At 37.5% G+C, this 115,197-nt stretch overlaps 1 protein-coding gene and 1 long non-coding RNA gene across 7 annotated transcripts; both read right to left on the reverse strand.

The window, feature by feature from the left end:
• Positions 1 to 7,037: 7,037 nt before the first annotated feature.
• Positions 7,038 to 111,827, reverse strand: LOC5580164 (large neutral amino acids transporter small subunit 1). Of its 6 annotated transcripts, none has more exons than XR_002498579.1 (10): positions 111,608 to 111,826; positions 52,072 to 52,389; positions 41,823 to 42,069; positions 27,609 to 27,734; positions 26,920 to 27,013; positions 26,637 to 26,851; positions 19,589 to 19,818; positions 18,961 to 19,213; positions 18,070 to 18,179; positions 7,038 to 8,882 (listed from the first exon to the last, which is right to left on the reverse strand). XR_002498579.1 is itself a non-coding variant. In XM_021837241.1 (9 exons), the coding sequence occupies exons 2-9, from the start codon at positions 52,321 to 52,323 to the stop codon at positions 8,815 to 8,817; spliced, it is 1,485 nt and encodes a 494-aa protein (XP_021692933.1). In that variant the 5' UTR covers positions 52,324 to 52,389; positions 111,608 to 111,827; the 3' UTR covers positions 7,038 to 8,814. The 6 variants fall into 6 exon arrangements, 3 of the variants coding, with proteins under 3 accessions (XP_021692933.1, XP_021692932.1, XP_021692931.1); XR_002498578.1 differs by lacking the exon at positions 111,608 to 111,826 and adding an exon at positions 81,380 to 81,792; XR_002498577.1 differs by lacking the exon at positions 111,608 to 111,826 and adding an exon at positions 53,163 to 53,421.
• On the reverse strand, positions 15,349 to 18,063 carry LOC110674022. The gene is made up of 2 exons (XR_002498580.1): positions 15,581 to 18,063; positions 15,349 to 15,521 (listed from the first exon to the last, which is right to left on the reverse strand). It is a non-coding gene; the product is annotated as an uncharacterized LOC110674022 (long non-coding RNA).
• Positions 111,828 to 115,197: the final 3,370 nt, after the last annotated feature.

A 115,197-nucleotide genomic window follows, 5' to 3' on the forward strand; every position in this document is an offset into this window, starting at 1 on the left:
ACCTTTATATCTTCTTTCCCTTTCACTACCACTCCAGATTCCGTAACACAACCCCTCACAATCCTCACACGCAATACACCGCAATACGACCCATTGAGAACTTATTGCTTTTTTCCCATTTTATCCCACTTCTGGCCGCCCGAGTGACCGTCTCTCACCTCACCCACTCTCACTGGAAGGGAAAAAATCTATCGCTATCTATCCCCGTATCACCGTCGTGAAAAGGCAATCGGAATTTTGCATATAACTTTAACTGCACTATTTTCTTTTGTTAAATTCCACTTCCATCCAGATATCTGCTATGCACTTTCACCATTTCACCGATTTTTTCTGTTTATCTGCTTTTAAACATATGGCTATTATAATTTAATCGCGCCGCGACTTGAAAGAGCAGCCGGTTGCTTCCAGTGCTGCCAGAACCTCCAGGCTCTATAAGAATCAATAGTGCATCGAAATCAGAAAATTCCTAAAAGCTCATTACCAAATTTGTATTTATATGTTCTATCTTCTATGATTGAGCTTATCAGACTCCAGAAGAATCTATCGGGCATCAAAATCATAAAATATTCAACAACTCTATATCAGATTTCATTCATATGTTCTTTCAATCAACAAACTCTGATTTTCTTATGCATTCTTGGATAGAGCTTACCAGGCTCTATGAGAATCAATAGTGCATCGAAATCAGAAAATTTTCAGAAACTCATTACCAAATTTGTATTTATATGTTCTATCTTCTACGATTGAGCTTATCAGACTCCAGAAGAATCTATCAGGCATCAAAATCATAAAATACTCAACAACTCAATATCAGATTTCATTCATATGTTCTATCAATCAACAAACACTGATTTTCTTATACATTCTTGGATAGAGCTTACCAGGCTCTATAAGAATCAATAGTGCATCGAAATCAGAAAATTCCTAAAAGCTCATTACCAAATTTGTATTTATATGTTCTATCTTCTATGATTGAGCTTATCAGACTCCAGAAGAATCTATCGGGCATCAAAATCATAAAATATTCAACAACTCTATATCAGATTTCATTCATATGTTCTTTCAATCAACAAACTCTGATTTTCTTATGCATTCTTGGATAGAGCTTACCAGGCTCTATGAGAATCAATAGTGCATCGAAATCAGAACATTTCTAGAAACTCATTACCAAATTTGTATTTATATGTTCTATCTTCTACGATTGAGCTTATCAGACTCCAGAAGAATCTATCAGGCATCAAAATCATAAAATACTCAACAACTCAATATCAGATTTCATTCATATGTTCTATCAATCAACAAACACTGATTTTCTTATACATTCTTGGATAGAGCTTACCAGGCTCTATAAGAATCAATAGTGCATCGAAATCAGAAAATTCCTTAAAGCTCATAACCAAATTTGTATTTATATGTTCTATTTTCTACGATTGAGCTTATCAGACTCCAGAAGAATCTATCAGGCATCAAAATCATAAAATACTCAACAACTCTATATCAGATTTCATTCATATGTTCTATCAATCAACAAACACTGATTTTCTTATGCATTCTTGGATAGAGCTTACCAGGCTCTATAAGAATCAATCGTGCATTGGAATCAAAAAAAAAAATCTAAAAACTCATTTGCAGATTTGTATTTAAATGTTCTACCAATCAATGAACATAAAAAGCTGATTTTCTTATGCATTCTTGGATAGAGCTTACCAGGCTCTATGAGAATCAATAGTGCATCGAAATCAGAAAATTCCTTAAAGCTCATTACCAAATTTGTATTTATATGTTCTATCTTCTACGATTGAGCTTATCAGACTCCAGAAGAATCTATCAGGCATCAAAATCATAAAATACTTAACAACTCAATATCAGATTTCATTCATATGTTCTATCAATCAACAAACACTGATTTTCTTATGCATTCTTGGATAGAGCTTACCAGGCTCTATAAGAATCAATCGTGCATTGAAATCAGAAAATTTCTAAAAACTCATTTGCAGATTTGTATTTATATGTTCTACCAATCAATGAACATAAAAAGCTGATTTTCTTATGCATTCTTGGATAGAGCTTACCAGGCTCTATAAGAATCAATCGTGCATTGAAATCAGAAAATTTCTAAAAACTCATTTGCAGATTTGTATTTATATGTTCTACCAATCAATGAACATAAAAAGCTGATTTTCTTATGCATTCTTGGATAGAGCTTACCAGGCTCTATAAGAATCAATCGTGCATTGAAATCAGAAAATTTCTAAAAACTCATTTGCAGATTTGTATTTATATGTTCTACCAATCAATGAACATAAAAAGCTGATTTTCTTATGCATTCTTGGATAGAGCTTACCAGGCTCTATAAGAAGCAATAGTGCATCGAAATCAGAAAATTCCTAAAAGCTCATTACAGATTTGTATTTATATGTTCTACCAATCAATGAACATAAAAAGCTGATTTTCTTATGCATTCTTGGATAGAATATGCTTATAGAGCATCGAAATCAGAAAATTCCTAACAGCTCATTACCAAAATTGTATTTATATGTTCTATCTTCTATGATTAAGCTTATCAGACTCCAGAAGAATCTATCGGGCATCAAAATCATAAAATACTCAACAACTCTATATAAGACTTCATCCATATGGTCTATCAATCAACAAACCTAATTTTCTCATGCATTCTTGGATAGAGCTTACCAGGCTCTATACGAATCAGTCGTGCATTGGAATCAGAAAATTATTAAAAACTCGTAAGCAGATTTGTGTTTGTATGTTCCACCTTCTTCGATTGAGCCTGGAGTCTGATAACTCCAGAAGAATCTATCAGGCATCAAAATTATGAAATACTCAACAACTCAAAAGTAGATTTGTATTTATTTTTTCTGTCAAACATCAGGAGCTGATTTTTTTTTTATTCATATTTGCCCAATCAAATCACTTGATTATATTATTATACTCAGCTCACATTTAATAAATATCGCATTATATCACATATTATTCCTACATCCTACATACGTATATCAATATATAAACGAGGCATTTTTAAATCGCAATGAATCACACAGACATCATGAAATTATCCGGCATTTATTTTTTTATCAAAAAAAAAAATGAAATCATCATATTACAGTATAAATTTAACTAAATTGAAAATCTCTTTTTATCCTCCATAGACTAGTGCCAATTTTTTTTTCTGTTAAAACTGTCACAACACTCCTTTTGTTTGCTGTTAGAAAGTAAACATAAACATAATTAAGTTAATAGTTAAGAAAACACGATAATTGAAATAGACTTTTATTGCAAAAAGTGACTCGCTACCAGCCCTGATACCACTTCTTCAATTCCGCACCAGAAGTGACTCGCTACCAACCCTGATATAACAACTCCAATTCTGAACCATTCACACTCGTTCAAAACGAAAAAAAAACTTAACAATCCAAATTCATTACCCATCAATCGTCCTAAGTCATGCAATATTAGACTAAAACACCATCGAAATGCACTATTTACATTCAATATTCATTAATCACTACTTTTGTCTACTCACTTGATAGGAAAGAAAACAAGCATCAGTCTGAAATCATTCTTCAACATTCACTTATTTTACCAGATTTTGTCAAACTATCAAATACTTACATTACCGACATGCGCCATTGTAGGAAATCGCGCAGGTTTCCTTCATAATTAATAAAACAGATCACACTAACTTCTTTTTCAATTCAAGTTTTTTTTTTTATTCACCAGCATCAAGCACCTCAAGCACTACTTTATGTCACAACATCATCACTAAAACTGAAGCCAATCGTCATTCTCTGACTACAGAGTATCGTTTTTTCTCCTGTTTCATTCACAACTATGTTTTGTTTCTCTTGCTCTCCTTTCTCTTGCCGCCCGCGTTCCATAAAGCCCAACCGATGTCGAGGCGTCGCTCTTTTGCAGACTCCTACTCTCAATTCAACCTAAATATACACTATAATAAATTTACTCGTAAATTTTTCAAAATTGATTTATTTATATTTATATTTGACTACTCTTCCTACACGAGGGTTCAGCCTTGACAAGTAAATCTGTCAGGCAGCTCCAACTAAATAGGGAGCGGTTGCTATTCTTGGCACTTTCAATTCACTTCGGCAGTCGGGTTTTTTCAAAGCTACTGAGCTCATATATGGCCACAATATGCATCGCTTCGAAGTGCTTGTTATTGCAAAGACGACTCGGCTGAGGAAACCCCCCCCCATGCCAAAGTGAATCATGGAAGCTCTATAAAAAAAAAAGAAATTAAAAACGAAATCTACATTTTGAGAAGCTTTGAAAAACCGCATAGATGCATCCTAATATATTCCAATGTGACACAAAGACAAAAAATTCGGTTGTAATTTCTGTGCCATCCCTGAGATTTTGTTCAAATTCCAATAGATCTCTGTGATTCCGATCGGAGTGCTGGGATTCATGTGAACTTCAGAAGGGATTTGAGTGGGATTCCTAAAATTTCCGCGGGATTCCATTTGGAATTTCTAAGATTTATGTAGTCTTCAGATAAAGTTCCTGAGTTTCTCGATAGGATCATAGCTTTTAAGTGGGATTCCAGAGGAGTTTCCAGGGTCCTAGTGGTATTCCTGAGACATCGCGTATTACCGCGTTCCCTGAGATATTGGTGGAATCCTTTGGTGTCAGGTAAGATTCCTGGAATCCATGTGGGGCTAAGATTTGATTAGGGTGGTTCTGAAGTTTCTGAGATTGGATCGTTATTGGTTTTCTAGGAAACGATCAGATTTCTAGAATATCTGTATAATTCAAATCCTGATTATATTATACAATTTCTGAAGTCCTTGAAAAAAAAAACTGGAATTCGAGGATGAATGCCTTCAGGAATCTTTTTGAAATTCTTTTGGGGAATTACTTGAAGAGCTGTCGAGTGCATCTTTTGGAATACACGTAGACTAATCACTTAAGGAACTCCTGTAGGGATCGCTGCAAGTGCTCCTCGAGGAACATCTGATCGAATTCTTTGAGGAATTGGTGGATAAATTCTTGGTGTATTCCTTGGAAAATTCAAGAGAAAGTTTTTAATTTCTATAGTAATCTTTCAATGAATCCTTGTAAGAGGTTTAACGTTTATTGGTGAAATATTTTCAATGCATGAATGGTGATTCTCTTACTTCCTGACTTGTAAGAGTTTGACTTTCATATTCGTCTTCAGGGACCATGATTTCAGTAAGTAAATACATTTTCAATATTACCGATCGTCGCTTTTGTTCGTGATCAATGTTACCCCATATCAGCAATATAAAAAATCACTAAAAATTTTTTTAAACATATTCTAATCCTTCAGAAAACAAAATGCAGTATGTAGTCACGAGCGATGGGTACCAGTACTGGTTCTGAAAATATAAAACATGCAACATTTTCATTTTCAAATGATTTTTTAAAGAAACATAAAAAAACTGATCAATGTTACCCCGGATTACGGTATCTACTTATAAATGAAATTTGAGTTGAAGTTATACTCTACAAAGTAGTATATCTGCTTGCCATGTAAAAAAATAAATAAATCATTATATATGTACTCCGATCTCTTTTTGCGACCTGCCCTTCCTTAGCCGAGTGGTTAGAGTCCATGCTGAAGGTGTCTGGGTTCGATTCCCGGTCGGTCCAGGATCTTTTCGTAATGGAATTTTCCTTTAATTCTCTGGGCATAGAGTATCATCGTACCTGCCACACGATATACGAATGCGAAAATGGCATTTTTGGCAAAGAAAGCTCTCAATTAATAACTGTGGAAGTGCTTATAAGAACACTAAGCTGAGAAGCAGACTCTGTCCCAGTGAGGACGTTAATGCCAAGAAGAAGATATTGCCAATAGAAGCATCACTGTCCCATATTGATTTTCGAACCAGTACCTGTTTTCATCGCATGTTTCAATATATATTTTACTATACATATAAAAATTAACACACTTTGTTTGAAAATGTTGTTGAAAATTTGAAGTTGGTGTGGCCTCCTATCGAAAAGTTAAGGCATTACTGTCACTATATGAACATTCAACCCTTAGCAGTTGCGAAACTTGAATTATGTTCAAGTTTATGTTTGTTGCTGATCAGTAGAAGCAAAATGAGTAAACCGTGCGTTGATGCATAATGGTTTTGAAAAATTCAACGTCTAGAAGTGAAAATACTGATGCGAGATACTCGGCAAAGTTGAAACATGGATTGAATGTTCTAAAATGGCCATTTAAGTTTTCATATTTTGATAATTAATGGCAACACTGCTCGATTGCTATCAATAGACTGACAACACTGTTTAAGAAAAATTAAGAATAGTTCAAAATCATAAACTTTTGTTTCGTGGACATCTGAGAAATTTGACTACTTAGAAAGATGGCGTTTTTGGCAACGTTAATCAGCAGGTCAAGGACTATCATTATTCTGCCACCGGGCAGCATCAGTGAGAATGAGACTCTTGGTTTTCAAAACTACTGGCTAAAATAATGATAGTCTAAAACCAACTGAACAACTCTAACAAAGACCCAATTTTTCCCATACTCAGAATCTTAAGATATCTGCGTAACAAAAATTTTATGTGCACTAGTGACGTTTGCTAGCTGAATCTGGAGTCTTTTGGATCACTGAGCTACTGAACAACTTCGTCGAAGAGATGGTAATCGCTCTAAGTGAAAAGGATGCAGAGAAAAACAAAAGTTTCGCCGTCAAAAGACAAAATTTCAAAGTTCATGGCCAAAATAATGACAAACCTGGAACTACTGGACATCTTTGCCCAATACCCTATCTATTTTTCAAAGTGGTCAGGATGCTGAGATATCCGCAAAATCAAAGTCTCATACTCACTGACCAAGTTTTCCATAGACGTCATCTTTCCAAATATCATGAGATATTCGCAAAACAAAAGTTGTATGCTCATTAGCGCTACCAGTTAGATAATTCAATTCAAATTTAAGGTGCTCTGGGCTGTTTAAGGACTATACAAATAATATACAGTAGGGATTGTTTCTCATTATTTTCTGAAATTCGAAAGAAAGCAATAGGTTTCATTTGCAATAATACACTTCAGTTTTATTTATTCTCTAATAGCTAAAGTCATCGACATACACAGTGCCAGCTGACTTTTCAGGCTGCGTTTGTGTTTTTCCAATTTTCTCTCTTTTTTAACTTTCCTCTGCACTCTTTCCGCTCTATGACCAACAAGCGAAAGCATTTTCCAGTTTACTTCTTTTTTCCTACATCTGGTTTCGTGTAAATGGCATTTGTTTTCGGAGTCGGATATTTCCTACCTGTATTGGGTCTTGGTTTTGGGTTCTCTCTTGTGATAAACTGATGATTGTGTTTCGTTTTGTTCCGGTTTTACTTTCTATTCTTTTTTTGTTTGAGTTATTTACATTCATAGTTTTGTAGTTTGACTATTATTTTGATGTGCTATTGATCACATTGAATATGTTCTGTGTGTGAATAAAGTGATTTGTATATGATTTTCTCGCATATAATATGGAATGCATTTTCGCTGTCGTTATTTATGTAGTTGGTTCTGGTAAATGCGCTCGGTATATGTATAATAATATGCATGTATGGACATTAAAATTTTTCTAAACACTAAACTTTAGATTATTGTCAACAAGTTTTTAACCTTTCTTAGTGGCACACTTAGTGTCGGCTCAGTATATCAACTCATTCATTTCCTAATCAAACCGACTTTCGTCAACATGTCTTCTTTCTTTTAAGCAGGACATTCAATAAAACACGTTTAAAACATTATTGTTGGCTCATTATACATATGGTTACCGAATAATATGATGGAACTCTTTGCTGACTAATACTTTACACATGTAATAATTTGAACGATTTCTGTTTAGAATTCATACATTACGGCTTCACTTTTGCCAACCACGCAAGAGTAATCGTGAGCTTGATCAGAACCCAAAACAAAGAATTGCAAATAGAAAGTCGAAAAAGACCTGGTTGGAGTTGGAAGTTTTGACTTCGTTGCGATATGGCGCTAATTAATACCATTTGAGATTCATTTTACGTTTTTTTCGCTTGATATGTTCTCTAGCCTATTTCGGTTAGTATTGGCACGGTATGTCCGGGTTTTCCAATCAAAGACAACATATTTGTGAAAGTTCAAAGTTTTATGTCTATCCAATATGTAGTCTTCGCTTGAATAAAAACCAATGCGTTCAAATCTGAATAAAAGTAACGGTTTGTTTTATACGGAATTATTGGAGCTTTGCTTTCAGCATTGCCTTGTCTTACATTGATCAATCCTAACAGAGACAATTAATATATGAGGAACGTAGGATCGTAACACTAAAATTATACATAATTGAAAAATAGAACAAACACTCGTACAGCTACGGTTCTCGTCGCGAATTTCTATCAATCATAACACTGAAACAAACAGACTTGTAGGTCATTGTTTAAAACTTAACTTTCTTGCTCATCTAATATAACCTAACTTGGAGAGGGAATGTCGTAAAACAGTCAACTGATCGACAATCACAATCTGATGAAAACTCAAAACGATACACAAACAGGAATGTATGCTTGTCATAAACTTCTCCTGACTTGTCCACACAAGAAAACCTAAAACTTCTCTGAACTATCTTCTATGGCTATCCCCTGCTGTTCCCCGCATTTGACAGCCGATTTCTACATGGAATGACTGGTTTGGTGATGCTCAATGGCTTCTTTTGGAATGTTAAATATTTTCGTCTGATTTGCGTTGAAAATGGTATTTATGGGTCGCAAACGGAATGCGCGAATGATGTGTCAGCGGATGCTGATTCTGTCTAAATCTGTCATCTTCTGTCTAAACCTGAGCTGGTTTGGCCTTACCAACGACCATGAGCATTTTCTGCAGGAATCGTGTGACGCCCACTGGAACGGAACAAGGCGAGAAAGAGAGAAAAGATATTTCATTAGAAAGCGACGAGAATGTAATGTTACGATTATGAGAAATGTTTAAAAATATTAAAATATGTTTTATCTTCACTCTAGCTAAAGATCGTGGTGCAATTGTGCAATACAAATTTCACTGGTGCTGTTTTCGCGGTGCTTAGGTGAATCTGCTTGAACTTCGTGGCTGAATATATGCTACACTAAAATCTCAATTTACGAAGTTTTTGTTTACGTAAATTCAATTTACGTTACTTTCTTTTACGTAGTTTTAAAATTGAGTTAGAACGATTGAACGGGAAATTATGTATTAGAGTGATAAGATTCGCTGAAATAATGTAAAGTCTTTTCAACTTCTTCTCTATAGTTCAGTTTGAACGTGTTTGAATAATCAAATAATCATACATATTTTTGGTCATACCTGCCTTAAACTCCAGAATACGCTGGAATATAGTTTCCAAATCTACAAGCGATATCTATGCACTTTACAAAATCTTTGCATATGCATTGAAGTTCACAGCAATATGTTGTTATCATTTTATTGATGTGTTGTATTAAAGAAATGTTTTGAATCATCCAAGAACTTCCTGGAATGTGGGTCATCTACATACGTAATAAGTACCATAGTGGGCGATTACTGATGTAGTACACGATCTTAGCAATACAACGAAATAAGTTTTACAAAATCTAAATCTAAAGGGTTGAAAAAATAAATTGTGGACAATCTGGGTCACCCAAGAAATTTTTCAAATATAGATCTTCAAATTTTAGGAGCATAATTTGTTACATATTGAAGTGTTTTAAATTTGGTACATGCTCAGAGATATTTAACGAATTTAACTGCGAGTGTTGTTTAAACACAACGGAAGTTTAAAATCATCCAAGAACTTCCTGAAGAATATGCCTTTAGCGCCTAAGTAGACTCATATTATTACGCTGGATGAATTGATGAGTTCAACTGGTGCTGTTCCCGATCAGTAAGTTACACTAAAACCTTACCTAAGACGAAGTCATTTTTTTAAGTAAATTCCATTTACGTTACTTTTTTTCAAGTTCGTAAATTTTAACTCAATTTACGACTTTCCTATAGAAAATTATTGATTGGAATAATAATTTTCGCTGAAATAATGTGATGAGCTTCTACCTTTTGCTTTGTAATTTAGTTCACACTTGTTCAGTCTATAAATTAATGATTCCTATTATTGGTCATACCTACCTGGCCTGAACTTCAGAATACTCTGAAATATTGTACAGTCGACTCTCCACATCTCGATGTTCTACATCTCGATATCTCTCCCTATGTCGATGATTTTTTCGGTCCCTTCATTCTGCATACATTTTCAATCTCCATATCTCGATATCCTCGATATCTCTCTATCTCGATGTGATTTTCGTTCCCAATTTTCTCTCCGTATGTCGATATGCCCATTATCAAAGGTCATTAGACTAGATTTTAAAAACTCAAAACAATTTACGAAAGACGAAATGACATCTGCTTGTTTTTAATTTTCCAGGTAACGGAGTGATTTTCAACCTAGTGTTCTTTAAAAATTTGTTCTATGTCTCGATCTCTCCCTATCTCGATGGTCCCTTCGATATCGAAATGTGGAGAGGCGACTGTAAACATATATACAAGCGTGATCTATGGAAAATTTAAAATCTTTGCAAATGCAAAAAAGTTCAAGGCAATATGTCGTTTTGATTTTTGTGATTGTTCTGTCAATTTCTATTAAACATTTTCTGAGACTTAGATGGCTCAGAAGCCTTCACAGATGTTCGCAGAACATCGATTATTTGCCCTTATTTTCATAGGCTAATGAAAAGTTTCGTGGAGTTTCGCAGATACAGCAGACCTTCGCTGACTTTAGCGGTTCTTTGCGGACCTTAATCCACTGTCGTCTACTTTCACGCATGATTGCGGTCTATTGTTGATTTTCGTAAAACCTTCACGCATCTTAACAGACTTTCGCCAACGCGGATCTTTGCGAATTAGACCTTTATTATTTAGAGGGAGTTCTTCATGTTTTATGAAATTCTCGAAGGACAAAGGGCATCTGAATCAATCAATGCAATACTATGGTAACTATTATGAATAGTTACCCGAGCAAAGTCGAATAACAACCGCATAACATAGTGATAACAAGATGTACATCATGATTTCATTTTGTTATTTTTCGTTATCATTACGAAGACTCTTGTTATCAACGAATTTTGAGCTGTCAGATTGAGGATGCCACCGACGGGTGAATGACGTCAAATGTTTGTTATCATAATTCGATCTATATAACTAATTGATAACATAATGAGTTATCAGTGAGGGAAATCGGCTGGATAATAAAACTTGTTATCAATGTGTTTCAAATGATAACACAATTAGATATTTATATGATATCTTTAGTATAAACTTTTGTTATCACGTTTGTTATGTTGCCTGCTTATTCAACCAAAATGAAAACAAACTTTGTTATCAAATGCTTGTTATCGGATAACACAACTTGTTATCTTTTTGTTACCCAACTTTGCTCGGGTAGAGGTCATTGCAATAATCGAAAATTACTTGTGGACTGTTGGTTTCGCTTATAAATCCTATGGTATATGGTATAATCGATGGAGATCTTAGAGAACAGAGAACATAAGTACATGTTCCGTACGGAACGAGCCGTAAGAGAGTAAGATTGAAACTGCATAAGAAGTTCTCGTTTCATCTACCAATTCGTTGATCAACACACGTATTGTCAACCATCAACTCGTGGCACTCACCTGAGTGCAGCCCCTAACACGCCACCCTGCCGACGCCTCTGTGGTCGAGAGTTCCCACAGCGCACGAATGAACTCGTGAGTTCTAGTACCACGAGTGAGTGATCGTGCATCGCGACTGTTTGACGTACTTCTAGAACGCGGTGCGGTACTATAAATACGCGACATCTTTGCGTAGTGGAGTCAACCGTCGTAATGTTAAAACCGACCCAAGTGCAAAAAGTGTAACGAACAGTGTTGTAAATATTAAAGTAGTCAAATAAAGTGCCTATGTAGTGACTAGCAGAACCAGTAGTGTTGATTCCCTTCATTCGAAATATACAGTCCACCCTGCTGATCAGAGTTGGCCACGGTTAACGCAACGCGCCAGTGGTCAGCAGACATCATATATGAACCGATGCATGAGTTCACTATTTGACGTTTCAGCGGTGCCGTGTTATTTATGTGACCATGGAAATCAGTGAATTCGGCACCGCTCAAACGTCAAATTATTGAACTCGTGCATTGATCCATACGTGCTTCACATCAAGAGCTTGAGATCAGCTTGCCATGAGCGCACAAAAATAACCGCGCGCTTGAGCACGTGCTATGGGGCTTTGCACTGTTTTGATTTTGAATGAGGTTTTGACGTTTACTGGCCTTGTTGTTTACTAAATTTATGAGGGAGTGAAAGAGTGAGACTGATTTCTGTGCAGAGCCCCATGGTCAGACACATATTTTTAGATCTCATGTAGCAATGTACTAGCTCAAACGATCACATCTGCACTGGCTCATGCGTCGTCTCATGAGAAAATCTCAATGTGACAGTGCATTTGAGACTCGCAGGCGATGGTTTCTAAGGCAATGGAAATGGATTAAATTTTGAATTTTACTGCCTGTAAGCAGTTTGAAAGGACTGACGCGGTTCAACGCGGTTGAGTCGCTAGCATTTGAATTGAAAAACTTGTGCTGGCCACCGAAGAAGCATAGGCATAGATCGCAGTCGTATGCTTCTGTGGAGTTATTGTACTAGGCAAACATAACTGCATAAAAGTACTCCTAGTAAGCGCATGTAACGAGCCTCACGAGATGTCTCATGAGACTCACTCACTCAGGAATACGACACTCTGGTGGTCAGTGACCAGTGGTCCTTCGAGTCAAATCCAACGCCTCACGCCTCGTAGGGAAGGAGTGGACACATCCGCCAAGAAGGATTCTTCTAACCATCGCCGCCGACACGTCTACCTGGTACCCTCACCAAGACATATATTGGCCGCCCGAAGTAGTGATCATCGACCAACACCACCAATCACCCCGAGAATTTTCGGCACGTTTGGTTGTTAACTCGAATGTGCATTCCGAGAGAAGTGGATAACTATCGCCGTCCTATTCGACACGGTTCCGTGGTGCATGTATCCCACCGTGTTCGAGAAGTTTACTATCATCGTCGTTCATCCGACACGTCTGCGTGATACCAATACCGGGACGTACTTCAACGAAGAGAGTAGTATACGTTGTGCCACCCAATCCGACACGTTTTCGTGGTGCTCTGACCACAAACGTGTACTACCACCCGATTATCCGACACGTGTGTGCGGTACCCATACCGGTACGTGTTTCACCAAGGAGAGTAGATCCGTTTCGCAGTCGCCAATAATCCGACACGTCTGCCCGATTCCCATACCGAGACGTGTATCGCCAGGAGGAAGACATTCGTTTCACCGCCTATAACGAATCACCGACACGTTTTGTGGCAGCGTGTAGCTCTATGAGGATCCGTAACCCGAATATTCGACTCGTATGTGTGGTACTTTGACCAGGACGAGAGCTTGTTCGAAACCTGCCAAACGTCGAAGCAAGTGTTCTACAGAAGCTCTTTTTTTTTCCTTCTAAGCAATGGGGGGATAATCTGCTCAACAGACTCCGGACCGAGGTCCGGGAGTGTGGGGTTGGGGATTATTTACTACATGCAAGCAGTAAACAGGACTACACCCCGGCCCACTAAACCATTTCCATTGCCGCCAAATCCTTCGTCTCTCCGGGACCACCAAGAAGGCATTGCTTCGGAGAGGGGCTATTGCACATCGCATCCTCCAGGTTAGCTGCGTAGCCACGCTTAGGGGGGTCCACCAAGGTAGCATGCTGGCGTATTGCCAGCTTCCCGGGTGGTCCTCATCTCCCGTTGTCCGCTGAAAGCGGGCAGGGTCGACCACTAAGCCCGCGCCCAACTGCACCGCAGGTATCAAGAACTGATACTGCGGGCTTCGCAATTTGACCTACTGAAGGCTCAGGCCCTATCAGCTAGCACCAGCTGGGATTGCTGACGAAGGGGCCTCCACCTGCCCCGAACAACGAGAGGCTCGTATCCACCCAGTAGGCCGGCGCCACGACAGCAGCGCTACCAGGATGTTCTCCCCGCGGCCACTTAATCGCTGTAAGGGTCAATTTCGACCGTAGGGCACCGGTATGACCTACGTAGCCGACTGCGAACCCTTGGACCACCTGTTGTTTAGCGTCTGCACTAGTCACTCCTCGAGTCCACACGCCACCTCCTTTGGAGTTCCGAGACGATGTGGGTGATAGCCGATGAAACGGCATTCCAGCCAAACTCGTCTGCACACATCCTCTGGACCAAATTGTCCGGAGTCGTGTCCCGACCGCATGTGGCAAACGTGTTCCGCCGTTGCCTCTAAACCTACACAAACTGGACATTCGGGAGATCCCGCATGACCGAAACGGTGTAGGTACTGTCTAAAGCATCCATGGCCCGAAAGGACTTGTGTTAGGTGGAATGTTAGTTCCCCATGGCGCCTATTGACCCAGATATCTAACCTCGGAATCAACCTGTGAGTCCCCACTCCCTTGGTGGAACTGTCCCACGCACGCTGCCATTTGTCCATGGAGGCCAGTCTGGCAGTCCTGCGTATGCCTCTTGTGCCGCGCATTTCGAAACACTCTATGTCTTCCATAATAAGGATACCAATAGGCATCATACCGGTGATGACCCAGAGTGCATCGTGTGACACGGTACGGTACGCGCTCGCAACCCTCAGGCACATTAGCCTATAAGTACTCTCTAGCTTGCTACGGTAGCTATCGGTACTCAAAGCTCGGTACAGAAGCTCGTCTCTGACTTGACACGTTTGTGCTGCCAACCAAAAAGTATACCGCCAAAGAAACGCCTAACCGACATCATTGCCACTTGGTTTGTTAGACAACACTCTGATCCTTGAAGACCAACTCGATCTGATATGAGGATTATATTCGACAAGCTTTCTGAGGAAGTCCATACCACACACCTCGACGTCGTGGAACTCCGAATTCCATCAGAAGACGCTATGCAGCAGAGTTTCACGCCGAAAATGAGATCCACTACTGAAGCAGTAATTGGAACCGATGAACCGAACGATCAGGATGCTGCACGACTGAAACAGCGATTGGAATTCTGCCACTGTACTAAACATACCGAAGGAGTTTTCGTCACTATCACGCATCCGAACCCACGTGAACCTGAAACTAGCGTGAGGGCAAAGCGCACTTGCTGCCGCCAAGGATCAGCTTACCTCGACTCAGGACATAGTTAAAGAACATTGAGGACGCATACACCGAATTCAATGCTGTTCACAACAAGTTGATAGCAATCGTTCTAGATACCTATAGCTACTGGATTCGGCACTGCAGTCTTGGGAGGAATCAAAACGATGTTTTTAGATTTTTCCCGACGTTTCGACTCAGAATCGAGTCTTCTTCTGGGGATACTGTAATTAGGGGAATGTTATTTGTTTTGTTACATGTTATGTTCGTTCACTTACATTCTACTTAATCGTTCTTCGTGTATGTTAACATATAACTGTTGGTGTCAAGGTTTTGGAATTTGTACATGGGCTGTGAACAGACGTAAATTTAAGTTTTATAATTTAGTATGTTACTACGATAGAACCTACATATAGTATTAAGTGAAACGTAGCAACTTTTCTTTGAATTTCACTTAATATAGCCACTTTAACTGCACTACACATCTGAAGGCGGTAACGGTTGGTTCGAAGATGGTGGTTGACTTGAAATTTGACGATCTTGAAATGTTTCATATATGGTTTGTAGGATGGCTGCGTATGTTGAATTTAAGCTACTAATATCTGTGCGATGGTTTACTGTATGTGGTGTATTAGTGATATGACACATTTCCAAAAAGGTAAGTGTATTTATGTGGTTGCTACTGTCTAATACTGTTACGCGATCCATATCGAAACGGTGGTCGTGGTCAATACAATGTTCGATAAGTGCTGTTTTCTCTTTTGGTGATAGCATATCTGCATCTGTTTTGCTGTACCCTAACTCTGTTAATCTATTAAGTTTGTTGGTGTGTGTTTTGTGTCCGTATAATCTTGTTTTTAATCTGTTTCTTGTCATACCTATGTAGCACTGTTGGCAGTTGCTACAAGGTATTTTGTATATTATTTTACTACGATATTGTTTTGGTTTGTCTGCATGTTTTGATTCCTCCCAAGACTGCAGTGCCGAATCCAGTAGCTATAAAATTCACATCAGTCGAACCTCTTTCTTCTTCGTTCTAGATACCGACAGCAGAAAGTATTAGCCGATTTTGCAACCCGATACGAACAACTACTACCGACTAGCCAAGAATCGATAATCGCCCACGCGGAAAGCTCTCCTAGAGGTTCCATTCAGCAACAACCGTTCAACGACCCCCCTACTGTCGATGAATATCCCGCCAATTGGACGAAGCTTCCTAGCTCCCGTGGTAGAGGAGAAGCCAAATAGGATGGATTGGTAAAAGCCGCAGGATAACAATGAACTACCGATCCACGCACAACCGAGGAACAATCTGATGAGGAACTATGTGCTCACAATTCAACAGTCCAGTTTACATCCCTCTGATTCACATCCGAAACACTGCAAAACAACAGTAGAGGATTTCAACCGACCACGATACTATCAGACCCATGATCCGAATCCAACAGTTAAGGAAAAGCACGAAACTCAATCCAACCCAACCAGCCAACTTACTGAAGATAGATCGTCCAACAGGTATCGAAACCAGCAGTCAAGCTGCAGTCAACGAGCACCAACAACCCAGATCATCAACTGTTCATATCAGAGAATAACGAATTAGACTTCTGCCAATACGACCGACAGGAAGATGCACCGCGCATCCAGATACCGTAGATTTCCGACCTTTCATTGATTGAGCAACGCACCATGAAGAAAATACCGACCGATCCCATGGAAACCAGACCCAGTCCGAACGAAAATACTGCTCACCGAATCCCGTCCAATATCAAATTAATACAATACACCGTTTACTCACATGAATGGTTAGGAGTCTTTGAAATATTTGAAAATTAACCTTAGAGCACTTATTATGGTCGTAGTTCCCACGACCTATAGTCAATGAAGGACTCCAAAATACCCGTACAAACCAATACAATACTCCGGTAACATAGAAGAAAGCTAATATAGTGCTATACAACTTACATGCCCTATATTAGCCGTATAATAGCCTTATAAGGCCAAAAAGGAGAATTAGCGGGCTAGTGGTTAGCTGGGCTAAGCCTGATGCATACAAGAATTAAATAAGCTTTATGTTGATTGTACATTCGCATATAGGTCATGTTTCAATGCTATCCAGTGTTTTGACCAGATGCTTGGTAATTGGATATAGTAGTAAGGGGGAGTAAAACATAAATCTTCACACCATATTTGCGCATATAGTGCCACATTACTGTTCTTACTAATTACTTGGGTACCCAATGGCAATTCTAGGCTATATTTTAAGCTAACCAGAGATACTATGGTTCGTCAAAAAATTAATAATTGCTCTATGTGGGGAAGAGTTTTCAGAGAAAAGTGACAATCCATACTGAATTTTAAATGTCTCCATACAATAAATGTGGCATAAGAAAATGGGGGATTGATAATGGTCAATATAGCGTAACGTAGTTGATAGACGACCCCTTATACAATGTCATATACAACAGGTCCAGCTCTCAGTATGTGTTTGCTTGTATTAGTCACGAAAAAGATGTAAACAAAACGATCAGCTGCGAAAAATTTTGTTCGCAGCTTTCGCAACGTGACGTCATCTTCGGCTACTTCGAGAACTTTCGGCTCGCCGTAGTTGGCATTGCACAATTACCACTTCAAAACTGATGTTATCACATATACTAATTTGATGTTCGCCCGCACCTCTAAATACCCCGCATCGCCGCTTATACTTAACCACCCGCAACGGTATTTTTATAAACTTCTTCCACAAGAGATAAATTCTAATATTTGTGAGGTTGAAAATAAACTATATTAGGCATGCAGGTGAAAACACAACATTTTAAAGAACAGCGTGTTAGTAAACTAAAACTTAACCTAGATTAGTGAGTTAAAAAAAAACTATCAAAGAAAATAAGAAGATAAAAACCTTGTTTTTCATCACTTCATCACATCTTCACAAAATTCCCTCCGGTGGAATTTACTTCTGCTTCGGCCGCACCACCATCATCAACTTTTGCAAACTCTGAGTGAATCCTCCTGCGAGCATCATCAAGCACAAATGGAACCGCGCGTGTTCCCGGGGCGGGCACGGAAGGATGGTCGGGAAAATAACGGAAGAGATAGTGTGTGGTGTAGGGTAGCGGGGGATTCGAATCGAATCGGATGGAAATAGCATCGAAAAAGAAAAGAAAATTAATGATTTTTTTAAGAAGCGCATTTGCCAATCATGATACAGTGTGTGTTGAGGTGGCTAATACTTATATGAAAAAATAAAAAATCTTAAGAAATCTTAAGATACACCCCCAGATTTGTTCATTCCGACTCCCAGAAGCTACTGCAAAAAATTGAGCGGAGTCCATCAACTCTAAGGAGGGGCTAAACGAGTTTGAATATTGTATGGAGAAAATCGACCAAATATATGAGATAAATAATCAACGAATATAGCTCATCACATGTTAAAAAATGTTATTTGGATAGTTTTTCCGATATATTTCGTCGGTTTTCTCAATACAAACTTTAAGCTCGTTTAGCCCCGCTTAGAATTGAGGGATTTCGCATAAAAAAAATACCAAAGTAGCTTCTGAGGGTCAAATTGAAAAAAAATAGAGGTTTCATCTTAAGATTTTTGTAATTCGATCATTATGAACCACCCTAGTGTGTTGTAAAAGCAGAGTTTAACCTAAAAATTGCTTTCGCCAAGGAATTTTAATTGAAATTAACCTGTCCGATAAGCAAAAGTTTTGCTTCCAATATAAAACTAGGAAAACAGGGATGAATCTGGGTTGTGAGTCACCAATGGAATCAAGCCTATACTCACCCATCGTGTGGTTGAACCATTTGGGCTTGTTTCGCCACGCAATGAATATGCAGTAGACGGGAATGCTGGTCAGGATCATGAGCAGTCCGTAGCCGGTTTCGACGGGGCTCGCGATCATCGGGACCACCGTGACAAATACCGTGGCGATCAGGTAGAAAATCGGGAAGATCAAATTCACCTTAATGGGGCGTTCCAGATTTGGCTGGGCCCACCGAAGCCATGGTAGACACAGGACGGCCACACCGATGCTCAACTGAAATATGAGTTTAATAAATTATGCATAATCGTTATCGGTTTTATCGGATCAATTAAGGGATGGTAGCAGGTTTCTTCTATTGACTTGATCACTACTTCAATGCAAGGTCTCATTTTCAACGATAATGGTCTCTCAAGTCACTTTTTTACAGTCAATCCTGGTACAACATTCTAAAGCCGAATTCTTTAGGAAGTTTGTAATAGAATGATTCCATGAATTCCGTAATAAATCTTCGGAATTATTCCTGAAGAAAAGGTTAGGCAAATAAATTTCAAATATTTATCCAGAAAAAAAATTAAAGCTAATATTTTTTCCGGCATGAGGTCTCTGAAGCTCAGTCGCTACCACCCCTATGATTATCCGCTTTCTCACCCATGTCGCAAATCCAACGTAGTTGATCAGCGCGAAGATGTCCGACACGGTCAGGTAGACCATCGAGAGCAGCGCCATGATGAGGACGGCCGGCGTCGGAGTCAGGCGTTGGATCTGAATCATGGTCAGAATCTCCGGCATTTGTCCTTCGCAGGCACCGGCGTAGAAAAGGCGCGATGACGTCAGCAGAATTCCATTGACGGCACCGAAGGTCGACAGGGCCACGAAAACTGCAACAAAAGTAAAAGAGGTGAAAGGGAATCGTGATTAACGTTTTGCGTTCTACCACTAGTCATTGTTGTCCTGCTAATGGATGTGTACCCTAATGGGATATGATATTGATGAATAGCATTGGAGGCACGTGCTGTGCGGTGGCAGCGATTATCGAACTGGATTTAACGCTGATTTGTGCGGTGACACGATTCAGACGTCATTTAATGACATCAAAGTGATAGAATCGCCACATTATGTCCAACATGATGGAACAGGTTGTGTTGATTCGATACTGATTGACATTATTGATGTAATTTAAATACTAAGAAATCAGGAGACTTGTGTTCTCGGAAATTTCGTAGTTCAATAGTAATGACAGGACTTTATGTTTAAAAAGCTGACATGCTACCGTTTTACCAATAAATTATGTAATTTAAATTAAGGTGAAGCCGCGCCTCAATTCTTCAGCAGAGTATTTCAGGTTAACAATTTGATCGATTGGTCATCTATCGCTGAGCATTTCAGCCTGAATGACTGTTTGGTTTTTAGATGTGTGCTTCTGACGATTTGACTGGTGGTTTTGGTTAACATTAAAACCGTATGTCCTAACGAGCGTATTTCCCAATATCACTAAAAACCGATTGTGCTACTTTTAGCCGAATGTCGTTCCCTCGAATGTCAACTCCTCAAACGCCAGTTTCCCGAATGGCACTTTCCCCCGTAAACCCTTCCTCCGAATGACCAGAAATTTGTCAGGCTCGTGGTATTTGGAGAGAACAACCCACTCTACCCCTACGGTGTTTATGGTCGGCTCCAAAAGAGATGCAATTCAAAATGGATAAAAAATAATATTCAGTAACAGAGTGGTGAACTAGAAAGAACGATAAAAAAAGAAGAAGAAATGCGGAGTTCGGTAAAACTTTAAAGAATCGCTGATCAAAAACGAAGGGTGTCAGATGAATCGTTAATCACCTTGAAATGTATAAAGTTATGGCAAAACTTCGGGGAAATGGGCCACTCGTCCAAAAGGGGTAGTACCTGGTAGTTGCAAGAGAAATTCTGTACAATACAATATCCCTATAAAGAACAGCTCGTGGTTAAAAGAAATTCAAATTTCTCGAAGTTTAAATTTTAAAACAGCTTAGTTTATTGTATCATAACTTTATAGGCAAAAATCTTGCAAGATATGTAGAATAACAGTGTCATATTGTCTCCGCTTTGTGCACTACCAGAAAGCTTAAAATGAAAAGAGCAAGATTGTTGGCGTACTATTAGTTCAATTAAGTGCTCTTGACAAGTCGACTATTGTGACGGCCATTTTTGGATTCCGAGATGTTTCACCATGATTCGATAAAAATCGTCAAGAAAAATAATTCAGGGGAATGGTACTTTTTAGCGAATGGTACATTCTGGCAAATGCTTTTCTAGCAGATGTCATTCTGGCGAATGGTTTTCTGGCAAATATCGCACAATCCAAGTTGTTTGGTTTAATTTGTGATTCAGTGAGAACAATTATAAGATGGAACAGCTGTGTCAGTTACAGAAGTTCTACTAGGCACTCAACGCATTTCACAATGGCTTATTTCCGCGAGTCGTTTTGGCGATCGAAAGTGAGGTTAGGTTGCGAAAGTTTTTCAAATTGAAATGAGTATCTATGGTTTTCTGGGTGTCATTGCAAAAATCTTGTAAGTTAAATGATTGTGGTGATTTTTTTCCAAAGTTATCACTAGAAATTTTGATTAAGATGCACTAATCCCTTATGGGGTGTGATTTGTGAGCACCCCTATTGCAGTGGTTTATGATCACCCCTGTCGCAGCGCTTCACGAACATTCGATACAGTGTGGAGAATGAAAGGTGGAGACATCTTTGGCGCCATGCATGTTGGGGCAACCGAAGAGAAGAGAATCACAATTGGACTTGTTAAGTGAAAATAAAGTAGTTTTTTTTTATTTTTTTATTAGTATCATTCCAAACATTACATTCATTTCTTATATCTAGGTGTTCTGTGTTATTAGACAACACTATCATCCTAGGGCCCAGATAGCCGTAGCGGTAAACGCGCAGCTATTCAGCATGACCATGCTGAGGGTCGTGGGTTCGAATCCCGCTGGTCGAGGATCTTTTCGTAAAGGAAATTTTCTCGATTCCCAGGGCATAGAGTATCTTCGTACCTGCCACACGATATACACATGCAAAAATGGTCAATCGGCAAAGAAAGCTCTCAGTTAATAACTGTGGAAGTGCTCATAAGAACACTAATCTGACGTAACGCCAGAAAGAAGAAGAATCATCCTAATTTGGTAAAATAAATTTAAGATTTTAATAACATTTTGTTAACAACATATTACATTTCATTTGCCGTAGCAGTTCAGATTTTTTACTGGTGAGTTGATTTCACTTGCTTATAAGAGAGAAAAAACGCTTTGAATATACTGTAAAGTACCCATATTCCGCGCGCGCTCCTAACTTCGCTCAGTGCCATTTTAAACATGTTTTGCAAAAGACATTTTTGTTGGCTAGTATTTCAAATAATTCTACTTCAGTCATGATTATACTACGTGCAATTATACAATCCAATATGTATAAACTAATATGGATAAAATGGCAGTGAGCGAAATTAGGAGCGTGCGCGAAATATGGTAGCATCACGGTACTTAACCTGATTTAACCTAAACATATGACGCATTAATCGTGGCAATAGAAGATTGTAACGATTTTTGCCTGAAATTATTAATTATTTTACTTAACATTAGTTCCAATGTTTCAACATTGGATATTCTATGTAACTCATTGGTACTATACCAGGGAGGAAGCCTCAGAATCATTTTCAAAATTTTATTTTGAATTCTCTGCAGAGCTTTCTTCCTGGTATTAAAACAACTAGTCCATATTAGTACAGCATACAACATGGCTGACCTGAAAATTTGTTTGAATATCAAAAGCTTGTTCTTAAGACAAAGTTTTGATTTTCTATTAATAAGGGGATAGAGACATTTTACATATTTATTACATTTGGCTTGAATGCCCTCAATGTGATTTTTGAAAGTTAAATTCTTATCTAGCATGAGCCCTAGATACTAACCAATCTAACCATCTAACCAATTTATTGGAGCCCCTCGCATCGTGAAAACATGTCTGCTTGAAGGTTTCAAATAAAGAGCTTTTGGTTTATGTGGGAATATTATAAGTTGAGTTTTGGAAGCATTAGGAGAAATCTTCCATTGGGATATTTGAAATGTAACAGGGACATGATCAGATTCAAAATCAGCAAGAGTAATCACCCGCATAGAAAAATCCAATTTGCCGTATACTTCAAACAATAAGTTTCCTCTAACGGATAGAGTTAATGTATTACAAACAGTGGCGTTTCTGTTGAACGGTATAGAATCTTGAGCTGTAGAATATTAACAACAGTTCAAGTCATCTTTACTAAATAGTGACAATTTCTGATGGTATCCAGATTTTGTTCAATGATACGATAATGAAAACTCTCGATAAACAGTGGCAAAATAAACTCACCATCTGCGGAATGGTTTACGTTTTTCCACATTCACACATCTGCGTTTTACTATATTTAACCGTTGTTTAACAGTTTCACGAACAGATATACACGTTTGAAAATTACCACGGCGAGATGAACGAAGCTAATGTTTTAAAAAAGCGGTGTTATGTTTACAGCGTGATTATGAAAAAATAAACAAAATGTATATTATTCAACTTAATTTGATCGTGATTAAGGTCAAGATATGAGAAAAAAATAATGTAATTTTCACATTGTGTGTAACGGAATGTTCAAATCTACCTAGATCGCTGCGAAAACGTTTGGTTATTTCGAGAATAAAAAAACATTTCCTGCGGAAATTTCCGATACTATTTGCAATTGGAGTCGAAACAGTTTGTAAGTATAGCTATGGGTATAATCATATCCTAGTTAATTTTAATTTTATCTATTTTTTTTCTTAAATGTGTGTTTCCCAAGTGTTGTGATGCGACTTCAATCGGGGCAAGGAACGATGCTGCTGCCTAACCATCTAAAGTTGTTCCTGCACCAAGCAATGGATTTGCTCGTTAATTTCCCGCAGAAAGCATCTGGGACCAGAATAGTACACCAACAGTGCTGTCCGAATCTGCCATCTCCACTAACTGCAAGAATTTTGGTAAGACATAGTTCTATTCGAAGTCCGTCAAGCAACCTGCTGGGATGAAGATGGGGATGCTTCATGCTGGAATCGTAGGAATCGAAGCTGAAGATTTGATACCAGCGGAAGGGTAGCTGACTGCCGGATCGAGAGTTACCGGAAAATTTTTACCGCTTCAATGCTCCGAATCAGTGTTAAGCAAAATATGATTTTGTCTGTGATATGATATTGAAGCCGGAGGCACCTTGCAGAAAATGTAACTACCCAAGTAACCATGGAGCATTATATCATTGCATATATAATGCAGCTGCATTGCCGTAAGTCTACCATTAAAGTAGTTTAAAAGTGGAAAAGGGCCCTTTTACAGTTGCACTAATGCAAAAACGACGATAAAGCAATGAAGCGATTTATAAAGTAACATTAGTGCAGCAGTGCAATTTATAAAGTGATTTTAGTGCATTAATACATTTGTAATGTAGAGTTAATGCTTCATTGCTTGACAACTCTTGAAATATGTCGAATAAAAGCAATGTTACATCATTGATCATGTTGATATGCAGTAGAATACGTGCAATGTTATAATGCTTGTGGTTACTTGGGTACGTATGACTTGATTGACTAATAATAATACGAAAATAACGACAGTGATTGGATTGGTTAGTTTATTAAAAAAAAAGGAATAACGTCCCCATCATTTCTAATCCGACAGATCAGTACAAAGTAGGGTTAAAAAACCATAAAGTACAATAAACTAATAATTACCCATACATTATTCGCATTGCTAGAACATGAATGGTTGGACTGATTCTGAACTATTTGCCTTACCATTAATTGGTAAAAAAAAATATCGTATATCGACCATCTGGCAAATAGCAAACGAAAAATTTTGTACGAGAAATTTGGCAATTTTATATGGTTACATAACTTAACCGCCTATTCCCCACATTGTTATTTGTTCAATTACAATTTCCCAGACTGTCAAAACCATTCCCGGTAGTGTTGGTTTATTGTAATTTTGGATGTTATCTGAAACTGTTTAGATATTGTCGTAAATTGTTGTGGATAGCTCGGGAAATAGTATCTGTACGGTTTCAGTTTATGCGGGCAGTTGGCTACAAAGATGACTAGAGTCGGTTAAGACCAAATCAATCGTAGATGGATTTCTAGAAGAGGAAAAACATGTAGGACTATCAGGGTATTGAATTGAGAAATATCCTGAAGAGCACTCATCAAATAAAATTCTGCCGTTGGAATTACTTTGAGAATTATTCCATGATCGATGTTTGGCATTAAAGTCACTAATGACAAAAAAATTTTTATCGCGTCTGAGAACAAGCATCAACAACGATGGACAAGCTGTGGAGCCCCAACGCTGGATGAGGTTTGACCAAAGAGTAAGGCTACTAAAAATGAAATACTTCACCTTACTCTTTTAACGATATGGAAAATAGAATAACTAGCTGCAGGTCTCGTTTGTCCTCTGTATAAAAAGAGCACACACTGGAGTGCGCTGTACCAACACCATATTAATAGGAATAACGTTCCTAAACTCGGCGTAGAAGTCGACTTTTTTAGTTGAGGAGGATTTCAGGGCACTGATCGTTCAGGGCGATTGAAAGTGATTGATTCTGGACCAAGCCCAGTTGAAAAGGATTAATGATTAGGCGTATATTTAATGTAACGATGTGTGGTATTTCATGTAGCAAATATCAAAAAAGTATCCAAAAAAATTATATCGTGTTTAAATGATTTAAAATGTCTTGCATTTAGTATCATATAAGCATATCTGCAGGGTTCAATTTTGTACATGCTAATTGAATGTACACTTCCTTGCAAATGTTTTGGGTCACTCCCAAATAAACATACAAATGTTTTTTGTGCATATCTCGATGATAACACTTCTAATATGACCATATTAGGCCGCCTACCCATACCAGGGAATAACAGGGAAATAAAATAAAACTGACCTACTCTCGGTGGGTTCGGCCCATAAATAATCGAAAAAATACCGAAGGCCAAATATGGCCTCAGTCAATAACATAGTTCTCACATGAAGTCCGTAGTCGAAACAATAAAAAAATGTTGAGTTGGAGTAGGATTTATACTAATAAGTTGGGTAAAAGTTTATTGAAAAGGAAACTGGGGTCATTTTTACCCAACTTGACCCAGTGACCCACCGGAATTTAGAATTTACAACACAGGAATTCCTTAGTCGAGTGGCTAGAGTCTGCGGCTACAAAGCAAAGTAATGCTGAACGTGTCTGGGTTCGATTCCCGATACTTGCCACACGATATACGAATGCAAAAATGGCCACTTTGACAAAGAAAGCTCAAAAGAACACTAAGCTGAGAAGCAGGCTCTGTCCAAGTTGGGACGTAACGCCACCAAGAAGAAGAAGAACACAGGAATTCATAAAATTCGAATGATGAATTATTCGAACTAAAACGAAGGCAATCCGTCAAGAATTGTCGAAATGGCAGAAATTTGAACTTTTTTCTTCCATTTGCTGGGCGGATACGGGTTAAATGCTTTCCAGAATGTTTGCAAAATGCATGGAATTGATTCGAATTTTAATGAGTGATCAATGAAAATTTGGTCAATGTTACGACTGTTTGTCTGTGGTTAGATTCTTATAAACGATAACAAATATATCTGAAAGCTTAGGCAAAACACATTTGGAAATACTAAACTTACCCGGAATGGTCCACGCGAACATCCCAAACACCCGATCGGCAAAGGTGACGGCAACGGCCTGCGAACCGAGCACCTCCTCCGGCGACAGCACCGTGTAGAACGACACATTGGTGAAGACGTACACGACGGTGACCAGCGTGCAGGAAATGGCAATGGCACGCGGTAGGTTCTTAACCGGATCCTTCAACTCTTCGATGATAAAGTTCAGATAGTTCCTAGATAGGGAAAATGACGAAAGAAGATTAGGTCCGGTGTCCCAAGGGGTCCAATTAGCGCTGCTTACCATCCGTTGTAGGCGAACAGACCCGAGTAGAAGGACAGCGCCAGTGATGTGACCTCGGTTTTCGTGTTCTCAAATGTGAAGTGCTCGGTGTTGCCTGGAAGAAGGGGAAGAATGGATTATTCTATGGGAACAAATATGTTCATTGGTGCAATAAAATTAAGTAGACTGATGGTGTGATGAAAAAAAGGAATCATGACAATGAGCTTGATTCCCATCAATTGAGTTGGTATTGTAGATAAGAAGACCAGGATATAAATCACAGAGAACAAAAATCTGCGCTCAATATTGCATTCTCAAAACACATCCATTCCACTCAAACGAGTCAACGGACGCATCGCTGCTGCAATATCAGGTTCCTCTTTTGAGTGGAAGTCATAAAACATGCTGTTTGTTTACTGCAAAACGATGAATAATGTACTACATATATTATCATCAATTAATCCCGCCACACGATAGGGGCAGATATCGAGAAGTCCACATCTGTTGCACTGTTTCCAGGTGCGGTCGCAACATCTGTCCACAACCTGTCCGGTTGGATACCGCGTTCGGAAACTGATTAGTATTCTAGCAAACCCTACAACTTGCTTGTTACTTACTCACCAGGAACAATCCGAGGTGTAAAACGAATCGTAAAGTTGTAATTTTAATGACATTCATCGAGAACGTATTAAGAGGTTAGCAACACTTACCTTTGAACAAAAAGTACGCTCCGGCGCCAATGATGATGAACAGGGCCAACAGTTTGGCATAGGTGAAGATGTCCTGCACGGCGGTTGCCCACTTGACGTCCCAACAGTTGACGAATGTTAGCACCACTGCGAAATAGAGAAAAAACGGGACAATAATGTAATTGACCTGATGTAATTGATTCTACTTGTTGGTTGACATACGGAACAAGTTATTTTCTTGATGTTGAACATCGTTTCGTATTGCATAAGGACTGGATTGGAAATAAGTTGAAAATCCTCAAGATACCCGATCTTCAAGTTATATAGTTTCATACTGGTTTTCCTGGAAAATGTTCATATTTATGAAGATCTTGAAGGCCAATGCGGTTTGAATTATTTAGTCAACTTAGATATATATATGTTTAAAATGCGATAAAAATATTTTCCGCTTATTCACTTATTTGTAGTAAATTAAAATAATTTAATCTTATCATTTATTTGCCACAATGCTCGATTCGTGGCCGCATTTCTTCGTCAACAGTTTAGCCACACGCTCATCCATAGCCATATGCCCATCTAACTTGCTGCGCTCAACGTCTCCTAGTACCAACCGGATCCAAACAAATTTGCTTGGTTGCTGTCCGGCCTTCTTGCAATATGTCCTGCCCAGTGTAACAATCTGGAAGAGGTCGCCAGGTATCGGTGACAAAGAGCAAGTGTGACATCGACATGGCCGGTAAGTCCATCGACCTCTGCAAGCGCGTTCAGAGCACGCTGCTGGTGGCGGCGGTTAAGCTGAAGGTGGCAGATGCAGTACTGTGTAGCTCGCCTCAAGCTCGAGCTTGGAAACCAACGCTTTTCGACGGCGGGGTATTCAGCCTAGGTGGCACTCAAGCATAAAACGAGCGGCATCCGTTATAACGTATATTGCGTGGTTGTCACTCTGGATGTGAAGAATGCGTTCAACAGTGCAAGCTTAGAGCCACTCACTTCATCACCTCAAGGTACCGGTGTGCAGTAGTATGTCTAGAAAGCTATTTTGATAGTAGGATTCTGCTGTATGACATAGAGGAGGGACAGAAAAGCGTTCGAATTATCGCGGGAATACCTTAAGGTTCAATCCTGAGCCCGAAGTTGTGAAATGCAATGTTCTATGACGTACTCAGCAAAAATTTGTGAATATTATTAATTTGGACATCGACGGAAAATTGTGGCCGGGATTTGAAAATTACAAGCGTTAGCCAGCAGCTGAAGCATATATGACCATCTGTCAACCAATCAGGGCCCTTCCAACTATATTTCAGTTAAATCCGCTAGAAATTTACATGAATCTGCCACAAAACAAACCCAGCCACGCTCAACAATCACGCGACCGAGAGAACGCTCTGCATTGTTTATTGCTCTTTCAATCACTTCTCGATGAAACCGCCAACCGTCGAAGCGATTCTGTGATACACTCATTTTACGCAGAACGTGTTTAACTTTTGTCAACCACCTACTAAGGAGGTGAGACAGCGAAGAGAGCTCAGGCGTATAGCTGTCGCTCCAGAGGTCGCGAGTTCACGTCCTGTTTAGTACTTTTTTTATATATTCATCTAGTTTGGTGACTAATTCTAGCTCATTTTCAAACCAGCAGCAATGTAATTTTAAGATCGCACATAAATATCTATCATATATGATGGAGTCCTTTTGTTACATTCGACTCGCTATAATTTTACAGGTTTCGTTCGTACTGTGTACTGTACTGAGGCTGCTTCTTCCGACGGGTGTTAAGATTGTTCGCTTCACTGACGACATCACCCTAGTGGTCTGTGGCGAATCGATGGAGGAAGTGAAGTTGACAGCAACACAACTATCTCAATAAATGAGGAATGGATGAGGTCTAGGAAACTGGGAATGACCCGGCACAATACTGAGATTATGGTGGTCAGCAATCGCAAGTCCAAGCAAAGGGCACTTATCTCTGTAGGTGATTGCACCATAGACTCCAAACGATCTCTTAGGCATCTTGGGGTAATGACAAGCTCAGCTTCGCTAGCCACGTTGAATATGCCTGTAAAAAGGCATCTACGGAGATACAGCAGCGCTTTCGAGGATGATGTCAAACAGCTCTGCTGTAATTACCAGCAAACGCAAGTTCCTGGAAGACATTGCTCTATCCATGGAGATATGGAGGACCAATCTGGTCAAAAACATTTAGAATGATTTGAAACCTAAGGCGGCTGGAAAAACCAAAACAGGTGCTTCTGCCCTATATTATGTTCCCATATAGACAGAAAATAAATCGAATCGGAAATTGCAATCCGTCGCGTTGTCTCAATCCAACCGGATCAAATACAAATGACACATGATTTAATCCTTTATCGACTCAGCTGGGAGCGCCATAGCTTTACACACGTCGTTTGACCCGCAATACTGTCTGTCCAGATCCAACGATAGATATATACCGCTAGTGCGAGTAATAGATAAACCATGACGATGACGATAAATTGTTATCGCGCAGATATTTTATTTCGCTTCCGCCTCGTAGGCTTTCCTGAGAAGCTAGCAGATTTTGCACGGCATGTGATAACAGGCGTCGGTAGCGTGACCACGTGTAAAACACACTTTGTATCGAACAACGTCACTACTTTATTTGCGCCGTCCTTTGAGTCAGGCAACTGTGAAGCTTTCAATGTTATCAAAGTGTAGGTTTGAGGAAAATTTAAAATTTACAAATTCGAGTTAAGACATTCAAAAGAACAATGGTTACTTAAATAGCTCAGTAGATTATATAATGGTGCAACTTTCGCTATCACGCGAGACATTGACCACTTTCTCCAACAATACAGTGACGGATCAAACTTTAGGACGGTCTCACTAAAAAAATGTTCACTGGATTTCTGTACTTCACGCTTATTACTAATGTAATGTTGCGTTTATAGTTTAATTCGACTATTCAATATTACGAATAACACAGAATATAATAGTGACAGAAAAAATTAGCTAGAACGTACGAACATAAAAAGCTTAAATATCGCGCGGCAAATCCAAAGACCACTACTGATAAAAGAGTCTCTTCTCTACCGAAAACTACAACACTGGACAGAAATAAACAAAAATACAATAAATATTTTTTTTTCATGCAAAAAAGAGGCTTGGATCTCGGCTTCTAGTGCTCCGCAGCTTGTAAATAGCTAAGCTGGAAATTCACAGCTTTTTACAAACAAAATAGAGCAATATTACTTTCAGCAATATTGTTTATTGATACCGTCGTTGGGGGTGAGAATGGATCAAAAAGGGATATGTACGATTTATTTATTGAATAACTATTGCAATTTAATTCCAATACACTTCAAATTTGGTGTGTATGTATTTTGATGGCACATTAACTACCGTTCAAAAAAAAAAAAAATTAAGAAAAATATTTATTCACAGCAGCACCAGGAAGTGAATGAAAAATGACCCAATCTCACCCCATAGAGGGGGTGACATTGGGTCACTGTAATTGAAATAACTTCTTTTGAGAATATGATTGTAAAACCATTCACAGCTGAAAAACATTGATGAAATACGATGCAAACAAGACGGAAAGATATCTAAGATGTTTCACAGGTATATTAAACTCACTTAAAAGAACGATTATACCAAAAAAATTGAAGACGTTTGAGAAAAAATATGTAAACCCAGCATTTATCGTTTACATATTTTTTTTTTGTTTATTTTTTTCTCAAACTGTCTTCAAAGTCTCATCCCCATTGCCATAAAACCTATTCAGTTTCCCCATTGGTGTACTGAAACAGTGATTATTTTAAACCTTCGCAAATAGTTAAATTTCGGTGCGACATTCCACGATCAATACATTTCAGGCAGATGTTAACGTCATAATTAAGCAATCCAACTCATTTGTACTTCCGTGAGATGTTTCTATAATATAGAAAGCACTGATAAATAATAAAATTAAAAAAAAATCTATTTGATAAAATTTTATGATGTTGCTGTGCACGAAACACGGTAGCTGCACAGACAAACAGACGTCACACTCTCACCGATGTCCATCGATCACCTTTTTAACGGCCGATTCAAATATATGGTAGGTGGCCAATCCACCACCCGCAGCGCTCGCATCGTTTTTGTTCGCGTTTGACATTTACACACTACCGCCATCTGTTGGTCCATCGGCCAAACACATCGATTTTAGCATTGGGCGTACATGTTCTCGTGACTATGATTTTGATCGCGATTTGTTCTAAGTGTTACGTCTGTTTGTCTGTGGTAGCTGGTTTGAGAAGTTGTCAAAATGCGTTGTATTGTTATTCAATGCACGGAATACTCAAGTAGACTTGTTTGATGTTTCAGAGATGCTGTATTTAGAAAGAATAAACACATCTTAATGAAAAAAGGGATTACCCGGCACCGTAAAATGTAAAAATAGTGGACTAGCAATTTCATTTACTATCGTTCTTGCTTGACCCAATCTCACCCCCATTTTTGATGTTTTAGGCACTGTACCGAAAAAAAAATTAAATTTTTGTGGAAAAATCAATAAGATTCCGTAAAACACGTGTGAAGTGTAATGAAAAGACTTTCAACCTTCTACTAATATAACGATAGAGGTTAAAGTACATGCGTGATACCTTGCACAGGAGTAATTTAATGTTGTAAATTTTATCTAGTTTCATCATACAAGTTTATTGATATAGTAAACAAAAACTACTATTTCTAAAAATGTATATTGTGATGAATTACGTGTAATAATATGTTCCCTAAGATATGAATTATAAATAATAGTAATATCAGCGTTATTAGCTGAAATGGGGCCTTCCTTAGTCGAGTGGTTAGAGTCCGCGGCTACAAAGCAAAGCCTGCAGGTGTCTGGGTTCGATTCCCGGTCAGTCCAGGATCTTTTCGTAATGGAAATTTCCTTGACTCCTGGGCATAAAGTATCATCGTACCTGCCACACGATATACGAATGCGAAAATGGTAACTTTTAGGCAAAGAAAGCTCTCGGTTAAAGACTGTGGAAGTGCTCATAAGAACACTAATCTGAGAAGCCGGCTCTGTCCCAGTGAGGACGTTAATGCCAAGAAGAAGAAGATTAGTTGAAATATTTCATAAATCATATTTTTCTGTTTTGACCCAATCTCACCCCCCAGACCCATTGTCACCCCCATCGACGGTAGCAAAAAAGTTTGTTCAAGAACATATTTTGTAAAATTGATTGTTTTAAAAATAGATTTTCCACGAAATGGGTGATTTGCAATAGCTTAAAAGCTTGTGTTAAAGTATAGTAAACTTTGTGGTGAATAAAATTCATGTTATTTTTGAGCCGTGGAAAGACTTTAGGTCGACTGAAACACTAGAAGCCGAAATCCATGCCTCCAAACTTGGCATGGCTGCTTGGGCACGTCAGGAGTTAATCATCAATATTGTCGCACCGCCACCAAACCGGATCGCGCCAGTGAGACTCGCGACGCGCCTCAACTCGCGCGATTTTGAAATCAGTTTTTTAGTGTGGCGCTGCATTCTTACGATTTTTATGAACACAGCGCACTATTCACATATTAGCTGCGACGCACGGGGTCCGAGAAAACAATAATCATAAATAAATGTTGGTCTTGATTTCTACCGGATACATAATATTAACCTCCTTTTCCCGAGCAGCCTAGATAGCCGCGTAGTGTTGGTAGCGGTTGTTTCAACTGGCTAAGAATTAACACTACGGACTGCCTGTTCCGGTGGTAAAAGTCCACCTCACAGGTGACCCCTAATTTATGGTGTGATGCGTACCGTGCCTAGGAATGAATGGTTAGGGGGGTCTAAATAAAACCTAACCGCTAACGGAGCCTGTGGGGTATCAGGGCGCCCTCCACAGTATTGAGTCCTTCCTGTGCTACCCGGAGCAATGGTGCAGGTGACCTTGTGTTTCTCTGAGATAATCGGCTGCCCTTCTTCAGTCTCTATCCTGAGGATTAATAAGGGTGGGATTATGAATATGTTGACATTAAATTTAAATTATCACCTATATGGATTCGCATTATGCGTTTTACACAGTGTACTCTGTGCTCTTTCGCCTTTGGCGACTTTAAATAGATACCGATCTGTTTTTTTCGTTGCTGGTCTTTTTCGTGCTGAGGTTGCAAACAGCTTAATCCTGCCTAGTTTGGGTAGTGGCTACGGTTAGGTTAGCTCAGATCAATCTTCAGCATAAAAGGACAGCAACGATCAATCTTTGCAGACTCATGCAAAATGGTGCAGCCCAAGTGGCGCTAGTACAAGAACCCTACTTTCGTAGAGGGAACTTCTATCTAGGTAACCTTGTGGACCCAGTTTTTGCTACTTTCAGCAAACTTTAAATGGCAAACTCTCGCTGATCACATCATCTGGGGCAGCTCAGATATCAATTTGAGAGGCTCCAGTCTGATGGAATACTTACGTAGTACAGACCTTGGATTACTTAACATAGGCAATCGCCCAACCTTCATGGTTTCTAATAGAGAAGAAGTGTTAGACATAACGCTCTGCTCGAATAGAATCAGTCACGAGTTGACGAATTGGCATGTATCTGATGAGGAATCATTATCTGATCATCGCTACATCTTCTTTGAACATTCAAATGTAACTGCGCAGACTTTGCGTTTTAGGAATCCCCGCTCAACAAACTGGGAACTCTATATTGAATTATTGCGACCAAATTTCATGGATATTCTCCGTCCATTGAAAATCCAAGTGATCTGGATGATGCCGTTGATACTTCAACATCCTACATTATGGAAGTTTTTGAAGAAGCATGTCCTCTGCGGTATGTAAAGACTACAAGAGTGCTATAAAAGCTCCTGCTTCGGCCAACTCAAGGTCGAAGCTTGTTATCGCATGTCGAACTCAAATTGAGGAACTGAATTCAGTCAACTCTGTAAACCTTGTATGGGTACCTGGCCATTCTTCCATCGTTGGAAATGAATTGGCCGATGAGCTAGCTCGCGATGGAGCATCGCATGACTTCATTGGACCTGAGCCGGCTATTCCAATTTCGAAGTGCTGGGTGAAGCTTCAGATAAACTCTTGGGCGGCAACTCAGCACAAGCAATATTGGAATAGTTTGGAGTCATGTCGTCAAACAAAATTGTACATTACTGAGCCATCTCCAAGGGTGGCGAAGTATTTAACAAATCTGTCAAAGCAGAATTGCAGTCTCTTGGTCAGAGCGTTGACAGGCCACTGCCGACTCAACTATCACATGGCAAATATTCAGCGTGCTGACTCATTTGTGTGTGATAGTTGTGACTCCGATTATGGAACTTCGTATCACCTGATATGTAACTGTCCAGTTTTTGCGCAAATGCGATTCCAATTACTTGGTAAACACTTATTAAGTGAAAATGATTTAAAAATCATATCACGGAAACATATTCTGTTATAATCATTTGTTTTCCCTCTGGTCGATTGTTACATATTATGCCATCTATGATTTTTCTGGTAGAATATCTATTATCTTCTAGCTGTTCACTGCAAATTTCTAAATGCACAGTTTGGTAATGGTGTGAAAAATTTTCTACATGTTAAAAATAAGTCAATTAGCGCAACCTTTTTAGAGTAATGAGCACTTATGTTACCATTCTGGCCGGCCAAACGAAGATCTTAAAACTTCAAAAACAAAAAACATCATTTTAACGTTTTCAGCTTTCTTGTAGACAACTCAACCGATTTGCATGGTTTTTCCAGAAAAGCTTCTTGGTATTTGACATTGTATAGCCCATACTTTATTTTGATGACAATTCAAATGAAAACAGAATGACGGACAAATCAATTTTACATAGAGAATATCGGTCCCCAAGGAGCATAGCAATATTTTCAAAACTTATTGACTAATGATCAATATCAGCCAGTGAATCCATTGTCCACCAACACGCAACAACAAAGACATTGTACTCTCCTATTCTTATTGCTAAAATATGACAATGATCGCTCACCGCGGGCGCAGCGATTTTCTAGACTTTGCATTGCAATTTTCGGAAACTTTCTCCGTGTTGGTAAACAATGCCACATTATCGAACAGCATCCATCAAACAAATTCGATTGTGTGTTTAAAATAACTAATTAGTCACAAGTTGACAAGGTTGCAACAATGTTGTCCCCTGTGATTGTCATGACAGGTTTTTTTTCTTTTGATTGTATCCCAATTTGCAAAAGTTAGGACAAACAACTGTGAGCACGCTTGCTTTGTTGTTTGTTTTTCGTCTGTTTTGATGACAATTCGACTCACTGATATCGACACAGATTCCCAAATAGAAGAATTTTTTGAGGATTCGTGAAACGTTGCAAAAATGTAAAGACAAAGTTTGATTTTGAATATTTTTAAATTTCTAAATATTTTTATTTGAAGGTCCTGTAGCTTGTAGCCAAAGTTGTACAAAGCACTGGTTTCATTGATGTTTACATTTAAAGTATGATTTATCAACCTTTTCAGTGGTTTTAGATCACCAAGCATTCAAAACAGGATTTCAACTGCCATTTAAGATATAAATTGGTTTTAATTCCACAGATAAATTTAGACTAAATTGACTTCTCCAGTATCCTTGCAGTCTCTTTGTTTCTCTTATATGGCAAAATATAATACTTTTCTATGCCATCAAAACATATCTTTTGAGCATCGAAAGTATTATGAACTTAGTTTATAACAATTGTTAAAATTATAAAGTATGAATTCTGTGGCAAATTAAACAAATAAATCGCCATACAAGCTGATAAAACGTCATGTCATTCTATCACTGTTAGATTCGACAAGGGATGCAACGTCTTTGTAAATTAAAACATTGGTGAAAATCAACCAGAAAAGAAAAATATGCAACATTTCACTGAAATTTTGTGAGGGATTTCTGCACTGCGTACTTCACACTTGGCAATACAATGTACCTGCTACTTGGCAATACAATGTTTGCCAGGACAACTGGTTTATTATAGAAATGAACTGCCCATAACTGCATATTTGTAACATTCGACAAAAGTAGGCATTGAGTAAATGGAATATCAAGTGTATATTTAATGGCAGTATGGGAGGAAACTAAAATTTCTAAAATATACCAGGAACTCAAAAGTGCTTATTTAAGGCTGATATTTTGTACAAATCACTAGGTGAATTGTCAGAAAATTATTCTGATAGAAATTTCATTGCTATCACATTACGAGGCTCATTTAAAATCTCAATGTTACTGTTATGCGGTTATAATTACCAATGTGACAAAACAACTTGGTATTTTTTTCGAATTTTCTAGAATAATCTCACAGATTTCAGTAAGTTGATCGAAAGTATTTATCATTTGATGACTCTCCATGGCATTAACTCCATTTTGTCAAAAAATGACGAATGTGACAGTTTTGCAGTTATGGGCAGTGAAGTATCCACACACTTATGGGTAGGATTTCATCTCGGTAAAACTGAATAACGAATTCAGTCGGTAAAACATATTTTTACTCAAATCTCGTTTAACTTTGACAGATGAGTAAAATTGACATATGCAAATTGACGTATATTGGTAATTGTAATGCTTAGCTTAGATTCGGTAATCTTTTTTTTGCCACAAACATTCACTGAATTTCGGCATAGCGCATCTGTCAAAATCAAAAACGCAGAGCTCTGGCCTCCGCAGCTTGATGCTTGGAATGTTCCAGACATGGACAGATCTCGAAAGTAGCGAACATGTCTTCTTCTTCTTCTTGGCATTAACGTCTTCACTGGGACAGAGCCTGCTTCTCAGCGTAGTGTTCTTATGAGCACAGAACTATTAACGGAGAGCTTTTTTTGCCAAAGTTGCCATTTTTGCATTCGTATATCGTGTGGCAGGTACTCTATGCCCAGGGAAGTCAAGGAAATTTCCATTACGAAAAGATCCTGGACCGACCGGGAATCGAACCCAAACACCTTCAGCATGGCTTTGCTTTGTAGCCGCGGACTCTAACCACTCGGCTAAGGAAGGCCTCCATGTCTGCTGAAGCTAAATAAAAACAAAACAAAATGATCGCAAGCATCAGAGCTGATTTACTCGCATCTGTCGTACTCCTGAGTAAACGAAGCTAAAGTGATTCGTGAACGTGTTCAGAGCTGTTCAGAGTGAATTGTGCTTTTCAAGAACTGCTAGTTTACTGTCAATTTTGTGGAGAGACAATAAATCACTGTTTGTAGTAACCGAACCGAGTAAATGTTCGTGAACTTTTTTGTTGGGAACTCACACCAAACCTGTTTGTGAGTCTATCATGTTAGTTTTGCATTGGTTTACACTCGTGATGGGTTTCATGTTGCAAATATTTCCACCACTGATTGTGGGGGACGAATACATGTGAGTATTCATGTAATTCCCTAGAAAATTGTGATTATGGCGTACATACACTCTCGTGCAAAAGTTTGGGTTCACCCCCTCAAAAACATACAAAAGTGTTCTGTCCATATCTCTGTGATTACACGTCCAATTGAAACTCTTTAAGCCGCATTCGAAAGGCAAAGAGTTATTCTTACTTCGTATGTATTTTTACAAAAACGTTTTTTGAGTTTTGTATACTAATTTTTTACTTAAAGTTGTGAAATTTTTCAAAAAACACACTGAAAAATGATATTTAATTTCCTCAGCATTTGGTCGACCAAAATTTTAAATCAAAGTGTCATTAGAATCGTAATCTTATATTCTTTGAAGAGACCCCACGAAATTTTGGCGGAAAAATCTGGAAAGTATTCAAAATCAATGAAACAGTCAGTCAAGTCATCGTGCAAAAGTTTGGGTTCACCTCTCAGTATGATGCAAATCGTTCAAAAGTTTGGGTTCACCTGAGCCGCACGCACATCATTTTTGTCAATATCTCTGCCATTTTTCAACCGATTTTAAAAGTTTAAAGCTTTTTTGAGCGCAAATAATGGCGTGTACATGATTGGTTTGAGATTTCACAGATTTAAGTCAGTTTAGGTGAACCCAAACTTTTGCACGATACACCATACTGAGGGGTGAACCCAAACTTTTGCACGATGACTTGACTGACTGTTTCATTGATTTTGAATACTTTCCAGATTTTTCCGCCAAAACTTCGTGGCGTCTCTTCAAAGAATATAAGTTTACGGTTCTAATGACACTTTGATTGAAAATTTTGGTCGACCCAATTCTGAGGAAATTAGCTTTTTTTCAGTTTGTTTTTTGTAAAATGTCACAACTTTAAGTAAAAATTTAGCATACAAATTTCAAAGAATGTTTTTGGAAAAATACATACGAAGAATAACTCTTTGCCTTTCGAATGCGACTTAGAGAGCTTCAATTGGACGTGTAATCACAAAGATATGGACAGAACACTTTTGCATGGTTTTTAAGAGGTGAACCCAAACTTATGCACGGGAATGTATAAAGCTAGCTTCAATATATTTTCAGGAAATGATTCTTTTTGTCATTCAAGTATGGTGAAAATGCCAATGGACGCAAGTAAAATTCACTCCACACTGAAAAGGACTGTAAATTTCAATTTGAAGATAAAGTGAGATTTTCGGAATGGTGGTACTTCATGCATTTGTATCGCAGTTTTTTTTAATATGTATAGTAAATTTGTTTTGCCATCAAAAATTAATTTATAATTAGTTTAATTTAAATTTACTATCGATTTCTTGGAATTCACAATATACGAAAATGATTCAAGTAATCGAATAATATTCATGAAATTTAACCGTAAAACTATTTAAAACAATTATTTTGCTTAATTTTTTTGCTCCTTTGCACCTATAGTGATGCATCAGTACCCATAGTGGAGGGTCCCATAAGAAATCAATGGTTTGCGCCACTAAAGGAACCATCCTTAAAATATACCTCCACTAAAGGAACAGTGTCCCTATTATTGGTGCAAGGCTTTTTGCAGGGAAATTTCAAATGAATCGTGATTTTCATACATTTGAATGATAGAAGGATTTGAGATCTATCGAATGATACGTTAAAATCATATATTTCATGATCTTAACACCGTGTTTTAGCAGTTTTCCCTTAGGTGCACCACTAATGGTACACTTGCCCTATACAAAACTTTTTTCAAATCAGTTTTCAAACTGGGAAAATTGCATGCAAGTTGACTGAAATTGGTACAACAATGAATATCTAAACAATCAGACGTTCTCGGGATTCCGAATAAAATCCTCGGAATTCCGATTAGAATCTTCGGAATTCCGACTCGGGATTGAGATGTCAAACGTTTTGGTTTTTACATTCGGAATCCCAAGGATTACATTCGGAATCCCAAGGATTCGCAAGGATTCCCATCAGAACAGCAACAAATACAATCGGAATCCCAGTCAGATTCCCGAGGATTCTTGTCGAAACCCTAAGAATTACGGTAAATTTGAAATATTTCTTGTAAGTTTTGCAAATTAGCATCCAGTCGGTTTATTAAACAATCTTAAAAATTTCCGTTGGTATTCTAATAATTCCGCACCAGAATGTAATAGATATTCTAGCAGAGTTCCATAAAAAAAATAATGATCACCATAATTTTCACAACCCAATATGTTAACCCAAAAAGCAACAACCGGTACGGAAACGAGTTACTAAATATAGTAGCGACCGGTGTGAGAATGAGTGACTAAACTAAAATGACAACTCTGTGGGTGATCATTTTACTCACTCGAATAGTCGCCCCAGTTAAAGATGCTCTAAATCGTCAGTTTTAGACATATGGTGACTTCGGGGAAATTTCTCTATATTTTTCCGACATATTTATCAGTGATGTGAAATTAGGGTGCCCACATGGTTTAGGAGATTAGAATATCATTTTTTTGCTGATTTATTTGGACCTGACAGTGTTCTAAAATGTTTTAGAACTACTGATTTGAAAATGCAAAATACAAAGTTCGTAAAAGTATCCACTACTTAGTATGCATTAAAAATGAACGCTTTAGGATATATAAACAATAAACCAAAATTGATATGCTAAAGAATGCAAAATAAGATATTTTGCTAAACAAACATAAATAACTGTAGGGAAAGTAATTAGAACATTGTATAGGTCAAATAATTAGCAAAAAAGCTTTTATTATGATCTCCTAAAACCAAGCGGGCCACACAAATTTCACATCGCTGAAAGATAATGTCTGGTAAATAAGGACAATCTTTCTCGAATATACCATATATGTAAAACTGGCAGTTTCGACTCAAACATGTTTGTCTTCCTAGCTATGTTTTTTGGATCAAGGTACATTGTTATGTTTTGCTAATTCATCTTCCATAACATTGAAAAGTTAAATGAAATCAGAGACGAACCGGCCTTCGGCCGAAAGTCTATTTGATAAGGACATAAAAAAGTGAAATGATAGATGCAAAATCGCAATGATAACACAGCATAACAAAAAAAAAATGCATTTTTTGCGTATCTCAAGGATCAAATTACGCGTCTCTATAAGATTTGGGGTTGCTGAATCTGATGCCGTTCTCAGAAATATTCCAGCACGTCACAATTTTTAGCTACTATAGGTCGTAAAGATATTTAACATACTGTTTTCATTGATGATTACATGAAATTTAGGTATGATTTATCAAACTTTGTTGTGATCTATTCAACCAAGCATGACAAATAGGACTTAAATTATGATCTATGGTTTACTGCACGAAAAAAAGTTTGGATTAAATCGATTTTTTCCCAACCTTGCCATTTCTATACAAAATTCTTCGTTTCTCTTATATGGCAAAATACATTACATAGTGCCATACGAGCTTGAAAACTTGCATGCAAGTTGTCTGGAATAATAAAATTCTATATTTTCAACAGCCAACAACTTAAAATCTAAATTTGCTATGATATTTATGAAAACGACAATGGTGGTAATATGGTGCTTGAGCCGAAAACATGTTCCGCAGTATAATATGCTAAAACTACAGCAATTCAGCCAATATGAAAAAATGGGAGAGGTAGTCTTAAAGTTTTGTCCGTCACTGTATATAAGTAGCTGTGGGCAGACAGTTACGCTCGTTAGAACAACGTCATGGCAATGATAGTTTAAACGCAACTGAGAAGAGCATCCACGATTGGATTATATGATTGCAGTGAGGCATCTTCCAACCACCCCGTAGAATTCGTCTGATAAAGCCCACGCGCGACCGGTAGAGCAATTGAGGGCGGCAATTATATCATTTTGCCGCTCGGTACGGAATACAATGCTTTCCAACTAGTTCCGATCAAGCTACGATAGAAGTATTTGGCGAGAAAACTATCAATGTCTTAAAGAAGTATTGGAAGATACTTACGGATACAGCAGACGGCCAGCAGCCGAGCGGCATCATCCGGGGGTTGACACTCGGGGAAGAATGGCTTCAGGACGTAAACGCTAAACGTGAGGGCGACGATGGCCTGCGAGCAAGGCCGCACAATCATGCACTCGATCCACAGACGGATGAACGCCAGGAAGGGTCCGAAGGTTTCCATGATGTAGGCATAGTCGGCGCCGGATTTCTTGATCATCGTTCCCAGTTCGGCGTAGCAGTATGCTCCGACCTACAAGTGTAGAAAAATTAAGATTGTTTTAGAAGTTAAAAGTTTTAGGTGAAAACTGATTTTTAGAGTTAAGTATTAAAGTCAAACGACATATTTCTAATAGTATCAAACTATTCTAACAATGAATCAAATCTCTTTCGTAATTACATCCTTGCTTGAAATCAACATTGATTATTCTATCTCTTGCCTGATATTAATTTTTATAATAAGACAACACTTCTGGAGAAGATGAGTGTCTTACAACTTTCCTTTTTGCTGTAAGTTATGTTTAACTTCACAGCAGACATAGCAATTTTGTCGTCCACCATATTCTTGGATATATATTGCCCTAGTTTGCAATTTAGTCAACATACAGTCGGTTGTACATGGAAGATTCATGTCCATCCATGTCATTGGCCAGCAAAATTGTCACACAGATAAATATACGGTCAGCATATGGAATGGAAAGTATTTGACCCTTTCAATAAATTCGAGAGTCCCGAGAGGTAACTAGCATTTATGGATTTTGTTGCTCCGGCCTCGGTGAGGCAATATAAAAAAACATGTCCATATGTCGTCATCGTGGTCGCAATCCATCAAAGCAAAGAAAAAAGAAACGTTGCTCATTAAGAGTTCCACTTCAAAAGTTTTGCCCAACGCAGAACCAGATCCGAAGGTTAATTTATTGCCATCGTCGACCTCAGATGACGTCAGTTCATATGGCAGTGATTGCTAAGGAAATTAAACTTTGCGGACGAAAACCCCCCTTTACAAAGTTGTTTATTGGCCGATTAATTAGTCTTGATGGAAATTAACGTAGCCCACATTATCACAGGAGGTACAAGAATTTCCATACAGGAACTGTGTGCCAATAGCCACCCAAAATAATGTTTTTTTTTTCTTTTTTTATAGTGATTTTGAACTTGTTTGGCTAGTTCATCACTGAAAAAATAAAAACAAATGTTCGTATAAATAAGGCTGATACAAATATTAATTTTCTTTTATGTCCGAGACGACTTGGAAGGTACGAGGGGGGGGGATAAAAATAAATAAGGAACAAAAAAATAAAACTGAAAAAAAAAGTTTTTATTTTGAATTTTTATTTTTAAATATTGTTGTTGAACTTTTTGCAATCCACCTCTGGATCATTATTTAACCTGTTTTTTAATTTAAAAATTGGAAAAAACCTAACTGTTGTCAACAAAAATGATGAACCTTTTTTTTCCCCTTCAAAATTTTCGGATTTTTGAAGGGGGGGGGGTGGTGACATAAAAGAAAATAAATGTTTGTATCAGCCTAACATCGAAAAATAAAGCTAGCAACATCGGCATATAGTAGCACTATTTCTAAATTTCTGCTTTTATAGTAGCACTAGCTTCACAACGTAGACAAAACACAAATCAATACCGAATTTTTGAAAAACTTTAATATCTTCCATTCTAAAAAGGGATCAAAAGTTTGCGATTGTTGTAAAAATGGTTTTCGTAGTATAGGTGCAATAGGTGTACAATAGGTACAAATTAACTTAAATTTTTATCAAAAGTTGAATATAATCGAAATCAGTGATGCTTGAATAAATAGCTCCTGGCCTTCATTTTATTAAATATTTATACCTTTTTGGTAGTTCAATCATTGGATGATTGAATCACCACCGTAAAACTTTTATGATTCACGAATTTTCAAGAATTTCCCTCAACGACCGCATATAATTGAGAACTTAAAAGAAGCTTTTCATCCGTACAGCAGGGCTGTGCATTTTCGAAAGCATTTTGTGAAACACGAAATCTTGATTGTGTCTTCTCGATGGTGACGAACAACTGCGTCACTTCATTCTTCGTTCCATTGCTTTTCATTTTGTTGCTCAAAGCAACGAACAAGAAAGGTGAAATGAAAGAGTAAGAATTTCGTTTCATTTGACTTCATTGAAATCCATCAAAATGTTTGATATTGAATTTCACCTATTTTTGCAATAGTAATGTAAGTAACTTGTTAGGTAATAAATTAAGATAGAGAAACTATGCGGGCCACCACGTCGTTAATTTGAATAAATCAGCTCCTAAAGTTAGAGACTACCGATTGAAAGACCTGCTCGCTGCGGCGAGGCTCTGATTTGTTACGCGCGATGCACAAGCAGCACGATAGGAATGAGAGACTACGCTTGCTGTGAAGAAAGAAATGGTTTGTCGGATTAGAACGAAACAATAAAGTTTCAATTGAAAGGCAAGCTTGAGTCAGACAGTTGATGACTGAAAATGTTTTCAATGAAATGAAAATGTACGGCCCTGCGTCCAGACTGAGAAGAAAAACTTGTGCGCATCTTTGTGTGTGTGTGTTGTTTGGTGTAGAAGACGGTTCCATTGATTGCGGTATTTTTATTGCACTATGAGCAGCTATCATGATTGTTCGGTCAAAAGTAATTTTGCCTATATGTTTGGACTTTATTTTGATGGCATCAATGAATTTTAAAGGAAATCCATATATTTCATCATGCTGTAGGAATGCACAGTGGGACGGTTTGAGGTTTTAGGAGGAAAGATGGAACTCACGCCTTCAATTGTGGTTTTACGTAAAAATGATGTTCTACAAAGTTGTTTCTAATATAAAAACAATTTTTTTGGTCGGAACGAAAATTAGGGTGGCCCTATGTTAAAAAAGATAACCATCAAAACTTTTTTAATTTACGGAATATTGATATAGTTTGTTCTACAAAGTTAAAGATCGAAAAAATTCAAGCTGAATTGATAAAAAAGTTTTTTCCTAGCTCAAAAATTGACCGTTTTAGAGCATTTTTTGCTATTAATGTTATTATTTCAAATATCTTAGTACAATTGTCTTCCCATTACTTTCAAGACTAATTGAAACGCAAACATAAAAGATATAACTTATGGAAACAAATAGATACAAGAGTCTTTTCGTAATGAAAATTTAATTTACTTCCTCGGACATAAAGTATCATCGGAACTAATACATACGATATACGAATGCAAAATGAAAAATATGGCAAAGAAAGTTCTCAGTAAATAACTGTGGAAGTGCTCCTAACAACAATAACCTGAGAAGTATGATCTGTTCCAGTAGGAACGCGATGCCAAAAAAAAAAAGAATATTGATACAATTTTTTCTGATGAAAAGTTAAAGACTTTTCGATAACCAAAAAAAAACATTTTTATATGTTTGTATAGTTGGGAAAACAAAATGAATTGTGTTGACATGACGATAGTGACGATAATCGTATTATACTTCGGCGGATCTGTTTGCTAATGATATGCACAGAAAAAAATCCATTCTCGTATACGTGAACCGCAGACGTGAACTCGTCAACAAGCAAAAAAACACCGTGAACTAGATCATGTATCTGTGACCAATGATGGTAGTTCACGGTGTATTTTTGACAGTTCACGTTTTCCAGAACGCTTTTTTGAGCGTGTGACTGGTTCATATATTAATAACCGTTACTAACAGATTTTTGAAGGAACTCCCAAATTTACTATAATCTTCAATTTTCAAGCATGGCTATCTCTAAATTATAGCCTTAATTAATCAAAACATCTAAACATGATCAAATAATGCATATAGTTATTCTTCTTAATCTAGCCTTGAAAGTCAGCGTCATAATCAGAAATCGTACTCTAGTAATATACCGTTCCAGATACGATATACCTCCTACGGTGGACAAATTACTAGTAATTTGTCGGTGGACAAATTACTAGTAATTGAGCATTCGTTACTTCCAATCAGAATGTTTCCCAAAGAGCCCGGCAAATCCCAGAACAGAAGTATTCGGAAGTTTGGGATGAGCCATGTCAGGAAATTCAACCGTGAGGTAAATTTAGAAGATATTTTCAAAAAACTTTTCTCCTTATTTATATTGCTGAGCTCCTTTGACTCTTTTCGGAAGTACGTATATAAGAATATGAAATAAATTAATTTTTTATTCCGATTTAAAGCCGAAAGATAATAATTGTCATGCAAAAAAAAATTTTTTTTTGCCTCAACTACATTTACATGTAAGAAAACGTTTGTTTTTCATGAAAAATGTTTATAACTATTCACCGACAAAATTGTATAGGCCATAAAATATGCGTCTCAATCGTCTAAAGACGAAGGAATGACAACTTTGATGAGATATCTAAAAATAAAAAAAAATATAGCACAAAAACCTATTTTTGAAGGGCCACCCTACATCAATAGCGAAAAATGCTCTAAAACGGTCAATTTTTGAGCTAGGAAAAAACTTTTTTATCAGATCAGCTTAAAATTCTCCGATCTTCAACGTTGTAGAACAAGCTATGTCAATATGCCTTAAAATAAAAAAGTTTTAATGGTTATATTTTTTTACATAGGGCCACCCTAATTTTCGTTCCGACCAAAAAAATTGTTTTCATATTAGAAACAACTTTGTAGAACATCATTTTTACGTAAAATCGCAATTGAAGGCGTGAGTTCCATCTTTCCTCCTAAAACCCCTATCCGTCCCACTGTGGAATGGACGATGGTGCCCTTAGATCTAAATATTATAGTAAAACAATTTATTACAACGTTGAAGTGTTGTATTATAATCACAGTAAGCCGCCAATTTTGAGATGAATCAAAACTGGTTGCGGCCAAAATGAAAATGGATGCGACGTATAGAGGAAATGGTAAGAAATAATTTCATTGCATTATTTCCAATGAACGATCAAGATTTTTCAAAATCTTATTTAACAATGCGATAGCCGTCTTGTTTGACATCGGTTTGTATCAGAATCATTCACTGCAGTACTGGAAAAAATGCAGGTTCTCACTGATCAATCAACGATGGATATTAGCACATCAACCTATTGCTCTATTGCCCTATTTTTTTTATGGAAGCTCATGACTTCAAAAACATAATCAAACGGTGGCCGTTCGAGAACTACCAACAATTCAAGATTTGTTTAAGGACTGTGAGTGAATTGGTAAAAATATTCAACATTACCAATAATATATATGCTAGTCAAAATGAAAATAAAATACAGTCAACTTTAGCTTACCCTATATTCCGTATCTCGATATCGAGTTAGAGAACCATAGTAAAAGTTGGTTTTCAAGACTACCTCGATGGTCCCTTGGATCACATTTGAAATGGGTTTGTATTTTTTAACTCGATACGTTCCTAACTCGATGGTTTCTTCAATATCGAGTTATAAAGAGTTGACTGTAATTAGGCCAAATGAGACACCCAAGTAACCAGTAAGCACGATAATGCGGCACGGTAACAGCATTATATGCGCATGTAGGGTAATCATTTGATGCATGTCAGTTTTATATACGCATATAATGCTATTAAAATGCCAGAAAAGGCGAAATAGCGTGCCATTATAGTGCCAAGATATAACCGTGCTTCTCTGCACCACTAATGCTGATATAAGACCACGTGAGAAACGTCAGCTGTTTTCGCTAGGTTTTAAGGGCGAATATTTTGTGCTTTCGCGTACACAGCCAGAGAGCGCATGCGGCCAACTGGTACACGAGGTAAATAAATGAATGAATGAAAACGATAACCTCGAATAGTATGCAAAAATGTAATAAAATGATTCAAATAGTACTTCTCCGTATCAGACTTATTCATTTTGGTGGTTTTCATCCTGTTGAGGACTTGCAATTGACACATTTTGATCCTTGTTTTATGATGATGAAATTCCTCATTTTGCGTCTCGAACCTGCGACACCCGTATTGTTGAGTTGTTGAAGTCATGCTCCTTTGCTCCTTCGGCCACATAAGATGAATAGTATTGGAAAGAAAAGTGGTCAATTTAAACCATCACTTTTCTCCGTCATAAAACCTGCAATTGTAGTAGTTTGAAGATTTATGTTTGACTCCCTCTTACCACTATATGCAAACACAAAGCACGTGGTATATCTGTCAAAACACTGAATGGCATTTAAACAAGCCCCTGTATGCGAATATAAAGCCAATAAAGTGCTTATTTAATGCCTGTATGCATCAGGCTTAGAAGCATTAATGATTGGTTTCTATGCAGCGGAAGTGCTGTTATAAGGTGTGTAGGCATTTGTAGTGCTATTATAATGCTTGAACGCATCTATGATGCTGATTAAAGGCTTATTATTAGTGGTTATGGTTACTTGGGCAGTATCAAGGTGGCTTAAAATGGTCGGATTTTTTTAAATTTGTTTGGAGATGGTTGAAGGCTTTTAATATTTATAATAAATATTGATTTTCTCTGAAAAAATGAAAAAAAATGTTTTTTTTTCAATAAAATTTTTGAAATGGAATTTAGCTCAGGAAATACCTACATGAATTTATCTTAATTTTTTCCAAAATCATACATTTTTCTGAGGACCTTCGGGAAAATATGATTACTGAAATTAGCAATTCGGCATAATAAGGTAAATTCTGTAATTACACTGTGGAACAAGTTTTTGTCTCAAGATCCAAAATACCACTATGAACTTATGTACTTGTATTTCGGAAATATCATAGAACGTCTGATTGTTTAGATATTCATTGTTGAAAATTAATTATTTACCGATTTCAGTCAACTTGCATGCAATTTTCCCAGTTTGAAAGCTGATTTGGAAAAGTTTTGTATATGGCCATATAAATAAAAAAAAAACGAATTTTTTATGGAGGCTGAAAGTATATTGTGAATTCCAAGAAATCGATAATAAATTTCAATTAAACTAATTCTTATACAAAAAATAAGTACTATTTTGCATGCTCGGTGGATTGATTTACCAAAATGAATTTAGTAGTTTCACATAATTTGACCTTTCAGACACGCAGAATGGTCAGTTTTGTTCGGCTGTTCTATTGAAGGCTACACGCTGTGAACTAGACTATCGAAATGTATACATTTTGCCTTATGGAAGGTGGAACGGTTATTGCAATACGAACGCTTTATGTATCGTTTTAGCATCAACTTACATCAAGGCGTTGATAGGCGCGTGGTGTACGCACGGGCCTATCGATCGCAAAGTCCCTGGTTCGATTCCAATTTGTTTCCAAATTTTGGTTTCATATGGCAAAGCTACGAATTTCAACCCGATTTATTATGGCGAGTTTTCATAAGTGATTCCTTTGTATTTCGATAGCTCACATTTGTCTAAGTGTATTTGTGAATGCTAAGGACGTCTGACACATTATTAATCAAAATTCAAATAGTTCAGGAATGTGAAATTCCAAGATCTATCATCTATATATTATGTATGCTTAGGATTTCGAAGGAATTTTTGGCTATCAGTCTTCAATTCTTAATTACAACAGTTTTTCTTTCTACTGTCCGACGTTTCGGCAACTGTTGCCTTATTCAACAGGAAAAATAAAAATTTGTTTCATGTTCTATAATTGATTTACAGAGTCCTGTACTTTACTTACTAGTGATCTGTTGTTGTCAATAATGTCTGTCTTAACATATGTCTGTCTATATGTCGTAATCATATTACTATTTAGTTATGAAACGGTTTAAAACATAAAATATTGTATAACAAAAAACATTTATAGTACTAACGTGTTATTTCTTATTTTGATCTATTAGTGTTCGTTCCAAGTGCACTCTGCTCTGTTTATCATAGGGATTTCTTGGTTTGTTTATGTCTATCTTAGTGTAGTGACTGTGTACTAGGTTACGTCTTATTTTTCTAAAGTTCTCAAAACCAAAAATTCGTGTTCTCTTATGAATTCAAACCAAATTAAAAGAGAAATCTCAAAATTTGAACAAAAAAATTAAAATTTAGAGGTGATACAAGCATATTGAGAGTGAATCTTCAAGTTATAAAAAATGGCCTTCAGTGAGTCACCATAACTTCGTTATTTTCTGACCAATTTTGAAACTTTTAGCACCATTATCTTCAAAATTAAATGTATGAAAACTTTATAGAACACCAAATTTGTCTAAAATTAAAACTTCTTCTTCTTTCTGGCGTTAAGTCCCAACTGGGAAAAAGCCTGCTACTCAGATTAGTGTTCTTATGAGCACTTCCACAGTTATTAACTAAGAGCTTTCTTTGCCGATTGATCATTTTTGCATGTGTATATCGTGTGGGGGGGGGCGGTAATATCGAGCAATATCGAGCAACGCGTTAACTTTAGTTTCGAGGCACTTTTATAGAGTTTCTTCCGCATCTAGCGTAATAACTAAAAACTGGTTTGGATTTAACAAAAATCGTATCGAACTTTATTTGATCGAATGTAGATCAAGACTAAACTATATAGCCAATCTTTTTCCCTACAATACCTAACTGAATTCGCGCGATTACACGATCGGCACGATACCGATCGGAGATTGGTACATGTAGAGGTTTTGAGTGCATGGTGTTTGTATAATTGGCTCGGCTTAAATGAGATCCTGAATATTTGAGTTACAATTCCACAAAATACTGCATAACAAAATTTGTTAAAGTGAAATTTACATTCTAGTGCTAACAGTCCCTTAGACGTTTCTGCTTTCGACGTTTTGTCTTTCGACGTTTTGTTACCCAACCGATTGTCTCACATTAGGAACAATAAAAAACAATGTTAATGTACCATTCAAGATACATATATATGTTAACAAACAATATGATTCCTAATAATTTAAAAATGATTGCTTCGTACTGCAGTAATCAAATCTAAATTTGTCGAAGATGTTGTTCCCGAGGGCCGCTAGTCGTCTTTTAGATTTTTTTTTCTATAAATTCTGACAGATATGAATCCGGAGATCGCAGCAATCTATCATTCATGAGTGAATAATCCGATCGCCGTCAATTTCTAAATTATCTTCAATACAAAGTCTGCACAGTGGACCTGGCCATTTTAATATTTGTATCATATTACCGATATGCTGCAAATATTAATGCTGACAAGAAAATACTGGAAGAAATTTCGGAATTTTCAGGATGCTTTTCAGCATTGGCTTTCAAGCGCTTAGAAAAGAATATAGTAGATAAATTATGACAGAGATGAATCCAAAAGTTCATTTATCGTTTGAGGATATGTGCAGGATCCTGGCTTCAAGATAGGTTGAAAGTAGAAAATTATTCGGTTCAAGTCCTTTGAGGTCGTAAAGCTCGAAAAACGGAATTTGAAATGAGTCAAACTTATTTCTTATGAACATAAAAGGTCAAGACATTCAACCATATAGAAATGCTCATTTTGCTTATCTTGCTTGCATAGAGGCAAGCCATCAAAGTTTGTACGGATAATATGCAAACACCCTGTATATGCGCAACATAATTTTTTGGCGGATAATTAAGATATGATATTATTTACGTGTAAAGGTATACTCAATTCAGTGAAAATGAAGTAGGGCATATTGCTGCGTTGGGGAATATTACACCGAGGTTCCTTACTACGTTTGGATTTCTTGAAAAATATTTGTATAAAATTTACAGGTACTGTACAAAAATACTCAACCCAAAACACTGTTATGATGTCCCAAAACAACACTTTCTTGAATTCCATAAAATCACGTGTGCTAAACCAACTCCCTCGCCCCGTCTAGTTATATTATTTGGCCGATAAATCCCACTGTCCAATCCCCCAATCAATGGCCATTTGATTTGTAGACGACCTCAAAAGCAATAAGTGCGACTATAGGGGACTGTCTACCCTATATAGAAATCTTATATTATGATAAATGTATATCGTTTGTTCAAATAGTCAGTCTTATTATGGGTCTTATGTAGCGTTTGCAATAAAAGTCAGTGCTTGAAAGAACTTTTGAATAAGTTTGTTGTTAATAGAAGTTTTTCCAAATGTAATATAACATCGGCTAATATGACCTACTAAGAGAAATTTTGAATTTGACTTAAGAAAACATAATCTCCAATGGCATTTCCTATTGAAAAATATATTGGCAAAATTGAATTGTCTTATTCATATTCCTTTCATTTAACATCAATGATTAAAGTTTTTGGAATTTTCTAAATTGAATCAAATTCTAAATTCTGAAATCAATAAGAAACTTCCAAGCGCAAAAGGCAAAGTAGGTATCCCACTATAAGGCTGGAAAATCACGTTCAATTTTCTTTAACATGTGTAGTAACATAGTTTACTATACTCACCATCGAAAACAGCCCCGACAGCACCCAAACGACCAGCGACATGTTCACACTGCCGGTGTTGATAAGGACCCCCGTTGGCGACACGAAGATACCGGACCCGATAATCGACCCGACAATCACCGTCACTCCGTTGACCAGGGTCATCTTTGGTTTGAGCGTAATTTCCCCATCCCCACCGCCAGCCGTTCCATTGCTGGTGGCACTTTTCACCGAATCCTTTCGGATGTCCTTCTTCAGGGAATCGTCCTCCATTGTTGGTTTGATGGTTTAGTTTTGGTTTCGAATATGAACGATATTTTTATGGAAGGATGGAACGATCTGAAACGGGACAGAAAATGAATAATCATTAGCATATGTAGAATAAAGTGGGGCAACAGTTTCTTTTGAGAGACAGTTTCTTTTAGAATAATTGGAACTAAATGTTATAAATCTGGAAAATTTATGTTAGTTTGTTATTTTTTGTTGTTCAAACTAACAGCCACCTGCAATCAACCAATAAAAATATCATACATAAACCATATAACGTATTGTAATACGGTCAACCCTACATTTATAATTCATTCATAGTTATCAAAATCGAGCAGAATATTGTATAAACAATGATTTACATGGTTTTCCAATGGTAAAAAGCGATCAAACCAATAGTGTATGTTCTTCTTCCTTTTCTTCTTTTTGGCGTAACGCCCCAACTACAAAGCCTGCTACTCAGCTTAGTGGCGGATACCCTACGCAAATAATAGTTTTTCCCATAAACGGAAAACAAGATTGCATGAAACCAATCGTTTTGTAACAATGAACATATCAGCTTCGTTGTCCGGTACTGGGAGAATCTCCCCTACTTTTAGTTTGCTTTAATGTGTGCATCCCTAGAAATTGATGCCAAATCGATTATCAGAGCAATCAATCAGCAAGGGTGGCTGACGCCGTAAATCGAACAACCAACTAAGAAGCCACGCGCTCATCTTATTATTCGCATTCGTATAAAAATAGTGATAATTTGTGATGGACGATTCGCCACAGTAACCACGAGGTTCGCAATGCTCTCGAAACACAGCCTGGCAAATTTGTGATGACAATCATGGAACACTTACCTCTCTTCGGTAGATTTGGGGAGCTTGATTGGCAATTTAAATTTTATCACCTACTCATGTTTGGTTATTGCAACGTCAAGTGTAAAAAATGATAACAAATTATCACACTAAAAGAGATGTCACTATTCTATACAATACGAAACAAACAGAAAGAGATAACGGAGATCTACTGCAACGATCAACGGTGCAATGTAGATGGCGAGAGAAGGAATCCCAGCGACTCGAGACGGGGCCTGCCCAAAGATGACTGGCTGAATATTGTTTAAACGAGGTGCATTGTTCAAAGAGTATTGTGTTATCTTCTAACTTCAACTCTTTATTGTTGGTAGTTGGATATCACCTTCCAGAAACAGTTTTTCTTTTCGTGTGGAGGGGAAAGTGGTTGAATTTTGACCTTCTTGATGGTGTCAGACTCATCTGTAATCATCATAGCTCTTTTTTATGACGTGTAATTAATATGTGCGATGAACACATCAACAAGATTTATGCAACATACTTGGAAATTCGTAGCACTTCTGAGTGCTTCTAACAATAAGTATCAAAAATAAATTCTAGTAGCAATCCGTACCATTCAGTGAATGTATTCAATCATAAGTTCATGTCTGGTATCTACCCTCTACCTCTTCACAAGCTTTCAAAAATTCTTCTATTTTCAGAATCTGCGTCGATGTTGATCATTGGTCAATTGGTTTTGAAGCTATTCCGATGTTCCATGGGGGACCGACATTCCCCATATAAAATTTTGTTTTTATTAAATTTATCAAACAATTAAAATATGGGCTATACGATGTTAGGTAATAAGGAGTTTCTCTGGAAAATTCATACAAATCGGTTGAGTTGTCTCCAAGAATCTTAACATTATAATATGATGAACATAACATAAATGCTCACATAATAAAAAACGGTTGCATTAAATTGTTTCGGTCCCCCGAGGATTTTCGAAATATCTCCGGATATAGACGACTAATGATTATAATCGACAAAGATGTTAAAACTGGAAAAGAATTTGTGAAAAAATGGTACAAAAATATTGAAAATCAGAAAAAGTTATTGTGATGTAAATGTATCTGCTAGTAGAGGAGTTAAGTATACCAGTCATAAAAGTTTCGATATTTTGTGTTTTGTCCATCGAACTTTTGCCCACACTCGATTTGAACTTGCCACACTTGTGGGGCACAAGTTCGTTTTAGACAATCAATTTTAACTGTTATAACTAAAAATGGGTAAATATTATGACACACATTTGTTCAGCAAAATTGTAGCCAATATGTTGAAGGTTCACTGTATGATATTTATTCCCTTACAACTGTTATAGTTTTTTTTTCTGGAAACTTCTGTCACATCTTACTCTTATGTGCAATATAACATATTAGATGCAATACAGCGTTTTGTAATTGAATGCCAAAGTAGCATTATTCTTGTGTGTAGATACAATAAAAATATAATTCAATATTATGTCAAAGAACGCAATATTAATTTTATATTTTGCAATGTTGGTCAAACTTATCAAAGTTCTAACACCGACAACACTCTCAATCGTTTAACTATGAAGAACAGCCTTCAATATAAAAAAAGGAAAATCTCTGCTGGAAGCAATAATAGAAAATAAACGAGAGCCAAGTCCATACACCTTTGTTCATTATCCGCGTGACTTTATGTTTTTTCTTCTTCAATGTTGTTTTCAGTGGATTCACAACTATGAAGCGAGCGAAAGGCAACCACTTTGTAAGCAATACTTTTGCCGATGAACCCCTTTACAATAATCAAAAAGTCAGCGAATCGCTAAAATGAAATTGTACCCCGTATGACATAAAGCCGTTTGGTATAAGGCCATTGAGCTTGAGTTTGAGCTTGATTGGCCGCCCATGGTTGCTACTCCAGTATTGCCAGATCAGCTGCACTTACTCAAGGAACCAACCGGATGTATGCTTGGGACTAACAGACACCCTAAGTGTATAAGTGCTGATGATCTTATATTTTTAGGCAACAATGGCGCCTGCCACGTAAGAATGCAGACCAAAGAGGTTAAGAGGGGGGAATTGATGATGCTGGCTCCCACGGTAGACCGTATATACCAGTGCGTCTAAGCCAGTTCATGCGGGAAGGGTGTAGGAGAGGTAATTTTTCTATGGCAGAGAGGGGGACGGACCTGGTGTAGTGGTTAGAACACACGCCTCTTACGCCGAGGACCTGGGATCGAATCCCATCCCCGAGATAGTCACTAAAAAATTCAGTGATGACTTCTTTCGGAAGGGAAGTAAAACCGTTGGTCCCGAGATGAACTAGCCCAGGGCTAAAAATCTCGTTAATAAAGATAGAAAAAAAAAATCTATGGCAGAGAGGTTTGCTGTTTGGTTAGCAGACTGCCTATATATCAGGCGTAAGGAAAGGCGTGCTATAATGATGGAAGAATGGAAGCGTAGGGAAACGGGTTTTTTGTCCGTCTCTGGTTCTATCGAATGATCAGCTGTGATACATTAGGAGTGTAAAGATAGAAGCAAGCGATAGATACAACCAGTGTTGTGAAAAACTCAATTTCTCACAACTCACGCTTGAGATTTTTCATGCGTGAGTTGTCAATCATACAACTCAGCAGTCAAAAAATCATGATGAGTTGGCTCACCTTTTTAACTCATTGTCTCGTTATTCCACAGTTTACTCACACACGGCAATAATTTCTTGTTAGTCTGGTAAAATTATAGTAATCCTTTCTAACGTAAACAACAACATTCGGATTTCACGAGTTTTTGCCGGGTTTTGCGACTGAATCATTTCTTACGGTTTGAGTTGATTGAGTTCATTTTACATCAAAATCTCAAGCGTGAGATTTGCGAAGCAGATCTCTAATGAGTTTGCTCTCACAGGAGAGCGTATTGATTGAGATTTTGAAAGTGAGTCTATCAACACTACAAACTAGGAGCAAAGGGAAAGGCCTGGGATTGAGCCCATGACCTTCTGCTTATGAAGCAGAAGCGGTAGCCAATATTCCACCAACTCCGTCTAGATCAGCGATATTAATTTTTCGCTTTTCGTTCCCACAAATCACAAACCGGGAAGGCAATTTCAGTTCATTCATGCTGTTTTGTTCTGTATTTTGATTTTCACAACATTTTGACAGTTTTTGTGAGATCATTTACACCCTTTTCAATATGAACCAACCATGGCTGAAAATCCCTTGAATAAAGATAATAAGAATATTATTTACTACTTTATCATCTTATCAGCCCTTTGATTTGGGGCCTTCCTTAGCCGAGTGGTTAGAGTCCGCGGCTACAAAACAAAGTCATGCTGAAGGTGTCTGGGTTCGATCCCAGGTCGGTCCAGGATCTTTTCGTAATGGAAATTTCCTTGACTTCCCTGGACATAGGGTATCATCGTACCTGCCACACAATATACGAATGTGAAAATGGCAATTCTGGCAAAGAAAGCTCTCATTTAATAACTGTGGAAGTGCTCATAATGCCAAGAAGAAGCCCTTTGATTTTAATTCATTTAATATCAATTTAACAAAACTTTTCTGGAAAATGTTGTAAGCAATCACTTTATTACTTATAAGCGTGCATGAGATCGTTTAAATATGACGTAACGTCGACGGGTCTTCTGTAGTATTGCGGTCCATACCAAAATTTTAAATTTTCCATACAAAACCTATAACGAGGAGGAGAAAGGAGGTCTAAAAATGATCATCTATCAATACTTCCATATATATTTTGAGTTTGTTTTGTGCAATTAATTGATAGTCTTAGACTGGGCGGGTTAACCAACTATACCACAGAACGGGTAACGATTCTGCAGCGCAATCGGCCAACCTGAAACCAAAGTCCGTCACGACCCCATATTATCCTTCAAAACCCTACACCTCCTCCGGCTCTCTGAGATGCCCAATTCGACTCTCCTAAGCGTGCCTACGAACAACAATCAAACAAATAGTCTTTAATTTGTGCCAGAAATGTCATGAACACGAAAGTCAACGATTTTTGAAACAATTTGTAGAAGCCTTAAGCCAATTGAATATTAACCTGGTTGTTTCGTCTATTTTGCCAAGCTTCCAACTAGTAATTAACATAAAGAAGTCATGCTTACGTTTTAGAAACCCGGCTAAAAACATCCATTATTGGTACACCTCCCCTATACACATGCAACAATGGTCAATTGGCGAAGAAAGCCCTCAGTGGAAGTACCTTTAAATCTAAGTTGAGAAGTAGGCTCTTTCCAATGTGTGACTTGTCGTAAAAAAGAAGATTTTCTATGTGTTTCACCAGTTTGTCTATAATCAAAAGTTACGAGACTACAGTAAGGGACCGATCCAGTGTTTCGATTCTAGTGTTTCGAAAACACAATGACATCTTCTTCTTCTTGGTATTACGTCCACATTGGGACAGCCTAGTGTTCACAGTTATTCACTGAGAGCTTTCTTTGCCAAAGTTGCCATTTTAGCATTCGTATATCGTGCGGTAGGTACGATGATACTCGAAGCCCAGGAAAGTCAAGGAAATTTCCATTACCAAAAGATCCTGGACCGACCGGGAGTCGAACCGAGGCAACTTCAGCATGGCTTTATAGCCGCGGACTCTAACCACTCGGCTAAGGAAGGCTCCACACAGTGACATCTGTTGGTTAATTTTTTTTTCCCAGTTTTGATTTACAAGATGGCACCCACTCATTAAAAAAAAATCTTTGTCTCGATCTCTTTCTATGTCTATGATCCTTTGAACATCGAGATGTAAATAACCAACTGCTTTGTTGAAAAAATACATATATATTTATTTTACTCCCGTGATAGTATCAGTTAAGTTTGCTACATTCCAATCAACTGAAACCCAATTAATTTAGCTGACACAATCGCAGTAATTGAAGATGAAACGATAAAAAATAAACATGGCAAAATATATACGAAGCAGAGACGTGTCGTTATCTCAATCTGTGACACGTCAAAGTTTTAGATCTTATCAATACATTAGTACCTTGCCCAAAAAGTATGATTGATTGTTACCTTTGCAAAAAGATCCGAGATGAAATTGAAGTCGGCTGTTACAGGGCTATTTAGCGATTTTTTTTTAAGTGATACATTTAAGTGGTTTTGTCATTTCGGTCGTGTGACAAAAAAAAAATTAAGCATATAAGGAAATCAAAAACCCGTACGATGGAGGAGCGGTATGTGGTAGTCAAAAATTGATCATGTTTTTTTGGTAGCTGGAAACACTGCACAAATAAAATCGATTAAGGTGAATATAGCGAATTACATTTCATTACTTCATTACACTTTTTTATTAAATTTATGGAAGGGATTATTAGAGTATGTTTAAGAGAAAATGTAAATACTAATTGAACTTTAACACTCTACTTTTGCAAAAAATATATACTAAAATCACTAGTAAGGCGAGCAAAATACCTTTAAACTCTAATATGTTGCTTATCTTGACAGATGGGCCTATTTCGTCTGCGACGTACAGATTTCTTCGACACTGAATAGGGTAACGGTCGTATTTTGGACCCCCTAAGGATGTGATTTTAGTTTTTTGTCCCAATTAATTAATTGCACAGCGTAACCAAGTCAAATAACATGCTTAAATGTAGAGAAAAACTTCCACTACGAGATAAAAATGCCCAAAAGGTCATGTAGGATCCAAGAAACATCGAAAATAATTGAATTGTGAAGCAGTGTTTTTCATTATTTTGGACACACCAATACATTTTTGACCCTCAAAGTATATATTTTGGACCTCCGGCATTTTTTATCATTTGGCGACAAAGCTCACGGCACCTCTATATACTCTATATAATCAATCGATTGACAATGGAAAACCGTAGGAACTCTACGCTTTTAGTTCAGAATCTTGAAAAAAGTTTTTGTTTACATTTGAAAAATTTCTGACGGCTTCAATTTCTGTGTGTAACGTGTTGTAACGGTTGCATGGATGAACTGATTAAATTAAATAAATTTCAGATAAAATAAACACATTTTCTATGTACAAACGGTCGATGCAAGTGTGGAATAGTCCAATCTTTCCAAATGGCATGCGAATTGAGTTGGTCTTTCGAATTAAACTGGGAAATTTCCAGGAAAATGGCCCAGGGGGTCCAAAATATATAGAGGTCCAAAATGTATTGGTTACTTTAAGCCTGTAAGTCGCAGACGAAATAGGCCCATCTGTCAAGATAAGCAACATATTAGAGTTTAAAGGTATTTTGCTCGCCTTATTAGTGATTTTAGTATATATTTTTTGCAAAAGTGAAGTGTTAAAGTTCAATTAGTTTTTTTTTTCTCTTATGCCATTCATATTGAATCGAGCAGATTCATGTGACTCGTCTATAGTGACTGTCGATCTACAAGCAACCATACATATTTCAGAAATCACGCGTCGATTCCCACAGTAATTCTGTCACAACTGTCGAAATACTAGAGTGACAGAGCCGTGTCGAGCATCTTTTTTCGGTCGACAGTGTCGTGTCATTTTGATCGACTCGACTTATAAAATAGGGCCCTTAATAATAATAGAGTTGTACGCCGTATTAAAATTTGCAGAGTTTTTCTGTATGTTACCAGCATTCTCATCGTAATACGTATGACGATCAAATTCAATCAACTGAAGATTATCGGTAAACAGCAAGTAAGCTTCTTCTTGATTTGTTATCCAATTGAACGTCTTGAAAAACTAACGAACAACAACAATACATATTTATTTTCCAAGTCATCCGCTTAGAAACAGAACCGAAATAATGAATGCTGCCATCGTGTATTGGAACATCTCGGATTCCGGTTATTTCGGTTGCGCTCAAATTTACTTCCAGAACAGGTTCATTTGCTTCTTATTGACAATACGTTTCCTTTGCAACTTGAACTGTCGATTTTGTGATTTTCGAAGTATTTACTTCCACTTTTTTTTTCCAATCATTCATTTCACATTGAAACACGTGACAAATGCAATGTTATATAAGTGCCATCACTTCCTAGTTGAGAGAGAGCTAACCAAACTGGCCTTCTTACTGAACATAGTTTGTCGTAAGAAGTCACACTGAAATAAGTTGATTCGGGGAACGTTTGGTTGAAATAGGCACAATAGGTTGGATTGTTCTTAGCGAACCAAATTGCGTCACTCTTTTCAGTTGCGATAATGTTGTGCTGAAGTAAGCTCTTTGCTAATTCATGGAAATGAATGAATTTTTAGATTTTGTCGATTCGACATGAACTTGTAGATTCAGGTTTTCATTATTTGATGTAAATAACACGTCATGCAACGCTTATATTAGGGTGCTGCTTATTGTTCGAATCCTCGCTAAACCAAAAGTTCGTGTGCTCTTCTGAATTTAGTAGGTAGGATAGGGAGGACATACTAAACGCATTAGAATATTCAGGTAGGATAACCAAAGGTTTGTACTATCCTTGACAGTGATTATCTGATCTCAAAGATAAGATCGACGAATAGCCTAATAAACTATCGAATGCCTAGAGCTGTCAGTAAAAACAAAAAAATAGACCGTATTGGCAACTAGATGCTTAGTTAGTTGCAATAAAGTTTATGTATTTAATTTTCATAAAGTTTCTTGCAAAAAGATGCAAATGTATTTATCAAAAAATGTCCATTGGGCCATTAAAATTATATTGTAATTTTGTCTGAAATGGTTCTACAAAATTATTGAATGTGTAATGGCAAAAACGAAGATGCAATTTGAAATTCGAAGAACACAAATTTGTGAATCATGTGGGGCCTAAAAACCAAAGCCATATTGAAGGTGTCTGGATTCGATTTCTGGTCGGTCCAAGATCTTTTCGTAATGGAAATTTCCTTGACTTCCCTGGACATACAGTATCATCGTATCTGCCACACGATATACGATTGCGATTGAACAAACTTTCTTTACTATAACAATTTTAGATAAACAAACAAACTCGAAAGCAATACAATCAATCATCGAATTTGACTTGAGTTAGAAACTCATCAATACTACAATTCGGTACCCACGTTCTCTGCCCTCCTTCAGTCAACCTCACATCCATCCATCCGAAAACAACCATCGCGAGCGGAAGCGCAAAAAACTTAACTTGCTGACCTTCATATCTTGGAGGCACGTCAATGCTTGCTCCACGTTTCGTGTTCGCTATATCTTATGCTGGAGCTACTTGACGTCACAGCGCGTCGTATCCAATAAATTTAAAGCTCTCGGACACGCGTAATACACAAGCGAACGTGATTTGTTTTTCGGCTTCTCCGATTTTGTAGACATCCAATAGCGGTAAACACGATGACAATCATATCTAGATATGATTTAGCCGGTGTAGACGTTTCAATGACTCTAGGGGGGATTTTTTTTTAGCTGATGGTGTAAGTCTCTAAAAAGCCCATAACTGCTTGACTGGTCATGTGCTAATGAACTACGCATCCAGTCCGAACTTGGCTTATGGGATTTCCACTGGTGCAACTAACCCACTATGGGCGATTAAGCGGTCAAAATTCTAAAAATATACTTAATCTTTCGTTAGTACAACTTTGCTTTAAAAACTATTGGAAATATGCAACTTTCGGACGAATTGTTCTCCATACAAAAAGACACAATTTTGTGAACAGTACAGTAACAGCATGACTGTCTTTCACGAAAATGTACTTTACATACTATGCTACTTAGTACATACTAACATTACAGTTTTCGTTATGTCGTACTTTGAACACAAACAGGAATAAAGCCTCGTTTTTCGTACACAGCATCAACGCACGATACTTGGGCTCGTGCGACAGAACTTACTTTAAAAATCCTTTCAGATGTTAATGAACATAAACGTCTTATTTTGGAAAACAAATAATTTGTTTTTATCTGGGCAAAAATAGATAAACAACGCGTCGTCAATGCAAAAATCACAGTCAGATTTGATCAATAAATAATTCGATGATTCTATTAATAGATAAGTTGCTCGATAAGCTTTTAAGATAAACAAATTTTAACAGAAGTAAGGTACCCCGGGGCATGTGAGAATCCGGGGTAAGTGGGGCGTTTCGTCATAGCTCAACTAGGAAAAGTTTTTCATGGGGGTATTCTTCTAGAAAGTTGAAGATACAATGACAAGGAATGTATTTAGTACTAAACATATTGTTATTTTTATTACCATGTGGTTCATGTAACAGTTGTCAGTTCAGCGCCATTTTCAACTTGCATGACAAATTGTGACACGTTTCACGTCTTGCATTGACTCGCAAAAAATAAATGTGTTTTAAATCGAATTTCCATCAGTAAGCAATAATTTTTAGTATTATTACAAGCTGCTAACGATAAACCAGTATTTTGTTTTCATTTCATATGAAATATTCGATGGTCTATCTTACCCCAAAATATATTTGTACCTGGGGTAAGTGGGACCTATCAAAACAAAAACCAGAATCAAAACTTTTCGTACACGTTTCATACATTTTGCTAGAGAGTAGCACTAAAACATTCAAACTAATGATTTTGATTAAAAAAGGTCAACCACAAATTACGTAATTGCATAAGAGGGAGAAGAAAAGTATTATTATTCTTTATTTTTTAATTAATGTTTCATTTTTGAAATACGACTTCAAAATTGAACAAACACACAGCTGAAATTTGAAATGCATCATGAGAACGATTACTTTTCTATATTATTTGAACTTTATTTGTTATTTCTACCAAATTAAGTAGTGATGGCAAACAATTCCATCCCATAAGGTGGTTTTCTGTCATGTATATAAATAATAACAAAACATATTTATAATTTCGTCAATTATTGATTGTTTATGTGCTACATTTTAATTAAGAACTTATTAATGATATATTTTGAACACGTTTAATTCCTCTTTACGCTTTTATTGAGGAATTTTTAGTTAATATTAAATGTGAGGTGACATACTATTAAATATAGGGTTTCTTCCTAAAACGTAACGTATTTTATGGTTGATCCCTTATATACATCAAATATGTACTTAAAATTAAAAATCTATGACTTATCAATCCTATTATTGTAATGATTGACTTACTGATGTGGATTGACGCATGAAACTGGATGTGTCCCACTTGCCCCGCTTAGCGAGGTAACTGCGTCCATTGGCTCATTCTAAAACTTTCTTCCAAGGTTTTCACAATTTCGAAATTATTCGATTAGTTTCATGCACACACCAGCAAATATGTTGCCAAAAGGTGATTGTGTTGTTGGATTTGAAAAATATTGACATTTGAATATTTTATTGAACAATTTGTTTGAACTATCGTTTTTTTCGTTCCCACTTGCCCCGCGGTACCTTATGTCTTTTAAAGCTCCACGATTGCATTTTCTTAACATGAGAATTAGCTTGACATCGATGATTATTCAAATGAAGTCTATCTGACACATACAGACATATAAACCTGAATTCTATAAAAAAAAATCATATATAAGTCAGAAAATCATATTGTTAATTTTATCGTTATTTAATGAATGAACAGTGTCAACTTTTAAAAAAGTATACAAACTGTTTAGAAATGTGTATGTGTAGAGTAATTTCTCGCTAAACGTTGAACAGGTCGTGCTTTTAACGTGCTTTTAATATTTAACGCGAAATCAAACCGTTCAAAAATTGGGATCTTACCACAATAGTTACAAAATTCGATAACCCTTATTTTATCGTGCAGCCCTCAAGCACCGCGCTGATCCTATGTACGAAGAGCAACGGGTTTCCACCTGTTTGCGTACAAAATACAACATCACGAACACTGAAGTGTTGATATGACCAAAACATGAATATGGATCGTTTGTAGGGTATCAATATGTTCAGCAAACTTGCTTGTGCTGATCAAGAGCATATTTTTGTGAAAGGCAGACATACCAGTGACTATTAGCACTAATAATATGCCATTAATCAGCACCATAGATGCATACAGGCATCATTATAGCACTACAAATGCTTACACGTCTAAAAATAGCACTTCCACAATATAGAGCTCTATATTCGTATGTTGTGCTATCCAGTGTTACGAGAGATATACCACGTGCTTAGTGCTTGCATGCATTGGTAAAAGGGAGCAAAACATACATCTTCTCACCACCACAATCAGATTTTATGATCAGGAAAAGTGATAGTTAAATTGGTCTATCATGTTCTGTAGCCTAAGGAACTGTAGTTCCTCGTTGATGTTAGATTGGCTTTTCGGTCTTGACAAAATTAAAAATTAAAAAAATAAAAACTGTTAATTTATTTTGTCCAACAGTTTTTAATTTTGTCAAGACTGAAAAGCCAATCTAAAATTAATAAGGAGCAGAACTTCAAACATTACGAGTGTCGCAGGTTCGAGACGCAAATGAGGAATTTTCATCGCCATATAACAAGGATTCAAATGTGGCAATCATCGTAATAAAGACGAAAAAACCTTAAAATTGAAGATAATATGATTGCAAGAACTTCTTTGAAACATTTTATTTTTGCTTGTTATTTGAGTTATTTTATTCATTTATTCATTCAATGACTTCGTGTATTAGTTGCTTGGCCGCTTACGCAAAACTTATCTGACTGCGTAAGCGATAGTGCAAAAAAAAAAAATAGCCCTGAAAATCGGGCAAAAACAACTGACGTTTCTCACATGGTTTAATATTGGCATTAGTGGTGCAGAGAAGCACGGTTATATCTTTGCACAATATTCCGCCTTTTCTGGCATTATTATAGCATTATATGCGTAAGTAAAGCTGTAAAACATCAAGTTGCCGTATTCCCAAGTAACCACTAGCCCGCTTGTTCGTCCTTATAGGGCTATTATATAGGTAGCTAAAATTAGGTATGCCAGCCGTATTAAAGCACTATACTAGCACGCAAGGTGAATTTTAGAGCTATTTGGTAACTTGGGTTATCATCGTGCCTAATGGTTACTTGAGATGCTTTAATATACACGGTTTATAAATTATAAATAGATAATGTGAGAAATTGTCATTTTATGAGTATTTATACCAAAACATTATGAAAAATGAGAATACCGCTACGACATGTTCTCAAAAGTTGTGCCTTTTGGTATGAAGATCATTTATTCCGTTGAGAATTGCCCTATAGGTCATGAGATATACCAGTATTAACGAAAAATCAGGATGTAAAATTTATAAAGGGCGTACTTCAAATTTTGAACAAATCTCTTAGGATTTTGCTAGATTTGGTGGGTTGCATTATTATAGTGAATACAGGCTGTTAGCAAAACTATTGAAATAGGCGAAATTTTGCTTTAATTCAAATGTTCATAACATTTTGTAAAATTGACGGGTAACTTTGGACTAGTTTCAGTTATCAAACTTCAAGTTTTTTGAAAGCGATGCTTTCAAAGTATATTCAGAATGTGAGATTGTCGATTTGGGACATATCGATTAGGTTATCGAACTTCATGATTTTTTCAATATGATGCTTTCGGAAGCATTTTCAGAACCACGAGATGCAATGACCACTATATACAGTATTGGACAAAACATTTGCAACTTTTTCGATTTTCCATACAAAATGGTCAACTCTAGAGGGTTATAGCTGATCCATTTATGGACCGATTTGAATGAAATTTTTACAGTGCTTTAGAAATAACTTCGTTAAAACTTTTGAGCTCACGATTGGAAAATTATTCAGAAATGTTGAAATTCAAGTTATGTTTGATGTTCTGTGAAAATTCAATCAAATCGGTCCATAAATAACTGGGATCTAGCTTACCAAAGTTGATCATTTAGTATGGAAAATCGAAAAAATTGCAAATGTTTTGTCCAATACTGTAGATGTCAAGCGCCTCGAAGAATGGGATATGATTACAATTTTTCAATTTTTCTAGGGGAATTGTGAACATCTATTAAACTTCATACTATAGAAAAATATGAGCTACAGACAAGATGTTTTCTGGAAATGGCCTCCAGAATTCCAGAACTTTTCCAGCGGGAGATCTTTTGCAGTTCTGTTGATACAGTATGCCAAAGCTACAGTTTGTGAGAAAATAGTGAAAAAATAAAATTAAAAAAAAATCATTGCAAACACAATGAATTGAATGAAGTGTACTACATTATTGTAATATTTTTTATAGAAATATGTGCATCGTTCAAAAGTTTAATCATATAAAAAACAAAATAAAAATTTCCAAATCAAAGGTGAGTACGACATTTAACTGTACATTGGGGTCAGTTTTGACCAATAGACACTCTAAAGAAGCTGTAACTTTGTAGAAAAAAAGTGATAGAAACCTGCCTTTCTCTGATTTTTTTTTCTAATTTCTGAAAAAAAAAACACATTTTCGTGCTAAAAAAAGCTACAAATATGACATTTGGGTATTAAGGGTAAAAATAACCCATAGCTTTGAAAGACTATCAAAAATCGACTTTGAACTGATTTTCGTATATGAAACATGTGAAACCAGGGAATGGAAACCTGGATATTTTTTGTAAGTATGGCCACTCTGCACACAAGGGCACAAGGACAACTGGTTATCAGAAAGAACTGGTACACATGATATCCTAAAGGTCATACGCAAGTTCATACGTATGACACGTTACCAGATTTTTTAGTCCGGTTCCGATAGGTCTCTAGAAATACCTTCAATAATTCCTCCAGGAATTCTATCAGGTGTTCTTCTAGGGATTCCTCCTTAGATTATTTAGGAGATTTTTGCAGGAAAATCTCTACAAGGATTCTTCTAGAATTTTATGATGATTTTCTCCAGTAATTCCTTCATAAATTATAAATCATAGTTCTCCAAGGATTTCTCTGGGAGCTTATCGAGCATTTATTTCCAGAGATTCCTTCAGAGATTCTTCAAATGTGTTCTCCTGATATTCTATCTCTAGGAATCTTTCCAGAGTCACCTCCTACGATTCCTCCAGGAAAATCTCTACAAACTTTTTGGTTTTATCCAGGAATTCCTCCAGGGATCTTGAAGAATTTCTTCTGTTATTTCTATAATGATTTCTGCAGAAATAACTATAACTATACTTGTAGAAATTTCCCTAGGTATTCCTTTCGATATCCCTCCAGGAAGTATTCCGGATTTTTTCCAGAGATGCCACCAGGAATTTATTCAGAAGTTCCGCCAGGGATTCTACAAGAAGTTACTTCAAGATATTCCTTCAAGAACTTTCGTAGGGATATCTTCAAGAGAATCGCTACATGAATCACTCCAAAGATTTTTCCACGTAATCCTTCAGGAAATCATCGAGAAATTTAACACAGATTCGTTATTGGCCTGCGAAAATTGCTGTACAAATTCCTCTTGAGATTCCCTCATGAACTCATTTATGATTTTTTTTAGAAATTACTCTAATAGTGCCTCCAGGGATTCCTCTAAAAAATTTTACTGGATAAATTCTTGGAAGAATTACTGGAGAAATTCTTTGAGCCATCCCTAAAGGTAACTCAAGGAAAAGAGCATGAACAAATCTTTAGAGCAAACCCTAGAGAAAAATATGGAGATATCTTTGTAATATCACATGAGAGAAACCTCAGAGTAATCTCTTGATGAATCACTGAGAAAATCCCTTCAGGAATCCTTGTCTAATCCCTGGAAGAATCCTTGGAAAATTCTTAGAAAAAAAAAACTTGCAGAAATCTCTGGAGGGATTCCTGAAATAATCTCAGGAACAATTTTTAGAGAGAGCCTTGTGAAAAATTTGGGAGTAGTTCTTAAAAAAAATCCTAAAGAAATTGCTGGGTAAATCTCTGGAGGAATCCCTGTAGAGGTTTACCTGGAAGCATCCCTGGAGGAGTCTTTGGAGAAATTCCTGTAGGAATCTCTAAGTCTAAAGGATTACCTGGGTAAGTTGCTGAATGAATTCCTGGAAGCATCTGAAGAGGAATCCCTGGAGTAATTTTAGGAGAAATTCCTGGAAGAATTACTGTGAAGATTATGCGAGATGAATTCCTGGAGAAATCCCTGTAGAGATATTTCTGGAGAAATCCCTGGATAATCCAAGGAGGAATCAATGGAGAATATTTTGGAGAAACATCTGAAGGAATCCATGGAGGGGTTTTCCTGGATAAATCTAGGTAGAAATTTGTCTAATGTTATCCTTGAAAAAATCCCAGAGTTTTTTCTGGTAAAATTCCTGTAGTATCTCTCCTGGTTAATCTTTGGAGGAATTTTTAGAGGAATCCGGAGGAATTCTTAGAAGGCCAGAACGAATTCCTGAGGAAATTCCTTGAAGATTACCTGGAAAAATCCTTGATACAATTCACATAGCAATTTTCCAGGAGGTATTCCTCAAGGAATTCGAGAAGTAATTGCTTGAAGAATCCCATCGCAATAATGCTGAGAAGCAGACTCTGTCTTGGTTGTGACGATACGCCAGAAACAAGATTCTTTAACTTATTTCAGTTATGATTCGTGGTTTACGGCTAACCAGATTAGTGAAAGTTTTATAACCACCAAAAAACTAAACATAGCATATACTTTGCAATTGCATTAAATGGACAAATTGATGAGAAATTTGCAAAAAAGTTACACATTGGGAGCCCGCACTAAATCTCAGCCAGCACGTCGTTGGCGAGTAGTGTGTGGTATATTAATACCTAATAATTAATGCACTCTCGGGCTAGGCATTGCATATACAATAGAAAGCGTTGTGTTTGTATGGGCATCTAATTCTTCCGAAAGAAGTGCGTTTTGTGAAAGAGGACCACGTGATTATTGAGCTGAAATCTACATCAGGTTAACTTCTGCGTCCATGAGTCCTCTCGTGGTGTAGCGGTAACGCTCTCTATCTAGTGAACAGGGAGTCGTGAGTTCGATTCTAACCGAGAAGACGTGTAACTTTTTCACAAATTTCTCATCAATGTGTCCATTTAATCAAATTGAAAAGTATATGTAATGATTAGCATTTTGGTAGTCCTTAAGAATTTTATGTTTGGTATTTGGTATGGTGTATATTGAGATTTGGATGAAAAAACCACGAATTTCGAGTTGTCACATGATAGGACTAAATGATGGTCCAAAAATGTCCACATCACATCCTACCGGAATCGGTTCCGGAATTTGCCTACCAAATCCGACCATAGCTAATTTTTAGTACCCTTGGTGCTCTTGTAAATCCGACAGAAAAATCGTGAAATTTGAACCGTCGTACCATGCATGCGTATGCACTTCTGGATATGATATGTACCAGCCCTAATGTCCAGAGTGGCCATACTTACAAAAAATGTTCCCCAGTTTCTTATCTTTCATATAAAACTTAATAAGCGAGAATCGGTTCAAAAATGGATTTTTCAGAGTATTTCAAAGTCATACCTAGTTTTTACGATTCGTCGTACCTATTTTCATTTCGGTCGCAATCAGTTTTCATTCGTCTCATAACTAACGGCAAACTGTGACATAGCGAGTGGTCAAAATACAACAGTTCATCGTTATAATAAAATGTTTCACTAGAAAATCAAGAACAACGGGCATCTCGCTCCATTCCTTCAGCATGATGAAATATATGGATTTCCTATAAAATTCATTGGCTACATATAAGCACAATAGCTTTTGACCTAAAAATCATGACAGCTGCTCTCAGTGCAGCAGATACAGCACAATCAATGGAACTGTTTTCAACGCCGGCCACGCACACATTGATGAGTACATCTTCTTTTTCTTAGTCCGACCAATTGAAAATTTTGTTTACGTACTCAATTAATTAAATGAGGGAATTTCTTGAAATTTCGTGAATTGTAGAAATTTTACGACATTCGATTGGAATGAAACCCTTCAGTGAAGATGTACGAAAGTTTTTAAAAGTGAGGGATTCCACGGAGGCATGCAAGTCGATTCTGATCGACCATTTCAAAAATATCTGAAACTTTGCACAGTTTTTCAGTTCCATCTAAATCGTCATTTTCCGATATCAAATCTTCAAGTTGAGTCACGACTAACTTTTCAAAAGGGTGTATGTGAAAATGGTTCAAAAATATTCAAAAAGCTGCACAGCAAAAACGGTTCGTTCGATTGTTAGACAACTAAAGAAACAAAGTTAGACAACTAAATAAAGATTCCAAAAAAAAATACACACGGTAAAAAAAAAAATTTTTGCATTGAAAAACATCATTTTTGTCACAAAAACTCAAATATCTCACAACCCTATCGGAATACCAACGTAATTTTTTGAGGGAAAACGGTCCATTATATTAGCTATCTACCATAAAAATTTGGTGATGGTAAGCCAATAAACAAAAAAGTTATGACATTTCAAATATTTCACAAATTTGACACTTAGTGAAATTTTTTTTTTCATTGTTAATTTTTTTTAGGACCGCAGTTTGTTGCTGAATTTTTTGTTAAGGGTACCACATGAGGTTAACAAGTTGTTTTCATGATATTTTATTTAATTATTCATAACTATTATAGCATCTATTAGAAAGTTAGACGCGATCCAGTGTTGTGATCTAAAGTCTTGATAGTGTCATAATTTTTATTGTACGTAACTGAAGAAAAATTCTCTCAATAGTGTTGAAAACTTTTGATAAAAGAAACCTATAAGAAATCTAATATTGAAGACAAAAGCTACAAAAAAAAGTTTTCTATACAGGTATACGACTATTTTACCTGCAAAAAGTTTACCTCGTAGAGAACAAGGCGGGTCTATACCCAGGTGATCTAGTATACGTAAAGCAGGTCGGTTTTCTCGGCGCTGGTTTTCTCCACAAAGTTAAAATCTGATTACACCTGGGTATAGACCCGCCTTGGTAGAGAATAGACTTTGTTAATCATATTTGGGAGAAAGCGAGTAACTTCAACAACATCAAAAACATGATAGGTACATACCATGAACATACTCACGAAAAAGCTAAAAATATAATACCACTATGGTTATAAAAGATTTAATTGTAAAATTTTTCTTCAGTCAAGCAAACGACACCAAACTAGTCAGTAAAAACTTAAAAGTGATTTTGTTTATTAAAATCTAACGAGCAACATGAGTAGTCGCTTTCTCAACTGTTGCAGGCCGTTTGCAGAAAAAAGTGTTCGAAAGAGCTACGAAATCTCACCGAAAGCACCATAGATAAACTGAAAGCGGCTGGTTATGCTCCAATGTCTAGATTGAATACAAATTTACGCATTTGTACGTCCTGCCGTTTAAACGTTGACAAACGGGCAATCTGTACATCATCGGTGGATCAGGTTGCAGGAAGTTCGAAAACAACAACAACTGAGGAATTATTAGATGCACCGACAACAACTGAGGAGTTACCAGAAGTACCAAGTGCAGATAGTCTTGCCACGGTACCATCAGCGACATCTGTTTCAACAAATCAATCAGAAGATGAGTGCATCCAGAAGGTCAACATCGAACGCTTCAACGAAGGGATAGCTGGAATAAAAGTGACTCCGATTAAATGGACGAAGATGGATTACGTCAATTATCCCGAGAAAAAATACCGTGAAATCAACGAAGCTGTACGAAGAAACCTCTTCAAATTAGGACCTGAGGATGTGGGAAATACAGACTACGATGAGGTAATTATGAATAAGAAGGAAAGGTTCTCGAATCTAGCCACGACAAGGAAAGAAAAAATATTGATTTTGTCGATGCTGCCAAGCTCGTGGTCTATTCAAGACGCCATTAATGAGTTCAAAACCAATAGAAATACAGCAAAAGAGGCAAAACAATTCAAAAATAACTGTCTTGCAACCAAAAATGCTAGGTCGAGTACTTCATTAACAGATGAGACAAAAGAAAAAATAATTCAATATTTTGAAGACGATGAAGTAAGTAGAGCTATGCCTGGCCAAAAAGATTATGTATCTGTAAAAAAAGATGGAAAGCGTCAAGCAATCCAAAAACGATTAATGATGACTACTTTGAAAGAAGCGTATACACGCTTCAAGGAAATTAACGAAAATATTAAGGTAGGTTTTTCCTCATTTGCAAGCCTTCGTCCAAGGCAATGCAAGCTTCTATCCAATTCAGGAACACATAATGTTTGTGTGTGCACAACACACGAAAATATTAACCTAATCTTACATAGTTTGAAAAGAATCAATTTATCAAAGGATATTAAAATGTTAACTGGTAGTCTTTTGTGTGAAAATACAACATCAAATTGCTATCTACGATCTTGTTCGGATTGTCCAGATTCTTCATCATTGGAAAATACTTTATTCGCTGAGTTTGAAGAAAATTATATTGATCAGTTATCATTTGAGCAATGGGTGACCACGGATAGGTGTGACCTAGAAACTATTGTAAAACCTGTAGATGAGTTTGTGTCATTTTTTTGCTTGAAATTAGAAAGTTTAATTCCTCACGTCTTTATTAAAACAGAGCAATCCCGCTTTTTAAAAAATACGAAAAATACATTACAAGATGGTGAATTTTTAGTCATTTGTGATTTATCTGAAAACTATAGCTTTGTATTGCAAGATGAAGTGCAGTCCCATCACTGGAACGTACAACAAGCTACAATTCATCCATTCGTTATTTATTTCAATGGAAGTACGCAAATTGAACATTTTAGTTTTATTGTAATTTCCGAAGATTTAAGACACGACTCAGTATCTGTAAATTTGTTCATTGCCAAAATGATTAACTTTTTACGCGTTGATAAGGATAAAGAAATCAGAAAGATATATTTCATGTCTGATGGAGCAGCATCGCAGTACAAAAACAGTAAGAATTTTTTGAGCCTATGTCAATTTAAATCAAAGTACGGAATTGATGCAGAATGGCATTTCTTTGCTACGTCACATGGCAAAGGTCCTTGTGATGCTATTGGAGGAACCATAAAGCGCATGGCCACAAGAGCAAGTTTAGCCAAATAACGTGAGCATCCAATTAATTCATAGATCGAAGTGTGCGGTGATTAAAAACGGAAGCAAAAATGTTTTGCTCCGTCAATTTTCTGAAAATTGTTTTATTTTGCCTAGTATAGAAACATGACGAATAGTTCAAGCAATTTGTGTAATTCGTTCAATTCTGGATGTGATTTGTAAGCCGCTCTATTATGGAGTTATTGAAACTAAGTATCGACAGTACCCGATCAATCTTAAATGGTTCACAGATAAGGAGACGTTTCAGCTGAAAGGTGTATCCGGTGAGTTTGTTTCAATTGAATCTCACATGGTTTGTGATTGCTTGAGGGCCATTGGTGCTCGAGCGCGGATAATGCTCTAAACTCAGAAGCGACAAACTGCACAATCGATGACCAATTGCTTTTAAACATTCCATGAAACATGTGAGGATTATCCTCATGATTACTCCGCCGTTTTTCATTTCATGGGGGGAAAGTAATCATATAATTTGTGTACTGGACACGTAGATAGTGGTAATCTGGTTGTACCTATGTACGCAGTTTTCATATTATTAAACTGTAGGTTTATGCTGTAAAGGCTGTAAAGGCTTTTTTTAACGAACATGGGTACAAAGAGGTAAGATACTTTAATAACACTATATATGATATATTACTATATATTGGGTATTGGGGAGGGGTAGCCTAAGGGAGTTAATTGAACTGTTGACTGGATGAAAGTACGTGGGGTCGCCATCCTTTTATCATGAAAAGCAGCCTTAGTGTTGTCTTCCAAAGGTCTTCAAAGATATTAACTAGCCCTGCTACAACAAACCATCAGGTAGATCATTCCATCCCGGTATGATTCTGCAGCCATAGGTAATCCTTGCGCTGATGGTGGCTAAATAATCATCATCATCATCATCATCATCATAACGTGAGCATCCAATTAAAACTGCAAAAGAACTATTTGATTGGGTGAATCGCAGAAAAGAAGAAGATTTAACAAAATTATCATTTTGTTTTACTACTACTGAAGAGTACGAATTAACGGCATCAGAGCTCAGCGAGCAATATAATAACGCGAAAACGATCCAAGGAACCCAAAAATTTCACTGTTTCATTCCATTGTCAGAAAATAAAATTAAAGCAAAACTATACTCGAACTGTACTGATAATGATGCAAAAGTGTTCGATATTGTAAAAAAATTGAATAACAATAAATAAATAAATAAGTATTAATAAAATGTTTTCATGATCTCATAACGCATACCCAAATCCAAAACTTTTAAAGTTTATAGGGGAAAAGCACCAATTTTCGACCCAGCTCTAATTTTCGACCCATCCATACAATTTTGGCCTACTTTGTATGGAAATCCGAAAATTGGCACAGAATTCTTGTGGGTCGAAAATTAGTGCTTTTCCCCTATATAACATTTAGAAACTCATCGATCATACTCTAAAAAAAATATCCTGGTAAAAAAAAAAATTATTTTCGTGTAATCTGTTAATTCATTTTAATTTATACATATATACATATACATATAATATTTATACATATACATAATATTTATACATATAATATACATAATACTAATGAATACATGAAAACGACTTGTTTAATTCACGCAAGGCCCTTAACAATAAAATCAGCAACAAACTGCGGTTCCCGTAATAATTTACACCGAAAAAAATTTTTTTTTCTACTAAATGTGAAAATTGTGACATGTTTGAAATGTCATAACTTTTTTGTTTATTGGTTTACCATCACCAAATTTTTATGGTAGATAGCTAATATAATGGACCGTTTTCCCTCAAAAAATTACGTTGGTATTCCGATAGAATTTTGAGATATTTGAGTTTTTGTGTCAAAAATTATGTTTTTTAATGCAATTTTTTTTTTTTTACTGTGTGTTTTTTTTGGAATCTTTATTTATTTTATTTATCTTTAAACACACCCAAGCCGTTCCCATAGGGAACGTTAGCCACAAGGAAGTGACGTTTCAAGTAATACTGTTTAATATGGTATGCCCTCTTCAAGATCTAATCCAATTTCTCTCGCCGTTCCCTTACGGTACCTATCCATCTAGTATTCATTGCTTTCTTCTCCATGCTCCCTTTATTTAGTTGTCTAACTTTGTTTCTTTAGTTGTCTAACAATCGAACGAACCGTTTTTGCTGTGCAGCTTTTTGAATATTTTTGAACCATTTTCACATACACCCTTTTGAAAAGTTAGTCGTGACTCAACTTGAAGATTTGATATCGGAAAATGACGATTTAGATGGAATTGGAAAACTGTGCAAAGTTTCAGCTCAATAGAAAAAAATGAAATAAAAAATTTTACCAAATTTTGGTGCTGTTGCTTGGAATCACTCAAGTGTAAAGTGCAAAGTGGATAATTATACTGAAGTGATTTATCGAAATACAGCAGTTTCATTTCTTGTTGGGTGTACTAGTGGACAAATCATATTACAGCTTTCACAAAATTACACCTTGAAAATGAATATAAGTTTGAATAATCGCCGAAGTGAAACATTTGAAGTTTATTACGACGAATAATAGTGCTTGCGACAAAGTAGATCGAAACCCTATAGACTAAAGGATCATATTTGAACTTTATAGGGTGTCTCATAAACTATAGACATAACTGAGGTAATATGAATCATAGTATTTTTTTATAGCAATTCAATAATTTTATGTTTTATTTTTTTTAATTTTCGTATAACTAAACCGCATTATTGATTAGTGCTAAACCGGTTAAAGGATTCTAAGGTATGTTGCGACATCTACAAATTGAAAATTAAAAGAATCGCCTAAAATTCAAAAATTACTCTTGATAGAGCAACAATCAAATGTTTGAAAATCATATTTTTATTTGTACTAGTCTGGAAATGGTAGTGTGGTGAAGTTATGCCCATACTTTCTGGGACACCCTATATTCGTATAGGAATGCCTTGGGAGGGAGAAACCGATACAAAATTATTGTACGTCAAGGTGAGCCGAGATTTCTGCTGTCACGAGCTGTCACTGTGAGCCCGGATCTTAAAAAGTGGACAAACATGAAAATGCGCAAAATATATTTTTGCATTTCATCCAAGTTGACAATAATCACATGTTTTTTTCCCATGTTGGTCCAGGAAGATCGAAGGTGCACAGCAAAAGAAAACTAGCGATTTTCTTCAAGCCTGTCTTGATTGTCGTTGGTGAGCGTGAGTTATCTTGCAGTTTGGAAAAGTTTTGTTTCATATTGAGTGTCCCTCCCAGGGAATTACCGACTTTCTTTTGAACATTCTTAGCAATTTCCCCTCAATGACAGCTGAAGCTCTAGAGCACTGGTTCCCAAACATTCTGTATGCACTACATACCTAGCGGCCAAGATAATTTTTCGCGACCCACTAGAGAAAAATAGTTAGATAAAAGTTTCCTGTAGAACAAGGCTATGGTTTCCAATTTTTCTAAAGTTTCAATGTTTGACAATTATGTAGCAAAACTCCATTAACAGCCAAAATTTTTTATAGATAAACAGCATATGGAGAACTTACACTTTCTTGGAGTTTCTTAGAGATTATTTCTACCAACTTTATAGTATTAATATTTTGAAATTTATTGGATAAATCTTCGAGTATTATTTTGGATATCTGAGAATTCTTAGGATTTCTTGGAGAATAATCTGTTTTTAACGTGTTATCAAATCTATGATAATTTTCGGTTTGTCGACGTACCCTGGGGGAGCAACCAAATGAGTTGAAAATTTGAGAGAGCTTTTTCCTTATCCTAAGGCACATATCTAGGGGATGCCCCGTTGAGTTTTACAACTTTTTTGTTTAAGGGCCAGTCTAACATGTTTCATCAATAACAAAACCCATTTTTCATTAAAGGCCCTCTACAAAAATTTGTAACATAATCTTGTTTTCCAGAAACAAAACATTGAATTTGTGTCACCAAACCCATTATCATGACGAAAGACGGCTAAAATATTTTTGGCCACTGAACTGTATGGAAACTGCCCATAGTGTAACCCACAGTACAAGCACACTTAGGTAGACTGCAAGCAGTATGATCTCCTCTGACCACTTGGCTGCGCAAATCCCGATTTCACTTTCAACGACGACCTGATCGTTAAGCTCGTTTCATCCAATTCTTGAGCCAATTGCGCCAGCGCGTCTTATTGTCCACCAACGCCGCCGGAATGATCGCGCATAATTTACCCTGATTGCCGAAATTATCCATTCGTATGTACCTACCTATATAAAAAAAAATCTCATCCCGTCTGTTGTTAAAAGATCATCTCGTCACCATTAGCGGAACGAGCCTTAACTGACGCTAGAGTGCTGATCATGACATTCAGCAGAGGGCACCTTACCGGAAGGTTGATACCCGAATCTAAGCTTGGCAACAGGAGAGCACACGATGCAATTTCAACAATCCCGTTTGGGCACAGTGATATAATTTGGTCATAGTTAAGTTCTATAAATGTTGAGTGAATTAACTTGAATTTAAGTTATTGCTTTTAAACTACGTCACGACTAGGATGATTTTGTGCGAACAGCGGGGCCTTTATTAGACGAGTGATTAGAGTCCGCGGCTACAAAGCAAAGCTAAGCTGAAGGTGTCTGGGTTCGATTCCCGGTCAGTCCAGGATCTTTTCGTAATGGAAATTTCCTTGACTTCCCTGGGCATAGAGTATCATCGTACTTGCCACACGATATACGAATGCAAAAATGGCAACTTCGGCAAAGAAAGCTTTCAGCTAATAACTGTGAAAGTGCTCATAAGAACACTACGCTGAGAAGCAGGCCAAGAAGAAGCATTATAATACTATCAAAGTTTTTTTTCTTACATCTACTGAGTGCAATGAGGACCCAAGCAAAGTCCAACATCAAGATGGCAGCATATCAAAAACATGCCTTGTTTCCAGAATCAAGTTGAATTCAAAATTTGATTTCAACTTATCGTTAAGGCCGGTGTCCGAGATTCGAAGCGTCCGAGAAATTCGAATCAAAACGGTAGCTCACGCTGCAATTGCACCAGAATACCTTATCTCTTCAATCCCCAAGGTGTTACTGCTTCGCTTGATGAGCATTACCTATTATTAATGCAATTCCGAAATTCCAGCTTGATAAGAAACCAAAACAGTCGCAACCAAACACGCACTCTCAACAGTAAACATGAACTTAAAACAAAAACAACCGGGAGCCATCCAACGGAAGATTGTTGGGAAAGGTTAAGTTACACATTTATCTCCTCACTGTCATTAAGAAATGTTTACTATTCTCCGAACGTGTGTCAGTTCTAAGCTCAGGTTGTGTACCTAGTGTTAGCCGTTTCGTCAGTTTGAGAGAAACTTCCTGGTGACGATGTTACAGAGTGGCCCAATTAGTGGGCCGTGTGATACGTGATGCGTGCTCGAGCTTTCAAACGTCTCACACGTTTCTAAGATGATAGTGACGTCGTTCTCAATCCGGTTATTTCGACTTTTAGTTTTCGGAAAATAGCTGTCCCACATGATTTGCATACTAAAAAGGATGTTACGGATAGAAGATTCCGATATGTTGCTCTGGTTTTGACTGCGAGATCTTTTCGCATGGTTGTTTTTGCCTTAAGCTAGATCGTACCATTCTCACCCTACTTTTTTTTAAGTGCTATCAAGAGCAATTTGTATTTACTACTTGCTTGTCCATATTGGTACAGCATACAACATGGCCGACCTGAAGATTTTGTTTGGAGAGTAAAAGCTTGTTCTTAAGACAAAGATTCGATTTTCTGCTAAAAAGTGGACAAAGACTTTTTATATTTTTGTTACATTTGGCTTGAATGCCCTCAATGTGATTTTTGAAAGTTAAATTTTTATCTAGCATGAGATACTTAACTTCATCTGACCAAATTATTCGAATTCCTCTTATCGTGACAATAATTCTTCTTGAAGGTTTCAAATAAACATCTTTTGGTTTATGTTGGAATATTATAAGTTGAGATTTGGAAGTATTAGGAGAAATCTGAAATTTTTGCAAGTACGAAGAAAAAGTATCCAAACTTTTTTGTAATCTACTACAGATGACACGCAGCCTTCGTCCATTGGCAGAATGGTATGTGTCATCCGCAAGCAAGGATTTTTGATATCCCTGTGGTAACTCAGGTAAGTCAGATGTGAAAATATTGTATAATATTGGTCCCAAAAGGCTGCCTTGAAGAATACCACCTCTTAGAGGAAGGCTTTCAGACTTGGAGCTCAGATAATTAACCTGAAGTGTACGTTTTGACAGATAACTTTGAATTATTCTAGCAATGTATGTTGGAAAATTTAAGTTTTTCATTTTTACAACTAAGCTTCCATGCCAAACATTATCCAATGGTTTTTTCTATGTCTAGAAGAGGAAGGCCAGTAGAGTGGCCTTCAGATTTGCTGGATCGTGTCAAATTTGTTACACGAAAAAGTTGGTGAGTGGTCGAATTTCCATGGCGGAATCCGAACTGTGCATTGGCAAAAATTGAATTTTCGTTGACGTGAACCATCATTCTATTCAAAATGTCCTTTTCAATGGAGGAAAGCAAACTGACTGGACGATAGCTAAAAGATTCTGCAAGATTTTTTGTCTGGTTTTTAAATTGGTACACCTTTTGCATTTTTCCATTTGTCAGGAAAATATGCCAACTGAAAACATTTGTTAAATATATCGACTAAGAAGGATAAGCTACTTTCTGAAAGTTTCTTTGATGAGGATGAAAAAAAAAATCCATCATCGCCAGGGGCTTTCATATTTTTGAATTTTTGAACAATAATTATCACTTCTTCCAAATCAGTCTCCAAGTAATTTTCGAAAACGGTCTCTTGATTGAGAATGCTTTCAAAGTCCTGAGTAACTTGATTTCTAATTGGACTAGTAAGCCCTAAATTAAAATTGTGCATGCTTTCAAACTGCATAGTAAGTTTTTGAGCTTTTTCGCAATTAGTTAGTTTTAATTTGTTTTCTTCTTTTAATGCTGGTATTGGTTTCTAAGGTTTTGTTTCAAAATTTTAGATAATTTCCAAAAGGCTCAGAGCCAGGGTTCAATTGAGAACTTTAATCTTCAAAATATTTGTATCTTAATTGAGAAAATCTTTTTTAATTTCTTTTGCAGATCCTGCCATATAATTTTCATAGCAGCATCGCGAGTACGTTGAAATTGCCTTCTCCTCACGTTTAAGTTTAAGTTTAAGATCATCGTCTATAATCACGGATTCAAATTTTACTTCACATTTAGGTATTGCAATGTTTCTGGCTTCAACAATGGAATTTGTTAAAGTTTCGAGAGCATTGTCAATATCCAGTTTTGTTCGTGAAGAAATGTTAACATCAAGATGACTATCAATATATGTTTCATATATACTCCAGTCAGCTCGAAAATAATTGAAAGTTGAGCTGATAGGATTGAGAATCGCTTCATGGGATATTTGAATTGTAACAGGGACATGATCAGAATCAAAATCAGCATGATTAAAAGTCGAGTCTAGTACACGACACTGAAGACGGCCTTACAGTTGAGGTCGAAATACGCGTATCTGCCAAAGGATACAAACTCTAGTGGAATTAAATGGTATAGTACTAAATTCGTTTTTTTCATCTACTTATAGGTATTCTACTAAACAGCTCAAAGATTTATTATCATGAGTAATCAGTTGGCTACAAAGATGACTAGAGCCGGTTAAGACCAAATCAAGCGTAGATGGGTTTCAAGAAGAGGAAAAACATGTAGAGGGTATTGAATTAAGAAATATCCTGAAGAGCACTCATCAAACAAAATTCTGCCGTTGGAATTGTTTTGCGAGTTATTGTATTTGCGATGTTTGGCATTAATGTCACCAATGACAAAAAAATTGAATTATTGCTAGTCAATTTTCGCAAGTCAGTTTGGAAAGAAATTACTTGCTGTTCATTGCATTGAAAAGGCAAAATGTCAGCTATAAAAGTATATTTACTAAGCTGTGTTTCAACAGAAACAGCCAAAGTTTCAAAAAAGTTTCAAATGAAGAAAAAAGTTGACGTTTTATATTCCTATGAATGATGATTGCAACTCCCTCACCTGCCCCATCAAGTCGATCATTGCGATAAACAAAAAAGTTTGGATCTCTTTTGAGTTCAGATTCAGGTTTTCAATAAGTTTTAGTAATAAATGCTTGTATGTATGTTATCAAATGTCAAAACATCAAACAACTCGTCCTCTTCAACATTCAAAGGACGAATACTCCCATGGTTGCTTCACTAATCTTCCGAAATAGAAACGTAAACCAATATCAAACATTCCTTTCAGTCTAACGATCTCCGAAACCAGACAGCCACCCGTCCCGAATGTGCAAAATTATTCCCCTTCTTTTACGAAACTTCATCTAAATGGACCTCGCGTCGCGGCTAGACAAAGAAAAGCACATGATTGCTTTTAAGATGTTGGTTCCAAAAAACTAAAAGGGGTCCGCTTCAAATCGCGACGCGTTTGTTCACGTCCTTCGTTCAACCCTTTCGTTTGGAGAGCAAATAAAAAAATCGCCAACATACCAGTCTTGCAGATGAGGCGCAGTTCAGCTGAAGAAGATCGAACGATTGTATCCTCGGGCTATGTTCGCTGTTTTGGTCGTTTTTTCCTGATTTTAGATTCTCTTCTTCCAGAGATTTAAAATCAGCAGCTATCCAAGTTTGAACACAGGTTAAATACAGAATTCAACGAGACGCTTCTCGCTGGATTATGTCACAAACACTAATTTCACTTCACATTCACACAATTCAGAATCTCACACTCAGAATCTCCACTTTAACCAGCCCTATAAACACTAATCCCTTTTATTTTTCACGAGATTTCACACGCGCGTGAAGAACTTCGCGCGCCAAATGACGACGACGACCACCGACCGACCGATTTGACCAACGGTAACGCGTATTGTTGCTCACTCTTCGAGCGCCCGTTTTCGAATGGATTGACCGATCGCAGCTAGCAGGCATACCGGCAAAGGCTCAAGCAGTCGGAGTCGTCGTCGTTGACGTCGTTGCGCTTTGTTGAATGAACGAACGCCGTTCATTGTTGAGTGCTCGAACTGCTAATGGCATCGCGACGCACCGGCGATGCGATGTTCGATTCGAGCAGTTGAAATGGAAGCACGAGTGTAGTAGGGGCTTTCAAATTGATTGCGTTCATCCAAACGACGGACGTCGACGCACTCATTATGTGCTATCAGTGTTGGAAGCGGGCAGACAGGTGTGCGACTATGCCGGCTTTCAACTCACGTGCTTTATTAGGTTGAGAAGAGAAGTTTGGTTCAACAGATTTATGTGATATCTAGCGGTACGTGAATAATCAGATGACGACTAAGGTAAGCAGCGATCCTTTAGTTTTGGGTGTTCCTATAGTTGCGGTAGTGCCATTTGCACTGATTTTATTGCATTAGTCATAGAACTGACACTGTCAATCGATGTATTGGCCTGTTAATACACGAAATAGTAGAAAACAGCGTTCAAATTACTTTAAAACTGATGAAATATAGTAAGTAAAATTGTTAAAACTTTTCTTACTTGTGCCAATAATTGCATTGAAGTGTTCCTTTAGTAGAGGATCCGATAAGAAAACCGCAACTATAGAAGCACACATTAGAAATATACCACAACTACAGGAACAGTGTACCAGTAGTGGAGGTATTATTTTTCACTGACATGCCCTGGGTTACTGCGATGAAATCATGTTTCTCATTAAGTAAATGTTCGTCACTCCCCGTTACAACATTGATATGTAAATTAATTGCGCTGCTTGAATTTGAGCGGTTAAATGAAGTTCAATCGTGCTTAGTACCTTCACTATTGGTACAACTATCCTACTACTATCGCTTCCTTTTCTTCTTCTTTGAATTACTTCCCTACTCGAAAAGAGCCTGCTTCTCAGCTTAGTGTTCTCATGAGCACTTCCACAGTTGCCATTTTTGCATTAATATATCGTGTGCCCAGGGAAGGCTAGAAAATTTCTATTAAGATACCGTGGGACAAGTGGGTAATGGATTTCGCATAGTTGGGATTCTTCAAATCCTAGAGACTTTAAATCGGCTGTCCGGCTGTTGAGCAATGAAATCTTCACAATGAAAGCAGCAATCTTTTTTGTCCTTTCCAGATTGCCCATTCTGTAAGATGTTACAATTAGTTTTCTACCGGCAGTTGAGTTTTGCAATGTTGATCTATTTTCGACCTACTGCAACAATAGCACAGCGTAACAAAAATGACACTTTAGAGTGTCTCAAGGATCAAATTATGTGTCTCTAGTTGATTTTGGGTCGCTGAATTAGATGCCGTTCTCAGAAATGTTCCAGCACGTCACAATTTTTGGCTATAGGTCACTAAAGTTGTATAAAACACTGGTTTTATTGATGTTTATATGAAATTTAAAGTATGATTTATCAAGATTTTTTGTGATATAATCTACCAAACATAATAAATAGGTGTTGAACTTTCAATTTTGATACAAAACAGTTGAAATTTCACGATAAAATTTAGTTTGAATCGATTTTTTTTCAACATGCTTGCAGTCTTCATATAAACTTCTTCGTTTTTCTTATATGGCAAATACAATACTTTTCTAAACCACCAAAAAATAACATTTTACCATCGAAAATATTATGAACTTGTTGATAATTCTGGACAAACATTTCAAAAGGGCACATCGACATTGGTAAACATTGGCTTTGCAAGACGCTGTTGAGTCCAATTCAACTCGATGACTCTCACCAATACCACTATCAGGAAGAGCTAACACCAATCTTTCAGATAGTTGTGTTAGTTTGCGTGGGCGGGCTAGAAAGGGCTCAACAGCAACGTTTGTAAAAAAAGGCTCAAGACCTCTTGGGCCCTTTTCAAATGTTTGTCCAGAATTATTGTTTTGTACATGAAGTTTGAATACTGTGACAAATTGAGCAAATATATTGCCGCACAAGTTGACAAACTTGCATGCAAGTTGGCTGAAACAGTCAAATTTTGCATTTTCAACAGTCAATGTCTCAAAAACTTGACGTGCCACGATATTTCTGAAAACGGCAATGGACTCAGCAACCCTTAATTTAGTAAATAGTGGTATTTTGGTGCTTGAGACAAAACCGTGTTCCGCAGTGTAGTGTGAATGATTTCTATTGCAAATTGCTGCACTTAAAGATTATTCATTTTCATTGTTGCAAAACTCGAAAACATATAAAAAAAATAACACAGAACAAACATATAAGGAACAACACAGAAGAAGAGCGGATGAATAGCATCACGCTAAATTGTTGAAATACATATTTTCTAATTCATTTTGCTATGCAAAAAATAAAACATACTTAAATTCTTCAACTCCATTTTCTATATCAATAATATCTTCTCAAATGGTATTTTACAATTTGCATGTAACATTTTTTTGAATCTCCAATATCTCGATACACTGGAAAAGTAAAGGTTAGATTGAGGAATAATTAGTTATATGGCGCTACAGTTATCTATGGAGAGACTTAATATTCATAATCTTTACTTTGAGTTATAGAACCATATTGAAAGAAAGTATAAGTGCATGGCATCCCCTATAGTCTCTTAATGCGCAGTTGCATTGAATTTTTGTTATATTATGTATGTGGCACACTTCATAACTGTGTGAGTAATGCATTGGTAATAATTTCTGGTCGGCCATCTCACTCCAGATAGCTTTTGAAATGCTAAACAACTTTGCCGAAGACACGACTCCGCCATCTAGCGTATGAATTCTCATTTAGATTTATTATCGTCATATAGTCCTTGATCCGTTGAATATCTTTGGCGAAGACACCAACCTTCAAGCTGGTAAGATACAGACAATTAAAAAAAAAATGTTACTAGCTCAATCTTCCTTTTGGATAAATTCTCATTCAGACTCTTCACTAAAGACAAAATGGCTTATAAGGTAAAATAGGAAAATCTAGAATGCCGTGAAAACTGTAGACCAAATGTAGCAGTAGACGTGGTACCGTAAGGACGCCATTCACCGCTCATGCTCCATTCACCGCTCATCGAATAATTTTGAAAAATATGAACAAATTTTTGCAATAAACGTCATTAGTATATCAGAATGGATTGTATCAGAATGAAATTCATATGATTTTATTTTATATAGGGTGCCGGTGCCATTAGTGGACTACCTAAGCTATAAAAAATTATAACAAAATAACGAAAATCCTTAACAGAAATCTTTTGGCGTCAACAGAAAGATTTCAACCTTTACTATATGGGAAAAATATAAAATGAGTAGATGAAAAAACCAAATTTAGTACTATACCATTTAATTTAGTCGAGTCTAGTACACGACACTGAAGACGGCCTTACAGTTGAGGTCGAAATACGCGTATCTGTCAAAGGATACAAACTCTAGTGGAATTAAATGGTATAGTACTAAATTCGGTTTTTTCATCTACTTATAGGTATTCTACTAAACAGCTCGAAGATTTATTATTATAAAATGAGTGATAAAACTAATTTTTAAACATAAAATCGTTTGAGCCACTATTGGTACACGTATTCCAGTAGTTGCGCTAGTGCTCCAGTAGTAGACGTTCGGGAATGATACAAAGAATTTGAAACAAAATGATGGATTTTTACATAAGTTTAACATTTTTCCCTCGGAACAGCAACTTATATCTTTCGAATGAAGCATAAAGATCATCTCTAGGGCTTTTCTTCATTTTTATACATCCATTTTAAAAACTGCTTCCATCCGTTGATCCACTACTGGAACACGACGGCAACTACTGGTGCAAGGGAGCATTTTTTTTTTTGCATAAACTTAATTATTTATATGACTTTTTAATAAAATTAAAAGCTGAAATTTGGCAAATCGATGAAACTAGAGACGATCTATCCACCAAAAATAGCACATGTCGTTTCTATCGAAAAATGTACGTTTTATTCCATAGTCCAATCTACTGGTACATTACAACCATTGGTACCGACACCCTACTATTAATAAAAAATAATTTTGGGCTGTTTAAGGCGGTAAACATGAGTTGAACAATGATTTTATTATGGCAGATCGAAAAATGCTTCTTAGCTGCCACGCTTTAATATGTTGTGGTACTATAGTACAAAGATAACAACCAGCTAATGAAAGTAAATCAATTCCAACTAGTTGCGTATATAAAGCCTCATACTGATGAGCGGTGAATAGCGCCCTACACATGTATCATTGGCCTACATGTTATTCGGTACTATTATACGTTGTTCAGATTTCAACTTCTTTCCTACAAAAACAAATGTGTTATCTTGCGTCTAGCGCAAAAAGTTGCGAAAAATTGCGAATTTAATGTGTTGAAATGCTGTTAAATGAGCGGTGAATGGCGTCCTTACGGTACCCATTCTGAGCCTGACTACTCTGCCTTAATTCGTATTGTCTACACCACCAGATATTCCTGATTATGCTGAAAAGCTTTGCCGAAGACACCAAATAATAAGGATCTTGAGATTCAGACAATTGAAGAAGATTTATTACTAGCGCCACCTAGTAGATATACACAGTTCGAACGAAACGTGTAAATTTCAGAGCCATATAATGCACATAATTGGAGCGTGGAATATCATGGATATTTACATGATATGTCATGTAAACTTCAATTATAATTATAAATTATAATTGTATATAATACATATTTGTATTATAATACAATTATAATTCAATTATCCAGCAGGATCCTGTGTGATTACATGACAAATAACACATTCTTACACGATTTCAGACTTAAATTTATATGACGACATGTTTACATCGCATGAATGAAATTTACATGACGTGTAAACTTCATTATTTTTATCTGTGTACACAGTACCAAAAAATAATGTGATTTACGTCTTTCGGGATGCACATAAAAGAAGCGAGCCGAATGACGTAAATTTATGTCCAATTTCAAAAACGTTAGTGTCTGATTCGAGAAATGTCGATCACAGTTCCATCGTTTTCGTGTCCTTTTACATGTAAAATTACATTTTTTGTTCAATACATCTTCAAGGACACGTTTTTGTGTCATTCCATCACTTACATCATGTGTCATTCAGTCATAACCAGAATTACGTCCAGAGTAATTTTCATTATTTTTAAGAGTGTAGATAAAGCCCTCAATCTGCTGAATATCTTTGTCGATGACACCAACCATCTAGCTGATAAGGATTTTGAGATACAGATGATTGAATAAATTTCGTCACTAGCGCCATCTACCGAATGCATTCTTAATCAGAGTTTTCATAGCCAGATTGCCCTTGATCTGATGAATAACTTTGCCGAAGACACCAACCTTCCAGCTCATTTGGATGTATAGATTTCCGTTTGAGACCAATTTAGGACCCCTTGTGACCACGCTTTTTCCGTTACCTAGTCCCGAGATTTTGAGGGTTAACGAGAATTTTAGCCCTGGGCTAGTTCATCTCGGGACCAATGGCTTTACTTCCCTTCCGAAGGAAGTCATCACTATAACGTTTACGTCATAAGTGACCTTCTCGGATGGGATTTGATCTTAGGTCCTTGGCGTTAGAGGCGTGTATTCTAACCACTATATCAGGCCCGTCCCCATCTTTTTTTTTTTTCTAATTCATGTAAGTTTTTAAATTTTTGGTAGGGCGAGATCCCCCAGTACTGAACATCACCCAATGCCGGACATCGTTGAAGAACTGAGAAATCATGATCCAATTACGATGGTGTATTATAATCAATATACGAGTTTGATTGTCGTTCGTTCCATGCCTTTGTTTTTCCTCTTCAAATTGTCCTCTTCTAGTCGTGTCTTCCACAATCCGTTTCTGTTTAGTTTCGTTACAGATCAGGACATCCTGTTCCATCAAACTTCTTCAGCTTAGTAGTCTAAGTAGCTTAAATATCATTATAAGATTCGAAATCCCCTAGAATCTTATCCTTTCCTGTAGTATAAATATATTCCTTAACCTTGAAACTTTTTCCAAACTAACATAGTTTGTTGCAATAAATACAAATTATAAATTGTTAAGAATGTAAAAAAAAAGAAAATATTTCGGCTCTGTTATGCCCTACGGTGCTCGAGCCTGCCAAATAAACGAGATAAAAAAAAATTGAATATATTAAAATTATGATTTTGAATATGGAAAAACAATTTGGATCTCGGAAGCAAAATTGAAAACCATCATAATGGAAATGTAAGAATGTATTTTGTACCATTTTTTTGAAATAAATTTGCACAATCTACAATTTTGGTCTTCCATTATCTTTCCTCCAGTTTCGGACAGCTTAATTTGTTACATGATAACTTTGTAAGTTTGCACTTGTGTTTAAATACATTTATTTCTCTAGATTTTATCGATTATGGTATCAAAGATGCTTTAAAATTAAGAAGAATGAAAATTCAGAACAACAACATATATGATGAAAAATGTCAAAATGTGCCAATTGTCATCATACATGAAAGAGGTGTTTCAATGGATGACTTGCAAATTAAATAAAACTTCCTAGAATTAAAAAAATCAATGATATACAAATTTACAGAATTTGAAGCATCCCCAGATCGTGTCCGATATTCATATAATTTTTTTCAAATTAATTTCTGTACGCTACATGATATTTCTCATAAATGGTCACCAAAACTGCATAAGATCAATAGGTTTTAAATTATGTACTGGATGAGGTATTTCCGTCTATTCGGTTCATACTTATTCAATTTATTTTTGGTTTCTGGGGTGTTTTTTTCTGATGAGACATCTTTAAATATCTTATTTTTAAGACATTTAGTCGCTACTAGCCCCGTTGGTATAAAATTATCGATATTTTTTCCATAAGTCTGCGAACTTTTACCCACCTCTGGGGAAAAATTCCTTCAGGGTAATCTAATTCAAAACATATTGATTATTCGACAAAGGTCGAACTTTTGCCTTACATTACTCTATGAGAATATTTACCACGGTGTAAGCAAAAATACATGTATAAAAAAAAAATTTGAATTCCAAGCAGCTTATGAAAAGCATATTAAGAAAACTAAACTAATGAATTGAACTCACCAAACTGTTAGGGAAACGTATAAGTTAGTTGGGAATTCTAAATTTTCATACATATTTATGGGAAATTCCTAAGGCGCCATCCACAAATTATGTAACGATCAAGGGGGAAGGGAGGCTAGGCTCAAGCTTTTATAGTTGTCACGACCCCTCGGTCGGCGCGTCGGAGTAGACAGTTGAACAATCGAGCAGCCACCATTTCTCGGATGAGATGAGCTGGCATTCTGACATTTATGTGTACGCTAGGAATGAATGCCATATCGATTGTGAAAACCATGAAGCAAGAGAAGTGATGTGCACATGAAAACAGATTTATTCCTATTAAAAATATTGTATTGCCCTGCCTAATTAAAATTATATTGAATTAGTTTCTAATCAGTTTTTGAAATACTTGTAGGGTAAGGTTTAATTAATACAAAGTAAAATACAATCTAAACTAATTTGTCCTTCTCAGATATAACCTTGAAATTGTGAATTATTCAACAATAGTATAAGTTACACAAAAATTAAAATTATAATTGCCGGTAAACTTAATTGAAATCCAAATGAAAATTTTCTAATAATATGCACTAATGATAGGTGGCATCGATTAAGAAGTATTACTTCGATTATCATAGTTTGGAGCCTGCTGTAATAACGAAAAGTGACGGTAAATTCAACTAGAATCAATATCAGATTAGAAATTTGTAATCGGACGTTTTTACAGGTGTAAAACTAAAGGTATTCAGAAGAGTGAACATTAAAAGAAAGAGGAGTAAGAATCCTAAACGTAAGTTTACAAAACAAATTGTTATCGATATTTTTCTAAAAATTATGTATCTCATTACAGAAAGTTTTTAATACACACGTTATTCAAAAACTTGGAACATCTTATTCTTTATTGGCTGCGAACCAACAATTTAAAAACTTTGTTTATTTATCGAGCGCTTGCTGAAGATCTGCGTGGAAATGTCTCTCCGCTCTCACGAATCCGACGGCGATCCACAGAACCACAGAATTGCAAGTTCCACCCCAACGAAGCAGTGCAAAGTCTACAGTGGCGTGGATAACGGTCGTTATTGGCAGTGTGGCAGATGTGGAAATCAGTACCATCCGATCTGCGCAGGTATAGCATCCGATCATGAGAACCCACAATTTGTGTGCCCACCATGTCAACCACTCACCAGCGCTCAAAAGCAGACATACACTGTAGCCCCCTCTACATCAGCTCCCGTGAGTACAGTGCCCCTCGAGTATGTTAATATGTCATGGTTACAAATCTCGCCCGTCACAACGGGATCAACAGTACCCCTGTTCAGGCCACCTAGCACATTTCCTTACCCTTATGCTATTTTGCCTAGGAATCCCATTGTATCACAAATTCCGTGGGCTTCACTCGGTACCTCAAGTCAGGTCGCTTCTTCGAATGTTTTCCCAGCAATTTCAAATCTGGCTCAGGCATTACCATCGTATATAAATGCTCCACTGCCCACTTCAGTGAATCAATCTATAACGTGAGATTGCATGTCATCTGTACATTGCGAGTCCGTGGCTGCGGCATCAGTGCCACCTATTTGCCGCGTGCCAACACCATCGCTACATCAACCGTCTCTAACAGCACACGATGGAATGCCGTCTGGTGTTTTTTTTTTTTTTTTTTTTTTTTTGGGTGGATGTACCAATACTGCACCTCTGATGCTGCTTCCAAGCAATTCGCTGCACAACAAGAATCAAGGTCCAGCGGATAACAAAAGTCAGTTGTCAAAGGTTGCTAGTTCCAGATCATCTACAAAGCAGAGACAAATGCAGTTGGAGTTACAAAGATTGGACGAAGAAAGGAAACTTCAAGAAAAAGAAGAAGCAAGTAAACGGGAGTATCTCCAAAAACGATTCGAATTACTGAGAGAAATTGCTAGCGAAACATCGTCGACATCCGATCTTGATGTGAGAGAAGATTCACCTAGTGAAAGAGTAAACTCTTGGCTTCAACGCGAAATTCCAAATAGTCAAATAGCATCATCAGCGGGACTAGACAATACGTTCGTTTTACGTCTTGCGCCAGCCGTACCATCTAACGTTGTAGATCTCACGGCACTCCATGGCACTCGCAACAGAATACCAACGACGGGACAAATACAGGATAGCAACAGAGTTCCGCCTAGAAGTATAAGATTCGCAGACTCAAGTGTACATAACTTTGATCCAGTACAACGGTCGACTCCGAGACGGTATCAAATGCAATCTGATTGTGATCACAACCTGACCCAGAGCCACGTAGCCGCTCGACAGGCTGTCTCGAGAGAACTACCTATCTTCAGTGGTTCTCCAGAAGAGTGGCCGTTGTTCTATGCAACGTTCAACTCAACAACAGAAATCTGCAATTATACACAGGAAGAAAATCTTTTGCGGCTCCAAAAGTGCCTCAAAGGGAAAGCTTTCGAAGCTGTCAAGTGCAGACTGATGCATCCGTCCAATGTCCAGGGAATTATCTCCACGCTGAAAATGCTTTACGGCAATCCTGAAGTCATTGTCCATAACTTGATGGCAAAGATCAGTGATACTCCTGGGCCAAAAGCAGATAAGCTTGACACTGTTGTAGAGTTTGCATTGTCAGTGCAAAATCTATGCGCTACAATTGAAGCTTGTGAATTACAAGAGTATTCATACAACGTTGTTCTCTTGAAAGAACTAGTGGACAAGCTACCTCCATCAATTAAATTAGATTGGGCCAAACATCGTCGAACTTTATCGGTAGTTCATCTCTCCATGTTTGCTGATTGGCTCTACGATCTGGCTGAAACTGTTAGCCCGATAGCATCGCTGCAGAATACTCGCATTGGGAAGAAGGGATCAGCTTTCCTGAACGTACACAGCGTAGAACAAACTGTACAAGGCTCTGTCTCTATAGAAGAGAATTCGTCATCTAAATCGTGTCCAGCTTGTGAAAACAACTGTACAGAGTTAGCAAAGTGTCAGCGATTTGTAGATCTTACCCACAACTCAAGATGGGCAGTCATCAAACAATCTGGCACATGCAGAAAGTGTTTGAAAATACACAAGGGAACTTGTAAGTTGCAATAAATTTGTGGTCAAGATGGGTGCACCTTTAAACACCACCCACTACTGCACAATACTCAACGCGTTGGCGGAACAGTTGCCAAGGAACCCAATGTCCCTTCAAGTTCTGTTGCTACAAACGATCGAGATATCTGGGACTGAAATCAATTCAAAAAAGTATCATCTGAGGGAAGTCCACACAGTTCCAAACCTTGGACTTTTTCGTCAATCTATTTGTATGGAGGATCTTGTCCGTCAATATCGTCACCTTCAAGGAGTGCCAGCTGAATCTTATGAAAACGTTCAGCCTCGGCTTCTAATCGGAAGCAATAATACCAACCTGGGCTATCCACATAAAGGTCGAGAGGGTGGAATGTTCGAACCGGTTGCCACAAAAACTCGACTTGGATGGATAATTCATGGTGGAGCAGATGGTGGTGAATTCAGCAGATATCACGAATGGAATGCAACGGTGTGTTGTGGAAATAGCGACAATAATTTACAGCACGCTATGCAGGAGTATTTCTCTTTGGAAAATATGGGCATTTCCAAACCAAGTCAACTTGTTTTATCAGCTGATGATCAACGAGCACAATCCATTTTGCAAACGATGTTCCGAAATGAAAGCGGACGGTTTGTGACCAGTCTTTATGGAAATTTGATGAATCTCGGCTTCCTAACAGCAAACCAACAGCTCTTCAACGCTTGCGATGTCTAGAAACTAGAATGAAACGGGATCCCGCACTAACTCAAGTGCTACATTCTAAGATTGAGGACTACTTGAGGCAAGGCTATATTCGCAAACTGAGCTCATCCGAGCTGAAGCAACCGAAATCCCGTGTGTGGTATCTCCCAATATTTCCTGTTTTCAATCTAAATAAGCCGGGGAAAATAAGGATTGTTTGGGATGCAGCGGCAAAAACTCAAGGCATCTCTCTCAACATGATGTTACTAAAAGGTCCAGACCAGCTAGTCTCGTTAAACTCTGTTCTTCATTCATTTCGGGAAAACAAGGTGGCCATCTGCGGAGACATCCGCGAGATGTTTCACCAAACACTCATCGCTAAGGACGACCAAGATTGCCAGAGATTCCTATGGAGAGAACGTTCAACCGACGCGGAACCTAGTACGTTTGTGATGCAGGTAATGACGTTCGGTGCATCATGCTCGTTGCGCGAGTTGCGCACAGTACGCGAAAAATTTAAATGCAAAGGAGCATGAGAGACGATTTCCAGCGGCAGCTGAAGCCATTATTAAAAAACACTATGTCGACGATATGTTAGCCAGTGTTGAAACTGAAAGTGAAGCAATCAAATTGGCGAAGGACGTAAGACACGTGCACGCTCAAGCCGGGTACGAGATGCGGAATTGGCTTTCAAATTCTCCTGTTGTTCTTGATGCATTGAACGCGACTAAGACAAGCGAAGTTAGTCTAAATCTAGCCTCTGAAGCAGTAACTGAGAAAATTTTGGGCATGTGGTGGTGTACGGCAACTGATAAGTTCACCTACAAACTTTCACCAAAGCACGACAGTGAGCTACTTGCTGGAAAACGGAAACCGACAAAAAGAGAGATGCTGCGTACCTTGATGGCCATATTTGACCCGTTGGGACTCATATCGAACCTCCTCATCTTCTTGAAAGTCTTTCTGCAGGAGGTTTGGAGAGCAGGCATAGACTGGGACGAACAAATTCCAGATGCTCTTAATGATAAATGGGAATATTGGTTACAGATTCTCCCAAAAGTTCAATCTGTCAGTATTCCACGCTGCTATCGCGTTGCAACGAGTTTGGGAGAGAACACATTCGTCCAATTACATACCTTTGTCGACGCTAGTGAATGCGGATATGCTGCTGTCACCTATCTACGCTTCGAGGAAAATGGTATTGTAGAATGCTCGATCGTTTCTGCTAAGGCGAGAGTAGCACCTCTCCGGTTCATTTCGATCCCCAGACTAGAACTGCAAGCAGCAGTGATTGGAGCTCGATTTGCGGAAACCGTTGTTAACACGCTATCGTTCAAAATCAATGAAAGAATTTACTGGACGGATTCTCGCGATGTTCTGTGCTGGATACGATCGGATCACAGACGCTACTCACAGTTCGTTGCGTTTCGCGTTAGTGAACTTCTCGAAACGTCCACGATTTCAAATTGGAGATGGGTTGGTTCTAAAGATAACGTTGCTGATGATGCGACCAAGTGGCACAACAAGCCGGATCTTGAGAGCACTAGCAGATGGTTTCAAGGACCGGAGTTCCTTTGGAAAGGGCCTGAGAGCTGGCCCAAAGAACCGGTGCACAGTAGCTGCAACAGTACAAAGGAGGAGCTGCGAGCACATCTGTTTTATCATGGAACCATACCTGTATCAGTTATCGATTTGGAATACTCCGATTCGTGGACTAGGCTTCTACGTATCACCGCTAGGCTTTTCAGATACACGGATAATCTTCGTAAAACCGTTGCAAACCAGATGCGTAAGAGTGGTCCATTGTCAATGGTCGAATTGCAGCGAGCTTCTAATTACCTCTATAGGCAAGTACAACGGGAGTCATATTTCGAAGAGATCAATATACTTGCCAACCCTCAAGGAAGGCAAATAGCGAAATCAAGCCCTATATTCAGCCTCACTCCGTTTTGTGACGAACATGGTGTGCTACGTATGCAAGAAAGGATTGGTAACTGTGAATATGCAACAATGGATGCAAAAAATCCCATAATACTACCGAAGGATCACAGTGTAACTCGACTCATCATACAGGACTATCATGTAAGATTTCATCACTGTAATCACGAAACTGTCGTGAGCGAATTACGGCAGCACTATCGCATCCCAAAACTAAGAGTGATATGCAGAAGCGTAAGAGCAAACTGTCAATACTGTAAAAATCAACGGGCAACGCCAGTCCCTCCGCTCATGGGCGATCTGCCAACGGCGAGACTTGCAGCTTTCACGAGGCCATTCTCGTACATCGGTGTCGATTATTTTGGACCAATGTATGTATCAGTTGGGCGAAGGATCGAGAAAAGGTGGGGCGTTTTAATAACATGCCTAACCATTCGAGCGATCCACCTGGAGGTGGTGCATCATGCATAATGGCGCTAAGAAACTTTATGGCTAGACGAGGCATACCAATTCGGATTTTCAGTGATCGAGGTACGAATTTCGTAGCAGCCAACAAAGAGCTCGAGGCGGCTTTGAAAGAAATGAACCAAGATCAACGGGTGAAAGAAATTGTGAGTGTCAATACTGATTGGGAGTTTCTTCCTCCTGCCTCTCCACATATGGGGGGAAGCTGGGAACGGCTCGTGCGTTCTGTTAAGTTCAACTTATTGAAAATGAGACCCCAGCGTAACCCAACAGACGAGTCGCTACGCAACATCCTTACTGAAATCGAAAATACAGTCAACTCCCGTCCTCTGACGTTCGTGTCCATTGAGGATTTGAACTCTCCAGTTCTCACGCCAAACCATTTTCTACTGGGGTCATCCAGCGGTTTGAAGCCAGTAACTCCACTAGACGACAGCAGCCGTATACTTAAGCGTGTATGGCGAGCATCACAATCAGAAGCAAATCTCTTCTGGCGAAGATGGATTCGGTACTATTTACCAGAGTTAACAAAACGATCCAAATGGTTCGGTAAAATCAAACCAATTAGCATTAATGATGTCGTGGTGATAGTCGACCCAGGATTACCCCGGAATTGTTGGCCGATGGGACGTATCATTTCAGTTAAGATGAGCAAGGACGGGCAGGTAAGAACCGCTACAGTGCAGACTCAAACCGGAATCTACGAGCGACCCGCCACGAAACTGGCTGTGTTGGATGTTCGACGCAATGGATCAGTAAGCCAGGAAGTTGGCGTACCTGGGGGGGAGTGTCACGACCCCTCGGTCGGCGCGTCGGAGTAGACAGTTGAACAATCGAGCAGCCACCAACTCTCGGATGAGATGAGCTGGCATTCTGACATTTATGTGTACGCTAGGAATGAATGCCATATCGATTGTGAAAACCATGAAGCAAGAGAAGTGATGTGCACATGAAAACAGATTTATTCCTATTAAAAATATTGTGTTGCCCTGCCTAATTAAAATTATATTGAATTAGTTTCTAATCAGTTTTTGAAATACTTGTAGGGTAAGGTTTAATTAATACAAAGTAAAATACAATCTAAACTAATTTGTCCTTCTCAGATATAACCTTGAAATTGTGAATTATTCAACAATAGTATAAGTTACACAAAAATTAAAATTATAATTGCCGGTAAGCTTAATTGAAATCCAAATGAAAATTTTCTAATAATATGCACTAATGATAGGTGGCATCGATTAAGAAGTATTACTTCGATTATCATAGTTTGGAGCCTGCTGTAATAACGAAAAGTGACGGTAAATTCAACTAGAATCAATATCAGATTAGAAATTTGTAATCGGACGTTTTTACAGGTGTAAAACTAAAGGTATTCAGAAGAGTGAACATTAAAAGAAAGAGGAGTAAGAATCCTAAACGTAAGTTTACAAAACAAATTGTTATCGATATTTTTCTAAAAATTATGTATCTCATTATAGAAAGTTTTTAATACACACGTTATTCAAAAACTTGGAACATCTTATTCTTTATTGGCTGCGAACCAACAATAGTGTTCTGTTCCATAGAATGAGTCGATTTAATCCATAATAAAGAAGGGCCCTCCTCATCCACTGACCCATATCTGTGGGATGGACAACGTTTGAAATTTCTATAGGAATCGATACTTTTTCGGTTATTTTGTTTTGTACAACGTCACTATGATTTGCAATCATATTTTATCTCAAAAAATTACCCTTGGTTGTATAGCTGTTCTAGCAATATCGTAGATACAATCAATAAATCTTGTTCATGCTAATGCTCTAGTGAAATGATGTTGTTAGTAGTGTTTTCCATAGAAATTCGCTAATATTTCATATTACGACATACGCAGTCAACTTTTGAACATATATCTTTGATGCTTTACATATATTTTTTTAAATCTGTTGAAACAACTATGAAAGTACTAGTAAAACACTAAGCTTATCAGCTGGGGAAATGCCAGGAAGAAAATAAAGATGGACGATATTTCCAGAGCATCTGACACATGCACCATTATTTCGGATTGTATGACGTTTTGCTCCAAATCCAGGCCAATCCAATGATTACACGGTTCAACCACCTCATTAGCTTAGTTTCCACACTCTTTCCATGCCACAAACAACGGCGACATTCGTACAATGCTCGCGCTGATTGTAAATGCAGTGACTCCAGTACGCCATCATCACTGCCAGCATCCCGAATAGAATCGAATAACGCGTACATATCCGTGCATAACATATTTTCGGATTATACCATAATAAGGTATTGTTCAGTAGACCAGGTGTTGCCCACACATCAATTTGGTATTATCGAAGAACAACGATATGAAAAATATTATTTAAAACAATTACAAATACCACATTGAGGTATTAGAAAGGTACAGAGCTCTGCTTGAGGTATTGAATTACTATCGAAAAATTTGACTTCTATGTGAAAATCCATCATCTTCTTCTTCTTTCTGGCGTTACGTCCCAACTGGGACAAAGCCTGCTTCTCAGATTAGTGTTCTTATGAGCACTTCCACAGTTATTAACTGAGAGCTTTCTTTGCCGATTGACCATTTTTGCACGTGTATATCGTGTGGCAGGTACGAAGATACTCTATGCCCTGGGAATCGAGAAAATTTCCTTCACGAAAAGATCCTCGACCAGCGGGATTCGAACCCACGACCCTCAGTATGGTCATGCTGAATAGCTGCGCGTTTACCGCTACGGCTATCTGGGCCCCATGTTTTATAGAAGTATTGCAGTACGTGATCCAATTATTAGTTTGGTGTTAATGGAATATGCATGAGATATAATTTAAGGTCTTTACCTCTTACGCAGAGCTCTTTCATACCTTATTCAGGTGGTTGATATTGAAAATTATCTGGTATGGAATTGCTTCCTAATTTGGTATTCTGCAGAAATTTTCTTCCGCTCGGGTTTTACTGGAAGCAACCGAATCGGAGAATCCCTGACCTGACGGGAGAAAGGCAGGGCATTGTCATTCCTCACTTATCAGTAATCGGTTCACAGCTTCCTCGGTTCGGACACGGAGCGTCAAGTGTAAATAATAACACTCGTGCAGAGATGAAACACATCATCTGAGGAGTAACCACTGTAAGAAGGAACAATTAGTTTAATGCGAATATAATCATCCTGCATTGCGGCATCATCGACAACAAACAGCCAGCAAAGATGACTAATTTGGTGCGATTTGTTTGTGCAAAGGAGGGAAAGGCAATAATCGAACAACGATTTGCGTCACGTGATCTCTTACTCTTACTTACTACCGAGCCATGTTTTCAGCCGTGGTGGAAAGCGAACAATGTACACAATTAGCACAACATTGTAACGCAATTTTCCGCGAGAAGTCCTTGTGATTTCATGTGCGTCATTGCTGGTTGCACCCACTGGTTGTTTGTCCTGTTGTTGGCATTGATGGGTGCACTTTTCATACGCTATCTTTCAATTAGAATCACCAGATTACCATTCGCTCAAGGATGTAGAGAAGTATAAAAAGATTTCTTGTCAAACTTCGTTTAGATATCATTCATTTTATTTTCATATTTAAACTCGAATTGGATTATGATTGAATTTGGATTGGATTTGAGGAGTTTCAGAATCATATTCAAAATTTTATTTTGAGTCCTCTGCAGAGCCTTCTGCCTGGTATTACATCAGCTAGTTTATATTGGTAAAGCATATAAAATGACTGGCCTAAATTTTGTTTGTAGATCAGAAGCTTGTTTTAAAGACAATGTTTTGATTTTCTGTTAATAAGTGGATAAAGATATTTTATATATTTGTTACATTTGGCTTGAATGCCTTCAATGTGATTTTTGGAAGTTAAATTTGTATCTAATTTGTTGGAACCCCTTCTTCGTAACAACATGTCTTCATGAAGGTTTCAAATAGAGTGCTTTTGGTTTATGTGGGATTATTTTTAGTTGAGTTTTGGAACATTTCATCCAAATCGCCATACAAAAACAAAGTGTTCGGAATATGAGTCTGTTCGGAATTTGAGACAAAACGGTAGACATATATTTTTTTAAACATGTTTGCAGATCCTGCCATATAATTTTCATAGTAGGATCACGAATGCGTTGAAATTGTTTTCTCCTCACGTTTTAAGACGGATCAAGAGATTAAGATCATCGTCTATAATCACGGATTCGAATGTTACTCCACATTTTGGTAATGCAATGCCTCTTACTTCAACAATGGAATAAGTTAAAGTTTCGAGAGCACTGTCAATATAAAGTTTTGTTTGCAAAGAAATGTTAACATCAACATTTCTGTACAAATGTTCCATATGTATTACAAACGGCTCGAAAATAATTGAAAGTGGAGCTGATATGATTGAGAATCGCTTCATGGAATATTTGAAATGTAACAGGGGCATGTACAGAATCAAAATCAGCGTGAATAACCAGTTCACAATGGTCCGAATCGATAATATAGCAGGAAAAAAAGAGTTTTCTCTGTTTTCGTTGATTTTGGACCTATGGCGTCTTCAGAGAAGTGGTTTGTTATTAAGTTTTGCTACTCTTAAGGAAAAAAATAGGGTGACCTCTGTTTAGGATTTAATTTTGATTAACACTTTTTTGTTTGAGAAAATTTTTGGTTATGCTACTTATGAACAACTTTGTCAAAGACACTTTTGACCTTACTCTCCATTTGAGCTAAGTGAATTGATTTGGATAGTTTTAACTTAGGGTGGACCCGAAAAATCAGTTTTTTCGGTTTAATTTTTCTGTTTAAAGTTTTACGTGAATGTGGTCTTCATAAGTGTTGTAGAGATAGTAATAATACACATTTTCGCTGAACATTGCAAGTTTGTAATTCTTGTGATTTTGAAGTTATAAGCAAATTTAAGCGTAAACAATATATCTTCAGATTCCTACAACTCATGGAGTATGATATATTTTTCTGTTAGCGGCATTCGAAAGACCATGTATTAGGCAACTTTTATTGTGAAAACTGTGAGAACGTCATTTCTTTAAAATGAGAAAAATCATGGCATATAAAACTATGAGATCGTTTTTCTCTTAAATTGGCTTATAACTTCAAAATCAAATTAAAAACTTGCCATGTTCAGCAAAAATGTGTATCATTTCTTCCTCTACATCTCTTCTGATGACCACATTCACGTTAAACTTAAAACAAAAAAGTTGGATAAAATATCCTTACCGTGATCTACTAAATTTGATTACAAAGTTTATTTTGGGAAGGCTTTACCTACCTTCTTGTGGAATCATTATAACTGTAAGACCATAAGTGAACTCCATGAATCGATGTTCCATGACTCGATATCGACACATAGAATCATACTAAAATCAAAGTTTCCTGGTTACCTTGATGGCTCCTCAAACAGCTTTCCAAGTAATTTCTGTTCCATTACTCGATATTTCTTTGAGTAAATGGTCCCTTCAGATATCGACTCATTATAAAGTCAAAGATGATCCTATTGTACATAAAGGAGGAGTAGACTTAATGGTTAAATGCACGAAAACGTATTCATGGCAGCGTAAAACTCTTCAGCCATCTTCATCAATCGTCGAGCCTTACTCCTCAATCTGGTTGATCTTTGTGTGCACAATTTATTTCTTATGGTCACGGCAGTCAACACAGATTGGCAAGCTAGGCAGTAATAGGGAGAAAGGTTTTTTTTTGCTAAGGAATTGGCAATAGGGTCCCAAATGCTTAAGATTAGACCAGAAACACACGTTTTCTCAATTTTTAAATGTTTTTCTTTCGTTTGAGCATAACAACATTTTTCTTCGGTTTTTGAGATGTTGTCCCGCCCCTTGGCTTAAAATAAAATTTTAGATGTATTTCGTTTCCTGTGTCCCTTCCGAAATGTCAGATAGGAACAGCCCCAGTGTTAAGAAGTTGAACCCCTGTGGCGTTTTTGCCAACTGAGTGAATTGAACACATGATCTAAAGTGCCAAGGTTCAAATTTGAACTCATTTTTAAAATTAAAGTTTAAATATGATTTCGTTGTTTTTTGAGCATGTTATAAGGGCCACTGAATAGAATTTGAACACATTTTGTTTCTATTTTTATCCTAGATTTATGATTAAAACCTTACCGTATGGACATGAATGAAGATAGTTTATCAGCCGTGTAAATGTAACTGTTATTAGTAGTAGTTATTAGATAGATCGATCATAAGATTTTTCACTGACAAATAATACCTTCCATAATCTTGTCAACAACATTTCTGAAAACATCTACGATCTTGTTTATCAGGATACTAAGCTTGATAAATCATCATGCCGAAAACACCAACCTTCTAGCTCATACGGATATGAAGATATGGAAGATTGAAAAATATTTGTGCCATCTAGCGGACGAATTCCCAAACCTGCTGAACAACTTTACCGAAGACTCGATCTTTCTAGCTCATCAGGATCCAGAGATATAGAAAATTGCAGGAAAAATGTTACAAACGTCATCCAGCGGGTGAATTTCCAATCAGATTTATTACTTCCTTTTTTTTCTACTTTACTTTTCTTTAGTTGTTCTGCCATTTCGGCAATTCTTGATGGATTGCCTTTGTTTTAGATGTTTAGATTTTCAATCATCATTGGATTTTTCGGAAATTTCCACTGGCTCGCAGTTATTCCGGTAGGTCACTGGGTCAAGTAATGTAAAAATAACCACAACTTCCTTTTCAATCAACTTCTACCTAACTAATTTATATAAGTCTGACTCCATTTGAATTTGTTTTCATAGTTCCGACTGCAGATATTATGTGAGAACTAAATTAGGCAATGGGACTTGCCCTTGTGTATTTTTTTTTGGTTATTTATGGGATCGCCTTGGAATCGGCCCCAAATAAGCCAATTTTATTTTCTTCTTATCTGGCAAATTTGGGTATTACACATTATTATTTTGAAAAAAAAAGCAACTCAGACCCGATCGGACAAGAATATTTTAAGGGTATTGGCAACCTAGGAATTGAAGAATAGTTGACAATATCCCCTAAGTATTAAATTTGCTCATTTTGCAAAAAAAACTGAATCATAACTAAATTACTGGACCTGTCATCTGGGTGGTCAACGTTCGATTCAGAAGAAAAACAAAATAGGCCTATTATCGTCCGGTTCTAAGGAGGTGCAATAAATGAACGAAAAAAAAACCCAAGACCAGTGATCAATTTCGTTCTCACATGAAGTCCGTAGTCAAAACCATGAAAACAAGATGAGTTGGAGTCTGATTTATACTAATAAGTTGGATAAAGTTAATTGAAAAGGAATTTGAGGTCATTTTAACCCGAATTGACCCAGTGATCCACCGGAATAAATTTTAACCGGTGGACCTATCCAAATGTCCAAATGTCCAGGGGCCCAGATAGCCGTAGCGGTAAACGCGCAGCTATTCAGCAAGACCAAGCTGAGGGTCGTGGGTTCGAATCCCACCGGTCGAGGATCTTTTCGAGTTCGAAATTTTCTCGACTTCCCAGGGCATAGAGTATCTTCGTACCTGCCACACGATATACGCATGCAAAAATGGTCATTGGCATAGTAAGCTCTCAGTTAATAACTGTGGAAGTGCTCATAAGAACACTAAGCTGAGAAGCAGGCTCTGTCCCAGTGGGGACGTAACGCCAGAAAAGAAGAAGAAGAACCTATCCAAATGTTCAATAATGACTGAAAAATTGAAAAAATAGGCATCCAGACGATTCCATTCGAACAAAACGGTTTTTTCCATTTGCTCGGGTTAAGACCAAATCATTCGGTTTCGAGAAGAGGAAAAACAAGAGGGGCTATTAGGGTATTGAATTGATAATCCCGATGAGCACTCATCAAATAAAATTCTGCCAATGAAATTTCTTTGCGAAATATTCCATGATCGATGTTTGGCATCAAAGTCACCAATGCCAAAAAAAAAGTCGCAAAAAGTCAATTGTCGCAAGTTAGTTTGGAGCAAATTAACTTGCTGTCTAGAGCATTGAAAAGGCAGCTATGAAAGTATATTTACCAAGCTGTGTTTCAACAGAAACACCAAAAGTTTCAAAAACTTCGGTCTCAAATGACGAAAAAAGTTTATGTTTTATACGCCTGTTAATGATGATTGCAACTCCACCACATTCCCCATCAAGTCTAAAAAAGTTTGGAACTCTTTTTAGTTTGGTTCGAGGTTTCAAATAAGTTTCAGTAATAACTGTTATTTGTATGTTATTGGCTGTTAGAAAACCATTCAAAGAATGAAAAAGTTAGACTTATGGTTGCCCCCACAATCTGCGCTTACAAACATTGTGGTATCTTCCTTCCCAGAACAGACATTCTTAGCGTGAGAAGAACCTCCGTAAATCATGCATTTAGCATCCATGCGGCAAAGTTTGGTACCATGAACGCACTTTTGGCGATTAGTGAGGTTTCGGAAATTTCCTCCAGGTTTCTGGAAATGTTTTCATGTCACATCGATATCGAACAAATGACTAGCTTTTTCTAAAGCTTTCATATAATTTAGATCGCTTCTGTTATACCGTGGTGAATCAAAATCCGGGAGGTACCAATATCCGGACACTCTCGTAATTTTCATCGATTGATGGTAAAATTTTTTTTACCAATTCATTTATTTAAGGCTCTATCGCGTTTAACGCTTTACGGAGCCGAGATTCATTTTTGTACTTTTTTTTACAATTGTTTAACTTCTTAAGTACCAAGTTTAGTCCGGGTTGGAGCCAGGGTACTCGTGGCAACTCGAGGTTAGTGGTCACAAATATTTTTAGGAAGGGCTAGGTTGGGATTGGGTTACAGGGTTCTTTGCAGCTCATCCGGGTGGTATTTCATGGTTGCTCGTTTGTCGTATCATGGCGTATACCAACTTCATGTGGGTTTTCGATTGCCGGATGGCCAGGAACATCAATCCAACACAAATGGACCATAACACAGAGAGAAAAAAAAACTGGGGAAGAGAACACAAGAGAATTAAACTTTTATACAACACAAGCGAAGGTAATCGTAAATCGACAACATGTAGACGAGATCGCGGGAGCCCAACACATCTCTAACTGAAACATAGGGTTGTCTACCTCGGGCCACAAGGGTATCCATAAGTTGTGCTCTGGAGGCGTCCATATCCGGGCACTGCCAAACTACGTGATCGATGTCATCATAACCGGAACCACACCTATTACATATATTGCTCAGCGCGAGGTTGATCCTGTGCAAATGTGCGTCTAGCGAGTAATGGTTGGACATAAGTCTTGACATCACGCGAATGAAATCTCGACTTACATCCCAACCTTTCCACCACGCTCGCAAGGAAACTCTAGGGATTATGGAATGTAACCACCGTCCCAGTTGGTCATTTAGCCAGTCGCTTTGCCAACCGTGAAGAGAACTTTGACGTACTAAATGAAACAATTCATCGTGTGAAATTCTTCTATCATATATCTCACCTTCCTCAGCGCCCACCTTTGCGAGAGAGTCCGCCTTCTCATTGCCATAAATTAAGCAATGTGAGGGGACCCATACAAAGGTAATCTTATATGATCTTTCGACCAGTGCACACATCTGCTCTCTTATTTTTGTAAGAAAGTAAGATGCATGCTTTACAGGTTTCATCGATCGGAGTGCCTCAATAGAACTGAGACTATCCGAGAAGATGAAGAAGTGGTCTGCGGGCATGTTAGAGATCATCCCCAAAGCGAAGTTGATTGCTGCCAGCTCAGCAACATAAACCGTGCAAGGTTCCTGAAGTTTTCGGAAGGCGGAAGAGTTTTCATTGAAGACACCGAAGCCAGTGGATCCATTTATACGTGACCCGTCAGTGAAATATCTCCTGTAGGAATCGACATTCTGGAACTTTGCGTTGAAAATACGTGGAATAGTTATACATCGAAGTTGATCTGGAATTCCATGAATAGCTTGTTTCATGGACAGATCATATTCAACAGAGGAACTGTCATTGGTGAAGCGTACACGTGGAGGGTTATAACATGGAAGGCTAATGTCAGATGACATGTAGTAGAGATAAACTCTCATGAATTTTGACTGAGTGTTCAGTTTGAGCAATTCTTCGAAGTTTTCGATGACGAGTGTGTTGCTCACTCCACACTTAATAAGTATTCTTAGCGAGAGCTCCCAGAATCGGTTTTGTAGCGGTAAAACCCCTGCCAGAACCTCTAGGCTCGCATTATGTGTCGAGTGCATACACCCTAAGGCGATACGCAAACAACGATATTGAATTCGTTCCAATTTAATCAAGTGGCAGTTTGCTGCTGAGAGAAAACAGAAAGAGCCATACTCTAGAACAGAGAGAATGGTTGTTTTATAGAGTTTTATGAGGTCTTCCGGGTGAGCACCCCACCATGTTCCGGTAATTGTTCGTAGAAAATTGATCCTTTGTTGGCATTTTTCCGTTAAATACCTAATATGAGTTCGCCAAGTGCCTTTTGAATCAAACCAGACCCCAAGGTATTTTGAAGTCAAAGACTGGTCGATGTCTGTTCCCAAAAGCTTAAGCTTTAGTTGGGCAGGATTCCGCTTCCTTGAAAATACGACCAGTTGAGTTTTTTGCGGAGCAAACTCGATCCCTAAATTTCTAGCCCAAGTGGATAGATTATCAAGGGAATTTTGCAATGGTCTTTGCAAGATTTCCGCTCGTGGGCCCTTCATAGAAACCACAGCATCATCTGCAAGTTGTCTTAGCGTGCATGGTTCTTCCAAACAGTTGTCAATATCTTTAACATAAAAATTATAAAGCAAGGGACTCAGACATGAGCCTTGGGGAAGGCCCATATAACTAATTCTGGAAGTTGTCAGTTGACCGAGAGTGAAGCTCATGTGTTTTTCTGACAACAGATTGTACAAGAAATTATTCAATATTCCAGGTAATCCACTATTGTGCAGGCTTTCTGACAATATTTCTATGGAAACTGAATCAAAAGCGCCCTTAATATCCAAGAAAACCGAAGCCAATTGCTCCTTGTCCGCAAAGGCTAGTTGAATATCTGATGAAAGCAACGCTAGACAATCGTTTGTTCCTTTGCCCTTGCGAAAGCCAAATTGTGTACTGGAAAGCATGTTGTTTGATTCGACCCAGTGATCGAGTCGGGATAGGATCATTTTTTCTAACAATTTCCTTAAACATGATAACATAGCAATCGGGCGGTACGAATTATGATCAGACGCTGGTTTCCCAGGCTTTTGAATAGCTATTACTTTGACCTGTCTCCATTCAGGTGGAACAATGTTGTGCTCCATGAATAAGTTGAACAGGTCAAGCAACCGTCTTTTAGCGATATCAGGGAGATTTTTAAGAAGATTGAACTTAATCATATCGCGTCCCGGAGAGGAGTTGTTTGATGAAAGAAGAGCCATAGAAAATTCCAGCATAGTGAATGGTCTGTCCAACGCATCGTCTCTCTGGGTTTCCCAGAATGGCGGTTGAGCTGGAACTGAGTCTGGACAGACCTTTTTTGCGAAGTTGAATATCCAACGATTGGAGTATTCGTCACTCTCATTTGAGGATGAGCGGTTTCGCATGTTGCGAGCCACTCTCCAAAGCGTCGTCATTGAAGTTTCTCGTGAGAGGCCATCGATGAAACGTCGCCAATAGCTACGCTTCTTCGCTTTAATAAGATTCTTCAGTCTTTTTTCGAGCTTCGAGTACTCTAAATAAAGTTCTGAGGTACCATATCTACGAAAAGCTTTAAAGGCATTAGATTTTTCTCGATACAACTGAGTGCATTCATCATCCCAACCAGGTGTGGCTGGTCGTCTTTTGAAGGATGCACTTGGAACTCGTTGCTTTTGGGATTCTAATGCACTTTTATAAATCAATTCTGTTAGGAGTCGATACTCATCCAACGGTGGGAGAGTGTTGAATGATTCGATACCAAAGGTTACCGCTGATGCAAATTTTTGCCAATCGATATTCCTAGTGAGGTCAAAAGGAACCTGAATTGACTGTTCTGACCTTTCAAAATTATTTCTGATAGAAGTTATTATGGGCAAGTGATCACTACCATGGGGGTCATCGATAACCTTCCACATGCAATCGAATGATAGTGAACTTGAACCCAAAGACAGGTCAAGGCGGCTTTCTTTGCCGTCGGATGAAATACGTGTCACTTCACCTGTGTTCAAAATGTTCAAGTTGAAATCGTCGCATAAGTCATAGAAAATAGCCGCTCTATAATCGTCATAAGATTCGCCCCATCCAGTACCATGTGAGTTCATATCACCCAGTATTAAAACTGGAGATGAGAGCATGGAGACTGCATTCCAGAGATGACGGCGGTTTATTGAAACTCTTGGAGGAATATAAACAGAGGCTACGCAAAGGTCTTTACCCTTTACGCTTATTTGGCAAGCAACGATTTCTATGCCTGGATGAGTCGGGATGGGGATTTTGTAGAATGAGTGGCACTTTTTGATCCCTAAAAGCACACCCCCGTAATTATCATCTCGATCCTGGCGTATAATGTTAAAATCGTAGAAGTTAAGATCATCTTCAGAAGAAAGCCATGTTTCACAGAGTGCAAATATATCACAATCGGAATTGTGAAGCAAAAACTTAAATGTGTCTAATTTAGGTTTTAGACTATGACAGTTCCACTGTAGCACAGTGATCATATCTTGTACCTCACTCGATGAATTATCCATCGAAAGATATGATCGAAGCAAGGAGGGGCCACGAAATAGTCAATTCCCTGAGATACTCTTCTATTGCGGGGAGAAAAAGGTCGAGTATGCCTCTGAATGAGTCTGAAACTCCGAGGGCATTGCATATGCGATCCACAAATATGGTAAAATTTAATGAATATAAGTTTAGTTTAGTTTATATTCTCTACTATGAACATAACTGATCATTGTACATTCATTTGTAATCTAGTAACCATTGCAAAATAGGGAATAATAGCGAAAACAAAAAATTGCTTCAGTCAAATGTCTTTTCTCTGTTGTGCAAGTGATTTTGATATTAGCGTAGAAGAACGAACCACAACATGTAGTGAACGATAATATTTGAGAATTTAACTTGTAATGTTGGCTTTTCTAACATGTTTTGTTCACGAAGTGATAGTTAAACAGTTCTGTGGTATCATATTCCTGAAATATGCAGTTAATATCTGCTAAAATTGGAGAAAAGTGTCTGTCCGGTTTTAAAGCCAATTGATTTTAAATCCGGACATTGAATATAAACCGTATATTTTAATGGTGTAAAAACATTATCTACAATAAAAACGAAAAGAAAACATAAAACACTATCAATATTTATGGAATGAGTGTTCAGACCATTGCGATGCACCGTTTTGTGTAGAAAAGTTGTAGAAATCAGTGATGGTTGCAACTCGAATCACAGGCGTTTCAGTTCAGGTAACCAAATAATATATTAATCCTACATTTCAATAGCTTCAACTAGTACAGGATAAATGCATTTCATAAATTTAATGCACAATTAAACTTCAAGAAAATTACGTGATCAATTTTAAAAATTCCATGTTATTATGCAGCTGTCCGGATTCTGATTCAAAAGTGTCCGGATTTATAGACATGATTTGCTACGGGTGTCCGGATTTAAAGACAAGACAACCCTAATTATTTTAACTATTTTCATAATAAAATCTCAATTTGTATAGGAAATGTTATCAATTATACTTAGATCTGGCATAAAACTGTTCGCTGGATGCAAAGATTTAAATTTAATATGAAAAACACTTAGCAAAAATGGAGGTTGAAGATTTGTGCCTCCCGGATATTGATGCACCACGGTAGAGAACTGAATATTTTTCTTGAGAAAGACCTTTCCGACGAATGCCAATTTGGATTCAGAATTGTCATAATTAGTAAAAAACATGTGCTTTTTCCTTTCAAGAAGTTTGCGGTCTCTAAGAGTTTCCGGCAAAACACGCCAGTCTCCTTTCTTTGTGAATTGGAAGAAAACCTTGATCCCCCTAATGGTGTTTAAGATCTCTTGCCTAAATCCTCCAAATTCGGAACAACTGACCACCATAGGCGGCATTCTTTGTTTCCTCATTTGAATCAACGAGCCTGGGCTAGAGGCTGCTTCGATTTGATGTTTGGAAAATTCGTCTAAAGCAGCGGTTTTCATATCGTGCTCCGTGACGGTTTTGAAAATTTGTATCAATGTCTTCAAATATCCTAACTTTTCGAATTAAAATACGCTTTTAATTATTCCAAATCCAGCCATATCGAGAATTTTCAAGATTCAAAATTTAAAGAATAAAACCGATCGTGCAGATCAAGTAGTAACCCGTTGGTGTGTTGCTGATTTGATCAACTTTTTATCTAAAACCAATATTTTGTTCTTTAGATTTGTGCTTTTGTAAATTTAGAGGTGATTTAAATTCATCTTCACTATCTGATGTTTTCGACGTTAAGGTGGATAACGAAATACAGTTTCTACGTGTCTTACTTGGTGAACTTTCATATGGCTCTGATATTATTATGAAAACGTTCAGAATTTGGGCTAAGACTTTGTTATTGGAAGGCTAAACATATTCTGTCGGTGAACATTTTCCAACACATTTTGTATGGGACAGTTTTAGAAGCGAAACTGGGGTTTCTTGAATTTAATCCTCTCTTCCTCATGGTATCACAGGTGACCTACTCATTTTCGACGAACGAATTGGAATTTATGTATACACTGATTTGTCTCATCAAACATCGAAATAAGTAATGTTTTGTTGGAATACTTATCCTCGTCGAAAAAAATCTGAGCTACATGTCATTTCGATAATAATCGAAATTTTGACACCGTGATGCAAAATTAATTACTTTTTGTTACTACTTTCATACGGTTTTGAGGAAATTAATTAAAAAATATCACTACCCGTATTCTTAAACTATTTTGAAATGAATCTTCTTTTCTGCCGTGTAGTTACATCGCTTGAATGCAAGTAGCTTGCTTTATAAAACTAGGTATTTCCTATTATTTACCACAAAAATTGGATGACAAATTGATAAATCTTGAAATCAAATTTTCCAAAAGTAAAAAATCAAGTTGGTTTGGAGCAGAACATATAGAATTTTGTCTGCAAAACATGTAGGATCGATAAACTAAGTTTGATCACTTTTATAACTTGAGTCTGTATGAATAAGATTTCGAGATTCCACGAGTTTTGTAAACAAATATTGTTATTTCTGAGAGTGCTGATCCTGTGATTAACCCATTCAGACACATTAATAAAAGTTCAAAAAAAAAAAATTTTACTTCAGAAACTCGCTTAGTTTTTCGAACTAACAACAAAAATCTGAAAATGTTTAAGCCATGAATTTTGAAATGTTTGGCTAACACCCAAATATAGTTTTATTAGAATGCATAACTTTTACAGTTTAATCCTGAAATAAAAAAAAAGGTTTGCTGGATCAAATACAACCAATCTTTCTAGATAACAACTTAAATTCAAAAACTAAAATAAAAATAAATAAAAGATGAAAGATATATCATCATAAATCTTACTTCATGATTTTCGTAGGAATTATAGAGTCAATTTAAGTGTGTACAAAAATCCAGATTTAAAACCGAATGATGATGAAGGATAAGTGCTCCGCGAAACAATTTTATTTCAAAAAGTGCTCCGCGAGCCAAATAGGCTGAAAACCACTGATCTAAAGCATCGAACAGATTGCTTATTTTGATGCAATTATCAACATTAACCATTTCACACTTGGAAGAAAGCGCGCTTTACGGTGAAACACCCTTTCTTCCATTTTGCCACTTTAGTGGCAGTTTTAAAATCTACTTTTTTGGAAAGAAGTTGTGAGCTTAGAGATTTAATCTTATTTTTGTCCGTTATTGTAACCATGGTCAGTGAATAAACAAATGAAGAAGTAACATTCTAAGAGGTCTTTTCCTAAGTCGGTGTCCAAGAAGGATTACCACCGCTGGTTTTCGCTGACGGGTCCAGCGAAAAATTGAAGGAACAGGTCCAAACAAAGATCGTAAAGGGATTAATATGGGTTAAATGTAGAACTGAGAAGATGTTGGTTTTTTTGCTTTACGTAGTTTCTAAACTTCCATTAGTAGAAAGATGTGTACACGCAGCCTGAGAGTACGATGTGCACTAAAATTAAGAACTAATAAATTTGTTAATGATTGTCGACAATTGGCTTTCGCACTTTTTTCTTGTCTTAAACACTGACCCAGTTCAGTAAGGGTAAACATCATTCCTCTATTCAAAGCCATCCAAGTCCAGCATCCCGACTGAACTGCGTGGGAAAGGACATCCCACACAAAGCGGCAAATCGAACTCCATCACTTTCTGCACCGCCAAGCGCAGCATTCCTTTCGTAAAGTGTGAAATGCGTAGCTCTATCTCCTCCTGGGCTCACTCTCCAGATGATGATGATGGAATGATAATTAAATTTTCATCATTCTCTGCGGTATTCCCCGATGGAGTGCTACTAACTGGGAATGGGGGGGATCACTTCTAATCGAGATCCAGTATAGCTTAAAGGGAGGGGTCACCCGCTTGATTGAGAGGAAAATTCTTCACATAAAAAAGGAAACCACGCGGCAAATGCGCATCAAAAGTGGTGGATGCTGTCTGTCAATCGATACGAGTGCTCTTGGGTTGTAATTGAGACTTTAACTTGGGTCACCTTAAAGTAAGATGTATGAAAATGAATCCGCTTACTTACTTTGGAGTTGAGGTATTGCGGTAATCCTAGGTTATCTCTTTGGGTGGTATATATACAACAAACGAACTAGTTTCCAATACTGCTACGGTACTTCAGTCACAAATTTTCACTTAAAACGCAATTTTCACTTTCAATTCCGCACCTAAATCACGTCGGAGGAAGAACGGTGCTTCCTTACCGCACGCGAATTTGCACACGAATGCGAGACGATGAACCGAAAGAGCGAGCAACTGACCCAACAACGTTCGAAGGATGGATGCTGTGTCCTTTGCTGCCATGGCACCAACACCTTCGAAGGAGAACGTGAAATGAGAGGTTTTTCACGCTTTCCCGGCATTTTTCTCGCAGATGTGTTGCTTTACATTTTCTACACGCGAGGTAGGTTGGGACAATTTTCCGGTAGGTCATGTGAGGAGGGCTTGAGTGAATGAAGTCAAAAATTACGTTTTATTATTGAGATTATGGTTCGTTTGAATTGAGAATCACTTATTTTATCAAATGAATATAGAGAGCTTCGAATAGTTACGCTGAAATATTATTAGAATCGACGGATCTTGTTCAACCTTCAAAGTCCTTCAAATGTCATATCAATTGGCATTAGCATACACCGTATCTTGACGTCAATGTTTTATGATCTTTTTGTCCAGTCAGTATTCGATCTAAACTGTTTCACTGATAGCTTTCGATAACATGTGATGATTTTGGAGTAAGGCTTCTATTGCGCATGACTCGCGGATGCTGGATAATTTTGACGTATCAGTTGGTTGTTGGTTGGCTATGATAATGCCACTTGGATAACAAGTCAGTTTGAACATGAGAACAAGTGCGAAAGTTTGGGTTCATCCCCTCAAAAACATGAAAAAGTGTTTTGTCCGTATCTATGTGATTGCACGTCCAATTTAAACTCTCTATGGCGCATTCGAAAAACAATGAGATAATCTTACTTTGTAGGTTTTTTGATCAACACATTTGTTGACTTTTGTCTACTAAATTTTTGCTTGAAGTTGTGACATTTTTTAAAACACACACTGAAAATATTTGATTGATTTGAACATTGGATCGACCAAAATTTTAAATAAGTACGTCATTAGAACCGCAATCTTATATTCATTGAAGAGCACATGCGAAAGTTTGGTGGAAAAATTTGAAAACCATTTATTTATAATAAAATAGCTAATCAAGTCATACATTAATGAATTTTTTCTCTTTACTGGCATATACCAGATTTCTGGGAACTTGTAATCAAAAGACACAGTGTGTTTGTTTGACGAATTGAGACATGAATTTGCGAAAAAATACGCGTTCTAGTGAGACTCGAACTCACGCTTCTGTGTACGTTAGACCGGCGCTTTAACCAACTAAGCTACAGAACACCTTATGATTCTGTGGAAAAGAAAGCCAAACTGAATCCGAGTACTAACTATTAACACGTCTCTTATCGCAAATCCTTGTCTTTCGGACTTAGATGCCAAACCTCCAACACGCTCGCGTTTATATCTCTCGATTACAAGTGAGATTTGCGAAAAGAGACGTGTTAATAGTTAGTAGGGTGCCGGTACCAGTGGTTGTAATGTACCAGTAGATTGGACTATGGAATAAAACGTACATTTTTCGATAAAAACGGCATGTGTTATTTTTGGTGGATAGATCGCCTCTAGTTTAGTTGATTTGCCAAATTACGGCTTTTTATTCTGTCAAAAAGTCATATAAATAATTAAGTTTACGCAAAAAAATTGCTCCCTTGCACCAATAGTTGCCGTCGTGTTCCAGTAGTGGATCAACGGATGGAAGCAGTTTTGAAAATGGGTGTATAAAAATGAAGAAAAGTCCCAGAGATGATCTTTATGCTTCATTTAAAAGATATTAGTTTCTGTTCCGAGGGAAAAATGTTAAACCTATGTTAAAATTTACCATTTTGTTTAAAATTCCTTGTATTAATCCCGAACGTCTACTACTGGAGCACTAGCGCAACTACTGGAACACGTGTACCAATAGTGGCTCATGCGATTTTATGTTAAAAAATTAGTTTTATCACTCTTGTTATATTTTTTCCATATAGTAGAGGTTGAAATCTTACTGTTGACGCCAAAAGATCTCTGTTAAGGCTTTCCGTTAATTTGTTATGATTTTTTATAGCTTAGGTAGTCCACTAATGGCACCGGCACCCTACTTGGATTTAGTTTGGCTTATGGGCTTCTGGACATCTGCCTTCCACGCCAGCCGACTCGGCCTGTGCCGAAGCCGGAGTCTTACCTTTTCGATATAAATTGGCTAACAGCATTGGTAGTAGGGCCATCAGTTTCTTGGAAAGAACCAAGAACGACGGATCGGAGGCCTGCATCGAAATACAGGCCAACCAGATCCTAAGGTCCGTGGCCGGCATAGAGCTCCCTCCGGTATCTGAGCGACACCGTAACGGAGCCAGGAGCTGGTCCGCCAGGAAAGTAAAGGTGGATAATTATCTGAAGCAAAAACTCAAGAAAGGTGGCAACCCAAGGCTTGCACAAGCTCTTTTCCTGGACCGGATCAGAACCAAGTACAGAATATATAATTTTCGGTACACGGACGGGTCGAAGGCCCTAGGAAAAGTGGGGATAGGCTGGTGCGGCATCGGTTTTTGGGAAAGCAGGAGCCTTCCTAGCCAATGCTCGGTTTTCTCGGCAGAAGCAGCTGCCATATTTCAGGCAATCTTGCAACCATCGGACCTCATCGGGCCGGTACTCATCGCCACCGATTCAGCTAGTACCATCGCAGCAATATTATCGGACACCAACAAGCACTCTTGGATTCAGGAGATACAAGAGGTGCTTGACGATAACGAAAACATCACGCTTATGTGGGTACCCGGTCACAGCGGAATTGCAGGCAACGAGGAAGCGGATAGGTGTGCCAACACCGGTCGAGACAGCGCGCGTCTGACTGACACCGTCCCGAGCGACGACCTCAAATTGTGGCTACGAGAAAAAATCAATAACGCATGGAGGAGAAAGTGGCACAGCGAAAGGAGTCTCTTCACCAGGAAAATTAAGGGGGATGTTAGAAAATGGGAAGATCGCCCAGACAGAAGGGAACAAGTTATCCTCTCCCGACTTCGAACGGGGCATACGCGAGTCTCCCACTCGATGAGTGGCGGACCCAATTTCCGAAGAATCTGCGAGACCTGCCAGGTGCATAACTCTGTTGAACAGTTTTTGTACACCTGTCCCACTCTGGAACTCCTGAGAAAGCAGTACGATATGGGAAGCATTCGAACGATCTTACAGGATGATAGAAGCAGCGAGGCTACGCTTTTCTGTTTCCTTAAAGATGCCAAACTTTTTGACGAAATTTAAAAACAGAATCTGTTCATCTAACCGACGGAACTTTAGAGTTTTCGGATAACCTAAGCGCAACTGGGCTCCCCAAGCACCTAAACTTGGGTGGTAAGTCCCACGTCTACGCCAGTGAAAACGTTGACCTACCATTAGGCAACGAAACCCGTAACTGGGCACCCTGAGCACCCAAAACTCAGGTGGTAAGTCCCACGTCTGCGGCCGTATCAACATACTGAACAACACACAACAAGAAAGAAATCTGGATCCTGAAAAGAA

This window comes from Aedes aegypti, chromosome 1, assembly GCF_002204515.2.
Source record: "Aedes aegypti strain LVP_AGWG chromosome 1, AaegL5.0 Primary Assembly, whole genome shotgun sequence".
NCBI classification, from domain to species: Eukaryota; Metazoa; Arthropoda; class Insecta; order Diptera; family Culicidae; genus Aedes; species Aedes aegypti.

Excerpts from the sequence above, each read along its gene's own strand:
- LOC5580164 (XM_021837241.1), bottom strand. The coding sequence starts at position 52,323 with ATGGAGGACGATTCCCTGAAGAAGGACATCCGAAAGGATTCGGTGAAA. Across the intron at positions 42,070-52,071 it reads TGTCGGGGCTGTTTTCGATG|GTCGGAGCATACTGCTACGC; the intron begins GTGAGTATAGTA and ends CTACACTTGTAG. Across the intron at positions 19,214-19,588 it reads ACGTTGGATTTGCGACATGG|TTGAGCATCGGTGTGGCCGT; the intron begins GTGAGAAAGCGG and ends CTCATATTTCAG.